The sequence below is a fragment of the Coturnix japonica genome, chromosome 1 (assembly GCF_054131305.1).
Source record: "Coturnix japonica strain WE chromosome 1, WE-NBRP24, whole genome shotgun sequence".
Classification (NCBI taxonomy): domain Eukaryota; kingdom Metazoa; phylum Chordata; class Aves; order Galliformes; family Phasianidae; genus Coturnix; species Coturnix japonica.
This window is the reverse complement of record NC_140663.1, coordinates 27,821,763-27,965,941: the sequence shown is the minus strand read 5'-3', so window position 1 is coordinate 27,965,941 and position 144,179 is coordinate 27,821,763. Positions and strand designations below refer to the sequence as shown.

The following is a 144,179-nucleotide window of genomic DNA, read 5'->3' as shown; positions in this document are numbered from 1 at the left end:
CCTATGCCAAGATAGTTTAGCCAGGCATCACAGGTTCCTCTATGTAGTACGTGCATAACCCCTTCAGCATGGTCACGTATTAATGCCAGTGGTAAAGAAAAAGTGGGAATGGCTTTGCCTGTTTGCATGGAAATACTAGATATGTACAAAATTCCAACAATTTTCAACAATGAAAACCAAAATTTGCCTGGTATATTTGTACCAAAACATATGTCTGATTAAGCACTGAGAAGAAAATCTGTTTTTATATCAAATGCACTTGTGATTTTTTCAGATCCAAAGCTGTCTTTGTGCTAAATGCAGGATGCAAAACAACCAGCTCCCTTTCCATTGTTCTGTGACACTTCAAATGTCATCCTTTAATCTTCAGTACTTTCACATACAGCACCTGCCAACCATTCATGGGAGGTTCTCTTCCACTGAACAGCTTTTTTTCTCTTCTCCAACATTTGGGGAGGCAGACATTGTCAGTAATGAATCTGAGATTTTCCTATTTTGTGAAAAGTTATCCTTGACAAAATTGTATCAGCATTTAACTGGTTCCTAGGTGTAGACCCGTTCTATTTCTTGTTTCCTCTGGCCTGTTAAAACTAACATGTTTTACAACACCATTGGAGCAGGATAACAACATTTTGGAAGGAAAATATATAGTGCTGAATATTATCTGATAGACTGAACTATGAGGTAGTGAAACTTTTGGTATGAAACTACAGTAGGCACACTAGGCACTGAATCTAGATTTCTTAATATGGTTTGCTCAGGATAGTCTAATTAAATCATCTCAGTTCACCACTTGTGTTTTTTACAATTCTTGAATTATAATTCATCCTAAGTAAGAAATCCAGATAAGACTGTGTGGGAAGATGCAGGAGTCTATGCTCAGTTTCATCTCAGAACAAGGAAACCAAACACGTCTAAAATTAATTTTCTGTATGATCTCCAAAGTCTGAAGAGGATTTCTTGGTCCAATGTTTTTTTGTTAAAGCATTTTAAGTTATTCTGTTAAGTGCATATGTAACATAAATCAATATATTTTTTTTTATCTTGGTGACGCAGGACTGCTTGATGAAGGGGCAAAATGAAAATAACTAAGTATGAGAAATATATGATGAGCCAATGCCTCCCTCTACACCTGTGATTTACCAAAACAAATGGTGGCAAAAAAAGACACATAACTGTGAAAATCAACACTTGGTGAGACAGGACGTCTGTGACTCCCAGCAACATTTCTGCATTCTGCATTAAACCAGCATTTGCTAAAATAAAGTAATAAGCAATGGGAAGGAAGACTAAGGTCAAAGGAAGTCCCAGGGCAGGGATGCTCTCCTATGTGCCCTTGCTCTACCCTCTGGATCCATCCCCACTGCTGCTTTGGACCCAGTGATCCCAGATCTACTCCTCCCCTCTGTGCAGATAGGAGCTCCAACGCATCCATGGGAGTGTGAACCGCTATCCCAGGCTGCTTTCTGGGGAACCTATGAGCCTCATCAAGGACATGGCTCCATCCAAGAAGATCAGTGTCAGATCAAGGGAAAGAGTAACAGTCAGTGCTCAGCGCATGATGCGTAGAGATGACAAAAAGCCTCTTCTGTTATTTTTGCATTGTTATTGATAGGTGAGGTTTTCAAAAACTGTTTTCCCTTAAACATTCCTAAGTAGACTTCAAGGTGAAAGGAGACTTTTTTTTTTCAGGATAATCCCAGCTCGAATGTCTCCTCTTAATATCTTTATATAAGGAGAGAGACTACAATATTTTGTCTTTTCTTATATTGCAACACATTGCTGTACCATTTGATCAATTAATTATACTACATAGAGATAGGCTAAAGATGATATCCTCATCAATATTTACAAGGTCTACACCTGCTTCCTCTTAGGAGAGTTGAGCCAAATGAAAGCTGTGTGTATGCATTTAATGCAAACTGCTCAAGCTTGATAGTCATTAACTTGGGCCGTACAGCTCCTGTTTGACTCAGGCCACAAGTAGAGCAAAGGAATTTCTGCCTGCAGAAATCCATCTAAACAGATAATTATTGCATAATTATTGATCTGACTGTGAAGAAGTCATTGGCTTTGTAACTTATATAAATAGAAATTTGAAAAATGTATCTGTTATATAAACAAACGAAGTTCTATGAGCTCATCAGGCCAGAGGGCTAAACATGCTTACTGAATTCTTATCTTCTCTATCAGGTTGTACAGATTTTCTAAAAATAGGTCCATTACAAATTCTAGAACTTTAAGAATTTATTTGAGCCGCAAAATGTAGTGGATTGAAACAGCTAAAGAAATAAGGAGCCTAAATAAAGACAGCTGCACCAAAAAGCAAGCCACTTTTTGAGGAATTTTAATTTGAAAGAGCTGACATAATTTAAAAACAAGTGGGACACGAGGCTGTACAATCATATTTTACTTTTTATTGACTCCAAGGTGCTGCCAAATTGACTGAGTAGATGGCAGCTGATGTAACAATGAACTTTTCACATTCCCTCTCCTTTAACATATACGGGGAGAGAGATGATTCATGAGAAAGGAATGTGAATAAATGGAATCACCTGGAATTTACTTTTCTGTTTTTCTCTTAGGTGCTCAGTTTTTCTAAGAAAAAAAGTAAGCTCTGTTGGATCCTTGGCATGTAAAGAAATTTTCATTAGCATTCAGTTGAATAGAAATTAGCACGAATGACAGGTTTTAACTAACAATCAAAATAATCTTTCAATATTTATTAAATAATAACCTGTTCTGAAGCAGCATCAAGATGAAATGTTAAGTAAAATGCAACAAACGTTCATAACCCTTCAATAGTGATAAATCCTTTCATTTGCTAAGGTTTATCCTTCCTCTTCCTGTGGGCATCACAGTCTCTTTTCTCCTTGTATCAAGGCACAGGAGTCCAAAAGATAAAGGGAATAAAAGTAATGGCTTTTCACATACATGCTAATGAATATGAAAGAGTCTTTCAAAGCACAATACACAAAGTTTACTCAGCAGGAATTGTTTGCGTCTGGTACTTTGAACTTGGAAGTATTAATCAATATGCATATCTATCTATATATATAACAAGGATACAGATAACAGAAAGAATTAAGTTTTTCTTTTGCACAGTTTTGAAATAAGCTGATTAATAGCACACATTAACATTTAGCAGAAGTTAAGTCACAACCATAGTTCCCTGAGGGTCACAATCTTGATGGTCATCATGGCTTCATATTTAGATTCTTCTGGCACTTTCAGTTATTGTCTTGGGTCTTGAAATGCTGTCTATGATGTCTTATATGCTGTGCAGGCAGTGGCTTACATTTCCTTCTTCGGTTTTGTTTTCCTTTGTAACAATACCAGGTAGAGAAAATTTGATTTATAGAAACATCCACATGCATAAAATTTTGGACACATTTTATGGTAAGGAATAAAGAAATAGTTGTGCTTCTATTAAAGCAAAAAGTTGTTTTATGTGGAAACATTTTATGCTTCAACTCTTTAATCAGTATTAGAAATCAGCTTACACCTATGTGAAATCTCTTTGAAGTGATTACAATTGATATTTTTCCCTGCTATTTCAGACATCAATGAAATCTGATTTTTAAACAACCACTGATAAAATAGGATCTTAGAAACAGTGGAGGGGAAACAACTTTTCAGAAACAAAAAAAAAATAGTATGTTATAGAAAACACATGAACTGAAAATAAAATAATTATACCAAATATATTGCAAAAACTTTAGAGTTTTAAATATGTCATTGTTTTTTTTCTTCTTCTTCTTATGCTACAAATAATGCACCACCTTACTTGGAACTTCCTTGAAATGAGTTTAGTTTCTTTGACATCACCTTGCAATTTCTTTTGCATATAGGAGATTGTCTTCATGCTCTTTTAATAAATATTTTTTAAGTTTGCATTATTTGTACTGTACCAAGTCCCTGATTCAAGGAATTAATAATAATCAAGGATGTGTGTATATGTTCTTCCCACTTAAGAGATAATTTTGAGCAGCAGGCTAGAATCTTAACTCCACATATAAACAGAACATTGAAATTTTTTTCAGACTGCATGCCTGAATGGGCTTTTTCTACTTCAAAATCCTCACGGTTCCTTTAGTTGTATTAAATGGGAATGATTATCATTAAGCTATGTTTTGTGTATTTTATTATCTTTCCATTCTTGAATATCATTACTTCAACACAGGCAAGTGAAATAGGTGCCAGGTCATAACGTATTTCACAATAAAATAAAGCCTGAGTAACTACAGTCAAAGTAACTTGCTGATTCATTTAACAGGAATGTCTCTGGATTTTAAAGCCAGTATCAGTCACTACTTGTAATAGGACATTTATGATCCCTTTGGTCAACAACTACAAGTTAATGACAATCACAGTGTTGGGTGGGTATTCAAGTTGATGAGGTCATGGCCTTCTCTTCTGAACCTGTTTGCATTCTGTTCTTAAACAAGCTGAGGCAGATGGATCACAATGAAGTTTTCTATCAGACTCAACTCTATGAAAGCATAACTTGAAACAGGGCTGAATAACACAAAATGTGTCTCTTTTATTTTTCTCCCTGATAGACTGACATATTAGTGCTTTCTGCATAATGGCCAATAGAGCAGCCTGTGGTAGTTCAACCAGGCTAGCTGTTTTAAATGTGCTTGGTCATTTCATTCTGAACTTACTTAACTCTTGCTTGACTTCACTGTATGTCACTTTTGAAACAAAGCAATGGTTTCAAAATAAAAAGTCATATTCTGGTTTCAAAATAAAAAGTTGTATTCTCTCTGTTAAATATTTGCAGAATAAATATTTCCATGTTTTACAATTTGTAAAGGTATTTTTAGGCTCAGATGTTGTGCCAAACTAGACTTTGACTTACAGTTAGTTTCAACTGAACTCATATGGCATTTTCAAGTCATGCCAGATCATATGCTGACTTGTCTGCAAGCTCAGATTACAAACTCCATGAGAGCTGCAGGCTCAGTCCACATAACAGATATTCACAATATTTGTTAGCCAAATATTCCAAATCTGCTTGATAAAGGTTTACTGGGACTTTCCAGGATTTACTTGCCACCTCTATACTGGCGTGCACAGCAACGGTGAACATGAAAACATCAGAGCATTGAACATTAGACACACTTGTGCAGTGGGTATGAACTGAGAGTGTGACCCCGCAGGTGCCTGATCACAAAGCCTTAAACTTCTGTTAAGGAATTATGGAGGCTGGGCAATGGAGTGGAGTTGGGAGTTGTATATGTATTTCAGTATTAATTAGAAAGTCTTCAGGTAAAGTAGGATACATCAAGATCTTGGAAAATGTGACTTATGCTGAGTCTTGCAGTTAATTAGCCCAATTATACATAAAGTATGCCAAATAACTTCAGTTTTAGTCCCAAATTCCTGCTGAGACACCATGTCAATTTGTGAATAAGCACTTCTAAATTAAAGTGTTTAATGCTGCGTTTACCCCAGTTATGTAACTCAAGTTGTTGATATTTTTCATAGAATTGGTAGGATTCTATTGCAATTAAAGATAACTTATTGACAGTTAAAATATAAACTGGAGTGGTATTACTGTAGGCATTCGAAATTTTAGAATAAAATTTGTAGAGAGCGGCTCCAAAAGTAATGCCTCCTATTTTATTATGCTTGCCCATGACATCAGAAACAAATGTTGGTGGTATGGCAGTGAACCCTCAGCAAGTCTGCAGATGACACCAAGCTGTGTGGAGAAGTCAACAGATCTAAGGGACAAGATGCCATCCGGAGAGACCTAGATAGGTTTAATCAGTACCCTTCTGGAAAAAAACTTCAGGGTACAGGTGGATGGAAATTTGGACGTGAACAAGCAGTGTGTCCTCACAGCCCAGAAAGTCAATTGTATCCTGGGCTGCATCAAAAGAAGTGAGGCCAGCAGAGTGAAGGAGGTGATCCTGCCCCTTCACTCTGCTCTGGTGAAATCTTACCTGGAGCACTGTGTCCAGATGTTGAGTTCTCAGTACAGCATAGGTATGTATCTGTTGGAGCACACCCAGAGGTGGGCTACAGAAATGATCCCGAGGATGAAACACCTCACTTGCAAGGACAAGCTGAGTGAGTTGGAGCTGTTAAACCTGGAGAAGAGAAGGCTTCAGGGAGACCTGATAGCAGCCTTTCAGTACATAAAGGGCGGGGCTATAAGGAAAAAGGGGATAGAATCTTTAGTGGGATCTATGGTGACAGGATGAGAGGAGAGGGTTTCAAAGTAAAAGAGGGAATATTTTGATTGGTAATAAAGTAGTAGTTTTTTAATATAAGGGTGGTGAGGCACTGGATTAGGTTGCCTAGATAGGTGGTGGAAGCCCAATCCCTGGAGATATTCAAGATCAGGCCGAATGGGTCTCTGAGCAACCTATTCTACCTGTGGGTGTCCCTGTTCATTGCAGAGAGGTTGGATTAGATAATCTGTAAGAGTCTATTTCATCTCAAAAGATTCTATGGTCCTAGGTTGAAAATTCCCACCAATATTCCATTATATTTTGTTGCCATGCAACAGATGGCAGCAGAGGGGCAGTCAGACAAAATGTATCTGACATGGAAATGCATATGATCAAAGTTTCACTGAATTCCTCCATGCAGGAAAAAAATTGCACCCACTGTCATTCTTCAACACTGAACATTTATGGAGAACAAATGGTGAATATGAGCACAGTTAGGAGGTGGATGAAGTGTGTCAATCAGCTCACCTGCGCAGAACACATGATTATGACCAGGGAACTGTGCATGGAGAAGAATACAGCTTCAGTACAAAGTTTGCATCAGGTGGGTCCCACAAATGCTCACACAGGATCTGAAAGAACACAGTATACAAGTTGTTCACAACCTATTTAACCAGTACGAGACTGAAGGTGACAGTTTCCTGGACCACATCATTCTCGGTGATGAGATGTGGTATCACCATTACAAGCTGGAATCAAATCAGCAGTCCTTGGAGTGTGATATGTGAATTCTTCATAAAACAAAAAGTTCAAGTTGCAGCTCTCAACAAGTAACACAGTATTCACTGTTCATTGGGATAGGAAAGGGGTGATCTTTCTGGATTTCCTGGAACCCAGACAAACCAACAATTCTGACTACTATTTTGCAAAGCTGAAGGCTCAAAATTCCATAGTCTGGTCAGAGAAGAAGACAATGTCCCTCTTGAAATAAGATAACACCAGGATCCATACCATTCTGAAGACCTTGTAGCACATTTCTAGTTTTGGATGGACTGTCTGTCCTACAACACTCATCATATAATCAGGATTTGGTGCCTTTTGACTTCCATCTGTTCAGGCCAATACAGATGGACTACATCAGCAACATTTTCCTAGCAACAACATCACTATAGCTGCTGTGAAACAGTGGGTCACCTCTGCTGATGCAGATTTTTGTAAGCGTGGCGTTCAGGCTCTTGTTTATCACTTGTGAAAATGCACAGCTAATCGTGGTGACTGTGTTGAAAAAATTTTTTTATGTAGCTGATAATTTGTGTTATCAAGTAGTATTATTGTGCTCATTGTTGTAGTTTGCATGGAAATAAATAGGAGGCATTACTTTTATAGTGACTTACGCATATGAAGGACCTTGCTCTGATAATAATAGAAACTCATGGGGTTCATTCTGATTAATTGTCTTCTGCAGTTACTGCAAGTGGCAATATTTTGATGATACAATAAATCTTAAACTGAAACAGAAATGACATGTTTTTTATTTCAGGAATTTCTCCTGAATGTTTGCCTATTTCCCAAGTCTAATCTAAAACAAACAAAAACATATGTAATTAGGCATTTCAGATGGCATGATTAGTAGATGAGGAACTACAATGTCTTCAATACCTACATGTAACCAAAGCATTTGCAATTTATTATCAACATTAATACAATTTTTAGGAGGCTAGGTGCTTGGTGACTGGGGAGATTTTTGCCATTATCAAATATCAGTCACCAGAACCTGAAAGTATTTTTTTTTAGATAATGTTGCTAATATCCTCTGATTTTCTTCCCACATTCATACACAAAGTCAGAATTACCTCATTCTCTTTACACTGTTACTTTCTGGAAGGTCACTGTAATTGTCTTTCCTTGATTTGTAGCATCAATAACTGTCTTTTGTCTTAAGGTTTTCCACTTCCTAGCTCAAGCAATTACTGATAATTCTCGTAGAGACATTAGAAGCTTCACAATAAGCCCTCAAAACACTCATTTTTTTAAACCAGCATGCTGATCAAAACCTGCCCCATTCTCCTAAGGAATGCTTTAACCTGTTCCTATTTTCCAGAGCACTAAGCAGCCTCTGGCAAGGACAGAAGGCTGATGAAGATGCGCACCTTTCTGCTGCCAGTCATCTCTCTGACTGATATCCGGAAAGCTGAGATGCTTGTGACAGCTGCTGGGGCAGTGGCATTACAGCACAACAAATTGAAGTTGTTCTAAGCCCTGCAGCTGGCAGGAAGGCTGTCATGGTATGAAGAGTCAATAACACGACACACCCCACTTCCCTTGGGAGAAAGGGAAGGGGGGAGGTGGAAAGAAGAGGGGAAAAGCCCAATTGAGACAGGAGAAACTAATTTATTAAAAGGAATGTGAGATAATACAGAATAATTCAGACCAATGTATCAAAATGAACCAAAAGTAAAACCAGAGGAGAGAGAGTCAGTCTGAGTCTTTATCGTCAATCCCTTCATGGTTCACCTCCTAGAAAAGACATGAGAACACTTCACCCATCACCCAGAATCAGAAATCATGTGGAGGCTCCTAGGAAATGCAGTACTTCCCACAGTGTCTTCCTCTCAGCATCAGAGCTTGTGTGAGGCTGCTAGAGAAACCAGGAAACACAGCTCTGCAGTGCACTGTGCCTTTGCATCCAAACAGCCTGTCTCATGATTTCATAATATGGAGTACTGATAGTACCAGGACAGAGTGGTCCTGGACAGAGGCTCCTCACTATCATCATCTCAGCTGCCTACATGCTGAGCATGACAGCCAACTGATGCTGGTGGTATCCCCAGCCCAAACCCCTGCAACTCGTCCTCCTCAGTGGGAGGAAGACAGTGTTGTCACCACAGGGGCCTCAGCTGAGGTGCACAAAAGTACTCCTATCTCTTCACCAGAGAAAGCTGTCATGTAGGACCCACCCACATACCTGAGGTGAGATGGCCATCTCCAACATAGTGGATGTCAGTAGCTCCCACCACCACCTCCACACCCCATGTTCTCCCCAGCAGCAGCTCACTCACTACCCAGAACATCTCCCATGAGCATACATGTGCTCTTCCAATTGCACTGCAAAGGTCACAAAATCTGCTTTTAAATGGTTAAAAACAACAACAACAAAAAAGCTTATAAGACCTCCAGGTTATTCTGCTTCAGGTATTTGACAGGTTTCTGGTAATACTTGAAGGGAGTTTGCTCTGGACCTCCAGCAGGGGCTGCCTGAGACATTCGGGAGCCTCAACACTGACGTAGATGGAATTTTGCTGTTCTGTTAGCATGTCTGTACTTTAATAACATTTTGTATTACTTCTCAAGTGAGGCTCAAGTTCAGGACAGGTCACATCTTGTTTAACATACACTGAAACTAGAAAAAATAAATTCTAAAATATAATATTATTTTCCATTCTAAATTAAGATCTTCTGCTTTTAAAATACACTCATCAATCATTTGATATGATATCATTCCAGACCACTTAATCTGTATAATTCCTTTAGAAAACAACATTTCTCAATGCTTAACTAAACATTCTTGGAACAAGAATTCATTCTGTATTTTACCCTTTCAGCCTAAGAAATCAACCACCTTTGTTGCACATGTGTTTTGTTTTATTTGGCTCATTGTTTCCCTTGGTTTAGAGATTAAAAAAAAAAAAAAAAAAAAAAGCAACAAAAAAAAAACCCGGATCCCTACTGTAAAAACAAGCTCTGTGTGGGTCAAAAGAAGATAAAGGGAGGATAGAGGACCATTTCATTGTATATGAGTTGTATCTAATGGCTTTATTAAGTGTGCTTCAGATGCTTTGCATTAAACTTAATTTAAAGAATGCTGAATGAGTGCCAAAATCAACTGTACTGTTGGATGAATGGAATCGCTGCACTAAAGTTCTGATTTATTCTAACATAAAATTGCTTGCCTGCAATTAAAGGTTCATTATTCTACCAAGGACACAAGTAAACACTGATCATAAGGAGTTAAATCACCATAATGGTTTGTATAAATCCTATGATCAATTTTTATTCACCTAGTTTTCTGCTTCTAACAGCCATTACAGATTCATATTAATATTGATAGTTGCTACAGGCACACATCAAATATTTTCTTTTTGCCTCATTCTAATCAGCCTGAACTTAGTTACAGCCTGCTTATCTTCCGCAGTCTGTTACACCATCTTTTTATTGCACGTTTCTACTTATGTATCTACCCACCTCATTTTTCCTTTTTCCACCAAGTGATGTTACCATTTCATTCTTACTAACATATATTCACAGGAAAAAGAAAAACAAAGTAATGAAAGATTCCCAAAGAAAAACACAGGCTGATTTTCCAAGTGTAATAGGTGCTGGAACACATTAGCTCAGAATGCCACAACAATGCCTTATCTGCTTCTGCTGTATTAGCACACAGCAGCAGCCTCAAAAAACTTCCTCTTTCTAAAAATTTCCATTCAGGCTCCTGGAAAGCTTGATCAAAACAAAGTGGTAGCTTTTTGCCTGGACTGAGTGAAGAGAAACCACGCTTTCCCAGGAATAAATTAATGTTAAAGCACCAAAATATGCAAATTTTTCATACTGGCAGATTTTGGTGTGATTTTTGAAGAGGAAAATAAGAAAGGTGACTTGGAAGCAATACTTAATCAAATGAGCAAAGTGTAATAGCTATTTACCCAAGAGGTAGAAAATGCCAAAGGTTGCATGCTTAACCTTAATTCACTGAATCTTTATTCTAACCACAGCTATTGCTTATTTGGTCAAAATAAATGATTTTGTTCCCTACCTCATGTTTACTCAGCAAACTGTGAGTGCTGGAAGACTGTTCAGAGTTGGCCACCTCTAACTGCACTGTCTGGAGCAATTGCTGAGATTTGTCTGTGGGACAGATCATTTAATTTACCAACAACTCAGTTGATTACTGCTGCAACAGAATATAGGAAATTACAGAACAGAAAGTACTAATATATAATAGAGGAGAGGAGAGGAGAGGAGAGGAGAGGAGAGGAGAGGAGAGGAGAGGAGAGGAGAGGAGAGGAGAGGAGAGGAGAGGAGAGGAGAGGAGAGGAGAGGAGAGGAGAGGAGAGGAGAGGAGAGGAGAGGAGAGGAGAGGAGAGGAGAGGAGAGGAGAGGAGAGGAGAGGAGAGGAGAGGAGAGGAGATTTTGTATATTCTTTGTTGACCAATAACCATCATAATATGATTGTTAGTCAGGTTTTTCACAAAGTTTATGCTTGCTAAAAATGTTCTTTGATGTGGAGAAGTTACTCCACAAATCTTAGCACTTTTTAATAAAGCTTACTGTATGCAGTATATATTTATATTTATAAAAAAATTACATCCACTAGACTATCCACCAGTAAAATGATGAGTAGCAATTGAGGAGCGTATTATCTGTCTTCCCAAACTGCATTTCATCCATAAAGAGAAATTACAATAATAAAAATTTTAGTTGCCATATCAATAAATAACAAGTCATGAAATGTTATGATCGATTTTTCTGTTGTCCTTCAATCTGTTCTGAATGGTCTTAGGTATGTAGTAAAAGCATGGTGGAGCTCACTTCATAGATAATTCCAAAGTATGGTATTTCAATCAGACACAGCAAAGATATAATTTGTCAGTTATCATGTGGGGGAGTGACTTAAAAAAATAATAATAATAACAATGAAAGCATATTATTTTGGAAGGTTTTACAGCTAAGTGAGAAGAACTGAGCACAATTTCATCTTTGGTTGGGATCCGAGAAAAATGATTGGGAAGCTGTTTTCCCTAGATTTCACCTGATGTCCCACAAATCCCAAAGCAGGGATAGCCTACAGAACTGGCAATGTGACTGTTGGCAGAGTTGTGTGGGGACTTGACTCCAGAGCGATGAGCCCAAGGACTACCACTGAAATCAATTCCATCAACTGTGTGGAGCAGCCCCAGACACAGCCGTACCAACACAGATATAATCATACCAGCAATTATGAGAGGGGAGAAACACATGAGTCCAGCACTTCCACCATGGAAAATGGCTGTGCAACCACAACCACAAGCTGCTTAGCCTCAGGAATCACTGTGAAATGCATGCTGAGCTGGAATGATCAAAAGGGAGATGAGAGAAGGCTGCAGAGGAACATCAAGAAATTGACCTTTCCACCCAGTTCTGCTATGAGCATTTGTTTCAAACAACAGCTGTTTTCTATAAAGCTGACTTGAAAATTGGTGTCTTCCTACTTCTGAGAGAATTTGTTCACTTCATCTTTTTACTGGCAAAAGAACTGTTATTGCTTTTTGTTCCCACCAGCCCTGCAAGAGCCACCTCAGCACTGAGGAGGTGAACTGGAGTCTATTTTGGCATAAACCAGAAAGAACACAGCTTGATGTCAGGTCTCTGGGTGAATTTTCATTGCTGGCAATCAAGGAAGTCATGGTTTTATTTGTAAATTAAATGAGAGGTCTACAAGAAAGTCATTGGGAAGAAAAAAAGAATAGTAGTAAAGCAAACATGGAACCCTACCATGTCATTTGCAGTCTCTTATGGAAGAAAGCACACTTTATATAATGTAAGTTGAGTTATAAATAATATTATTGTTTGTTTCAGCCAAAGAGCTGTACCTCATTTAATTAAGAGAATGGATGTGCTTGTGTTTTGTTACTCATTACTATATTGTAAAATATATCCATAATGATATTTTTAAAAAAAATTTACTGCACTGGCAGGGAAAACAAGAAGAAAAAGAACTTACCCAAAATATTTCCAGTAAAAAGATAAAAGCAGAGTATTTGATCTCTTTTTTCCTTTAAATCAGATAGCTTAAATTTTAAAGAAAAAGAAGTAGAGGAAGAAATATGAATGATGTGACTTTGGAATGCAATTTTTGAAATGGACCATTTGTATCAATAAGTCTGTTAGACGGGTTTAGCTGTTTCCTATATCAGTTCAGGACTCAGTGTGTTCCATTCCCTTGGCTTGGAATGCTTATACTCTGTAGTAAGCTGTATAATACTATATCCGTTTCTAAGGCTTGCTAATTTCAGAGGCCATTGATAAGGAATTACTACGTGATGTCAAACAGAAATATTTAATACAAAAAGGAAAAATTCATTCCATTTCAAATGCTGTAAATGAAAGCACCACACAAACACAGAACTAGAACAAAATTGTCATCTTATCCATAAATCTAAGAAGGTAATGATTGATTTTTAAGGTATTTCCCACATGAATGCTGACACTTAATTTCTACAAAGATGACACAAACTTTTTTCAGAAAGAAAACTAGAAATGAGAATTTTAAGGAAAATAAAACTCTATGCAGAATAAAACAGTATATTTTAATAACATCTCATAATATTTGGTACAGATTCAGGAGTAAAACAGGTACAGGTAGAAGAAAAGAAGAAATAAATTCTTGTGATGCAAGTTAATAAGGCAAAGGGATGTGATGTGACTTGATTTTTAATGACTGGGTGCACCCAGTGAATGTCTACTGCAAAATGAATAGTGAGATGTGATATTTCCATGGCTCACTGTTGTGGCTGCTATTTCATGCAGGAAAGAGGTTGAGGCAGGGACCTCCCCCTCGGATCAGAGACCAAAGTCCAAGCAACAGTCTGTACTCATGCCAAATACCATTTTTATAAATCCAGTTATAAATAGAAACTTGTCTATTCAGGCCATGGATTCAAAGACAGCCGAGTGTGATGCTGGTCAAGTCCCACCTCTGGCTGTCACTACTTACAGAAAGTGGTACGATTCTATTTGGGTAGCCACATAAAGAAAACTTTGGCTTACCTAGATACAGGTTGCTGAGGGTTTAGTGACATGGATTTACATAGACAAGGACAAGCAACAGCACAGATATACCTCCATGACTGTTAAACACAACGATCTCAAGTCAATACAAGAAAATCAAAGCCAGCTTTGATAATCTACTTACATGTCTACAACTACAGTGAGCATATAAACCAAGATCTTTAATCATAATCTAGATAATAATTATTTTATAATCAGTTCAGGTTATTATTTCAATCATCTGAGAACTGAAACCAACAATTTCTAGTTTTCAGTATCTTGCAAACTTATGGGGGATGTCAACACAAGTGACAGTCAGCAGGCCAATGTGAAGTCCAATAGACACCAAAGAGAAAAGAATGAAACAAATGGTACCCTCTCCACAGAACCAGAATTGCAGAGGTATTACTGCTTGGAAAGGAGGGCTGAAGAAGATGGGAAGCTAAGGTACAGCTCAGGCACTCTGCAATAAATTGTATGACCATGGGAACATGGTTTACTTTATCCCTAGACTGGCCAATGGCACAGTCAAAACTGAGCATCATGAGCATCTCAAAGAAAATTTTAAACCATAATAGAACAGAAAAGTCTGTTTTAAATCCTGGAACAGGCACCCTTCAGTGGTGTTTCTCCAGAACCACTTGAATCATTCCTTCTCATCAGAATAGCAGCAAGAGTTGTACCCACTAATAATAATAATCAGAGGTTAAATGCATCCTAATGCAGTACTTCAGGGAAGAAAGACATCCATCCTCCTGGGGTCTGCAGAGGGCACTGATTTCTGGGGCATATGGAGAGTTGAGCTTCACCCAGAAGCACCCAGGTCCCAAGGCAGGGGAGAGAGAGGCTTACGAGCCATGGCCAAGGCTGCTTGAATCTGGGGCATGGAACCGTTTTGAAGAGAATCATCCCTTCTGTTGCTGTGCGTCATCACTTACTGTGGACCTGAATAATGCTTCATGAGAGGAAAATAAAAAACACAGTAGGGAAACAGTGCTGTAAATGAAATAAATTACATTTGAGATGGATGCACTCCATGAGATTCTTACAGAGTAGAAGTGAATGAGAAGTCATTCTCATGAGAACTCCTTCTCATGACTTCTACATTTAGGAAGATCCTGGTTTCTTTAAAACTTATATTTTGAGAATATTAGCAAAAAAAATAAAATAAAATAAAATAAAATAAAATAAAATAAAATAAAATAAAATAAAATAAAATAAAATAAAATAAAATAAAATAAAATAAAATAAAATAGGTTATACTGGTTAGTAGAACTCATCTAAATAATTATTACAGAACATAGAACTTTTGCATGTTAATATCTGTATTCATTTTTTTGAGATTTATTTAATTATATCAATTATATCAGGGGAAACAGTTGTAAATTTAAAATTGAGCTGCAAAACAGTTCAGCAGAAAAACCTATTTCCAACCTTGTATGAATTCATATAATTCCATTGGATCTCTTATGTTGAACAGCAGTATTTGTGCAGAGACATCAGATGGAGGCCTGAAAAGGTCAAGTGAGACTCCAGGTTAAGAATCCATAAGGAAATTTTGGAGAAACTTGGTAAATCTCTTGCCACTATTTTTCTCGTAGGGATTTGGGAGCTACCTAAATTTACATTTTGAGGTAATAATCATAGGACAACAAAAGGCAAAGTCCAGTATTTACATCACATCAAGCTACACCACCTTTTGTTATACTGTATAGCAAAGTATTTTGAAAAATAATACAAAGTTGATAGATGTTTACCTCATATTCAGATACATTTCTTCAGAAATGTTTACCGTATCTTAGAAGCAGCATATCTGCAGTGTGATGCAGGAGTTGCCATGGTGAGTTCACATCTCTTATTTAATGCTGCACCTGAGTAAACAGACACTGTAACAATCTGGTAGAGGTGCTACTAGTAATGTTATGTCAGCATTTCTATCATAAACACTTATTTTCATGTTGCAACTTCTCCAAAAACAAAGACAATTGTTCCTATGCAAAATCCACAGAGGCCTTCACAGTCATCTATTTTATTTTTTCACAGCTTCAATCAATTCCTGAAATCCTCTGCCGTAAAAATGAAATAAAAAGTAGTGAGTTTGTTTCTATCCTTTTGTTGTTGGTGATTTTCATGGCAGTCATAATGCTCTCAAATTATAAAAATACTTACTAAAATTTGGGAGGTTAATTTTCATTTCACTGTTCCGGTCTGTGCCAGTAGGCATTTAATCAGGCATTCATTGCGTTATTTGTTTTACAGCCCTTCTGTACTGTTAGAGTGGTATAAAGAGACTTTTGTGTAAAGAAGAATCAGGTCTTTAGTTCTTGTATCTAAAGGCTCGATTTAACTAAATGGCATCAGAAATTTAACTTGTAGACTGGTGTATTCTTCCTGAGGAATTATTTTTTTTGAGTTGTTCTCCAGAATAACACAGAAGAAAGAAGTGCAAAGCTGGAAGTAATAAAACATGTTTAACTTTTTGTCCCGTATTTGTTTTTCTAATAGTTTACTTTGAAAAATAGTAAGTAACTTTCTGAGAATATTTTTCTCTATGAGATTCCCCCATGCATGTCAGGATAACTCTTACCTTATGCATTTGTATAAATTTGTATGTTGAAATAATTAAATGTTTTTGTTCTGTGAGTTTAACTAAAATAACTTTTGTAGAAAATATCTATGTTAATCAAAATTGGCTTGTACCTAATTACATTTTTGAAACAAAATTATCTTTGAATCAAAACTATTTTCTGTACACATGCACTTTTGTTTGGAAATGAAGGGATTAATTATTGGCAGAAAAGTCAACAAACACAATTAATTGGGATTGAAGCTAATAAATCAAGGAGTTTCTGAAAACCGAAGATCTTTCTCTGATTCACAAGGGAGCAAATCATAAAATCACAACAGATGTGTTTCAGAAATTGCCTTAACTAAACTTAGAAGGTGGGTGTTACCCACCATAAACAAAGGCCATTCATGTAAAATGGAGTCACTGGAATCCTTGAAGTAATTCTGATGGTGTTTTTGGGTGGTGACCAATTAGACTTATTCATCAGTGTGCAAGAAATCCCTCTAAGATACTGAGTCAGCATATTTGACACTTTCTTTCACCATAGAAAGAAAGACTGGAAGGAGAGGACTGGTGGTCTTCAGTGAAAAGGTTTTCAGTCCCCAAGGATGAAACTCCAGAGTAACGAGCTGCAGCTCCATCAATCTCATTCATGATAAGACATGTATGAGTTTTTCAAATCAGTGGCTGCAAAGGAGTAGCCTTGTGCTGTCTTGAGGAAAGCAACAAATACCAGTGTGATGCATCAGTGTGCTCCAGCCTCCACCATCTGGTAGAGAGGTCAGTGGCTACATGTCAAACCAGTAAAAGCTTCTCTGGTCTCCTCACAGACAGTACCAAGCAAAAACATTCTGTGTATAACCTTGAGATGACAAAGTTGTCTATTATAATGTCTAAAATCTACAAGAGATGAAGTTCAATCCACATCCATGCTTAGGAAGTCATGTGATATTAGTTACTTTATGTACCACTTTTCTGAGGCGCAATGGATCATTATGAAGTTAACCAAACATTTTCATTGCTTTTCTTCTGTAATAAATCAAACACTTCCTAGTGAACCTCAATGGTTTGCAAAGCTTACTGTTGTTACCTTCTCTATTCTCATGAGAGAAAATCAGGTAAATCTGTAAATTCAACCTCATATGTACATATTTACTACAAATCTTATAGGATTGGGTCACAAATTCTAGTTCTTGAAAGTCACACAACAGACACTCTTAGTACATAATTTGACATGACTGTAGCCTGTTGCTTTTAACTACTAGTACCAGAAAGCAAAAATTCAGAACCACAGACTGGCAATATTAACCACATTAAAAAATCAATAGTATTATCCAAGTATGTATAGTTCAGAGAAGGGAAAGATTCGCCATCTTGGCAATACTTTGATTTTCTCTTTCAAATCATGGAATGCACAGACTTATGTCAGATATCAGCTCATAGGTCATATCACAGTTAAAGCATTCAGATTTTGAGGAAAGGAATAAAAAAATTAAGATTTATGCTTTTTGGAAATATATTAAGAAAGTTTAAGAAGATTAAGTTCAGATATGCAATCGAAAGATGAGTACTCATAGACGATTTTAAACAATCAAAACATTCATCAAGCACTAACTAAATTTCACACTGTGAAATAGGGAGGAAAATAATATTGTACTTTTTCTATCACCAGAACTAAAAATTGAGACTTAAAGTATCATGTCATTGCCACTGATGAGTTTTGCAGGCAGTAATAGTCAAGATTACTATCTATGATTCATTCCACGGTTTGGATTTCATAACTACCATGGCCAGTTTCTCTATAAACCATATAAAAACTATAGAAAAAAACTTTAGAAAAAAAAGTTGGGGGAGGGAGAAAGGCATAAGTTAATTAAAAAGAAACAAAACAAAACAAAACAAAACAAAAACAAAAAAACAGAAAATTCTGCTTTGTTCTCAAGCCCCCCACAGAAGTCCTGTCAAGAGGGAATAGTTTTATCCTTCTTTTAAATCAGATTAATATGCAGCGTTCTGATTAGTGGAACAAAAATGCTGGATGCAGCAGAAATATGTTTGTTTTTTAATTGATTTTCTTTTTACTGATTTTTTTTTCCACTTTTGCAGCAAAAACATTAAGGTATGACGGGGTTACTCAGATAGACCTTCCTTTGCCAGTAGTAAGTGTTTAGTTTACAGGAGTATTTCAGGATGCAGTCCATGTTTCTACTTCACAATTGAAGTTCACAATCTCCATTGACAGTGCAGATGAAGACACAAAACAAATATGAAAGGTAAGCAGCTGATGGACACTTCTAGTTTGGTTTGATACAGGTGTCACAAACTCTCACACATCTTAACAGCATGATTCATCTTGTACTCTTTGTTCCCATTTTATTATAAAAACATAATCTCTGTCTTGAGCACTTTTGTTTTGGTGGCACTTAATGTACTATTTTGTTAGCTCTAATCTTCTGTGCAAGAGTGAAGTTGGTCACGTGCGTAAATGCTGCCGACAACAGTAGAAGAGACACTGGATCCAGTTCCTTCTGACAACTTACATCTTTGGCCAGGGATGCAGTAAAGGAAGACTGACACCACCTCAGCCATCATCTATTAATGATCTGCCTTTTTCTCACTCCTTACTCCTTTCTGTGGAATTTCTAGAATTGCTCCAAGAGAAAAGTCCTTTGAGAAACTTCTCGAGCTAATTAAAGTCAGGTGCTGACAGGCTGAAGTAATTCCCTTGCAGACACTGGCCGAAGAAAAGCTAAAACAGAGCCCAGAAAGGAAGTGTAAAGTGTAACTGGCTCAGGCAATGCAAACTTTCCCCTCTAGGTCACAGTGCTGAACTAAGTCCAGAACGGGAGTGACTGAAAATTTTCTGTTGTTCTGAGTTACTGCTAAGGATGCTGTGTGTAGCTAAGTGATAGCTAGTACAGATGTACGCATCATAAAATTCTTAGTATCAGTGTCACTTATTCACAGGTTAAAAATCACAACCGGACCTGAAACAAGTTGTATATCTTGAATTGAAATGATATTCTCAACATGGTAATTCTTGTTTCCTTCTTTCCAAAATGGGGAAGCTGCAGTAGTCAGATCTTTTACATCAAGCCAAATATGGACAAGTAGGAGCTCCATATACAAACACTTCTAGAAGTAGAAGTTTATTCATTTTCAAGTGTAAATGTGACTAAGCAGAAGTACACACAGACATTGCATCTGTGCAGGTATATGGAAACTTTTCACATTCCTATTTCAACAGAATCATAGAAAGCAAATTTCTCACTTACCACGGAGCACTACTTGCAAAAACAAAACAAATTTTTTCTTCTGAGTCTCCTTGTTTTGCTGGAATGGAGGTGGGGAGAAATCCAGTCCAGTTCATCAACATGTTTAAATAGCGCCTTTGAGAAAGGATTCAGAAGCAAATATGTACCGTTGCACTGGGCAGCTGCTCTGGTGGATTTCCAGTTAAACAAACATCTATTGCAAGGTACGTCTCGTAATGAGGTTGTTTTCTCAAAACTTTTTCTAGGGTCATGGTCATCACCTGGGAATTGTGTTTTTCAGATTTACGAAATTACTAATCAATATTTGAACTAAATTACACAATGGTATAGGAAACTATAATGGTGTATGAAAGTGCAGCACATAACAGTAAAAATTAGTTTCCTGAGAGAACTGTTGGTTTCCAGATTTTCATTCAAATTCTGTTTAACAGCAAGAGTTCAAATAGAGTGTATTACAAAACTTCTACTAGATACATATTAACCTAGGAGAAAAAAAAAAACAAAACAGCATGTAAACTACTGGTGACAGTTCACAAAAGCAAAATATAAATACATCTGTGTTCTATCATTACTCACATATCTAATTATAAATTACAATAGGTAGACAAGTGCAAAGTAAAGAAATATAGATATATGCTGAAATGGTGACTGGTCATTGCAGCGTGCTCATAGTCTTCTGGGCCACCTTTGTTCAGTCTACTATGCCAGGAAAAGGCATTTACTAATAAGATTTGGTTAAAATAACTGTTAGTTGCTATTGGAAATCAAAAATCACCTTTTTCCTTTAATAATTTATGTGTGGGGGGGGGGGGGGGGGGAGGGGGGGGGGGGAGGGGGGGGGGGGGAAGAGGAAGGAAAAAAAAATCATTTCTCTCTTTTTCTCATTAGATACCATTTTAACCAGTAAGATAAATACATACATTTTCATCTTCAGTAAAACAGAACTTTCCAAAACAGTTATTTTCTGATTGCTTTTATAACTGCATGGAGTTCTAACAGGTTCTCAACTAGTGACAAGAATCCATACTCTCTTTCTGAGCTCAGTGGTTGAACACTTCTCTCTGATTTTTAGCAGCTGTGTTTGAATTGAAAGCTTGATTGACCATTATCCCACCTTGATACAAGGTTGATTACTTGGGCTATGAAAAGATTCTTCAGGCTATTTTGTAATATTCTGTGATATACAATTATATTTTTGTCCCACTTTTTGACATTAACTCTTACTTGTCCTTGAAGAACCACAATCACAATCCTTAAAATAAAGCCAAAAGCATGAGGTGGTTGTGGTGGAGATGATTCTTCAGTGGTTAGTAGGATTAGTTCTTGGATTTGCCTGTGTTAGTGAAGTTTTACCACTGATAAAAGTAAAAAATAATTTTTCTCAGCATTGCTCTCAGCAAGGATTATGATAACCTGCTACTTAAGAGTTAAGGGCAGGTTAAAAGCCAACAGTAAAGGTCTTTTGATAGCAGTGAGAGGGATGAAGCATGGAAAAGGTTCTTGCTGTGATCTAATCATAGTACAATTGCTAAAAGAATCAAAAGTTCATTAATTGGAAAGGCAGCAAACTACATTAGTCACAGTGCCAAAATACTGTAGTGCAGTCAAAGAATTTTTTTGAACTAATTGTTGTAAGTAACGCTGTTATATGATTCATTGTTAAGAAATATGATTCTCAATACCATTTTCTGAAGCATTAAAACTTTTTGTAAAGCAAGTGGGTGTTGTGGGGTCTTTGTTGTTGTTCTTTTGTTTTGTTTTGTTTTAAGATGAGAATGATTTTGATTTAAAAGAGCAACTTGGCAAGGTTACGATTCATTTGAAATTATCAGTACTTGATTTTTGACATTGTGGATAATGTGGAGCACTTTGTAAGTGAAGGGAATGTCAGCTATGTTTAGACTAGCTTAAGCATTTCTGACAGCACTATTTTGGAAGCTGAAATGTGAGTTCATCCTGTCAGCCTAACATGGGTGTAATGAACCAGGGACATCTGCCTCCTGCTTTCACACAACTACCCTGAGAGAACATAATACAAGAGCTCTAAGTTCCACAATCAGTTTAAGCTGGGACGAGCAGTGCTGGCTTACCTTTTAGTCTTCTACTGTGCCTACTTACTGCCCCTGGCATTTCTCTCTCCCTTTTTCCAGTTGTTTGTGCAGTCACATAATGAGGGAGAACAGGGCTATGTGATGGGCTAAAACTACTCTCTTTTTTTTTTCCTCTCATGTGTATTTATGGCTATTTGCCTTCCCTGGGGAAACAAAGAAAGTGAAAACTGCAATTGGTTCTGTGGGAAGTTGGCACTGCCTGTTTTAGCATCAGCATTTGCATATGTTGACACATGGGAGTTGTGGGACTACAGCATTAGAATGGCCCCTCTGAGGATCATACTCAGCAGGGTCTGTGGAGCTGGAAGCAGGTGATCAGATATGTCTGTCACTAGTTCCCTTCCTTTCCCAACACTGTTTTGAGAGATTGAAAAACCCGACTTGCTGGCACCAGTTATGATGCAATTTCACTTATACTCAAAAGCAAAAGAAGAGTGCTTTATGTAACCCTACATGAACCACAAATGCAACATCCTCACCATGTCTGCGTGACCTTCCTTGGTCTGTGACAGTGGCAATAAATATTGACATCACTACAAAACCAGGCAGACTATCTGAGAGGTTTTCATGCCACAACGAATCTGAAGTGTATTTTTAACTACATACCACTGGTTATTGAGTCATAGACAGTCCTGACAGCACAAGATTGGTAGGAGAAGGCGATTCAATTTGTCAAGAACAAGATGCAGAACTCAGGAGAAAACGTGCATATCTCCAGATGCTGGGCACAAAAGGCAGAGCTTGTTAGGCTTTCAGGTACAGACCAGAGTCACTGTCTGCACTTGAGTTCCCATAAGGAAATTTTCTTTGATTTCTATTTGTATTCAGAAAGACACTTGGCAACATTCTTGCCATCAAACAGTTGAGTCAGTGAGGCTCAGGAATCCAAAAGGCAACGTAAGTGCCTGGAAAGCCTCTCAGCCAAAGTTCTGCACATATTCACTTCAATATGAAAATAGAGTCGTCATTACTGTTACTCTATTGTTGTTATTTTTAGCTATTGCATACGTCTCCTACAACTTCTCCTCTTGATCAAATGCTATTGCACTAACAACTATAAAGACAGGCAATATATGACTGTTTATAGTTCAATTTTTTAGTAAAGAACAGAGTTCAAAACTCAGGAAATCTCATGAATTCAGACTGGAAGTTGGAATGAAGCCTTCCCCATGCAAAGCCTCTCATGATTAGGTGCAGTACTGAAAGGTAGAGGACAATCTGCTGGGTCAGATATTGAGTGCCATCATGTGATACTGCTTTACTCACTGGATCGATGGCATGATCAGAGAGAGCAAAACCTTGCAGAATTTTCACAGTTAGGTCAGAGCAAAAGTATGTTCTTCACAAGGCAGTGGAAGGGATATGAAAACATGACAATGTAATAAACATCTTTCAGCTGGTATAATAAACAGTTTTGAGCCTTCAGAGCTGAGCCAGATTTCTCTTTTTAAAGGAGGAAAAATGCAAAGCCAGGCATTGTCTCATATGACAAATGATAATAATGAGCAGTAACAATAACATGAATCATTGTTGTAAGTCTTTTGGTGATTTTATTTATTGTTTTTTATATAAACTAATAAAGCACTACAAAAAGTTACTACCATGGGGTAAGAAACACTATCAATAGAAGTATGTGGTTCTGACAGAGACAAAGCTTTTCTGGATATAAAGTTTCAAAAGAAAAAAAGAAATAATAACCAAAATGTTTCATACAGAGTATGTTTCTGATCTCTTTAGCCCTTTTTATATTTTGATCTTTTTAATTTGGCTTTAATATATCTCATTTATTACAACAAATTAAAAGGATATATGGATAAGTGGATAAATGACAGCCAGTTTTCCTTGAGGACTTGCATGATACTTTTGCAGCTTATCCTTGGAGATACTTATCTCTACAGAGTTCAAGTGAAACGGATGCACTACAGTACTTGTTTTGCAGGTGGATTAGATCCATGAAGGACATAGAGACACCTTATTCTGAGGTGATGAGAATTTGTCTGTATTTTTTATTTTGGGCAGATACATTCACAGTTGGTAGTTTTCATAGAAATAAATAGCAGGCATTACTTTTGGAGTGACCTATGTAAATATAATCCTTTTTAAGAGAGATACCCCCATCCTATTCTAAAGAGCTGACTGCTTCCAGGGTCTAAATAACATCATTAAGTTATGCAAAGTGTTATACGCTGCTCAGACAGTACAAATAACAATATTGCTCTCCTGCAGAGTCTGGTAATAAAAGAGAATTCTGATTCTTTTCATGAACTGATTTTAATCTCATCTAATTTAATTAATTTGTTGTTATTTTAACAAAAAGGAATCTAGTAGTAAGGCCTAAATATGCCTATTGAAACTAAGCTACTAGTGGCTTTTTTTCATGTGTTTTATAAAGCTTGTTGAATTCTAATATTACAACTACTGAAAAACAAACAGCTAAATCATGGTAAACACAAACACATTCAAAGAAAGATGAGACAAATGCCTGTTAGAAGGGACTTCTATGGACTGTCTATACTTTTTAGAATGAAGAATCCCATCAGGTCATATCTGAGCTGGGCTGCTTATGGTGAGGACTTCAGGATGCAGAGGTCATAGCAGCAGCTGAAAAATTAGGCACCTTAAATGAGCACAAAGATCAAAATATCAAACTAAGTATAATGTGGCAGCCACTATGAAAAAGCACAGACAGTCTGTCAGGTACCTTAAAAGGCAGTTTTCTACACTAAGTAAATGGCGTAGTGCAAAGAGAGAAAGTGCAATACATAGTAGATAGATCAGGATGCTAACACTTGTTAAATATACCAGACCGGCAAGGGGATAGGCCAATTGGATCTCACACTGAAAAATTTTAAAAAACACACAAAATCATGATAGTATCCAGCAGTGGCTATTCACTAAGTGAATTCATCATTCCTCTGCTCCGCAGCTTTGTTTGCTCTCTCTTCATGCAGAGCATGGACAATATGTTCTTTCTTGCACACATGGACACCTTCAGAGCAAACAATAGACACAAGCGTGCAGTGAAAATCTCTAGGTAGTCCTAGAGTCTTCATTCAGATAAGGATCAAAGCCAATAATAACTGTCCAGACAGTGCAAGATGTTCCCAAATATTCTCTGAAAATAATGGAGGGGGGATTGACACCACTGAAGTCATCATTTTTGTGAGGGTGTGGAACAACAAGAACACCAAAACAATTAGAGAGGATGTCTTTGTATATTCCTGGTATCATTCAAATAGAAAGAAGTCAACACATGTTTTGCATGGTCAGACCCTCATTTAAGTAATATATGTAATATCTATACCCTGCCCAAAGCCCAGACAAACATTTAAGCATCTGACTGAAGTGTATCAGTCAGGTATCATATTGGCATGTGACCATAAGCCCCTTCTAGGTGGGCTGAATCATTGTCTGAGAAGTTCCTGTTTCCCTCCATTGCAGCTATATATACTGCAAGGCAAGTTCTGACCTTGGTCAACCATTATGGAGAAATGAAATGCCTTTTGTCAGAGGACAAAAGTGTCTGGAATCTCTCTCTCACCTTCTGCTTAAAAATACTGGATATTAATAAATACTTACATTCTGCATTGGAAGGAATCATTACAACAGGGAGATGTGGCGACATCCCAGAGTAAATATTCTGTGCCATCAATAGTCATTGTTGAATGTGATAAGTAAATTGTCAAGAAGCACAAGAATAAACCAAATAATATATTATACATTATAGCCAACATTCTGAAATTCCATTTATTAAAATGAATCACACAAGTTTCATTAAATGCTTTATTTTAGCTCTTCCTCAGTTTACCACAGGCAATTGCAAATGCAGCTTTCATACTTGTCCTGTGAAGCTCAGTGATACCAGAGAGATTGGGTTAAACTTGGGGATAAGAAGAAATTATGTGTTTGGAAGTGAAAAATAGGATGTTGCAACCTTTTTTCAGAACATACTATTAATTCTGATGCAAAAATTCATGCATTTTCCAACTATCCTGTTTTGTTTTGCAAAATTTGTGAATATTGATGTTTTAAAAGAACACTTTCATCTGTGTATGGGTGGCTGCGGATCTAGTGTGTGCGTGTGAAGATGAAAAGACGTCTTATGACAAAACTTTCAATACTTTCTCCAGAAAATTTCCTCAAGTGATCAATGAACTATTGAGTTCCTCACTAAGTCTTTCCTTTTTTAACCTGCTTGTGATGCATGGTACAGTCTTTGTCTAATTTCTGGCCATACCACACTTTATCACACCACCATCATCAGAAATACTGAAGGCATCTTCAATGTCTTTACATTTTTGCTTGTTTTCTTACACAGCTTCACAGACTTATCACAGTGTCAGCTGGAAGAAACCTTTCTTTGCAAAATCTTGAAAACACCCAGTGACCACAACTTTTCAGCATTCCTGAGCAATTTGCATTACCTGCCTATGAAAAACTTTGTCCCATAGAATCACAGAATAATCAAGGTTGGAAAAAACTTCCAAGATCCAGTCCAATTGTCCATCTTCCACTAGTATTTCCACACTAAACCGCATCCCTCAGTACAACATCTAAGAGTTTCTTGAACATCTCCAGGGACAGTGACATCACCACCTCCCTGGGCAGCCCACTCCAGTGCCTAAACACTCTTTTGGAGAAGAAACTTTTCCAAACATTTAACCCGAATCTCCTCTGGCACAGCTTAAGGCCATTCTCTCTAGTCCTATTGCTAGTTATGTGGAAGCAAAGGCTGACCTCCAGGTCACCACAACCTCTTTTCAGGTAATTGTAGAGAGTAATAAGGTCACCGCTGAGAGCCTACTTATCTAGTCAAGACAATCCCAGTTCCCTCAGCCATTTCTTATAAGACTTGTGCTCCAGACCCCTCACCAGCTTCAGTGCCCTTCTGTGAACATGCTCCAGGGCTCCAGAGAGTTTGTGGATACCCTGTCCCTGGAGGTGTTCATGGCCAGGGTGGACGGGGCCTTGGGCAACCTGCTCTAGTATTAAATGTGGAGATTGATGGCCCTGCTTGAGGCAGAGGGGTTAGAGCTTTGTGATCATTAAGGTCTCTTCCAACTCATGATTTTGTAATTCTATGTAATGCATCCTCATTAGAGGCATGACAGAAAGGACTCTGCAGTCCTATGTGTTGCAGTGTGTCCAATTTCTGGAGGAGGACTGAACATCAACATTTGCTCTGCTGAGAGAAGTCTATCCCAGTAAAAGTTAATCAGTATTTCCAAGATAGGAATAGGCAAAAAGAACTGTCAATGTCAAGAAGTCCCACGTTAACACAGGCGGCTCCTCTTCTGCAGACGAAAATTGCTGACAAGCAGGAGGATGTCTTGTTCCAGTCCTAGCTTCCCAAAAGTGCCTGGCATCTTTGAGACATCAGGTGCTGCAGCAGGGGTACTCCTGTGCACCATCTGTCTTGAAAGTTCCATCCCTCCACATCTTCCCAAGCACCCTGATGTGGATACAGAGGGAACTGCCACACAACTGGGTGTTAGACAGAGGTACTATATGTTGTATTTGAAAAGGAAATGAACTCTAGTCTTGATTATTATTTTTTTAATTAGGTTCAAAAAATGTATCCAAAGTAATTTTCACAGCTGCTGCTGATTTGTTAGTACATCTGTCCTCAAATCTCCCTGCTGTTTGCTTTATAGTTTACAATCTTATTTTCATTTGTTCAAAGAAATGTTTTTCTCTCCCCTGTCATTACATGAGGCACTCACATGAACAACAGCATGTGGAGAAAACTGTCCGTACCCACACCCCAGTCAAGCATGCAAAGCAAATAGTCACAAATGCAGGGCCCCCCAGCCCCTCTCACAGCCCCACTCATTGTGACAAAGGTATAAGCACACTGGTGTCCAACCATGATTTTTCAGGCATCTAAGAACTGCTTTAATTCATTAACACCTATTCTGTGCCATATGCTTCAGAGGAAAAGCCTGTTTTCTTTGTTAGGCCACTTGATGCAATGGAAAATACAGGCAGCTTTGAGACTCAAATTCCACTCAGTAAGTTTAAGTCCAGAATTTGGCCCATTTTTCCAGCTGTGCACACAGGTTTTAGGCAAGATAGGACCTCTGGCTGTAAACCATTCACTTCCTAATATCTGCTTTTGGCATAACAGGCAATCCCATTATCATGGGAATGCAGAACTGGAGGAGACATAGATTATTTTTGTTAAACTATTTATCTGGGGCTTTGTCAGTAGTCAGATTTTATTTTTTTTTTTGGAGGGGAGAACATGAAACAACACACCACAGCCAGCAGTAGCAGCAAGCTAGAAGGAGTCCTGCTCTTCCATGCCTCACAGGGACGGTGATAACCAGGAAAAGACACCGAGAAGGTACCCATTGAGGTACAGGGTGGTTGTGGTTCCAACAAATCGGCACTGGCTCAAGGAGAAACACAGCATGGCAAAGTGCCCAGATGAAAGTGCCAGTCCCTCCAGGCTGTCACCCTGCCAGAGCTAACATGATTTGCTCCACAGAGACTCAATGTCATCCTGGCCTTCCAGCCACCCCAGTGGTGCCAGGCTAAGGGCTTTATCAAAGAGCCTACTTGGCAGGGAGGGAAGGAGGTAAGGAATAGGAGAGGTGTTTGTTTGCTTGTTTGTTTGTTTTTTAATTATGGTCATTATCTAATTGGATAAAATGTAGTAAATTCTGAAGTAGAAAAGACTCATTGCAAACAATGAAATTACTACTCCACAGCTCTATCTTGCAGTTAAATGAATAACACTTGGCATATGCCTAGCAATTGCTATTATGGTAAATATTTCAACTGGGAAACTAAGGCACAGGTCAGGCACCTGTCGGCAGTCGCACACTTCCGACCCAGCCCTGCACTGCACACCTCGTGGCCATCTCAACATGTGTCTGCACCACAGAGATAAGAGCTGTGTGGGAGCCCTGAGCTACTTCTCCCAGATGCCATTTTTAAGGCTTATCACTATAGTGCTACTGCAAGTTGAATGCGCGTGGGTCACTCAAAACTCAAGATTATCAAATGAAAGCACAGTCAAGCCTGGGTGAAGCATTCTGCAGATACACGTTTTGTAACAGCGCTAAGTTCTGTCTGAGAGCAAATAGCTCTGGAAGAGAGATGTTTGCCCTCAGTGTGCTCCAATAAACTGATTCACCTTTTTTTTTAAACCTTTTTTTTTTTTTTTTTTTTAAAGCTGACGCAAGTTTGTCAAAGGGAGTTGTTGGGGTGTAGCTGCTGTTGATTGGTTCAACTGATACACTCCCATTTGTCTTTAAATCACTGTCCAACTGCTGTGGGTTGCACACAAGCAAACTTTTCAACAAAGGTGCAAATTCTAAAAGATAGAACTCACTCGGCAAGCAAGAGAACCAGCTCAGCCCACAGGTAAACCTACCATTTTTCTCTCTAATGTATGATCAATTCATTTTAGACACTGTCCACACCTTCCAAAATTACAAATGAGAAATGCAATCAATTAATCTGTAAATTAAAGTGCAAGATGAAAGATGGGCTCCTTAAGATTTACTGACATGGTGATTTATGTTGGCAAGTATTTGTGGTGTTTCTTCCAAAATGAAATATAGCCCTCTTTCTTTTTTTTTTTTTTTTCCTTTTTTTTTTTTTTTTTTTCCTCAACAGAAGAACAAAATGTAAACAACCACAGAAGTAGCAGGAGGTGTCTAAAATTGACCAGACTATTAAGAAATGCTTGCTTGCCTTTGGAGCCCTTGCCTAACTTCAAGGCTCTTGATTTACTTGGCTAACATTCCAGAAAATAAATGAATTTGTGGAAGCAGACTTTGCATTTTAATTGTTAATTTCACAGTGATAACACATTTCGTTTTGAAATAGCTGTGCAGACAATAATATTGTAAGCTGTCAGGAAGATGAGGAATCTGGCTAAGTCTGCTAACCCAGATACCGCTGTGGAGCTTACAAATCTTGCTACTGTAAAACCTGCAAAAATGTTGTTAGTTGTATCTGTAACCTGACGTTATTTGTGATTGATAGCCATTCTCTAAATGTTCCAACTGCAGATCAAATGGAAATCAGTAATACTGTGATACCAAATGCCAAATAAATTTATTGATTTCTGAGTGATTTCTGAAAACCGTTATTTAATAAGCAACAAATAACGGTACTCAGTATTTGAACAGGAAAATAGTTGTATAGGAATTAATAGCTTTCCTCTAGCAGTGGGCAGATCACTTCTGCAACCAGTATTTCCATTTTAATGCCATACGTCTTTCTGTTCAGCAGAATGACAAAGGAAAGAATAAAGCCAAGTTCAAGGAATGATGTAGTGCTAATGGAGTTTTTTTACAGGAAAGCCTAAGGGAAAATGTATCAATTTTAAGTGGAAGAAAAAGAAGTGGAGAGATTTTCGGTTACTTGCAGACTTACAGAATCCCTCTGTAGGAGGAGGAATCAGGGTTGATTATGATGGGTTTAGGTTCTTCCAATGAGTTTTAGGTGACAAATTCAGATTTATGAAGCAGAAAGCATTAAGTCTCAGAGGAGCTGAAGCAGATGACCTTTGATTTATGTCAAGATCACCTCATGTGATGAGTTCTGTTCTGGCAAGACCCAAGCCTTGCTGGCCTTGGTGGCCATGCTCTGATATGTGGCCCTGCGCCTGGCCCTGGCCATCACCCAGGGGCAGCAATCACCTGACTACCAGTCTACAGAACTTCAGATGCTTCCACCTTTATGCAGCCAACTAGCATGTCTCCCTGTTCCTAAATAACATCTCACAGGTACAGAAGCAACCCACGAGTTGTGCTATCATGCAGAGTGGTGGCGGTGGTCCTCTTTGCTTGCTTGCTCCTTCTTAGGTACAAGAGGAGAATATGCTGCTTGTATAATAGGCCTCAGCATCCTCCCAAACCCTTCAGGTTTGTGATTTTTTTGTAAAACTAATCATATCATAAGACAGTTTTCCACCAACTAATAGGCAGCTCTTCAAAGTTCTGCTGAAGATAAAAGGCACACCTTGTTGCTGTTAATGTTGGAGGTAGCAGCAGGATTAAAATCTAACTAAGTATGGTCTGTGGATCTCATCCTGCCCCCATTTATGTCAACGACTTTCATCTCATGGTCATACAGACCCCTGTATCTCTACCAATTGCTCCCTAATAAGTGACAACTGCAAGTCACTGTGCTCTCGGTAGACCTAACATTGCCATCTGAGGGCTCGTGGCTCTACTGGAAAATTCCTGTTTTATGCAGTAATTCCACAGTCTCTTGTGATGACGCCCATAAGTCAGATTATTCACTTGTGTAAATGTTTGACAGGACAATGTCCAAACGATTCTTGTGCTGTAACATGTATTTCTAGTCAATTTTTTTCCCCCTTCCAAACTGTTTGCTGTGCTGTACAGAATTTCCTCCTCATTCTAACCTCTGTGTAACTCAACTCCTAGCAAATTTTTTTTGATTACTTCTCCCATGTCCAACTCTTTGAAGATGTGTATGCTTTGGACTGCCACATCTGGAAAAGACATTTCTCTGACGAGCAGCAGGCAGTGCACACAGAGGAGATTTGATCAGAATAGGGCTAAGTGCAAGCAGACGTGCCTGTTTGGTTTTTAGGCATTAAACTCAAAATAAGCATCAGGAAGTGGAACAGCTCTCTTCCTTGGACAGGGCAGCGTTTGTATTTGAAGGTTTTGTGAATGAAGCTGCAGTTGGGACGGCTTTGGGTTTTTTAATTTTTTTTATTCTCCCGGCGTTATTCATACCCTGACTGGGCAGAATCCCCAGGTTTCAGGAATGTGAGCCTGCCAGCTGCACTGCCTGCTGTTCTCACCCACACTCGCACTCCCCGAGTGGCAGCAGAAAGGAGTAAACAGAGCTGCGATCTCTGGTAGGAAACCTTGAAATGCACTCTGATATTGCTTTTCCTTTTCAGTTGTCTGATCTGGGTGGATGGTTTTAGTAAGAAGTAAGGAGGATGACTCTATTTTCTGGCCCAGGGTCAGTTTTAGCCTCCAGGACTGGTGTTTAAAGTTTACATTTGCATTTTAAGCCTGTGCACTCTAACATTTTGCCACTATAGATACATTTGCAGATGCTCTTAAGGACAGCATGTGATAGTGAAGGTCTGGTCATCAAGAGAGATTGTATATCCACAAATGCAAAACCAGGAGAAATTGTAGTTTTAGTGCTATGGAGGATCAGACGTGGAAATTATTAGTAGCAGTGTTTTCTGATGTTGTTATACATTGTTGGTCTGTACTTAGTGTTTGGTATTTATGAGAAAGGAAATGGCACCGACCAGTTTGCTCACCTGCGAGGTAGAGGCTGCAGGGCTGGGAGGCTGCAGGGCTGGGAGGCTGCAGGGCTGGCACAGGTAGAACAGGGACTGCAATGCTGCCCAGTCTCTGCTCACTCCCTCCGTGTCCTGCTCTGTTGTCTCCCAGGCTGAGACATAACGTGCCTCAAGGATTATCTTTGGGAAGGGAAAATTGTTGTAAAACTGGAAGGTTTCTTGCAAAGTATTTTCCTCCTGAATGTGGAAATAAGCAGATGAATGTAAATGTGTGTTTGCAGACTGTAACAAGAGGCTGATGAAATCCCGGAGGTGAAGTTCTTTGGTTTGCACAGCTTCCGTTGACCCAGATACAAATTAGCCTATAGAATATATAGACCTCCAGAAAGAGAGCTGAGCATTTATCCATACCATTTTTTAAAAGCTGGATTTTTTCTAATAAGAGTAAAGATCATAAGACTTTTATCTGTGTAATAACCCTGTGTGAGCCAGAGCTCCCAGCTGTGGGGCAAGTGAGGGCTGGACACATAATCACAGAAACTTCTGTATGAGAACTGCACCTCCTAATTATCAAAATAGCGATAATGCAGATATGCCCATATTTACAAATAGAATCCAGGGTAGGGGATGAATCACCATGGCATCTAAACTTGTGACAACATTCATTTCACAACAAATGATTCAAAACACTGAGAATTTCTTTTGAGTGTATACGTTTGGAAGCAGTGTTAGCAAAACACTGATGTACTCTTCACTTCTAACAGTGATTTCTTCTGCACCACCATCCTCTGGCAATGCAAAATCAGCAATTCCAGTAACTACTTTCACCTGGATTTGTAATTTTGCCAGATGTGTCTATTGGCCACTACACTCCCCATTTCAAGGGAGACAGAAGGGCCAAGTGCCAGCATATAAAGGAACATTGTGCTTGCCCAGAATTTTCCCAGTCTGCAACAGTCTCCTTTCCTAATGCTATTTACAAAGAACAAACACAACCCCAACGATTCACAGTCATTTATCTAATTTGAGGAAAACTCTAATGAGTCCTGTTGTGTGTTGTTTGCAGAACAGAGTGTTCTGGCAGCTCCCCATGGTAAGGAGAACCCACAGACGGGCACTGCAGTCCTGTTTACCCTGAAGAAGAGACCGCATGCTGGAAATCGCTGACCACTCCATGGATCGCATGGAGCAGCAAAATGTCAACATTGAACTCGAAGAGCAGAGCAACAGCGGGGAAAGCCTGGAAGACAACTACACAGAGCTGATTGACTCTGAAAAGGCTGCAATTAGGAGGTAAGCATTTAAGTGGGAAGACTCATCTGTTCTGGCGAAAAAGCAGTAATCAATAAACAAGCTTCACTAATGGCATCTGGAACTTAAAACACTTTCTAAGTAATACACTTAAATTAGTGTGATTGCTTAGCTAGTGTCTCCCTGAGTCCCAGCCTCCCTGTTCTGCTCTACAGATACAGTGCCCAGCACAGCAGGGGCAGCCCAGGGTGCTCAGTGCTACCACCACCCTGAGTGACCTTTGCAGACTCCCCATTCCAATCTTGGCACCTCCCACCCACACAAATCAATGTGGAAACTGATACCCACGTATCAGTAGTAGGTTAGTGCAAGCCAAGCACATGCTGCAGCCATCTGGGAGGAGGCAGCTCTGTCCAGGGCAGGGGATAGAGCACAGCAGTTCCCACCAGGAGATGCTCAGGCACATACAGCAGAACCCATCATGCTGCCAGCCTCTGTGCAGCCTCAAGAAGATGTTCAAAACCAGCCATCAGCCTCCAGTTCCTCACTCACTGAACCCATTTCCAGCAAGGCAGCTGCAGGGCACTTTCCTCCCCTAATAACAAAAGGCATATAATGTGTCATAGGCCTTACCTCATGTTTTCTCATTTTTCTTTGTGTTTAGTCCATTTGCTAGTGATGATGCAGAAAGTCAGAAGTTCCTTACAAATGGATATCTGGATAAAAAGAAATTGGAAGACTATGGTGAAGAATATGTAAGTTGTATTAATTTTTAAGTGTAATTACAATTAAATCCTATGAACCTGAATCATTTTCCAAAAGTTTCAGTAAACAAAGTTACTCAGGAGCTTGTTCAGCATAATCTTCACTTTAGAACAGTAAGCAAACATCTTCTAAGTTAGTGCAGCAAATTTCTGTTGTCTTGCAACTAAAACTAGATCTTCCCTTTCCAAACAATAAGAAAAATTTCCTTAGATCACGCTCAGTACAGCACTCATGGAGTCCCACTCAAGATATCCAGCCCAAGGTGGATCTACACGCCTATTCCTGATAGGAGTTCTGGTTCACAGAAACTTTCTTTCTCCCATTTAAGACAGAGGTGGGCCCTGGCGTTTTTAGTGCTTGTTTCCAGCATTCATGTAAACAAATCAAAACCCAGTTGCATTATGTTAAAGAAGGGACTCTCCTGATAAATTCTGTGATGCTGAACGTGACACAAACAGCACTCTTCCAGCTCCTTAGACATCTCTATGTGCAATTGGGATGGGCGTGTGTGTACCTGTGCTCAGCATTTAACTTTATTCAAAGTTATCTTGGATTTGAAGACAAAGCAAAGGGTAATGTTAGTGGTCGTGTTACATGTTTTATTAGGATTGTTCAAATAAATGCACCTGATTAAAGAAAAAAAATAATTATTATTGTGACTGCAAGCTAACGTTGAGAGCCATATCCCCCCATCCCTTCCCACTCAGTGGCAGATGTGACTCCCTCACGGTTTTTATCCTCTCCCACTCTCTTTCTCCAGCCTGATCCACACTGATCTCCTTCCCATTCAACCACTGCTGCCTCTTCTCTCACATTTTTAGCTCCACAGAGAAAGCAGCACATCCTACCTGTTGAAAAGTAATCCATTTGTTAAGCCAATAACTGGGAAAGCTACCTGATAGTAACGTGTGTTTCTGTTGAAGTTGGTCAACACGCAGCCAACTGTGGCTCCTCTACCACAGCAGTCTTTTGATTTCAAAAGGCTCCACCTCTAAAGATTGAGAGCAGTAAAGGAAAACAACAGTAGTGAGAACAGTTAACTTATTGCACCCAGTAAAATGCAAACTAATAGACATCTTTGTTCTTGCTTCCTACAGCACCGGGGCAGAGCTTCCTTTGGCATGTCCTCCTTCAACCTCAGCAATGCCATTATGGGCAGTGGTATTCTAGGGCTGTCCTATGCCATGGCCAACACAGGAATCATCCTTTTTGTGTAAGTACATAGAAAGAAAATGAATAGAACATAAGAATTAATGTAGAGCTAATTTTCTTTTGTGGTTAGAAAGGTAAGTCAAGCTTAAGAATAATATTTTTTAGCTGAAATGTTTTCTAAGAGCTTTTGTAATGAAAATATTTTAGCTGCACCACAAGAAACCATCCACAGCAGACAAACCTTTTTTTTCCCTTGTTTTAGCTCCGTTTTATGTCAGGAACACAACTGACAATGGATGCTGTGTAGTTTTAAAAAAAAAAAAAAAAAAAAAGGGGGAGGAGGGGAAGGGAAGAAGGGAGGAAGAACAGCATACTTGTCCTAAAATAACAACACCAATCTTACTGGTACCTTATGGGAAGTTCACAGCGGCAATAAATCACATATGAGTAAATCACACATGAGTAAATCACACATTTACACCGTCCTAACTATCTAATCACTATTTAGAAATGGGAGAATAGTATTTGACATAGGTCTGAAAAGGCAATAGGCTTTGATCGCAAAGGCCTGCACAGATTTATTCAGATTTGATGTTGCTCCTCCAGTTCCATTCATACTCTGTGCACAGATGACAGCAGAGGAATGTGGCTGAGATATTTTATCTATACAAAATGAGATGTGATAGACAGTAACAGATAGTCATATGAAGTTTTTTAATTTATGGATAATCCTATGAAATGAGAGAGGTTCTACAAAAAGTTAGTGGGGTTTGTAGTGTTTATTAATAAATGTATTTAATCTTAACTGTGGCCTCAATTTTAATCCTCTGTTAGGTTAGAACACAATATGATGGTACCATATGACATAAGGTCATTGTTTTACATTATTGAACTCTAGGAAGCCTTTAAATCAGGCTGCATGGCTATCTCTATATGGCTTTTTTCTTCTGTATGTCTTTTAACTAGAACAGCAACAACATTTGCAGTGCTACACATATCTCCCAGTTGCTAAGAAACATCTCCTTTTTTGCCAGCAGAATCTGTAACTGAACATTAACTGTAGATGCAAATGCTGCCACACTCCTGGAGAAGTGTTTCCCAACACCTGTACTCAAGTGGTTAAATACAGTTTTTTCAGATACAAAAACAAAACTCTGTTCTATAACCGAGTGCAGTAGACTCTGGAAAATGTAGGATTCCTTTTCCCCAGCTTTCTCTGAGCACTTGTGCTAACCAGTATTGTCACAGATTATCGCCAGAGAGAAAATAATAATATACCAAGATTTGAGGGGAAAAAATTACCCTTGCAATATTTTTGTTCTTCAGGATCTGTTCATCCAAAGGAGTGGTTGAAAAAAAAGTCTGAAGTGAGCCTAATGGCATTAGCTCTACTATCAGTGCTAAAGCAGAGTGCAAGCCTGTAGTTATGCTACAGCAATCCTATGGAGTCATATAACAAAAACAAAGGATGTCTCCACCCCACAGTTCATTTTCTTTTCTGTCCTACTTCCATACTTTGTGCATGAGAACATTCTTCCTTCTGGCAGAGGAAAGTGTTTTAAATAAAACTGAAGAGCTGTGTGAGGATATAGTTACCCCTGTGGCATGCATACTCTTGCTGGAAGTTCCTCTGTTTTCACAGATTGTGATGTTAGTAGGACAGAAAAATTCCATCTACTAAATGGAAGCTGCTGTACATTAATTCTAATTTTGACTATACTGGCAGCAATTAATTTACAATTCTCATGCTGCCCAACTGCTCTAGTACTGGAAGATTTTCTACAGGGTGAAGTTGAGAAAAGGGTTTCTAAAACTCAGAATCTCCTAAGGAGCTCCCATTTTACCTTCCTCTCCCACAGAGGAGGTTTGCACAGGCATGGAGCACACACCAGAGTGTCTCTTCTGCTGCCTTGCAGGGTTTAGAAAGTTTGACCAGGATGGCTTTAGTTTACTAAAGTAGCTTCACCCCGTGTGCCAGGACTCAGAAGCCATGTCTTTGTATCAAAGCTGGATGGATGTCATCAAGGAAGATGCCATTTTGGAAAGATAAACTGCAAACTCAGACATGAGCTCCCCTTACTGGACAGCATGAGCCCACAGCATGAGAGTCAAATCTACTCACTCAAAAGTCTGTAGCATTGTCCATCTCTCTTAGAGAAAGCAACTTGGTCTGGTGACCACCACCTGACCACTAAACAAATGTCTCTTCTTCGGCTATAATTCATTTACAAAGAATTGATTTTCGGTGTCTCCCATTTTTGTACGAAGCTTTGTGTTCTGAAGAATGAAAATCTATTCAGCTATAGAATAAGGCATATCAGTAAAGCTGGTATTTCCTAGCTCTGTCATGTTATCATCACATCTCCTTCCAGTGCTTATGCAGGCTGACAGCAAGATAGTTGTGGTAGTAAGATATGTTGACTACAATCTTATGCACTGAAAATGCCATGCAATACATTTTTCACCAGCATTCTGTTAGAGGATGGTATCTGAAATCACAAAGGATGCAAACGTGTGGAAGGAACATGGCAGTTATAAGAATTAATGAAGGCAAGCACCAGTACTTATAAGTAGACTAAGTTAGAAGGGAATGCTGCAAGTGCTGCAAAAGCACATCTTCCACTGTCATACCACACTTTAGCATTAGGTAAGATTCTTTATATACTCGTACTTTGCAAAGCGTGCATCTGAAACTAAGATCTACAGCCTCACAGTACTCAGTAAAATAGAAGTCTAAGCTGAAGTTGGCAGTGAATTTGTCACAGTCACAGTTTAGATTTGTGGATTATTTTTTTACAAATCTGTACAAGGAGAGATAAAATAAGAGGCCACTGAACAGATGACTCCAGAGACCTGAGATCTGCTTATTTTTATCAAGTTTTACTAAAACATAGCACTATGCTTCTGTGGAATAAATTGGCACCTGTCTGGAATTAAGCAAACACTGGGAGGCTTTTGAAGTGTCAAAGGTGCAACTTCAGCCATGAGAAACCTACAGCTAACCTGTACCTATGTAATTTGTACCAGGAGTCCTGATACTAGGCGCACACTTTCTAGAAGTGTTTACACACTGAACTTAGAAACAAGCTAGCATCCATTCAAATTAACAGAGTACCTCTAATGTTGTGCATGAGATTATGATTTTTGTTTTGCCTTACAGAGTTCTGCTGCTCAGCGTTGCACTGCTGTCACTCTACTCAGTCCACCTCTTACTGAAGACATCAAAAGAAGGAGGTATGAAGATCAGGTTATGACTGACAAAAAAATCCCTATTGTGCGCACATTTTTTATCTTGGAATGTAGGCCATGTGGCCCATGGCTCTTATTTATTTTGGTGTTTTGGTTTTGTTTTAGGTTCATTAATATATGAGAAGCTGGGAGAAAAGGCATTTGGATGGCCTGGGAAGTGCAGTGTTTTCATTTCGGTTACAATGCAGAATATTGGAGGTAAGGGTAAAAAGGTTTTAGAAAAAAGTTTTCTAACTTCCTATGTTTTTCTATAAAACAGAAGTACTTCCTTCTCTCTGACTAAATGTCATCAGAGATGACCAGAATACAACACATGTTATTAACAAAGGAAGGCAAAAGGAAATCTTGCTTGGTTTCAGATGACACGGTGATGTCTGCTAAAAGCTTGTTGCCTAAGAAATCTGCACAAGCAATGCAGGTACTTCAGAGATGACTAAAGTGGCTTGGCCAGTTCTCTTCATTGACTGTGGCACAGGCTAGCCATCTGCCTGAGGTTAGAAAAGATGAATCTCACCTAAAAGAAGTGCATAGTTCTGACTTCTACTCTTCTGCCTAGACAGAGCTGGTTCATATCTATCTATTGCAATAGCTTTATTCAATTGTATTCATGAAATATCCTATTCTGTGATATTCCATTCATTCTCCAAACATGTACACTTCCCTGATAGAGAGGAATACCTCTTTCCTGTAGTCCAGTGGTTTTCAACTTGTCCAGGCTGTCTTCCAAAGAACTCTCTGTGGCCAATGTAAGATTAAATGTCTGCTTTCTGCCAATATATTTAAATGAGATGTATGGAAGGCTATCCTTCTGCCAACAATCTTAAAAACCAGCCTTTTAGATATGTGTAGTAGAGTATTTGGAGAAAAAAATTAGAAATTGAAGGGACAAGAAGGACAAAGAGATTTGGAGTAAGTGACAGCCGAATTTTCTACAAAATGTGGGTGGATGGTGTCCATTGGAAAAGCAACATGTAAAGAAGGAAAACAAAAGGAAAAATTACAGATGTAAATTTCATAACAGTGATTTGAATATGTTGTTAAGTTAGTAGTAGCTGTTGTAATCTAAAACTAAATGCTAGATGCCATTCAGGACATGTTTATAAGAGAAAAATTTCTCTTTAGCATTTCTTTATTTGTATTGTGATTTGAATAAAATTCTTTCTGTATTTTAGCAAAATCTGATTTATTGAAACTGTATGCTTTTCATGTAGTATCAATGCTTTTTAAAACAAATTATTTTTGTTGGAGTTGTTCTGTTTTCTCTGAAAGTGTTTGCTTGATTTTCAGCAATGTCAAGCTACCTCTTTATCATTAAATACGAACTTCCTGAAGTGATCAGAGCATTTATGAAGCTTGAGGAGAATTCTGGGTAGGTACCTTTGCCTAACCTGAGCCCAAGACAAAAAAAATTTTACTATGATGTCAATGGTAATGTTTGTTATCTTTTATTTCCCCTCTTTAGTGAATGGTACCTAAATGGGAACTACCTCGTCATACTTGTAACAGTTGTGATTATTCTTCCCCTTTCACTTCTAAAAACATTAGGTAAGGTTAATATCCCACTAAATCTCCTTTCCTATTTCTATTAGGATTGTGAATTTATATGTAGTTGAATTATATTTATATATTTATTTATTTATTTTTTGCTTCATAGGTTATCTTGGTTATACGAGCGGTTTTTCGCTGACGTGTATGGTTTTCTTTGTCAGTGTGGTAGGTGGTTGTTCAGGACTTGCCTCTAAGCAAATATAGAGCCTGTAAACTGCACAGCATTAATAAATCCCTTACCAATTTAATGTGGATGTTAGAATAGTACATGCAAGTGAATCAAATCAACAGAGTGCTGAATAAAACCAGAATTAAAGAGATCAAATTAAAAAGCAGCACCTGAAACTATAAAACATAAAGCAGAGCAACAGCAGAACCAGAATAACAGCAATTATTTGCTGGAGAAGTAGAAGTGATAGTATTTAATTTCATGCTCCCTCTCTTTCGCTTCTCCTTCTTCTGTGCCTGTCTTTGTTCCTGATGGTTTATCATGGCTGTAAATTTAGTCTCACATAGAAGTACTCTACTGATGACGTTGCCTACTCTTTTGCAGGTAATCTTCAAGAAATTTCAAGTACCCTGTCCGCTCCCCATCATGGATCATGGGGCTGGAAATTGGACAGCCACCAACATCACACTGCCAATGCACCTGGTCATGTTACCAAATGAGACTCTCAGTTCTGGGGTGAATTTCATGATGGACAACACAGCTGGGCATGTGCCAGGCCTTGAGGAGCCTAGAGATACTTTCCTCAGAAGTGGTGTAGAATATGAAGCACACAGCGACAGCAGTGACTCGTGTCAGCCCAAATACTTTGTGTTCAACTCACGGGTAAGGGAAATTCTGTCGAATTTGCCTTTTTCTGTTTGTACCACAGCTAAACTGCTGCCTGCCAAAAGTCAGAGACTTATAGCAGTGACCGTTCTTACTAATGGGAGCTTTATTTTACAGACTGCCTATGCAATTCCCATCCTGGCATTTGCATTCGTATGCCACCCTGAGGTGCTACCAATATACAGTGAACTGAAAGAGTAAGGTTCTTAAATTTTGTCCCGTACTTCCAGTTAACCATAGCAGAGATTACTTTCTTCCTGTTTTGCCTTGATTGCTGGTGTATAGGCACCTACCTGATAATGATTTATTTTGCACCATAGTAAACAGATATCAGCTTTGCTTTAGTCAAAGAACTGACAAAGAACTGATGTTCATAGAGCTGCATTAATATTTACTAAGTAAAGGATGAGTCTGGACAGCCCTTTGAATGACATGAAATATGATGGGGAATTTGGCTGCACAACAGGCAGTGCTGAAACAGAGAATTCTGGTCTCTAAAAATATCTTCATGAGTTTCTTCGTCAGAGTCAGCTGTCGCTTACTCTTAAAGTTCCCTGGGATGCCATTGGTTTGAGCGTCTTACACAGACTCTTAACCCACCCCATTTTGATTATCAAGTATCAAAATCAAATACATTTGCTTAAACTAGCACAGAGCTGATAGTTGGGAAAGGCTAAGAAAATGCACTTGTTCAGCAACAAGAATTATATTGCAGAAGTTTGTGTTGCAAAACTCAAGGAGCCATTTAAGCTCCATTACCTCCTATTTTAACATGCTTAACCTCAGAATTAAGAATTATCAGATGATTTGGAATTTGTTTCCAGGTTCTGTAAGCTGAAGATCTCCTTATAAAGAAATATTTAACCGAGGGTTCTCTGAAGAAAGGAGCTGACTTACAGGAGATACTTGAACCTGCAGAACAGCGCTATGTAGATGAAAAGGAATATTCTTGTCTCACTATTGTTACCAGCCATATAGTGTTAGCTAATCCATTTTTTGTTTAAAATGCATTTGAAATTTACAGTATAGAAATAATGATATATTTAAAAAATTAAAAATAAAAAAAATGTTTACATGTTGTCACTCAGTAAGCAGTAGAAATAAAGTTTTTTTGGTGCTTTTCTGTGCATAGCTATTGTTGCAAAGCTCCAGGAGCTTTGTATAGTGCACAGAGCTGCTATAAACTTTCTAGCCAATGAGGGAATATCAGTAGAGGCTCCTCGGAGTACTTCTTGTACAAACAGAGGCTTATAAGAATAGTACTGTTACTCTTTTTCTCTCCTACTCCAGTCGCTCCCGAAAGCGAATGCAGAATGTCTCAAATATCTCCATCACTGGCATGCTCATCATGTATCTTCTGGCTGGTCTCTTTGGATATCTTACCTTCTATGGTAGGTCAAAGGCCTGCTCTCTGCAGAATTTTACCTGTTTCAAAACAGACAAGATGGATCAACCACATGAAGGCAGAAGTGTTGACGTGTTTTCTGTGGGCCTTAATTCAAGCACTAGTATTATTTAAAAGTAATATACTTTATGTAACCTCCTGCATAAACAGTGAGACTTATCCAGCTCTCAGGCCACACAGTCCTCAACCTTCAGGTTCTTAGGTGGTCCAGCTGTGCATCTCATGGCTTTGTCAGCTCAGACAGCAAACTGCTGTAAACTTGGCTCTTGGAAAAAGCCAAGAGTGAAGCGCTAAAAATACTCTGATGCTCAACAGTTTTACATGACATTGTTAGCTGCTATCCACCCTGGCTCTGATGCTGTTAATTCAGCCTCATCTGTACTGAAAAACAGGAGCAAACCGTTCTAGCATAAAGAAAATACAGATGAACTGGACTAATCGGTAGATAAACAGAGTAGCTCCTATATTAGCACACTGGTTTATGTAAACGCCACATCTTTTTACTTCATTAGTTCCTCTGTTACAGCAAAGAAGTAAATGACACAGTACAACTGTGGCAAAAGGGCTGGGAGATTTGGGTGGAGGTTCAGGGATTTTCCCAGTTCTCGTTTTTTGTCTTGTATCAGAGAAATTTTTTGCCTCAGGTTACACATTCACACAATGACTTTGAGAATGTCATTTGAGAAGCTAGAGTACAAAGCGTCACCTCATAGATGTGCTATAATCATCGTCTCTGAATGATGGACTTGTATCAGTCATGCTGGGAAAATTCCTCTTTGGTGCCCAGCTCATAACATGGATCTGATGACAGCAGCTGGGCCAGAGCTAATCTTGTCTGGCTGCACCTTTGCATGTGCAGATACCATTTAAGGGACTTATTCCCTTCTGTTTCCTTTTTGCAGGAGAAGTTGAAGATGAGCTACTTCACACATACACCAGGGTGTACACTTTTGATGCTCTCCTTCTGTCTGTGCGCCTTGCGGTGCTGGTGGCTGTCACCCTGACTGTGCCCCTTGTCCTTTTCCCTGTAAGTAAAAGAACTGCTGGAGATGTAATTGGGGCTGGCCTGTAGACACGAACTTCGTATGCTTAGAAGCATATGAAAATATAAAGAAAAGCAAGCCTGGGTTTTGTTTCAGGGTGGCAAGCTGTCCCATGTGCAGCTTGTCCACAGCAACCACATTAGGCAGCTAGGGTTGCAAACTTTGAAAGACTGAAATAAATCAGTCTTTATAAATAAATCAGAAATAAATCAGGAACAACTGCCCTGGCTCCCTTTGGCACTTTCTGTGCTATATTTAACAGTGCAGGCACTAAAGACTGGGGATATACTGAAACCACCTACAAGATTTCCTAATACGTACCCACTACAGCATCCAAAATCAATGGAATGCATGCAGCTTATACCATGACTATCCCTTGTGCATTCCCAATGAAGCCAGGCAAAAAACGCTGTTGGACAGTGAGTTTGGGGGCTGGTGTGCTCTTCAGTGGAGCAGACCTCAGCCCAGCACCATGTGAAGGTGGGGTCCCATTGGCCCATGTCATGACTGCCGCTGTCTGACAAGAGCAGCAGCCTTAGAGTTTAGCTCTCCTATTGCCCTGGGTGCAAACACCAGCTCTGCACAGGCATTGTTTCCAGGCTCACTGACAAATGCTTCAGAGCAGCAGTCATCATTCAAGGTTGCCTGCCAAAAAATGTGTTCTGAGGTAAAGCCTTCAAAGTAATTCTGCTCAGAATACTCCGATGATCTGTCCTAAAGCTGTGTTTTAACCAATGACTCTTAACCAGCTGAGCTCTCTTCACGGAAAAGCAGAGAGCCCTGCAAATGCTTCTATCTGTCAGAAGCATTATTTTGCATTTTTAGCTTTCTATATAATTACTTCTATGTTTGAATAATATACAAAGGATTAGAAGATATATACTGCAGAGCTAATTGCCCTAAATATATGTACATATGTGTGTATGAAAGAAATATAATTTTCTTTAAAGCCCACATATCAAACAACTCTATGTGGCCCATCAGGCCAGCCTGTTCAGCATCAGTGATAAATCAATTACTCCAGTCAATCAGCATAGTTATACCAGCAGTTTTTCTATGAACTGCTACATTTTCATAAAGTGGTCTGAGTTTATTCTTTAAATAATAATAGTGAAAAGAAAGAAATCAGCACATTGCTATCAAAAAAACTTTGTCAGTTTACCATTATTCACTGTGAATTTTCAGTCTGGTAATGTCAGTTCAGTGGCAGCATGACAGCAGGGATAATGCACAGGATACTGACAAGTGAACAGGAATGCAGGCAGTGTTTCTTCAGTGGCGTAAAGACGTTTTACACCAACTCAGGGACCAGATGAAAGTTTTGCTACCTGTCTTCATAATGTGAGCTCACATCAGCCTGAAAAAATACAGCGTGCATGGATATGCAGATGGATGTTGTGTTTTCATACGACAGGCTTTGAGTCTGACAGAATGCCGTACTGATACTGAACAGCCAAACTCATCCAGAAGTAGAAGCAAGCCTTGAGCTTTTCCCAGTTTCACCTTTTACCTTTCAAATCTTCTAAGCTTATCACAGTTCTTCACAGTAACACTATCTACTGCCAGCAGAGGGATTTGCAGATGACCTTTCTCCTACTTTCCGTTTTCACTGGTGAAAGAGCAAAAAAAAAAAACCAAAACCAAACCAACTCTATTGTGTGAGAAAGTGAAGCAAAGAAAAAGGAGCTTTTGCAACAGCTTTTTTATCTAGAATTTGATTTACTTTTTTCCACGTGGCAAGAGAGTTCATTGTGATGTATATGTGTGTACGTTTAATGAACGTAAAACAAAAATGTTCTTTATTTCACAGAAGTAGATTGCAGATCTCCCATGAGATTTTCAGGGGAATCAGGTTCAGGAATACAGCAACTCAACTCAGATTTCACCTGTGCATGTTTTGCCTGCTGATTAGTATTCACAGTGGGGGGATCTCTGGGCTGGTTTGATTGTGGTTGTTGGTTTTTGTTGTTTTTTTTGTTTTGTTGTTTTTTTTTGCTGATACCACATCTTTCAGTTGAACAGATTTCATCTCCCCGATTTTACACTCTATTTACTCATCTTTCTCCTACACAGCAAATATTTGAGTTTCTGCATGAGACTGTGAACCTAGTTCTCAAAAACCTACACCAGAGTGAGATTACATTTAGGGAGTCAAAGACTAAAACACATTTCTTTGGTCAGAATTTCTCACATCAAAAGTAACCAGTGTAGATCATTTAAAAAGTGAGATGCAAAGATAAAATAATGTTTTAATTTCCTGGATTATTTTTGTCTTCCAGATTCGTTCATCTATCAGTGCATTACTGTTTCCCAAGAGGCCATTCAGCTGGATACGACACCTTCTGATTGCAGCAGTAATTCTTGCTTTTAATAACATGCTTGTGATTTTTGTCCCAACTATTAAAGACATATTTGGATTTATCGGTAGGTTTCATAAATACCTTTTGTTTATTGTGTTGATACCTTTTACAACATGCAACATTTGTGGACTGTATGACAGTCTTCATGTGGATGTTACATCACCATCATGCCCACTAAACCATGTCACTCAGTGCAACATCATCTACCCTTTTCTTCAGTCAGTGGTGATGAACAAGAATTCAACATAAATTCAGTATAAAAACTGATAAGGTATTCACATTTTGATATGATTTTTAAATCACCTGTGATTCTGAAGTATTTATAACCTGGATCAAATGTACTGATCAGGCATGAGTAGCATGGTCTATTGGATGGCAACTCTGTCCATGGAGCTGGATGAACTTTAAATCCTCTCAACCCAAATCATTCTATGATTCAATGCCAGTCTGTCCCCATTTGAACAGCTCACATGCAGATATCTACTTGCAGACAGACAACTATTGCCTCTTCAGCCCTGAGAACCCAAGTACTTGGATATCTCTGCCACACTTGAGGATGGGTCTCAGCAGACAGGAATAATTGTACTCCAAAGGAAGCCACCCAAGTCAGTCCCCATAAAACCCACAGAAATTATTCCTTAAACAGAAACCCAGCTCTTCTGCAGGGGGCTTTCAAGCCCCCTGAAGTTGAAGCCATGCAAATTGAAGGTCATGCATGACCTCAAGAGAGTTCTACACACATATTCCCCATCTCTTTGCACCCGGTGGACGGACCATGTTGGCAGGGTGTCACACAACATAGTACTCAACTTTCTTCTTGCTTCCAGGTGCCTCTTCTGCCACAATGCTGATCTTCATCCTCCCTTCTGCATTCTACTTGCGGCTCGTTAAGAAGGAGCCCATGAGGTCTCCCCAGAAGATCGGGGTAAGAACTCTGGCAGCAATTTTTGAGGAAGAATGATGGGAGGGTGTGTGCTTTCCACTGGCCACAAATGCAAGGTCTTTTACTTGCAGTGTCTAAAAGCTGATCATAAATGGTAGGGTAAAAAAGTAAATGGAAATGGAAGAAGTTCAATTCATACATGACACAAGTATGAAAGAAACTGATTGTTACCGTAAAATGATTTCTGAAGATAACTCAGATAACTCTTGGAACAGTTGTTGTTAGAGAGGTAGACTATGCATATTTGTCCATGTCTCTTTGTTCATTCTTCATGATTCTATGCTAGGCATATCTAGAATTTCACACACTGCACAAAGATCACATACAATAGCTGTATTTGTGTTATGAGGTGGATTATTGTTAGGTGTGGACAGACTCTGAAAGCTAAAGCCCCACTGGAGCAAAGGAAGAATGTAAGCACCTAGATCACTTGACTATATACAGAAATGCTTTCAGAGAAGAAAGATGGGCTTATCTTTTGTCTAATAAAGATGTAAAGGATTAACTCTGAAGCTGTTCATGATGTTGGAAACAGTGCATATGCAATGAAAATTGTCCAGCTTTTAAAGGAAAATAAGCTGTTCTTTGGTTATAATTTGTAATATTATTTATATAAACAAAGTTTGATTTTTTAATTTTATTTTTTTTTTTAGATTTAGTCTTGTAAAACTTGGCTCTTTTGGATTGAAATTCTGCATAAAATTAACTTTGATTCACATAGCCCTGTATAGTTTTACTTCGATTCAGTCACAGAGAATGGCCCAAATTCAGGGCATTGGCATTATAAAAATGTGATTCTCTTGGAAAAGTTTAAACTACAGTCTGCTCGGTCATTTTCTTTATTAATACAATTTTCTTTTCCTATTACAGGCTCTTATTTTTCTTATAGTTGGCATAATCTTCATGATTGTGAGTATGACTCTCATTGTAATGGACTGGATTTACAATACCCCAAGTTCCCGACATCACTAACCTGTGGAAAGAACCAAGTGCTTTTCTTACCATAATGTTTGTATTGTGTGCTCTAAAGGACACCAAAATGGCACAGTTATTCCTAGCTAGTAACTTCTATATTTTGAAGACTGTTTCTGGTAGGACACTAGAACCCAATGGAGTCCATGTCACTAATTATGGTTATTTATGCATTAGGACCCAAGCTTAGCATTTCTAGCCAGGCTGAATAAAATGTGTGATGTGGATGCTTTCTATTTTCAAAACAAATGTAAGAGTAACTGTGTACATAGTCCTTAACAATAGTTTGGTCCCACCCTTTTTGTTCTCTCCCATTATATTCATAACACAGTTCCTAGAGCACTGGAAATGTAATGGCCAGAAAACCAGTTTGTGCCTTGTTTTGCACATGAAGCACATAGGAGCAGCTGCCCAGCTCCTAGAGAAAATACATGATTTCTGTAGGGGATCAAAAAAGTGACTTCTCCCCATGGACTGGTCTATCAGAAAGGCAACAGCTTTGGCAAACCAGTGGACAAAGCCAAGCATCAGATATGTTGCCCATATTTGTCACCCTTGACATGTGATGGCTGTTGTATGGAATAAAGCTCTCTCACACAGGAGCCCCTGTACTGTGAGTGAAGAACATCTGAGCAATCATGTATTGTTGTTAAAGATGTCTCTGCTGGAAACATTAGGCACTTCTGGGGTGGGTTTTTTTGTTTTCTTAGCTTTTTTAATTCTTGTCTGAGCTTGCATCACTGAACAAGTTCCATCCTCTATAGAAGCTTGTCTTCCATTGTCACGGGAATTTAAGGAGACCACAAGGTGTGGCTGAGCACCCTGTCCAGTATTGTTCAGCACTTGTCTGTTTGATAAATGTTCGGTGCAGGAAACTGTAATTTGCTATATGTATTAATATATGTATTTATGTACATAATCCTTTGTTTTCTTCTAGTTATAAAAATGTTACCCTCTGTTACATGATTTCTGATTTTTTTTTTCTTTTAAAATTTATTTTATATGTCACTCTGTTTTCACAGCCACACACTTAATATTGTTTTGAAGAAAATATTTTGGATAACTGGGTTTGTTAAAGGCTTGTTTTATTCAGTAGCATTTGAAATACACTTGCCACAAACGCTGGCCGTTACCTGTGTACAAACAAGTTCAGACATTTAATACTTATGTTACAATAAATGACAAGATGTTTTCCTCTTGAGAATTTCTAATATGTGCATCAAAGTTCTGTATTACCACTATGAACCAAGAATTGGACTAACTTGCTCAGCTCAGTTATGCATATGCCAGCATTCAAAAGCATGCATAATTAAGCTATGTAAAGGAAAAGATATTACTGATAATCTCAAGTGTATTGTGCTACACAGCTGTGCAAGAGAGAAAAAAAATGTGACGTTCTATGTTATAAGGATGCTTAATTAGCATCTAGTAGCCTCCAGACTGTATTTTGTCAGATCTATGGGGAACTCTACAGATGCTCTCTGTACTGTTTTTCTCCAAGAGAGGTGACAGGAGCTCTGTAGAAGAGGGAATTAGTGGGAAGGTGCAACTATTGGGTTTAACATATTTAGGAAAATCCAGTCTCATGTAATTGGTGTTTCTATTTTCCAACTTAGAAATCCATTGCATGCACACATGTGAACTCTGAAATCCAACTAAAGCTGCCTCTGCCCACCCTTCAGCTTCACATAAAATTGACCATGTGTGTCTGTGTCTGTCTGTGTGTGTGCCTGCATGTAAGTGTGGGTAGGCATACCAGTTGACTGGAAAAGTGTGTCAGATATATATTCCATGCCGACTGCCGTCTTTCTGAGCACTGTTTTACACCCACTTGAGTACTGACTGCATCCTTAATACTCTAGAGTATACCTCCTTGTGAACACTGACTGATTTTGCATTTATTTATTTTTTAAGGTTTCCTATATTTTGTTCTATTTGAAGCAAATTAATTCCAATAATGTTCCATTAGTACTGAAGAGCGTTTGATGTGAACAAAAGTTAATAGCAATATGCCCAAACACCTCTCTTCTTGTTAGCATTAGTGAGTTACATGTATGGAAGAACTGAATTATAACTGTGTTTGTTTCAGAGCGCTTACATCTATTGTCTGCAGCTGCATGTGAAAACTTAGAAATTAATGTCTCATGTAAAATGTAGATGACCCCAAGAAAAGTAACTGAAAAACCATGGAACAATAGCTCTAATCACTGTCTTTTGGTGGCACAAATATATTGGTGTCCAGCATAAATGTGGGGAGTCTGTAACATGTCAGATATTCCAGTTAATAAGCATTGCTCACAGCAACATGCAGCTGTTAGCGGACATAAGGCTAGCACTGCACACTAACTTGTTAGCACTGCTGGAAATGGAGGATGCTGCATTTTCTTGTTTGTCCTGTCATGTTGACAATGAGGATTTTTATTACAAAATTATCCGTTGATGTACAATAAATGAATTTTTCAAGGACTGCAGATCTTTTTCTTCTGTTTTAGGCTAGCAAGAGAAGGAATATTTTGAAAATCAAGCAGAGATAAACTAAGTCATCATATAAGCATCACTAAAGCTACACTCCCTTTTAGGAAAGAAAGGTGTGTATGCATGAATTTACAGATGAACAAGAAAGCAAACATGGCAGTCCCTTGACACAATAACCATGATACATACTCTGTTTTGTATTTCTTCATGGAATTTTGCAGACATCATCAGGTAGAGAATGGCTGGTGTTAAAAGTGAGGCTATCTGCATGACACTGAATGCATCGTTCTTTGGAGCATGGGATTAGCCCAGATATGCAGTGCAGCAGCTAAGTATAGCTGCTGTTAGGAGTGTGCACCAGATGGCACCACTCTGTATAAATGCTTCCTATCGTCGCAGCTATAGATTTTCCTACTGTTACATATTTGTCTGATGCATAATCGTAGCCCAAAATACATGGGTCTATGAAGCACTAATGAGCTCATGTGAGAACTACATAACCCATGCCAGCCATCCTGCTCCCATAGCTGACTGCTAGCAGGCCCAGACAATTGCCAGACTCTCAGAACATGAATGGCACCTGCACTGCACCCAAGGGGTGCCCTTATCATCCTCTCACCCCTTCATCCCATCTCATCATTCCAAAGCACACCCTGCAACCTCCGCCTGGGACACGAAGTCCTTGAAATCCTCATGGATCTTTTCCTGGTGGTTACTCCTCCTTAATTCCCTTCATCATCTCCTTTGCTCTTCATATTCCTTGAGCTGTAAATTCCCCGTATCCTGAACTTGTTTCATTAAACTCATATAGTTCATGCAAGTGAATGAGGGTAGCTAGAGAAAAGGAAAAAAACGTGACTTCAAGGCCAAAAAAAGAAAGCAACAAATATGTGTTAGAGATATTGTCAGACAAAAAGCTATATCACTGAATGGACATTACAAAAATAGTAGGATTGATTTGGAAAGAAAAGAAAAAGAAAACACAGAAACAATAAATGCATGTTTCTGTTTTGGATTTGGAAAGAAACAGAACAAGGGACACTCATCAGAGGGCAAAGTCCTCTCTACTCCGTAAATAATCAAAGACAATGTTAAACAACATCTATCTGAAAAAAGGGCAGCAGGGCTAGATAAGCCGCAAAGCAGCTGGCTCTGGTGTTAATTTTCAGTAAACGTTGTCTTGCTTGGCTACTTCTCAATGGCTGACATAATAGTAATTAGAGCTAGTCAGCAAGTACTGACTAAAAGGACTAGCTGATGGTATAGGTTGGAATTTTCCATTCATTTGACTTAGAATTTTGGTGGAATTTTTCCCAAAAATGTGTTATTGCCACAAAATTGTGGCACAGCCCCTGCAGACCCAAGTGGTTTTCCACTACGAGTGGCATCCTCTGGCCCATGCACTTTGGCTGGGGGTCCATAGTGAACCTGCAATGTCAGATTTTTGCCACCCAAGTTGGCCTTGGTGCAGCTGCGTCAATTCCTTCAACACATCTGTGCTCTATGGTGCACTCCGGTTGCATCCTGCAAAAAAAGAACATTTGGAAAGCAGAAGCTGCTTCTTGGCCTTAGCTAATGAAATAGCAACTTATTTAAGATACTTTCAGGTTTGTGCTGAACGTGGATCATAAAGACTTCATAAGAGACATGAAGCTGGAGGGTGTCTCAAGTAATCTCCCATTGCTCACTTGGATCAAGCAGAAGTCCCAGGTTAGTGTTTGCAGATAACAGTGGTTCCAGCTGCTCATTTCAGACCTTAAAAAATTCCAAGGAAATAAAAATAATCACTGCGCTAACTGGTCTCACAAGCACAAAAATCTGCAAAGAGCTGTGACCTACAGTGTCTCGAGGGACACCGCAAACAACACCACAGCCACCTGCACACGCTGCACGGGGCTGTAGGGTGGTCATCCCCACCAGCGTGGTGTGTGAGTTACGTCAGTCAGAGCCCAAATCCCCCTGCCAATGTGGTGAGCTAAGTGCTAAATCTAACACATCATAAAGTGACAAATATCTTTGGAAACCAATATAGAGTCCTAATTTTGCTACAATGAGATGAAGACCTTGTTCTGTTACTAACAATAAACCGGGAGATGTTTGTCTGCCAGCAGAAGCAAAAATAAATATAATGGGACTCCTGCTTGGCCAGAGGTCTCTGGGACACCGAGATGGATGCTTCAAGTTCCACATGCACAAATGGAAAGTGTTCCCAGCATTCATTCATCTTTGTGTACAGCATGTATGTACTGGGAAAGTTACCGTCTTAAATAACAGGCTGTCTGCAAATAAACAGGCTGTCTTTTTATTCACAAAAGTAGAATCCATACCTCCTCTCTGGGGAGGCTGGTGGCAGCCTTCATTCCCTTCCCTGAGGGAAAATCTCTTCCTCCCCCCCTACAGAACACCTGGCTCATCCCACCCTCTCTGCCTGGGGTTGGTGGATTCAGCTTTCATACAAGCAATTGACCCAGTTCCCACATTGCCGTGGTCAATAACCCAATAGCTTCATTTACATAATTCAAGTGCTGACATAGACACCTCTCCTTTGAATCCTCACCTCTAAATTGGTCCATCCCCCAAAAAAATCAGAGGCTTAGCATAAAAACAAGCCACTGTCACCTAATATTTGGGAATTAACTCTGGAAGCAACAGCTGCTCTTTTCAGATCCTCTTTTTGAACATCTCATGTTATTTAGTTTCCTAAAGGGAAGTTGGTGTTCTCCCCTTGGCCTGCAAAAATACCTCCTCACCATTCAGAGGCACTTCAGCCTGATGTATTGCTTGGGGACAAAAATAGGTGCCCTACTTACATCCTCAAAACCCTGTTGAAGAGATTAGGAGCCACGTGTTTCCATCCACCAGCTACATACATCTGGAACCTGCAGTGACCCAATATAAACCTAGTCACGGTGTCTCTGATGTCTTGATGCACTCCTTGTCCTTAATAGTGCTTTGAATTCTAAAAGTCATTTTATAATTTTTCTATAAATCATACAATCCAGATCTGTTTTAATCCACCCTAAAATAAAAATAATAATAATAATAATTAAATTGAATTACCTGTACTTTGAATAATCGCGCTCAATAGAAATAAATATACCACATTATCCTCTCCAGGAAATAACGTCAAACCCTAGACTGCCACAAAGAGTGTGGATTCTTGCATTGCTCATGAGGAATGTTCTGGACACTGAGTACTACTTCTAACTTTACCCACAGTGAGTTGTGCAAACATCCTCAGAACGTGCAGCTAAAGAAACAGTGGGCAATTAGAGCAACCATGTTCTTGAAATCTATTGGGAAATAGAAGACAAAGTGACTAAGAATGCACCCGGAAATTGACTTGAATGCTGAAGACCTTGCAGTACTATGTAAATTCAACAAGCTATATTCAGTCTAATTGCAATTATGGTGGAGTGAGTCAGGCAACCTTTCCAAGGGCAGATCATTTTCTTATATACACTAATACACATTGCCAGAGTTGTGAACAGACATTTTGGTTACATGGGAGAACTGTACCTGGCTTCAGGTACAAAAGCAAGATGAGGACAAGCTCAACATTCCTGCAAAAGAAAATAGTACAACCAGCATCCACTGGATGAGACCAAAATTATTTCTCTGTCATAGACATTTGTGCCACCAGCAGCAAAGGGCTCGCATCCACTGGAGCTGGGAGCATGCAGTTAGTATCAGCTAAATCTGTGCTCTAGCCACTCTGAGGCAAAGCATGAGGGATGGGTCACTTACTCAATACAGGAGTCAAGTGAACACCTAAACCTTTAGCCATCATTTTATAGATTCAAAACCCAGTCAGAAAAAGGCCTCACAGTTACGTGCATGTGTGAAAACCTTTCTTATAATACTTAGTTTATGTTTTGAGGGATTACAACAGTATAATCACTAGGAACCAACCTACCTGAATGAGATTAAGAAAACTAGTCTACTGTCAAATCTGGTTTTTTTCCTTTCACAAATGGCATACTCCTGTTCATGTTTCAGTATTACCATATGCTCCAGAATCAGCAAATAATAAGAACTTAACAGGGTATATGTAATATAACATGTGAATTCTAGGAGAAAAGGGCTCACAGGGCATGCTAAGTATTTTTCTCTAGCACCATGGAGCCAGTCTCCAGTTAATTCACCAGTACCTTCACACTGGTCTATAATCATGTTAAAATTGATGATCAGGGATGAAAAGTCATCAGAATGACAGTTTTCACCACCTGAAGCCCTCACTCTGAAGAGGAGATATGAAACTCCTTTCTTTCAGATGAAGCACAGAAGGCAGAAAACTAGGAAAATAATAACTTTTCTCCAACATCTGTTTAAATATCAACCACGCACTGTCTGCTCTTCTCATTCCTGGATACAAAAATACTTTGTTGATGACAATTCTTGTGCACGGAGATTGCCTGGAGAGTGCTGATGTACAAATGAATTCACCAGAATGATTACTGCTGCTTCAGGCAGACATGCAATCAGTGATGTATAATACACAAACACATTTTGCTATAGCAACACTCACACTGATATATGTTTGTACAGAGGTCCAAGCCCCAGCGGACTTGTTCAAATCTTCATGAGAAGTTTCAGCTCACCAATAAGAGAGCAGGTACAACCCCATGAGAGTGAGATGGCCAAGGCACTGTATATTGCATGAATTACTTGTCACTTGGGAATTAAACAAGGGATGGGAAATAGTTTGAGAGAAATTCTGTGTGTCTAAAACTGTCCAGAACTAAATAAATAACAAATGTATTCATGAAAACCCAAGTTCTCCTGTGTCAATGCATAGGAATCAGTAAATATGGAGTTACTCTTCTCCTTGAATCACTAGATCAACTCTGCCGAGATATGCAGACTTCATGCACCATATATCCAGTACTGGCTGGCACAAGATTACTCCAAAAAAAGCAAGCATACAAATTCACATGCACCCAAAGATAAGTGGCAACCAAATCACAAGAAGAAACACACTAAACATGTTCCTGAAATAATTTCCCTCCTTCTGAAGACTCCATATGTTATCTTTTAATGGAAGAAAATCATACAAACACTAATACAGATTAATGCTAAGCGTGTGCTTTATTTCATAAAGCCTATCATCCCTGTATAAAGAGTTACAGCATGATCCTCTGGGCTTTTTTCTGGGGTGCTGTCTTTCTTTGGAATTCATTGAAATCATAAACCAAAAATATGATGTGCCTAGCACCTGACATATGGAACAAAATGTGCAGTGTTTTTGACTTCTGAGTTTAAATCTTTTTATAGTTACGTTTATGCCAAATAAAGAATTGAAATGAACGTCAAATGGTACATTTGGATTGAGTTTTCAGCAATCTACTGATAATATCAATGTGTCCCTTAAGCATTCAGCTCAGTTATATACAAAGAGATTTTAATATGAGTGAGGTAAAATCCCAGTCAGAAACCAAAAATATTAGACATGGTAACACACAGTGTACATGAGATAAATGACCACTTTTGAATGATCTCCACATTACTGCTTCCTGATTACTCATGCCCATGTAAGGTGCACAACAAGTTCTTGAGTTCCAACAGAGCATGATCTACTAATTCTAAAGTCCACTACAAATAAGCTGAGGAGGAATTTCTGCCATATCCACTCCTATCCCTAACAGCATCAACATTTAATTAAATGTTATGGTGACAGATCACACATAGTCACTGTTGTTCTGTACCAGCTTGAAGAGAGAAGTGGTTCTTTCCGTCCAACCCTTTGACTCATGTTTTGAGGATTCTGCATCATGTGGCAAAGGTCATTCACATCACTCCTGAGGCACCAGGCAGTCAGCACAGGTGAGGTGGTAGAAACAAAGCTGAATTTAAAATGACAAATTTAACACAATCGTTGCTAGAAGGAAAAGGAAGGGGGGAAAAAAATGTTCAGAGAGGCTTGGTTTACTCCAATTATGCACTATTAAATCCTGGCTCATGTACTATTAAACTAGGAGGGAACAGGTGAGTCTATCTTGACTCTCTGAGGAGAAGGCAGTTCCTGTCTGACTGTGTTCAATACTTGCCAAGCTAAAAAATAATAATAAGTGAGAGTGGGATATTTGCTTAAACACTACTGATGGCCTCAATGAGCTGTGCAGTGGAGTGGCTGGGCAGGATAATAAAAGCTACAGCCATACAGAGAGGTCTGCAGAAGAAGGAATCCCCAGGCAGCTTGCCATCCAGAGCATACCCAGGGTGCCAGGTCAAGTTTGCAGCCCATGTTTCAGGGGCTCACATTTTATCAGCACCTGAAAATGTAAGGCCACATAGGGTACAATTGTGCAGGGGCCAGAGAAGCTCTGTTTCCTGGCTTCCCCTCAGCAGAAGCAACAACAATTTGGACAGCTTTCAGTTGCCAGCCTGCATTATCTCCTCTGCAGACAGAACATTCCAGGAAAGAAACACTGAAGCTGGCCCTACTAAGAGTAATGTGTCTGTGGCTACATTAGCACAGAAAATGGCTCTGAGATATACCCAAGAACAAGCAGAACTGTACAGCTCGTGTTCACATGGGCAACTGCTCTAGGCTGCCCTGCTGGGGCAGAGGGGTTGTACCAGATGACCTCCAGAGGTCCCGTCCAGCCTCAGCCATTGTGATGCTGTGACAAATTCACTTCCATATCCAGGCAAGATGATCATGTCTGTACTGCCTCCAGGGATGTTCACCAGCCAACACTCTCCAAGCTGTCCCAGTTCACCTTGCTTGGCAGGACTGATAATTAGCAGAGGAGCAGTTGAATAAATAAGGGCAGCTGTCCAGGCCTATGTTCTTTCCCTAATATTTTCAGTCCCGTTGATGTTCCTAAATCAGCTTTCTGTGGGCTTAGCCAGCTGGTATCAGCACATCCACAGCCCCAGGAGCATATGAACCTGAGATACCTCTGTACTGTTACACCCTGTTCCCTTGTGTTCTGCTGCAGGAGGACATTTAAAAATAAATATGTGCATAAATATAAAATAATTTTCTCTGGAACAATGTCTCTGGTCCCATGTGAGCAAGCCTCCTAGCACCCAAAGGACAGATGGGACATCCTCCCCAAACAAGCACTTCTAGCAGCACAGTGCAGAAATTCAAGCTGGCTTTATGCAGAGCCACCTCAGGAAACTGTAATGCCTGTATTAGGAGGGTCTTCCAGACCCACTTATACTTAAATAGTAAAATTCTTATAGGGTATATCCACAGCAGTAAGGAAACAAGTCGTAGCTTAAGATACTAATTGTCATCCAGGAAATAACTTATTATTATTATTGTAGAAGAAATAAAACTTTAATTTGATTTTTCATCTTCCATTGCAGGAATTTTGTTTGGTATAGTTTCTCCATCCTTCATATGCACATTAAATGATGAGGGGCCCGATCCTAAAGCCTTTATGCCTTCTTTTATGTTGAGTGTCTGCTCCTGCTAGACAACACGGCATACACGCTCCTAAGATCTAAGTAACCATTTTTATCTCTGGTTTTGTATAATATCGATCATCTATTTTGTACTTTTTGCCTTATTACCTTGGCAAAATCTTCCAAAGCAAAAGGAAATGAAACAATACTTCCCTCTACTGGAAGGCCCAGGAATTCTGGAATTTAATCTGAAGTGTTCAGTTTTTCTGAGCTATTTTTGTCTGACTGAGAAGAGAGACCAAAGCAGCATAAGAAGAAGAAGAAAGAGGGGGATTATAATGGTGGATTTTTTTGGTTAACAGCTGTTCCTTAAGGAACTGGAGAACTCCTATACACTTCATTTTATAAGTTATATTCAATGTACCTTATGTACTATTTTCATTATTTACACACCTCTGAAAATGCTTGTGCCACACAGATTATATGCTGAGATATTTTAAATCTCACCGTGCATGTAATGTGCTGAATCTGTTGCATGACTTTGAGGTATATTTACTCAAGCTGCATTTGTGTGGCTTATTTCATGTCTCTAACAAAAGTTTTGCAAAAAATCTAACACTGGCAATGAGCATCTTTGATATTTCCATTGGAGATGCGAATCAATTGTAAGGAAAGCTCCAAAGAACATGGAGAACTTTGCTTGTGGCTTCTGGATCATGCAAGAAGGTTGCTCCATTAGCTGGAAGTGGTGATTCCCACTAGAGTAATGGGAGCCTTGAGATTTGCAGTGTGTTTTTTTTATATAAGTCAGGATCATATAAAGCAAGGTCAAGTATTCCACACCAGCTGTCCCATTCTTGTTTTCCAGGAACCATCTACTGGCAGCTGTCCATAAGCTTTTCTATAGATAGAGAGCTTTCTATTGGCTGTGGGACCAACAAGGAAATTTGATAATAGAGAGAATTCATATTGAGTAATTCCCAGATACCTCTGTTCCCAATTTTGTCCCATAAGGTTGTCTTCTGTCTCTCACGGGGATCTAGATAATAATTATGCAAGGTATGTATACTTTCTGAGTACGCAAAACTTACTTATATCATCAAATTAGGACCAAAAAAAAAAAAGTAATTCTGATGAACAGGCTTAACATCTACAAATATATCTTCACATGAAACCCAAAGCGTCCTGGATTGCTCTTTAACTGACGAAGTATCGTTATCTAACACCTATTTAACTGATGATGTAACAGATGAGGCATTTCAGCCACTAGCAAACGTTGCCATTTCTGGGCTGAAACACAGCACAACGCAACAGCAACACTACAGGCAGGAAAACAGACACAAAATAGATTTGTCAACTGAAACCTAAATGGATTTTAAGTAAGATCTCCACAGTCACATCCTGACACTGTCTTTAGTATACATCTGGCTGTTACTAAAGGAAAGCTTTTACTGATTCAGTAATCCCTGTCAGCTCTAATCCCAAGCTCTTATTTTTCCAGGGCTCTGGAATTAACACCTGCCACTTTGGAAAAAGAGCTGTGGAGTCCCTCAGGGGCTAGAAGAGGTCAAGCTGCCCTCCTCAGCTTTACAAGGTTCACTTGACTCACTGTGTTAGCATGCTTAAAAACAAAATGAAAGGTAGTAACTTGATTCATGGGTTTGACACACTCTACTGCGGATTCTTTCCCCCTTTTTGTATGGTTACTCAGTTCTTCTGTTTTGCAAGGGACGTCAGATGCTGTGTTCCTTTTCCTGCACCCAGGAACATATTTGCCTCAACTCAGAAAAGGAAGGAAAATATACTGTTGCTAAAAATGACCATTCTGCCACTTCAGGCAGGTCATGAGCTCTTTATGCCAGCAGCTGAACAGTCATGCTCAGCAAGCTCCATTCAATGAAATCAGGTTGCATGTATGAGTAACTACTTATTCAGCCTTGTACAGAATTCAAAATCTGCTCATTTAAAGTCAGAATCAGATATGAGAAGACCATAGCGGATCACAAGACCTAAATCACACTGTAGGAAAGGACTTTGTGTTCCCAATTATTCAGAGCAGTGGGACCTCAAGAGTTGGCATCTTGTATTAAGCATAAAAAAGGGCCTTTTTTTGTAAGAAAACAGCACACCAACCTCCCAGAAACAACATAGATGGAAAGAACAGAGCTCAAAAGATTTCCTTTTAGGGCAAAAGTCTCAGCCGTTCACTGATTTATTATTAACATTCTTAATGCAGCTATGCTAAAAGCCTCCAGCTAGCTTGGGCTCCACTACACTGAGTACCAGACCAATGACTTTATCTGCAGCTCAGGGCTCAAGTTCAGCCCATCCCTGTATTGCTGACACTTTGTGCAGCTGAGAGGTAACCCACTGGTGCTTTACACCAGGAGACTGAAGCAGAAAAAGAGAGGTTCCCAGGTGATGGTTGCCCCTACAGGTGATGTGGTTGCTGTAATCTCAACAACATTCATTCTGAAATTGGGACCAAATTTGAGGAAAGTAACCAGAAGTCTCTGTCAGATCTTTATGTCTGATTCTTCAGAGAAGTATGCCTTTCTTCTGAATATGGGAATCCATCATTTTCCATGTGTAAGTGGCATTTTGCTGAACATGGAGAAATATTCAAATCAGCTTTATGAAATACTACTGCAACAACTGCTTCTGAAAATGCCTGACAACAGCCCACTGTAACTGTGGTTTCACATGGGTTTTTCTCACTGCGCGCAATAACGTCGTAAATCAAACCACTGCAACACATGAGGCTTTTTTCTTCAGTGATCCCCAGCTGAACATGTTGAATCATGTTCCTTGGGTCTGACACATCCCCAGTGTGACAGGAAGAAAGTCCTGGGGTAAAGAGTGTTACTGCTGAGCGTCAACTGCTGTCATCCCTGATGCACTTTGAGGCCACATTGCATCTTGGCAGTGGTCAGACTCGCAGAAAACTGCCTGAGCTTGCACTACTCTCCGCTTTGTTTATATTTGGCTGGACAGCTCAAGATTATTCTTTCAGCCTGGAGAGTAGAGGAAGCCATGTTTTACAGCAGCTGAGAATTGCTAACACAATTCTTCTTCTCTGTATGTACTTAAAAGTAAGGATGTAGGGTCCAAGTACTTCAAGGAGAGGCTGTTACACCTCGGTATTAGTTAGTAGTAGTTCAAGTACTGAGCTTCAGCCTTATTGGTGCTGCAGGGTAGAATAAAATTGTCACAGAGAAACTAATCATATGTGGATGAATCCTAGGTGAAATATTTCGTACTTCTGCCTCTGGATAACTCCATCTGATGAGTTTTCAGTCAAGACCAGGATTTTGTGGATATTAACATCCAATAACTGTGTTTAATAAAGAGTCAAAGAGAGCAAAGACCAAGTGAATAGCATGTGACATATCTGTAACATCCATGAAAAGATAAACTGAGTGCTTTAAGACTCATCATCTTTTAATGCTATTTAATTCCTTTGTTTTCCATCTCCCAGGCTATGAAAGGTTGGCCACTCCAGAGCAAGCTGTTGCTGAACAGTCTTCAAACAGCATGTAATTGCCAACACAACCCCTTTAGATTTTACATACCCTTCTCCTGAGTTATTAAACTTCACTACACAGAAGAAACTAAAAAGAGCCTTTGAAGATAATATCCCATGTGTTAGCAGTGGCTGCTGTCTGCCAAGCTTCTAATGACTCTGCCTTGGGAAGAAACCATTGCCAAAGAACTTCCATTTCCTGATGCACCAATATGGCACCAACACTATGAAATAACTTTCTTTTTTCCTTGTCATGGGTACTAGATGCTGCATGCAGCCAGGGACCACAGGATCAGGTATGCGCACCCCCATTCAAGGGCCAAAATTCAGAACCAAATGCTAGAACCTCAAAACTGTTCAGTGCAAGGAAACACAGAGGTCATGTCATTAACACCAGCAATGCAGTCTTCCTTCTAAGGTTTTATTTTAAGATGGTATGGCCCTCTGAAACACATGCCCTAACCAATTGCAGGACATCAACCATAATGGACTTATTTCCATAAGAAATTCTGAAGACTGTGCTATCCTAACTAAATATTCAGAGTAGCTTATTAATATGGCCACTTTCTACTCATTTTTTTTCTCTCTCAGTCATATTAAACAGAAGATCCAATCCAAAGAATTATGTATTCTCAATTTTTTTTCACAGGAGTTGTTATCTAGATCTTTAAGAGTTTATCTTACTCACTTTTTGTCTTCATCTAAGAGTTTATCTTACTTTTTGTTTCCATCTCATTTGCCTGTATTTTCTATTGCAGGTCCCACAGCATTCTTGCTTCATTTATAGAGGGCAGAGAAAGGGCAATACCTCTCCATGCCTCTTATTCTAACTCTACAAGTGACTGACTGCTGTTTGGCTTGTGATCTAGTGTAGCACCCAGATGCTTTTTCAGCTTTGCTACTGCACAAACACTTGAAACTTACTGGTAATGACAGACATTTGATGCTGCCTCTCTAGACACAGCATTTATTGCTCATAATGACATTAGTCAGATGAACTTTCATACTGACATATTTTCCCAGTTGATTTAATTTAGAATTCTCCTGCTTGCCATGGTAATCCTCATCCCTTGTAGACTGCTTAGGATTTGCACTAACACTTATTATCTTCATTAATTATCTTATATTAACTTATTTATCTTCACTAACGCATGCCAAAGTTCAACGGCCATGGCTAAGTATTGATCAAAAAATTTGCTCTTCTGGTCCATTTGCTCTGAGTCCCTCTGTGGTAAAATTGTGTCAAAACCAGAAAATTGCAAAAAAATAACACATGAAATGTTTCAGTCTTCAGTTATCCTTTATAGACTGGACAAATGAAAACAATTCAGGTGTTTCTTTTGCATATAAGAAGCATTTCATTTTGGGACAAGGAAAAGTTTTCTAATTTGGTCAAAAGATTTTGGGTTTGGAGATTTAAAGCCTGGGTAATCCATCCAGATAAATGTGGATAAACTAGCAACCCAAGTGTCCTCCTGTATCTATAATTCAATAGTCTTATTCATTAAAAAGAAAAAAGAAAAAAGAAAAAGAAAAAGAAAAATTATCTATATTTCTTTCTCTACTTCAAATATGTATCTTCAGTCTCTTATGTCATCCTCCTAATCTCTTATGTAAACCTCCTAAGTTTTATTTCCCTTGTCATTCCATCCCAACAGATATATGTAAAGGCTAGGGACTGCTGCTCGCCTTTATGAAAACTCAGAGCAGAAGAATCCCTAAAATCCTGTGAGAGAAAGAAATCAAGACCTGGAAAGATTCCTAGTGCTGGAGTATCTGCCATATTCATAAGCAACCAATTCCAAGGATATTTGCATTATTGCAGATAAATAAATGGTGCCTTGATGTAAGAGTCCTACAGTCCAGTAGCAGTATCAGGAAGAGAATTCAGACAGCTCATGATCCTAGCACTGACCACTTTGTTCAGCACCACCAACTTTGACAATAGCTCTTTCCACTGTGCCACTTTGGCTGTACATCTACACTTGAAACTGAACACAACCTACCAAACAATATCGACTGAAACTTTATGTTGTCATATTACTTTCAACTGTACTCCAACCTAGAATAGCATTTGCCTTTTATCCTATGTACCAGCCCTTTTCGCTGAGCTATCCACAGTGATATCTGATTTCCTGAGTAACTACCAATCATCCAATACAAATCACGCTTCCCAGGTGTATATACAGCATTTAATATGATAATGTATCATTGAGTTTATTGGCTTAGTTGGAGTCCTCTTACTACTGAATTACAGTGCTCATATTAACCTAGATAAAACGTTATTGGCAAGATTTTTATCTGATGATTATTACTGCACCTTCTTCCAGCTTAAGAGGAAATAGTTTTTAAAACACCAGTCAAGACACATCCCTGAGTTATCAAATCAATTTCTCCCATTTTTTAACCAGTTAGCTTTATCCACTTGTTCACTGCATAGCTACCTGTGAGGACTTTTATCCAAAACCTGTTCAAAGAAAAGCATTTGCATTATCAGTGCATCACCTTGACATTGCTCTAGAAGAACAGTGTAGAAACTTCCCATTTCTTCCTGGATATCAAATTGCTTTTCATCTCCTCCAGAGTACAGAAAAATGAAGTGGTTGGAAGAATACCAAATACCTCCCTGGAGGTATTTAAGAGACATGTAGATGTGGCACTAAGGAGAGTGGTTAGGTGATGGGAATAGATATGTCAGGTTGACAGAAGGACTAGATGACTTTGTAGGTCTCTTCCAACCTAGATGATTCTATGATTCTAAGTTATCTTATGCAACCATTTAGAGTGAATAAACACCTAAGCATTTTACATAGACTAAACCAAAATATAGTATAAAATGAGAACTGTGGTACATAGGTACTATTAACAACAAAAAGGACTTGGGCATGGAAAACCAAGATCTAAGCACTCCAGTCAAAAAGCACATTTCTTCAAACCCCTGTTGAGCTTTCATCTATTCTGCACTCCACAAACTGTTTGGGAATGAGAGCTGGCCAGGGAACCTCCAATGTACAGGCTGCTCCACTGCAAGGCCTTGGGGACAGCCATGCTGGCATGGAGGAGGGGCCATGTGGGGTGGTAATGAGAAACAGATGGTGAAGGAGCATGGGGGCATGAAGCCCTGCTGGAAGCCACAGCCTTCAGTTGCACAAACCATGTAATCTTTTATCCAGTCTCACCATTTTGAGTGGATAGAATAAAACATATCATGTTAGAACAGGTTTCCATGGAAACAAAGATTATGCAATTTCTCTTTCTCTCTCTGTCTTTCAGATCTTCCTGCTGTTTTCCATAGCAATTTTTGGCCCATTTCAACACAATGTGACAGAACATAGCAGCATTCACTGACTTAATATTTCTAAGAGTTGCATGGAAGTGGACATCTAGAGAGAGAAGAGAGATTCAAATAAGGGCCTTCACTGTGGTAAGGGTTGTAAATTGATTCAGCTTCCTCAGGCCTGTTTGGCCACTTGCCCATATATCCGGCCAAGTACAAAATGCCCAACATACAGCTAGGGGAAAGGGCAGGGTGCTATAGATAGGTTTAAGGAACATGGTGGGAAAATGGAAATGTTGCCAAGAGCTCATGGAACATTATTTCTACAGACATCACGGAGTTCCCTGGTGCAGTTAGCACAGAGGCAGCTGCTCCCAGCTCCCCTGGAGTTCCCCATCCAGCAGGAATTAAAAGCAAAATACTTCTGACCAGACAAAAATGCCAGCTGAGCCCTAAACCTTATTGCTTTTTCCCAATGTAGATCCTGCCTTTTCCACCCATTCCTCAGGCATGACTAGCATGGTGGACTCCATCTGAGCCTGCTCCAGTCTTCTTATCCACAATCTACACCATTTTGGAGGAGTTGGGAGAAGGCTGTTCCTGCCTGGGAGGGAAGAGGAAGGGGTGGTTTGGGGCAGAAGCAAAACTCAGCATCTACCCCAACACATCTTAAAATTAAAGAAAGCAACAGACTTGTCTGTCCAGGATGCTGGCCTGGTGGTAAGGCCAGGGCTGTTTTACTCTCCTGTGGATCTACTGTCCTCAGCCAGGAGCAGAACCAGGCCTGTGTTTCCCCAAGAAGCAGCAGCTGCAACTTCCCTTTTAGTTGAATCCCAAGATCAGCTATCAGGTTGGAAACCCTTAATTCTGAAGTGTCTCAACATTGCAAGGAAGCATCAGTGAGGCCAGAAATGTTCTCAGTGAGCTCTGCAGCTCCTCATCTCAGCTTAGCAAGGTGGGGAAAGGCCTGGCTCCCATAACACCTCCAAGAACAAACCACGTTTTATCCAAGCAATGTGGATTGCTGAAGAAATAAATCTACTGGAGAAGTTTTAAACTAGTCTGTTTGGTGAAAATTATTGTACAAATAAAAGTAGAAATAAGTTAATGTTGTCATCTCCATTTCTCCCAGTCCAGTGAGCAAAGTCAGCCAATCAGCATCATCTGAACAGCCTCAGACATTTTGAAGAGTTTTCCTTGCCCCTTTCAAGGACAGCAGAAGTAGAATAAATTACATGGAAAAAAAAAAAATAATAATAAAAAGAAAAAATAAATAAATACAGGGGAAAAAATATTTTCCACATTTGTTTAAGGAAAACACTGGATAGTGTTAAACTTCATATTTGTGAAGGCCGAGGGTTTGATACATATTTTTGCAACACAGAAAGATATACAGGGGGGGAGAGGTGGAGTCTTTCAGCCATCAAAACTGTGTTTCTGGTGTGGAGGAACACTCCATTATCTGAGAAATTGAACCATTATGCCTCAGTGGTAATGCTATGACATTTTTTAATTGGGAGCTTGTGTTGATAACAACTAAAAGTACATCATCTTTTCCAGGAAGCCAGCCTAATGCAGAGATCCATTTGATCTTTTGATTTCTTTATCGACTTTGTGCTGCATGCCAAAATAACAAGTCAGGCCTTTGTGTCACCGCTAGAAGTGAGCTTAGCCAGAGTTCATCTCCAGACAGAAAACATACCCAGAGTCTAAGGGGATTTGAAATCACTAAATCATAAGTAGGGAAATGGCATTCAACAGTGGAGTTTGGAAGAATTTGGGAGGATGGGAATAAAAGCAGTGGAGGAGAGGACAAGAAATTTCAGTATGACTTAGAAAGAGAGACCAAAAAAAGCACTTTAAATGCAGTCTGGTAATGATATATTTTTAAATAATCAAACACTACTGAATGTGCTGAGAAGAATTTGTGCCAATATTCAGAGGACGTAAATAATGAGTGTGTTATTCCCAGTGCTTGTGGAGGAGGGATTTGAGGGCTGGCTCTCCTGAGTAATGCTGCTGCTGAGCAATGCCCCCGGCTCCCTGCCAGCTGCAGGAAGGCAGGGAGCTCAGTCTCGCTATTTCAGCCTCAACTTTTATCTTTAACCCAGAAGAAGCAGTAAATTTTTCACCCTGAGAAAGTATCTCGGTCAGTCGTACACAACCCTGCACATTTTTTGACAACTTGCTCAGCTTTAGAAGTATCATGAAGAGTTGCAGTAACAGCACCCACCAGAAGCCTCCTTGGCACATCTGATCTCAAGGCCAAAGCAGATTGAAGTGACTTTGTGACGAGGATAATCCACAGAGGTGTTATCCAAAATGCACATGTCTTGGATGAGACGTACAACAACCCTCCTTCCCCTAAGCTATTTAATCCAAGGCTGAATTCTACTGATTGCCATGAAGCCAGTCAATAAGGGGTCCCCATTTCATACAGGGCCAGGCCTGTGGCACAGATTTGCCACTAGAGGACACTGAGTCAACGTGAGACCTTGCCGCAGGGCTGGAGAAGGGGTGCTGCTGGGGGGATCCATCAGCCCACACCATTGTCTTCTTGCATTTATGAAATCCTGGAAAGTCTGAAAACTGATCTGTAGAGTACCCAGCTACACCGGTGGTGGCTGCCACTTGAGGCTATGACTTTCTTGGATGTTTTCCAGCCCCCTGGGATTCTTTCATCTTATATTTGGGGTGCATTTCTTATATTGTGGGGGATGCTAACTGGGAAATCAGTGTTATTTTGTACTGTGCAAAGCTCAGTGTGTTTGTTTATGATAGGTTCCTTACTAGGGAGTTCATTCAAAAGTAATTGTGAAAGAAACCAAACAGGAAAGGGTGGAACAATGATCTTGATAAGAAGAATCAGAGGCAATGCTCAAACACAGTAGTTAGATTTACAGTGTGGAAGATGTGATGGCTCTGCCCCAACCACAGTGAAACTCTTGTTTTTTTTAAGGCTGTGGAACTGGAGATCAAAGGGTCAAGATCAAGCCTGCAGAAAGAGTAGAGGAGGCAGAGCTGCAAAAGCTCATTTAGGCTCATCCAGACTGACAGAGTCATGAAATCTGCCCTAGGTAGTTTGCAACTTGGTGTCCCAGAGAACAAAGTTTCAACTACATATGGGCATGAGGGGAATGCTGAGTACAGGATGGCAGCATGTAAGTATATCTCTGCTGTTTTAAATCAGTGGCTTAGAAATCCAAATGCTTTGTACACAAGAGTCATTCTTTGTCATGAAGAAGTGGTCCAGTAGGTCCATGGGAAGCCTGAGGTAGTGGGTGACAACATAGCAGGGGATTGGAATGAGATGATCTTTCAGGTTCCTTCCAACCCAAGCCATTCTACGATTCAATGACTCTAAGCCAGCTGTAGTCTGAAGGGCAGGTACCCTCCAGGGTGGCCTGAAACCACCTCCAAGTACAGCCCTTGCAAGACACTTGAGGAGGATCCTGCTGAGATCCAGCACCAAAATTAAACAGTGAGAATGACTTCAAGGCACTACATTAACCTCCATTCAGTTACTGTGATTGCTATGTTATCAGACAGCCCATTGTAATTGCAGAATCTGAAGGAGGTTTCCCTCCAAATTTCCTACTTCCCAGCATGTTGAACAAGTTCACAAAGGAGGAGTAAGACCACCTCAGCAGAGGGATGCAAATCCCTTTCTCAGAAAATATATTAGCCAGGAGACTATAGGAGACTTGATGTGAGAGGGGAAAAAAATAATTTGGCTCTGACACTTACCCCCTAAGACCTGCCTTCTTTTTTGAATCTATGTAGTAAATTTGTTTTATTTCTGAAATATCATACTAAAGATTTCAGATAATTCTGCATAGTTCTTCCATGTTCTGGTCACCAAAGCCGAGCTTGTCCCCAACCTATAGGCACCCGATGCTAACCCGAAACTGCATTTGCAGATTTGATGAGATAAAAAGAAGCCCATCCTATTTAAAAATCCAGTTGGATTTCAAGACAGGGACTTTTCCAAATACAGACGAGGACAGAAAATGTAATGAAAAAGATTCTGGAAAATTTGTCCGTTTTAAAATCTCCACAGCCACCAAGAGGTAAAGACTACAGCTCTAAATCACAGCATGAGAAAGGAGGAGCTGCACATCCTTGTCAAGTGCAGCCAAAATCAAAAGCCTGCAGGGAACCTAGATAAATCCCATATTGATGTAACTCATACTTTCTTTCACCTCTCCAGCCCCATCCCTCAGGACTGTATGAAGACAGACAGTCCAAATTCTGAGTTATCACTGGATGTGGGTGCACCCTCACCTCACCCATTCCTCACCTCTGCTCTCTGGCACCAAGCTGAAGGGAGCTTGAGGTGGAGCCTCCCACATACCTCAGAGCCTCACTCCAGCAACTCTAAAGACAACATTTAATGCTTGTTTAACTTCTGGGATTGCTCGAAAGGGCTATATTTAGGAGAAAAATCTAAAAAGTTGCCCCTTTGACTTGTGCTCTCAGGAAGTTCCTGGCTCCTTCACGTCTCCCTATATCCAAACTAACTTGGGCTCTTGTTATTGCAGCCCATTTTGGCAACACAAGTTGCCCAGTAATCATTACACTTGCACTGCACAAACCTGGGATTCATATTAACATATTAAGGACATTTTGCCCTATCAAAACACTTTTGCTTCTTAATTTTCTTCTCTTATTCACAGAATAAAAACAGAGATAACTGACAGCCAAAAATAAGTTTCGCAGCTTCCAAAAGGTGACAATTCCCTCAAATATATCAGATATCTTCCTAGAATCAAATGTGTACACATTTTTTAGTAGTCATTTCTGGCCCAGTCTTAAAGCAAATTGAAATTAGGACACCTGCTGGTATTCACCCTCCACCTAATTTCACTTATTGCAAGCACACAACAGAAAAGCAAATACAGGCAATTTTGAATAGCACTAACATTAGCTATCATATCTGAACCCTCATTTTCAAGTATACTAGCTGGAATAGGTTATTTTTGTGGAAAAATCCTTGATGTCACGTTCTGATTTCATTCTTGTTTCTGAACATGGAGATGAACAAGACTTCAAAGAGTCCCAAATTGAACAGTTTTAAGAAGACGCAGTGCAGTTATTATCTCCATTCCACACATATTCAGATGCTCTGAGCAGCAACAAATACTCAGAAGTATACACTCTAATTATGGGATGAGCTTTTGTGATCAAAAATGCCAGCTTGAAATGAGGGACATCATTCATTCTCTGCTCCTCTCAGAATTGATGTTAAAGGAAAGAAGTGGGTTTAGGTCAAGCTTTCCAACAGAAATACTAGAAATATTATTCCTGAGAATATGTTAAAAGCAATATAAAAGTCTTGAGCAATTATTATTTTTTTAATTCATTTCAGATTAAATATATTGTAGAGAAATGACTTGAATGGCGGTTCTCATTACAAACAAGTAACTCAATCTCTCACAGCTGAACTCCATGTTGTTGCTCTGATGGGACCGTGCTATCTGAAAACATCAGTGAGCTGGAGTGCAGGAGGCTTCAGATGGTGTCAGTTGTCATAGTTCCAAAGGCAAAGAAATAGAGAGGAATCTGAAAAACTTTAGGTGTTTAATACCTTCTTAAACATATCAAAAGATTTAAATACACAAAACTAACATCCATATTTTTTCTTCATTCCAAAGGGAATTGATGTAAAAGTAAAAGCCTTCTATGACTTCACAGTTGTACTGTTGATTTCAACATAAATTTATCCACCAGATATGTTTCTCTAATCCCTTCTCAAATCATTTCAGAAACTGTTTTTACAGAGATCAATAACTTCAAGTTTACATCCCTTCTGATGCCCCAGAGTTCCTCCTGCATCTCAGGAGACTCAGCCCCGACAGTATTTATTAAAGGCATCCACAGAAGTATATCATCTTGCAGCTGAGCTCAGTGTAATTTTGAGCAGAAAGCTCAGGCCCAACCTCAAAAATGTTTAGCCTGATACATATAAACATTTATGAGCATATTATATGCCTCCTAACCTTGCGTTAACCAGACTGCAGTAGAAGAATGGCACAGGACATATATGTCTGCCTTGCCTTTGTGGCCTTTGCCACAGGTCTCCTAATACTGATCTTCTGCAAGACCTTAATGAGACTCAAGCTCCCCCTGTGGTACTAAATGAGGAGCCCAGCAGTAGCTCCCTGGAGTGCCCTGGACAGGAGAGAGGTGGGGATGGCTGCAGATGTAGCTGTTTTTTTCCCTGTCCATGGCATGGATGTGCAAGATAACAAATTAAATAAGCACATGTTAAATAATCAGGCTTTAAAACTATTTATTAAAATAGTGTAAGCCTCCAGGATATGACTAGCATCAAGAGGCAGAGGACTATATGCAACTTGAAAAATAAAGAGAGAAAATTACTGTGGAGTATTTAACAGGAAGTGTAGAAGGAAAAGAAATCCTATGTAGTGTAAAAACAGAAGGTAAAGGAAGACATAACAACCATACACTGTGCTAATAAATCTCTTGCTGAGGAAGCAAAGAGACAGCCTGAGGTGAAGTGGCTGGAGTGACCCAGTAAACTCAGCTGCTGGAGGAAGCCTTTCAACACCATCATGCTTAGCTTGTACACCACAGAAAAAGAAAGGAACAATAAGGATTATTGTACCCAATAATGTTGCTCCAAGGGATTCCCACAGGATGAACAGCCCAGTTTATTTATTTTTTAATTCTGGACTGTCTGAACTTCTGGCTCACAGGGTTTCTGCTGCCTGAAGGAAACTTTGCCTTCTAGGTCCCAGCAGCCAGAGCGTCACTTGACTTCACAACTGCCCTCTGCATCCCATCTCTGCAGCACTTTACTCCTGCTCTGTGCTGGAGGCTGCCACCTCACAGCTCACAGGTTGGTCACAGCATGCTGCATGACTATCCAGGAAGAAGGCCTGCAGGAGAGAGGATGAATGACTGAGAGCACCAATTTCTTCAAAAGTACAGCTGTGTTTGGAAAAGAACATTTGTGAACAGCCAGCTCCACGCACAAATACCTGTCTAGAAAGATAAGCTGGAGTAAACTTGTGTTGGGAACATGGTAGTCATCAAAGTAAAATATCCAAAATAGAATAAAATGTACTCAGTGTCTTCAGAAGCAAAGCATCTAATGAAGCTTTTAACTTTAAGCACTAATTTCCTGCCTCTGAACAGCTGGCAATTAGGTTTTTGCCTTTACAAAGAGCCTTTACAAGCAATCCTTGGAGCCTGCCATAATTTCAGTGGATCCTGATGAGGAATTCAAGAACCATCAGGTGACCAATTAGGTCCAGGAGCATAAGAGTAGCAGCCTGTTTTCTGAGGGCTTTACAAGTCACCATTAATAGTACATGGGGAAATCTTGCTGCATTCAGGAGAGGAGTCAGAGATGAGATATTCTGTTTCACTATGTACAAAACATAACACCCCCTAGATCATGTCTCATCAGTGACTCTTCTTCTGTGACTCCTAAACCCGTGAGAATAACTGAAACTGGATAGCCTCTGCAAAGGTCATCAGGTTAAGGGAAAAAAATATCAGTAGGACAACACTATAAAGACTTCTGCCAGTGTCAGTGAATGTAGTCACAACCTATGCTTGTCACAAGCTAATTCCTGAGGACACCGTCCAAAGATGACCTTTGTTTCTCACCATATTAAAAGCATCATTCCATTTTCCTTCAGCTCCCATGCCAGCCAGTTGCACCCTTCAGTTTTGGTTCCTCCAGCTTTGGAAAGATCTCTGTTTTCTCACAGATCTCTCAGATGTCTCATCCCTCTGCCTTGGTTAACAACCAAGAACGTGATGTATTTGTCCTTCCCATTTGAAATCACCACAACAGAAATGCTAATACTACTCACTTGTGTAGAACGGGTAATTTAAGGCAGGCAGCTTGTCTGGCCCTCTGAGAAAAATGCCACACAAATGCCACAGTTCTGGCAGATGCAAAACCCTTCTTCAAAGGCATGTAGAAATTTTCCAAGGACCAAGTGCCAGCACTGCACTGCTTGTTACCATGCACAACAGCACTGAGGAGCTGGCAGACATCCTTCTCTGAAAGAGGCTCTCCTCTTCAGCAAGTTTAAAATCCCACAGCACTTTAAGAAACACCAAGATGTATCTGGAGAACCCAGGAACATTTTTGATGGTGTTGCTTGCATGTGTTTTTGGGTTGGAGATACAATTTGTTCCTCTGCATTCAGCTGCTAAGTGTTGGAGAGTCATGTCAGAGTCTTTAATACTCTTGCTGAGTCAGCTCAGTCTCGGTGAAAGCATATGGACCTTCACCTGTTTTGACATATTTCTGATGCAACATAGGCTTCATATAGACCTCCCTTTGCTGATTTAAACTCATAAAGGCAATATGACCAGATATTTTTCCATGGAGCTGTGCACCCTTTTACCAAATCAAGTTCATGGGAATGGCATCCTTCCCATCTAAATTCCTTAGGTTTGTATCATCAGCTACACAATCACTTAAAAAACAGCATGGCTCTCAGAACTCCTGCCTCTGAGCCTGTTGAGCATTGCAGGCCTGCTCTAGCTGCATCCCTCCAAAGTCAGCACTGCCCCTTCAGAACTAAAAAACAAAACCTCGTAGAGAGGAAGATGACTGAGGTGACAAGTTTTGCTTAAGCTTTTTTGTTTTGAAATTTGCCACCTTACCTGTGAATTCAGCATCTCTTTCTTACCTTCCAGCATCCACTGATGAATAACATTTATATCTCTGCCATGTGTGCTATAAACAGTGCCACATGGGTCTCATAGTCTAAAGCATTTTTTTTCAGTCTTAAATTGTCAACTAGACATGCCACATTTCTTCAAGTATTCAGAAGCCATCCATCACCAAGTCTTTCTCACAAAGAGAATCAGCACCCATGGTATAACAGGCCAGACAACTATTTCTATCCTGGTTTACCAGTGATGCTACCAGAAAACAGCACGTGCTACAATAACAACACCACACAGGCACAGCTGTGACTCAGATGGTATCTTCCTCAATACGCTCGTGGTCATATGCAGCAGAATAAAATTCTCAACACTGCAAATATTCCCAGTCAATCAAATGAGCTGTTCCTCGGTACCCACCCAAAACATTCAAGTTGCTAAAGCTGCACATTTTTTCTCAGTGCATACTGTCCCAATGCAGCTTCCAAGCTCATTTTGCTATGGCCATGGTAATGTAGCTGACCTTTCCCCAGTCAAGAAACACCAGAATTTCTTCAAGACATTCCAGCTAGGAAGTCTGCAGTCACTTTTTATTGGATTCCCACAAAAGCCAAATGGTTGATTAGGTCTCACCCAGGCCATTAGATTACAACATATTGCCTGTTTCACATGGATGTGCATAAATAAATCGTTCTCCCTGCACAGTTTTAATGACTATCAGAGATTACAGAGATTATTGTTCTAAAAAAGCATTTATTTTACTGAAAACAACTTCAGCCTCCCATTTGTAACACTACCCAAATCACTAATTTCTTTACCATTGTACCCTTACAGAATATTTTTTAAAGATCAGGTCTTGCTGCGGGGTGTTCTCCTGATTTGTTCCTCTTGGCACAGAGAAAGACATCCATTTCCCTGCATGTTATTTTCTCTGTCTGGTTTTGACGCCCCTGTGTAAGCAACAGGAGCATTTTTCCCAAGAAATGCTCATGCAACGTGGACGTGATGCAAGTTCTCCTGGAAGTCTGACCTTTCCTGACAGCAGTACTATTGAAATGCCTCACTGCAAGGCATACCACCCATCTCCTTATTACCACAAGATAGAACTCTCCTCCAAAGGCAGACTCTATCTCCCATATTTTTCCTAAACCTAATGCTTCAGGAATGCCAATCACTTTCTTTCACCTCCATCTTCCAAAGCTATTGCAGTGTGCTGGCCTGCAAAAAACAGAGCCAAATGGTCTTTTAGGAAAGGCAGCATGTGGTATGCCGGCACAGTGGGCATGAGGAAAAGCCACGTTCCCAGTAGCACTGCCTGTGGGCTCAGCGGAAGGAGTCTGGGTTTGGCAGCCCTGATGCCAGTCCCATGCAGCCTGCAGAAGCCTCCAGGACTCCTCTGCCTTCATTAAGGAAACAGAGCTGTTCTGGCTTGATATCAAACAGCAGATTTCATAAAGAGCTACACTCACACCAAAATTTGATGAGATTTGCCAGAAAGAATCTGTGAGCAATGAAGCCTGGCATGCCACTGATGAACAGTCAGAATATATGCTAGTTATTACCTACTATAATTGCAGTAATCATTAATTACCTGCTATTCTGCCATGCCAGAGAATTTCCTCTTTCTGACAGTCTCTTCCCCTTTGAGCTTATTAATGACTCCTGCCAACAAATCTCTCTTGTTTTGTCCTTACCATAGATGAGTTCCCCTTCATATCCTACAGCCCTGTCTTTTTTTCTTTTTTTCTTTTCTTTTATTAAATAAATGCTATTATTACTTTGGAGAAGGGCTTTAGACCATATAAAAGCTTTCCAAAACTTAAAACATTCACAGCAACAGTTCACAAAATGCATAATTTCAGAATCCCACTGATCTCGCTCCAGCATCTCCTTCCTAGTCATGTTCACAGCCCAGCATAACCTTTGGCCTGTTTTACATATAAGCATCTCTGCATGACATAGGCACCAGATCCTATGGGAAAATGGCACGCAGAGCCAGCTGAGAAGGGCCCTTGGTCCCAGCATCATAGCAGCTCTGCAGCAGGCTGCTCTGCCATGTTTCCCTGGCCCTCTGTGCTCAGGTATGTAGATTTCAGTGGTTGGCAAGACCAATGTCTGCATAGGCTTGCAGAAATGCCTGCAGCCCAGCTGGCTGTATCTAGGAAACGTATTTTGCCCACACTCATGGCAGTCTCTTCTGAGATAAGGCCGATAAGGATGACAATAAATCCAGCTTTTAATACTTGCGTGTATAGTACATACAAGCACACACACATTTTCAAAGCACAATTTTACATCAGAAGAAATCCCTGTCATTAGATGAGGACATGCTATTATATGATTTTTTCCTATTTTCACCCACTCATACTCCAAAGCTTTGGTTTAACTATCATCATCATAATAGTAGTAATGAAAATTACTTCCTAACCACTGAGTTTGCTATGCTTACCTAAACAAAAGCAGACACGTTTTAAAATAAGGCTCTACAACTGTATCAAACAAAAACACGCTCAAAGCAAAATTTTACATTAATTTGATAAATGCCAGTGGGAAATTGTTTCATCTTCACCCTACAGTGAAAACAGGAGTTATTGCTTGGAAACATCCTACAGAAAAAAAGAAAAAATAAGATTATATCCATAGAAGTGGGGTCATGAAAGGAACAATTATGAATTTTGCAGCCCATCAGCAGTACTTCAGGATCCTGTCTGATGTAAAAGACAAACCTAGCACCAGTGGCTCTCTTAGAGGAGCCATTCTCCATCCATCCACTGCTTCATTTGATCCCCAACATCTACAATGTACATCTTCTCAACATCTCAACTTTCATCAGAACACAATGGATAGGAAGAAATGATGCACTGACCCCTTCCTGCACCTAATTCTTCTCATCTGCAAACCAAAAATCCTGTTTTAAGGGAGTAGTTTTTTCTTTCCTAGTATTTTTCAAGGAAAAGAGAGCATTAGAAGACTTTCTCACAGAGCTCCTTGGTGGTTCCCCAAACTCCAGGCTGGATGTGCCTAAAGGGAATCAGGCTCTGGGCACACAGACATACATCATCTAAATTCCAGATCTGAAAATATGTCTTCTATTGTTAAAATGTGTTAAAGTGAAGAAATACAGCCCATATAAACATTTCTCATAGCACTGGTATGGTAAGAACCACTTTAAAAACACCTGGAGCTGTTCACTTTACAGACCAGGTTTTTATATATGTCAAAATTGTATTGATTTTCAGGCTTTGACTGGCATTGATGCCCTCCTAAACAAGCCACTCTTTTCTACTCCAGCTCAAGCAAGAGATGCATTTTTTGGAGTGTATGTCTTTACAGCCTCCCTGCAGTCAGAAAGGACTGCTCAGCCCAGCCTGGCTGAGGCAGATACGTCAGTGCATCCTAGGTCAGGCTTAGTGAGTCCAGAAGCAGCACCATTATTCTCAGCCACGTGGCTGGGAGAGACTTTAATTTATTTTTTTGTTTAAAGAACAAGAGCCTATTTGGCTTGAGTCAGCCTACTTCATTCAGCTGCATAGTTCCTTTATTTAAAGCCTAAAGACTTTGTGTCATGGTAGATGCTTTGGCAGACACTTCATTTCCTCTGCCCTGTAGCAGCTCTTTTTTTGAGAACACAATAGTAGAGCTCCCTCAAACTCAATTTATACAGCAGATACATCCGCCCTTCAAAGGCTCCAAAGGCTCTTTCCTCTCAACCCTCTCATTTTATTAAGGCTCATGAAACAAGAGGTCACTGCCAGCAGCTGTTCCTGCCTGAGGTTTTGTTTGCCACCACCACATGCCCCGGCAACCCTGAACAGTGTGAAGGGCATGAGGCTTGGAGCATCAGAAGGCAGCAGCCGCACAACATCATATCACTAATGGCACTGGCCAAGCAGAGTGGCCAGTCCTCTGCCCACCGGAGCCCACAGTCACTGATGCCACTGGCTGAGGGCAGCAGAGACTGTAATCAGAAATCACCTCAATGGCGCCTTGTGCCAACATCATGTTCACAGAAAAAGTCCAGGGAAATAAACAGCAAACTCGCTTGATAAATATGTTTCTCATGTTACTGACTCCATTTATAATTGCTTTAATGAAGCAGCATCTGCTATGAAATCTGAGGACATGGGCTCCTCTCTCCCTGCTGCACAGCAAAGTACTGTGTGCTACAAGAAATAGTCAGGCCCCATGGGGATAGATGTATATTTTAACTAATTCCCTCTCTGATGGGAATGTCATAATTCATGGGGAATACTAATTTTAGTTGGTCCCTGAACAGTTGGTTTCAGTTCTGTTTTCCCTTAACGTTAATGGGGAGAAAAATAAAATTAAAAAAGCTGGAGTCTGCTCTCAGTTTCCATGTGAGGAAAGTAAGTAAAGCCAGAAAATAGTAGGAGGGCCCAGGGGAGATGTACAGGGCCAGGTGACTTGCTGGGCAGTGTTCTGCTGCTGGGGCATCTGCATCCCCAAGCAACCCCTGTGCTGGTCACACTAGGAGAACTCTCACTGGAACACGTGTGTTTTCAGTCAGACTATGGCAGAAACTGCAACACTGCAACACTACACCTCTCTGCAGGCTCTGAGAGTACCTTGGGGTTGCTGGAGATGGAGTTGCTATCAGAGTGCTCAGAGTGCTAATGTGGGTGTGAGGCTGCCCAGGGCACCTGCTGGTGTTTCACGTGGAGACAAAAAACTGGGGAAGTCCAGCTGCTGCCAAGCACATTTTGACTCCAAACTGAGTGTGCCAATAACTGCAAAAGCTATGTCTTTGGGAAACTGATGAGGCCAGGCCCCAGACTGCTCAGGGCAGAGGTTCAGGGAGCACCTACATGGCCCCTCTGCCCCATCCTATGGGAAAAGTGCCTCATGGGTGCAGAGCAAGCATTTTGGGTACAGGAGTCAAAGAAGCACATGCCTAGGGAAATGCCTTTTAAAAAACCTAGATATGTCACAAAGCAAGGACACATTGCTGTGAAACCTCTCCTGTAGGATGAGTTAGAGCCCTGTAATCCAGGGGCACAGGCAGAGAGTGGACCTCAGTCCCTACCTCATGCACCTGATTCCCTCTGATTCCCTCCCTGGCCTAGGAAGAAAACCTGAGAAAGTGAGCTGAGATGTGGGACATACAGCTGGGGAGATAAATCCAAGCATGCAACACTGAACAATGCACAGTCTCAGTGATGAAGAACCTGGAATCAAAGCACTCAGCCAGCATGACCTCACCAAACTTAAAGAAACTTCAGGATGTTGCTGTGAAAACAAGACAACCCACCAGTATAGTGGGTATCCTCCAGGCAGCATTTGGTTTCCAATGAACCCCACTGCTCAGGTAGGACTAAGCAGCTTTGAGACCCCCAGGTCTCATTAACTGCTGTTAGGCTATGAGAGCAAGAATCACAGAATCACAGTGCAGGAATGGAGATACCCTTGTTCCACGCCACCCTTCCCTTCTCAAATGCATTTCTACACGGCCTTATACACAGAAGAAATCCAACCACAACAGAGGTTCTACAGCAGTGAAAACATCAAGGAACAGATTAATGGCTACTGCCTATCATTGCTCAGGTTCCCATTTTCATTGCCTTGGCATTCTCCTTAATGTCATATAAAGCCAAGTTAACTGAGACATGAGGTTGCTGATATTATTTTGGCTGCTGCTGCAAGGATGCTAGCCAAGAGAGCAACCTTCCCAGAGAAAAGTTGTCATGCTAGGAAACAAGCTGGTGCTTTTTAACCACAAAACCACTTGATTCCTATTTTGTTTCTCCATAAGGTCAATGAGCTGAAATAGTTGGCGGTACAATCAACTGGTTGTCTGCCAAAACTATGTGACCCAGCCACCAAGCACAGTACTTAATCTTACCATATTGGATGCTTTAGAAATCTGTGGCTTGTAAGATTGGAGAGTTTTTGCTTTAGTCTTGTGTATTTGCTGGATTGGCACCCCTGGTCCACCACTCCAGCTGCAGGTCCAAATGGGCCCCAGCCTCAGCCCCTTCACACTGTTCGCCCACACCATCCACAGGCTGGCACAGCCAGGCTAGGAGCTGCAGCAGTGATGGAGCCACACTGATGTCAGCAAGCCAGGGCAGCTACTGTAGGAGCCAGCAGTGCTGGGAGAGCCAACTGCTTGGTTATGCTGGATGTTGATGACGAACTCCGCACACCAAGGGCTTGTAGAGAAAAGGTACTTATAGGAATTAGGAGCTTATCCCTGCTATTAACATCAGAAGAGCTCTGCCCTTGACAGGAGGGACTCAGGAGGTCACACCAGGTCAAGGATGCACTGGGGTGATTTGAGCTGTGATCCTCGACACAACTGATAGCATTCACATGGCCAGTGGCACTGCAAGCTGGTAGCTTGGGAAACCAGTAGCATGGTCATGATCCTGCCAAAACTAAAACCTGTCATAACAGGAGAGATACAGATCCTGCCTGCCAGTGTCTTAAATAACTCTGAGAAGCTAATGTGTTTTAAGAGGTGCATGGAATTTGTAAGTTTGCAAGTATCCCTTAGAAGAGCACCAAGAATCCTATTACATACACTGACAGAAATGTGATCACATCAAGCATAGTAAGGGGATGCAAAGATTTTCACCCCTGCTGCGGTCACATTTGTAGCTGGGAGTTCTTCGGTTTTTAATAGCTGATAACCTTCTAAAGGAGCTGATCCAGGACTATACACCATACAATATAGTACACACCACTCTCTGCAATACACATCTTTTGAAGAGAACTTGTGCTAGGAGCTTAATAAAAGGCCAACTAGAAAATACATTCAGTGACAGTGACATATAAACCTCCTGGCAGACTTTTTTACCCTGACGGGTGGAAATCAGATCTGCCAGCAGCAATTTTTAACAAGTACGGGGCAATGAAGGACCTGCTATGAAGTTTTTATGCTCTTTCACTTACCACTGTTTAATACTCTCTATATCAAATTCCATGATGAGGTAAACTTCTGCAATTTGTGTTGTACGTGGACAACCTCTGCTTGCAGGAGCTGGCCATCCTACCAAAGCCAGCAGCCCCAATTAACATGTTTTGTGATCAACCAGGAAGCAGCTGGTCTGGGGTTCATGAAAGCTCCCACAACAAAGCTGCAGTGGAAGGGCAAGCAGAGACACACACATAAGTTGAACACCCTTTATCCAGATCACAGCACATGCAGTTCCCAGAACAGGCCTGTCCAGAAACCAGTCTTGGCAGCTACTGTGTCAAGTGTCAGGAAAGGAATAGTGCACACGATGTAACCTAAGCAGAGGCTGAAATAAACTGCATAATGTAGAAGAACGCACATGTGTTGCTGTTAATCTACCTTAAGTACAGAAGTCGACCTGCAAATCACCAAACAGATCAGCCTGCTCCTTCTCTTTAGTAGGAGTCCTGCATGCCACAGGAGTCATTCAGTGTGACTGCAGCAAGAGAGGCAGATGGCCCAGCAGCCTTTAGGCCACTGTGAATTCTCCCTTTCTCCTCTCCTGCTGGTTGGCAGTGCAAGGAATTCCTTTTCTGCACCATATGAGAATCTCATTGCCACAGAGCAAGTGGCCAGGCTACAGAAAGGTGGCATAGGTCCTCTTGCACCAGCTCCCTTCCAGTTTTGGGTGCAGAACCCAAAGGAATGGAAGGAGTTGTGATTGCACCACAGAAGATTTTAACCACTTGACCCAATAAGCACATAAAAATGTGCATAAACTTGCATAAGACGTGATTAGATTAGAGCTAATGTAAATGTTAACCAAGGGGTCTTTATGAGATTAAAAAGCCCATGAAGTTGCTACATCTAATTGTGGACATTGTTAGAAGAGGACACATCCAATACTGATGTCAGTACAATTAAAGGGCCAGTAGTGCAAACACCACTTCTTGTTGATATCTGAAAAGTGAGAAGCCTGTTTTCTTGCTGTGTGACTGTAAAGAGTCTCTCTCTCACTCTCATTGCCCAGAATTTCAGGTCATGTCTTGAATTACAGATGAAGAAATTGTACTCACGGTATTAGCTTGTAGGCAGTCTTTTGTATAGAGTGCTTGCCACACTGATCTCACAATGGAAACTCTGGATTGTCCTATGTAGAGCAGACAATAACATGAGTACCTATACTTGCTGGAGTGGAGAATTCAGCTGAGGCTCAGTTTCACAAAAACAAACATCCAAATGTTCTAAGCACTGGACCTGATCCAAATCAGCCTCCCAGAAGACACAATTAGAGAAATGAGCAGAAGGGGCAGTGTAGAAGGTGCTGCTGAGGTGGGCATCTCTGGGGAGACAGTCAGGCAGTGGGGAATGGTGTCCTGCAGCTGATGGTGGTAAGGCCCAGGTTCTGGGGAGTCATGGAGAGCTGTTGCCGGGGCTGTCAACATCCTCAGAACAAAACCACTAAGGATGAAGAAAGTCCATACTAAAACGTCAGTGTGATGCTATAGAAAACAGTGATTAGACAAAAAGACACTTTCCCTCTTTGATAGAAAACTAGGATACTGGCCTATAGCTTTCATAGCTGATCTGCTTTCACAAAGCAGAATTTCATCCTTAGAAAAATCCAGAAAATAAACATTAAAGGGAAGAAAATCTAAGTTCTACTATTATACAGCCTTTCTTCCTCTTTCAACCACCTCCCCCAGCAACAATGGCAATTACTGGCTCCAGTTTGAACAGCTGATGAAAATCATACAAGTTGTGGCAACAAACACATCCTGAGGTTTGTGATGCTGCCTGCATGACGCTCATGACTGATTCAGCTTTCCAAGCTGCTGGTCAGCACCTGGGCCCTGTGCGCAATCCTGGATGGAGCACAGAAGCAGCCTGGCTCACCCGGGCACTTCTCTGGGGTAGCTTGATAGAGCAGTATGCATTATTTGTTCTCAAAGATCCCTGCCAAGCACAGGACTTAGAGCAAGTTTTAATTCAGTTATGCTTTTGGAGAGCAGCTTCTGAGCTGACTGCTGTGCTACTGGGATATTACAGGTGCTTTCTTCTGATTAAGGAGCCTCTCCCCTCCCCTCCACTCCTCTCCCTTTCCCTGAAGACTAAGAGAAAAAGAGGTGTTCTTCAGAAGTGATCAACAGGCCCATTTAAAGAAATGAAGGAAATACAGGCCTACCAACTTCCAGAGTGAAATAATATTACTGACTTGCTTAACTGTTCTTCATTACGTAGCCTATTTTGATCCCCTAACTTAGAGCTCTCTAAGTGAGACAACTAATGACTAATACGGCCTTGTCTTGCAAATCCATCACTTCCCCATGTGATGGCTCTCTCCCAGTCTGTACAATACAGTTTCAGCCCTTACAGATACTTCGGTATTGTGCAGCAATGACACAGAGTAATTACAGTGTCTTCCTCTCACTCAGTACCACTCATTCAGAGAAATACCTGGAGAGATCTGACCCACATGAGCCATATAATCACATGCCCTGTTTCACACCCACATGGGAGCACACCACAACCAGCAGCTCTTCTTTGGGGCTAGTGGCAGGACTGGGCCAGTGACACTCAGCTTTATCCAAGGGGGAAAAAGTGGAGGGGTGCCACAGGCCTCAGCCATAGAGCCCAGCACATCAGAAGACATCACACCAGCAGGCTGAGCAAATTGCCTCCCCACAAAACCCACACCTGCTCACAGCTTCCTCCCCTGGGAGTCACAGCAGCCCTCCAACTGGGGCACAAACAACTTGAGGGGCAAGAGGAGGCACATTCAGATATATATGCCCCATCAAGCACTTTCTGGGGCCTGCTGTTGCGAAATGTGTGGGCAGTAAACAGGCCAACTTCCCTGCAGCCGAGGGGCCAGCTGTCCCATCTTCCTTGCACAAGATGCAGGGTGCCAAGGCCATGCAGACGGGCCAGAAGCAAGAGCTGCTCTTGTAGGGCAATGGCAAAAAGGGAGTTGTGGGAAAAGTGAGTTGGTGCAAGTATAAACACAGCCGGGGAGAAACAGCTTCCCCAGGGTCACAGATACACATTGCAATGTTTTGGGACATGTAATTCCCTTGCAGTATAATATTTGATAGTATCATATTAACATTCCTGTTCTGTAGTAAAATGTGCTATTGTAGCATGTTTTGACATGAGCTCAGGATTCTGGCCAGGGCACATTTTCACTGTTAGTGCCATGGTGTGGCTGCTTACAGCAACTACATTGCATTCACTCCTTGCCTCAGAAAGAGGAATTCAAAACCCCTTGTTTCGAAACAAAAAGATTCCGAAATGCACATTTCAGCCCGTAACCCAGGAAATGTATGTTCACATCAATGCAAAGGAGCTGAACAATTCCCCTCTGCTGCATCTGAGGTTGAAGTGCTAAAATTCAGTGGTGGCTGAGGAGGAAGGAAGGAGCTGGCTAGTGAGGGGCTTGGGCACTCTGTGACAAAATGCAAGGCTGTGGTGCCTGCCAACTGGTTTTCTGGCAGTCATGCTTCAAGTTAAAATGCTTCTTCCAAAAGCCATTTACATAAGGGCAAAACAAATGAGAGTGTTCTAAGGCAAGCTCCAAGGCAGTGTTCTGGATGACTGTGTTTGTGAAAGCACTCATCTACACAAGGCAGACCTGTGGGTACTGTGGCATTTAGAATGCTTCTGCAGTAGCTCTTGGCTGCAGAGATACAATGCAGAGTACTACCAGTCCCAGCTTGGCCAATCTCTCCAGCAAAGGCCACAGCAGTAAGAGTTTTCCTTCAGATTTGCACAGCTTCCTACTCCTTCAGGTATTCCTCAGAGAGTAGCACTCCAAATTCCCAAAACAGTGGAAGCTCCATTGGGTTTTGCTCCACCAGCATGTTTGTGCCATGCTACCCCTTGTTCCCTCCCCCAAAGTCTGTCTGACTGACAAGCCCTGGAGAACTCAGCCTTCAGCATGAGCTGAAGGAAAGAAGCCCTAGTTCATCATGGGAACTAGTGGCCAAGAATCTCAGAATCATACAACGTTTGAGATTAGAAAAAACCTCTAGATCCATTTGATGCAACATCTGCCCAAGCAAGGGCACTCAGAGCAAGGTGGCCAAGACCATGTCCAGAGGTTGATGAAGATCTCCAAGGAGGAGGATCCATAACCTCTCTGGGCAGACTGTTTTCCATCACTCACACACCACAGAAGTGCTTCCTGACAGATAGTGGGAACCTTCTATGTTTCAATTAAAGCCTGTTGCCTCTTACCTTAAGACCAACCACCTCTTACAAGAGCCCAGCTTCATCTTTGCACCCTACCTTCAAGTATTTATGGGCAACGGTATAATTCCCCTCTAAGACTCCTCCAGGCTCTCTCAGTCTCTCCCCTCTGGAGAGGTGCTTCAGGTCCTTCATCAGCTTCAAGGCCCTTCACTACATTCTCTCCAGTATGCCCATGCCTCTTTTTGCTCTGGGCTCCTGACACAAAGTCAAAACATGAGCACTTATCAGAAATTGGCAACTCTCACTCCTGATTCACTGCATTAAAGTAACCACCAGCTTCCATCCTCACCACAGACCATTCCCCAAACAACCGGTGATCAGCCAGTAGCTCCCTGTTTGCTCATAGGATGGGAGGCAGCAGCCCCTCAGAGGCCCTTTGTGCAGCACACCTGCCCCCAGAAAGTGCCACACACATAGGGCGGAAGTAGTAGCTCGATTCCACAATCTGGGCAGCCTCCAAGTTGAGACAAGGACAAATGTCAGCAACCTTTATAGCATTCCGAGAACTGAAATCCCTCTGGCCACTTCTGCTCACTGGAGAAATGGTACAGAACCTGTTCTCTTCCCAATCTACACCCAGGGGAGAAAAAAAAAAACATTATTCTCTGTGCAAGTGCATTTGTTTGCTGTGTTCCTTATTTTATATCTTACAAACCTATGCCAAGTCACTGAATCCAGACACTCACAGCAACAATAGATGATTACATTTTCCATCCAAAAGTTTCCCCACAAGTGCAAGCATGTTTTTTGCAGGAGATACTGATGTGAAGCATCATGGGCCCAGACATTCAGCTGGTGGGGATGGAGCTTCTTCACTGCTGCTGGTGGAGCTGCCCCCGTTTGCATCAGTTTACATCACTGGAGGCCTTCACCTACGGCTGTACTAGCACTGCTGGATAACTAGGATGCTGCATTAGGCCAACGGGATTTATGGCCATTTTAAATGGAATCGACATTATCACGCACATCAGTAAGCTTCTGTGTTATTGGACTGCAGGCAGCTGAGTACTTTTCCACTCTTTTTCGCTCTTGCTATCAGAAATCATGGGTTAGTCGATAACCACATTCCTCTGAGATGAGTTTGCCAGCGCACTGAAGGAGATCTGCTCACACTGGGAGGCATTGTTTCCCAGGCTATTCCAAACAATACAGAAAACACTGTGTTCTCATTTGAGTACTATGAAGAAAGAGCTCAGTCAATGGGCTTTTAAAGAACTAGCATGTGCAATTCTATAAACCATACCCTTTAAAAATAATACCTCTCTCACGGAGAACTAAATCATTACCTACCTATGGACTGCATCCAGCATCAGAAATATGGACAAGTTTGGGATGGACTTTCTGCACAACAGAAGTAAATGCTTCGTTCCCTGCAGAAAATGCATAAATAAATAAATTAAAGCAGACATGACACAAACAATTGAGGCCTCTTCACCCTGATTAGAAAAGCGTGATGTTGAATTCATTGAAATAAAGCAGAATCAAGATGTCTGGGACAAGACCTTGCCCTGAGTTAACTTTTGCCTCAGAAACCTTGCCTGTAAGTCAGTCAGGAGCACAGTGTCAATCCATATGTAGGACCATGTGTCAGCCCTGCCAACCAGGTCAAAGGCAGTGTTTCAGACAGTGACTTGGCAGCGACACTGTAAATAGCAACACTGCATATATGCCCCTACATAGCATTCTCCATGAGGAGCAGCACAAACATGCCCTGGTTCTGGGGTGACCCTGCAAACCAGCCATGTCTCAGTGCAAAACAAAGGGGGCAGGCTCACCTGTTTGCCATTCTGAGCCAGACAGTAAGAAGTGGGCAGACTCCTTGTTGCCCAAATTAGACATGAATAGCTCCGTTTATGTGCTTTTCGCCTTTAGTTATAGCTCACACAAGGGATCTCAGTCTCAGGACTAGCTCACTCAAGGCACACATTTGGTTTTGCATCAGTTCTTCTTACCTTGCCATTTACCCTCTGAGCACAACAGATTTCTTTTAGCTCTAGGGGAAGCTGGATCAGGACAGAAAACAAGAGTAGCAATTTTCCCAGTAAGAGTCCTGCACTGTCCAACAATGAAACGCTTTTAATGACGCACCGCGGAATGAACATGTGAAACAAAGACATCCATTTTCCATAATGAGAGCTTGAACAATTTCACCTACATGGTTTAAATCCTTCAAGGAGCAGGAGGATTTAGAACTACAGCTATATTTCTGTCCACTTCCCTCACTCCCCTTCATACATGAGAACCCCAGAGAAGCCCAAAGGAGGGCAGATGTCTTTGCTGGACTGCAGCTGCCTGGCAAAGCCCAGCTGATCAGGTTCCTGCTATTATTGCTGCAGGAATTTGTGCCCTAAAGAGCAATTCCAAGGAAAGCATACAGGCTGGATCATGGCCAGACTTCATGTTGCAGTGTTAAAGGGGCAAGTTCAGTTCAGGGTGGGGACCTTTTTGCTTTGCTTTGTGTTTAAATCTGGAGTATTTTGCCCTGCACAGCTGTTTGAACCCACAGTCATGCTGCAGTTAGAAGAGGATGAAATAGAGGAAGGTAGCAGAGAAGTAACAGAAATCCAGCAGTAAAGTGGCAAATGGGTTCCAGCAGAGGTAAGTCACTTGAAAAACACTTCTGCATGTTTGCTGCAACAGTACCAGGTCTGAGAATATTAACGTTGACACCATGCAGCACAGGAGCTGCTGGGGTGCAGGGGGACACAGGTAGGAACAGAAGCTGACCGTCAGCTGCAGCTCCTTCTCTTTACAGACTAACAGCTGCTGCACAACTCAAGTGCAGCATTGCACTTGCATCCCCACTCTGTGTCACTCACAAGTGACAATGGGTGCAAGGAGGGACAGCATGTGTCTGAAGGAGGGAGATGCTGAGAGACAGCGTCATCCAGAGCATGGCGTATAGTCAGTTGCAAATAGACCTTAATGCTCTCAGCCCACCAAAGACTTCAGCGGGACTTTAGTTGGGCCCAAAGCCAGGAATAAGTAGAAATACTCAATAAATTCCTACAGCACGTCAGCCTGGGTTTTATGTAAAGTGTTGTGAGTATTCATTAAAAAATAAAAAATCACCAGAAGAGTAGAAGAACAAGAAATATTCTGCCCAAAAAAAGGGTTTACATTTTTTCATGAGGCTCATTCAAGGTGGAAAGCCTAGAAAAACTTTGGAAAAAGTTCAGAGAAATACTAGATTGATAAAAAGGTTTGGCAAGGATGAGAAACAAAGGAACTGAATTGCTGGAGGAGAAATGGCTGCTGGGGCAAAGATAGAAGAAGCAACATACACACATACATGAAGGAAAAAAAAAAAGACCATTCTTGCACAGTGAGCATGGAAGAGAACCACAGGCATCACTTACAATCCATTCACATTACACTGCAGAGCAAAAATATTCCTCCCAGTGAAATGCAGCAGCTAGCTGCCTTCCCTCAGAGGCCATGCAGGATCCTTCCTTTTTATTGCCAGGCAGAAACTTGAGCCCTAATATCTGGGAGACAAGCACTTGCAAACACAGCCATGGTGTCTTGGGGGGTATCTTCAGCCTCCACACTGCCAGACACCATCACCCACAGGCAGATGCATGCCCCAAACTTGGCACCCTGATCCCTTCTGCAAAGAACTCAGATGCATGCCTGAGGGAGGAGCATGTTTTAACCCATTCTAGCTGCCTGTCAAACAAATATAAGCCATATCCCTTACACACCACATGATATTAAATGACAGCCAGAGCCTGCTAGAGGCTGGGAATTCTGCTTCTCACCAGCTCTGAGCCAAGTATGCTTGAGCTGATGCCAGAAGTGAAAGTCCCTGTCGCACCTCTTCCACTCGCTTTGTTACTCATCTAGCCTGCAAACATGCAAGTGTTAACCCAAAGTAAATTAAATTCACTTGGGTTTTATTATGGTGTTTCTTTTAGTTTGCTGACAATTCATCTCCGTGAGGATGTCCAAATAAGCAAGGGAAGAAAAGAGGACACACAACCAAGAGAAAAGGCACTCTTTGTCTGCAGCTTCATGATCAGTTTTCTGAAAGAGCAGAAAGGAAGGTAAAAAACTGAGCTGGCCATATAGGCATTAATGGCAGAACAAGGCAAGCAGGGCAAGTTGGAGATGGAAGTGGGGAACACAACTGCAGCTTTTGGGGAAAACTAAGTCACCAGGCCACGAGGCTGTGGCTACACAACCATCCCTATGGTGACCTCAGCCAACAGCCTGGAAGGTGAGAAAGAAATCTAGGCACCTCCAGAAAGGGAGAGAACCAAACCAAACATGTTTACTCTTACACTGGGAAATCATTCCCTACAGTACTAGTGAGGCAAAGGAGCAGGTTACCCTAAGAGGCAGGGGATGACCTGTCCCTGAGACATTCACTGTCAGGCTGGATCAGGCTCTGAGCAACCTGAGCTAGCTGTTGGTGTCCCTGTTCACTGAAGGAGAGCTTGATTAGACTGTCGTTAAAGAGTCCCTTCCAACTCAAACAATTACATTGTTCTGTGCTTCTGTGATCTCAGGAGACTCAGAACACCCACCAGTGCCAGCAGAGCCGAGAGACCAGCAGGTGCTGACATGGTAGCATGGCACCCTCAGCATGTGGCACAGCAGCTTTGCACACCAAAGGCAGGACAAAAACACTGCAGATCATTTCTGTGCCATCTCAGGATTGCCTTGGTAGAGTAATACTGCAGTGGATAAAAAGCTTGGACATTTTTTGCAGCAAAGGTCGTAGCAAAACCTAATCCAAACCACCATCATCAGGAGATAAGCGCTCTGTTCAGAGGACCAATATCTCTTCATTTCCTCTGTGCACCATGGATAGAGTCAGCTGGTACTTTGTGATAGTACAGGTGGCTTGACGACAATGAAGCGTTCATCTCAAGCTGACCTACAGCTGGAAGAAGAAAAATATACTGGCAATCACTGCACAATCTAGACATATGTTTAGCCCAAACAAAGATCCTGTTTTCCTCCTTAATCTATACTAACACTGTATCTGAGACTAAGGAAGTCTAGTAGCTAACGAAACCTAACCACAGGGGAGGGAAAAAGACTTGAAACAGAATTTATATTTTGACGTCTGAATGATATGATATCTCTAAAACACAAACAATTTTTTTTAATTTTTTTTTTTTTAAAATTCTGCTTTGATTTATGTCCAGCCAAGCACATTAGGCCTTTGTTTGGGGCCTGGAGGAGTCCAAACCAGAAGCTGGCTGAGGAGCTCCTCACCAAGAGAGGAGCAGCTGAATCACCAGGCAAGTTTTGGCAGCACTGGACAAAGGGAGGGAGTGGTCAGGACATCCTTTAGTAGCAGCCTTAGGGATGATAACCTCACTCACCATCGGCATTGCACCAACAGAACCACAAGTGAGCACTCCCTGCACACCCACGCCGCTGAGGGAAAGAAACCTTTCACCCAAGTACCGCCGCTGTTCAACAGATGTGGTTCCCTCTCCAAAATAAAAAAAAATGCCCTTCAGTCCTAATAATTTGACAGGAAAAAGACCCCTCACAGGCAAGATGAATGTTTGTTTTAGCTAGAGTGCTTCCCCTCAGTCTTGGCTGATACAGACAGAGCCACAGTGGTGACTGGAACCTGCATGGAACTTCTACCCTAGAAGAAGGGAAAAGGTTGTCTTCATGGAATGAATCCCACATCCCAGACTGATCTTGTCAGTAACACGCTGAATGGCTCAAGGGAATCAGATAGATCTTAGAACATATTTTATTTTAAGTGCAAATGTTTGCCTATTATTAAAAAAGCGGAGTTAAATATTTTCAACCACCTGTAATGGTTTGGTAGCCATCCATGAACTTCCCCCTCATTCCTAGATTAAAAACTAAAACAGACCCAAAAGATAGCTTTCACTGCAGTAGGATACTCTGAGTACTTACTTTCCTGGCCCACTGTAACCTCAGTCTGGGAAGGGGCTGCTGATATCCTTTGTATAAGGAGTCAAGTCTCAGGCAGAAAGAAAAACAACAGTGGCTTGGGCCTTCAAAATTACTGTTCTATTTCCTGTTTCAGTGGTAGAAAGCACCTCTAGAGAGGTGAGAAGCAGAAAATATGTTTCTTACAGAGTAGAGTGCAGTCTTTATGCATGAAAATAGAGTCCTATCACTCATCATCTTTCAATCCAAGCAAATCAAAGCACACTTGGATTTTCAGTTTCTTCCTGTGTCTTGCATCGCCATGTCTCTGGTTGCTCATTCTGAATTAGGTCTTGAATACTAATGTACTCAGGGTGACATTTTAATGACAATGTGATACCCTGCAATGTATGGGGTTGTAAGTACCCCACCAGCCCTGGTGCATCCAGATGAAGCAGAGCTGGAAGGACTTTTCCAAGCCTCATCTTGAGTCCTCTACACTTTGCATCTAAAGGCAGCTCATGAATGAAGACTGGGCCTTGGCAACTCTCCATTCATTAGTAACAAATTAACAGCTTCATAATTCCACCTTTTCTTTTGTTCTTTGTGCACAGACACACACATACACACTCGGTGACTTGGCTTTTTTTCATCTTGACAAATCCTTCCTCCGGCTTCCCTCAGTTTTCAACAGCACAATGGGGAGTCAATCAGGAAAGCTTTACAAAGCCGATAAAACGGATTTGTTTAACTGGTTTCCAGTTCAGTCCAGAGTATTGTGAGGAAATACACAAAGGCAGTGGGAAATAATTATCTTTCTTCTGCAAGACCTCTTGGCCACTATTATCAAGTACAAATGTGCATAAAATGTGGACATTTTCAAACATGTGTACACCAACCTGCATGTTTCAGATATCACAGCTGCTCCCTGAAGGTCACAAGGTAAGGATGGACTCATTCAGATGAAACTGAAGTTTCGTCATGCTTTCATACCTGTAATTAATTCACCAGAAAGCAGTAAGCATTGTCTTTACAAATGGATTTTTGAAGACCTGTATCAGCTGTGGTTTGCAGCAACATTTTGGGTCTCAAGGCCACCACCTGTGACCAGTCTGCAGTTGAAACCATCCCGATTACACAAACTGGACCAGTGGGGTAGGAGATAAGCACCAGCAAAGCAGAACATCAAGAAGAACTTCTAACCCAGTGCCCCACTGCTCAGGAAGGCTCTCCCAGGCTGACAGGGCTCAGCTGTCTCCCTTTTCAAAGCAAGCTGGGCTGGCACTACTTCAGAGGTCTCCTTCTGCCATTGTGCAGCACAGACAGGACTGTCCTGCATGGCCATCTGAGGGAAGGGGTTGTTTTATTTATAAGCTGGGAGGAAAAAATAAAGTTACTGAATTGTTTTTAATTTGGGGTGAAGAGGAAGAAAAGAGCTCTCTTATTTTTAATATCCAAAGTGCACTCAGAGTGATTTGCTTTCAAAGGGAAAAAAGGAAGTGTGGAAGCTGAGCTTCTGCCATGACCAAGAGTTTCTCACACGTGCATGGGGTTTTTTGGTCAAAAATCAAGTTCCTTGTGAATCAAAACTAGAATTCAACTGTGTACACAAAACAGCCCCAGGAGATCAGGGCTGAGCCAGGTTCTCAGAGCTGGAGATCTCTGCACTCAGATCTCTGTATACAGGAGCACGAGGGTGGAGGCAGGAGGGTCCTTGGGCCACATTCCCTGTGGGACAAGCTACAGGGCCTTCTATCCACAGAAAAGGGGACCAAGAATGACAGCTTGAGCAGCTGTCCCCTGGAGGATGAAGAAAGCCATGGTGAGGGCATGATCCTGTGAGATAGGAGATGCTATCTCTAAGCAGTCTGGATAAATGAGGAGAGTAATGCAGAGGGGTCGTCCACATCCCACAGAGTGCTATCACCAGGCAGCTGCATCATGGAAGCAGCACAGGGCAAGGGAAGGATCACCTCCTCTATTTTTTCAATCCAGCCCTTCATTGCTATGGCTTCTTTCACCACTCAATGAGGCACTGTGTTTCAGGAAGAAAACAAAATGTTTGTTTGACCCAAAATGAACTTCGGGACTTTAAATTCACCAATAAAGCACAAAAAAAAAAAAAAAAAAAAAAAAAAAAGTGTTTTTTCAGTAAGTTGTCCCTCCAATTTATTTTCACATTTATGTGTTGACAGCCAAACAAAAAAAATAAGTATTCGCATAATGACATGCTGTCTTCCACTTGTTTTTCACATGAATGGGGTTACGTATTTCAATCCACAGTCCTAAAAACTTTTCCGGATTTTATTTTAAAATTAAATAGAAGTGCTTGAGAGAAGAGAAGAGTTAAGATTAGAGTAAACATGGATGAGTTTTACTTAGCAACTCTGTGCCTCGGAGAGGACTTAGTGCTATTTATTTTATTTATCTGCTACATTTAGCTGGATGGATTCCACATTCCATTACAGTTTAGAAGTGATGTATTTCATCCTGTAACAACAATTCCAAGTCAACTGTTACGATCAAATATTTTTGTTTAAAGTCAAGCATATACCAAAAATCATAATGCAAAGCTCATTTCCTTAAGAATCAATGTCGTTTTATTCTGAATTTCCATAAAAAGAAAATATTATTTTAAAATACAAACTTTTAGATACAATGGAATATGAATTCCATTCAGATGATGTAATTAACCCCCAGTATAAATAACGTGTGGTGTATATTGTAATATGATAATGTGAAAGTCCAAAAGGACTCATTCCCAGACCACATCAGAAAATCTACTGAGTCAACAACTGTAGCAGACAATAACAGCACGAGTTAAAGAGCAGAGCTTTAAAGCAGGTTAGTCCAAACTGTGCAGCATCGAAAGCGCCACTGACAAGATTAAATATGACCACTCACACTCTGGAGTTATGTGAATTCACTCAGAAAAGACTTGATACGTAAGACCTGTCTGTGAAGCAGCAACTCATTCCACTTGCCTTGCTGGACTGCTGCACATGGAAGTACATTCCTGTCCCTGTTTTGCATTATTGCCACCAGTTTTAAATTAATTTAAAAGGAAAATGACTTTTTTAACCCATTTTCTTAAAATTTGCTTAAATTACATTAAGAAAACATATCTGAATCTCACTTTCTTGCATAGAAAATCTCTGATCACATACATAGGATGTGGCTACAGAGCAGAGGTAAGGAGCTGAAATGAAAAAGTATTATTATAGCAATAAACATGTTGTTTCAACTGTCCTCTCAGATCAAAAGAAAAACAGCATTTCAGTGGGATATAAGTGACTCAATGTTATATGTAGAAACAGCACAAAAGCCACATGGTAACGATTACTAAAAATGCATATTTGTTCACTTTTTCTTGACAAGAGCCACATGGCTTTTCTTAATCTATTGTATCATATATATGATGTAACAGTATACCAATGCAAATCAAACAAAAGCTGAGCAACCTTCCAGCTGAGAGTCCAGACACAGAAGTCAGGCAGGAACTTCTGGTTCCCATTCCCAGCTCAGCCCTCCATGCATACATTTTCTGCTGATATCTTCCATGTCAAAAATGCATGGTTTAAATCATGAGAGAAAGGAGAGAAACAACCACATTTCTTATGAATTCCAACACCATAGTAAAATCAAACATAGGAAAATAGGTTTTCTCCTCGAAGCCACCCAGAGAGATGACTGCAAGCAAGGGTGACTTATCACTCTGTGCTGAACACAGTGCTGCCCATATGCCACCACCACATCTTTGTCATACAGCTTGATTTAATGTAAGCCTGCAACTTTGCCCAGAGCTTGGGACTGCAGCTGTAAAACATCATGAAATTCAGCAGAAGCCCCAGCTGGTATGTGGCACTGCATGGGAAAATCTGCCAAATTAAATGGCTCTAGTTCAGTCCTTCCAAGTAATTTTCTATGCACCATGCCCTTAAAAAGCAGTACAGTAATGCTTTAAAAGCATATATGTTACTTCAGTTTCTTGATTTCTGTGGGAGAGATACAGTATCTAGAGGCCATAAGAAAAATGCCATGGCCCCCTGACACAACACATGGCATGAGGTCATGGTTCTGGATCAAAATCTCTCCAGGGTGGATCCTAGTGGGTTAGCTATGTTTCTGCTGTAGACCAGGCCAGACCACTGAAATAGGTGCTTAGGGCATGATCCAGTCTTCATCTCACAGCTTCCTAAATGTGTTGTCCATAACTCCCCTTTCTCCCAAGGCCAGCAGCAAGTGCAAGGTTCTGCTCCATCCCAACCTCTGTGCATCCGCCAATACAGGTGTGACTATGTGTGCATTCAGGCTGATGTAGCATTGCTCAGGATGGCAGTGGAAAGGAACTGAGTGAGACGCCTGTTCTGAAGCAGCCTCTGCTGGGTGTACCTTCAAGATGCTGTGCTCTGGATAGCAGCTGGCTCTTACAGGAGAGGAGTTACCAAAACACACCTCTACCACACACTACTGCTCATACCTCACAAAGTACTGAACACAGAGCCGACCCTTTGATGCCAAGCAATCTGGGACACTGTGGCTTGCACCAGCCAGTAGTGGTTGTCACATTAGCTTGCTGTTTTGGCAGAGGTCCTTCAAAACACACTTGCATATTACATCTGCCTGACTCAAGCCTGTACCTCCAGTTCTATTGCATTGCACAGAACCAATTTTAATAATCCCAATTAATCCTAATTAATAGGGGAAGCTGTGGCAGCACTGTAAAAATTACAAGACCTTCTTTACATTTGAGGTTTGGATTTCACAGAATTCATAGGTCTTCATTTCATCACTATACCTTAAGATCAAACCGGCAAATTGATTATGTTAATCTAGCCTCTGCTTCTGCAAACAGAAAGAAGGTTCCATTGAATCTGATGATTTTATACATCATATGTAAGTTCAACATTTATAATCCAGAAAAATTAATCAGATCTCTCTCATTCCGTTATGTCCACAAAGTTCAGATGTGGCAGGAAAGTGAGCTAATGTAAAATTATCGTCTGGGTCAGAATATCTATTTACAGTGTTCAATTACATGATCGTATCATTTTGCACAGCCTTCTTTATATTGGCAAGCTATAAAAGAGCTTCTTCAAATGGAGCCATTGTTCTGCTGCATGCACTAAGAATAGCAAAGACTATATATAAGGCCTCAGCCCCAGAGCTATGCAGACAAACTGCCTTGATAAATTCAGAAGTTTCCTATTGCATCAAAGTTCCTTCCTCCTTTCTCTTCCCAGTCTCCCTTCCCAAATATACCAGACTGTATTTGGGCACCCCACATAGATTTAGGCACTGATCTTCTGCAGACAACTGCATTTTACTATATCCAGATTTGAAAGGCTGCTCTTTTTTTAACACATTTGGCCTAGCCTGCCAGGCGACAACAGAACCGGGTGTTATTTACAGGTCAGTCTGTAACTTGTTTACTAGGAGATGCTGATTGAAAGGCCCTTACCTGTCTCTGGACTTCCCTTCTTGTTGCCATAGTTTATGGTCATGGTTTACCCAGAGGAGAATAAAAAGTTGAACCTAAGATTTTATTAATTTTCAACATCCACAAAATAGAGTCCTCCACTAATACTTATGATCAAACAAACAGGTTTGCCACAAAGATGAACGTCTCAGAAAAATGAAATAAATGCAGTACGATGACAGTTTAGTATCTCATGCCCCATTTTATTATCTCCTCTCTGATTTCAAGGAGCTGCACACTTCAATTTGAACATATACACTTGTGCCTTCTCTCATTTCCACCTCTCTGTTGGGCTGAAAGCTCAGGGACCAGTACTGTAAAGGCAATAGGATCGATTCCCCCTAGTTCAGTGTAGTTCTACTCAAGTGGAGTAATCCTAAATGCAAGGATGATTCCCACAGATATAGAATATTGTCTGTCAGGGCCATGGCACCCCTGGACCCAGTCACCTGGCAGTATCCCTCACAGGAGGGGGCCAGAAGGATGTATTGAGATAACAGAGGAAGCAAAAAGTTCTGAAAGGAGCTCCTTTATACTCCTGCCAGGGATTCTCAATAGTCTCCCAGCTCAGGGGCTCACTGAAGGAAAAGGGAATATCTTGGTTTATCCAGCTCAGGCAGACTCTCAGGAGGTCCCAAGGGCACACTGAACTCCAAAGACTGGAGATACTTTGCTTTGCTTTCTACCTGCAAAGCCATGTGCTTAAATCCTGACCAAAACAACCGTGGGTTAAAAACACTTATGCAAGCTTTTGGTACTGTGCAAAGCTTTTCTGTTTACTAGTGCTTCTCACACAGCTCCTGAAGAAATGAAGTGTAAGAGAGTGGGCAGTGCAGATTCCCAAGTAACTCCAGAGGCATCACCCATTGCCCCAAGGTTCAGAAATGCCTGGCAGACACCCTGAAAAGCAACCCAGGGAGTCTCCAGCAGGCCAGATTTCATCACAGTGAGTAACCAAAAGTTTTGTGAGAGTATAATTTTTTAGATTTGTGTAATTTTTCAAAGCTATGCAGACAGCTTCCATGCAATTTCTTCTAACCTAACTCACTCACTCTGCATCTCAAACACGCGCACCAGGAATGCAGCAGTCTGGCACGAGTTGCTCATGAGAGGGAAGAGGAGCCAGCTGCTATTTATACATGACATACACTATGCCCACACTCTTAGCAAGTGACTTCAGACTGTGGCATGGAAAAATACTTGAGGAACAGACCCTCATTTTATTTCAGTTTTAGGAATCCCATCAGCACACTCACTGAAGAAACAGCTCCTAGAAAAGCTGCATGCAAACACACAGAGCTAGATTTTAAAACAGTGTTAGTTTTGGCCTGCCTCTGCTCTCTCTGGAGTTACTTTGGCCAGCAGTCTCCATTTCTGAGAATCTCACAGATAGAATTACAAGAGAGAGACCTCTTTGCATACATACTTTGATGCACTGAAGGAAAGTTTCTGGCATCTTTAAAGAACCTGACTTCTCTGGAACTGGGGATACCATGGAAGGTATAAAAAAATTACAGGCAGTGTATTCATATTTCAGTGGCACCCATTTAAAATTCCACTGAATTATGTGAAAAACATTGGATCAAATAAGAAAGATCTTCTGAATAAATAAACATAAAGAGAGAGAGAGAGAGAGAGAGATGAATAGATAAATAATAAAGCTTGGCTGATGGAGCAAAGACTATTTAAAAATACAAAGTAGCACAAACTGCTTGTGGTAATACTTACTGTGCTTTATCAGGGCATTCCCTTTTTATATACTTGAAAATTCTACACTGATGAGTAACATCAGAGAGGGAAGGGAAGGGAAAGGAAGGGAAGGGAAGGGAAGGGAAGGGAAGGGAAGGGAAGGGAAGGGAAGGGAAGGGAAGGGAAGGGAAGGGAAGGGAAGGGAAGGGAAGGGAAGGGAAGGGAAGGGAAGGGAAGGGAAGGGAAGGGAAGGGAAGGGAAGGGAAGGGAAGGGAAGGGAAGGGAAGGGAAGGGAAGGGAAGGGAAGGGAAGGGAAGGGAAGGGAAGGGCATCAAAGATAGCACTTTAGTCAAGGCCTCTGAAGGAAGTGATGAGATGCCAAGAAAATGTGAAGATGTAAACCCTGACCTTCACAAAACCTCATTTTAGAATGCACTGAAGGACTCAGGTTACTTCTCTGGACACTGAATTTTGGCTTTACTAACAGCACCTGTGGAACATTTTGCCTTTTCACTGACTTCTGCCAGCATTTAATTACAGCTGTTGTACTATGCTGTATGCAAAATATAATGCACAAACATACTACCTGGCATAGCTGAGGTGAAGGTATGCAGCATCTGCTTCACTTGGGTGAGTCACAGCAGAAGGAAGAAATAATTTGCTGAGAGATGCAAGTCAAATTGATGGCAGAGCCAAGCTTGGAAATCAGATATTCATCATTTTAAGGAGAAAATATTTGGGATGATGGCTACTTGCTGAGTTTGGGCAGAAAGGACAGGGAAAAGAGATTCTCTTTTATTAAAACTAAGTGCAATCTGTTGTTTAATTATCTTACTACAAAAGTATCACCAGTGCAAAAGTCATACTGCAAAGCAGTGAGCAAGAAACACTGATTCAGATAAGTCATTTGGATAATGCAATAGATCATGTAAATCACCATCATCCCAGAAACAAACTGCAAAGCTGACTTCATTACTGACACTGGAAACACCACCACTCTGTAGGTGCTCCCTGCAGGGAGAAGGAGAACAAAATACAGGAAAAGACAAAGAAAGGAGGTTGTTCTCTGTATTTTAAGCATGTCTCCAATCATCCTTGTGCCACAAGGAAACAGAAATCCTCAGTTGATCCAATCTTCCTTTACTTCAAACGTTTAACATTGAACATACTGCAGCTAAGGACTCAGTGGCAGGATCATCTCCCAGCATACATACACCTTGTGCTGCTGGTCCCCCAGCATCTGAGGGGAGCAACTCTGTTTTTTTTATCCTTTAGCTCATCAAACAAGAGCCTTCCTATTACTTTCCCCCACTGCTGATCACAGCTTCCAAGAAGGGATCCATAGGTTGTGGCCAGTCAGCATTGTATCAGCCTCAAAGATGGTTGAAGTCTTTACCCATTCCACAGCTCATTCACTAAACCACTAGCTCTTCACAAACTATTAGTATGGGGACAGGGAATTTTCATATGCCAGGATTAGAATGGTTACAAACACAATTACAGATGGCTGATAGTCTTCTGTTTTAACACACGAAAGGAGCAGCCTTCAGCCTGCAGCACAGTGCAGTGCAGCTAAGCAGTCCCAGGCAGGACCATTGGCTGCAGCATGCATGAGCCCCACTCTCTGCTGCTAGTCATGCTGCAGATCAGCTTGCTCAGTCCTTGCTCAGCAGTAAAGCACATGCACAGCTTGTCTCTCACTGGGCTTTGTCCATGCAGTTCTCCTTTTTCTGCACAACTCGTACTACCCAATTATCCAGAGAGAGGCATTGGTAAAAATGCATGAGCAGAGAAAGAAATATTTATAACGATGAAGTGTTACCACTCATGCAAAAATATGTATGTATGAAAATGAATGAATAAGTAAATAAATAAATATTGTATATTTCGTATACAAGGCCAATTGAGAAACCCTCTGTGAAGTTGTGTTTGGTGCAACACCTGTGTGCTGATTCTTTTACGCACATTAAAAGTTTCAGATAAAAGGACCCCTGGTTACTGACTCATCGCTCCATCTCTCTACACATAGTTGAACTGTGTCTGAGTATTTATTACAAGCAAAGGGATCTGTTCACTAGTCCCTTCCATATCAGACCACTAATGAAACCAAAAGAGACAAACACGACTGCTGCTGTGCAAATCAGTAACCCCAGACAGGCTCCAGACATGCAAAGTCTTGGGGAAGCCATCTCCTGCAAGTGATAAGGCTGCACCCATCGTCTCAGTCACTACAAAAATGCAACCTCGCCATGTAACATCAGAGGACCAAAAGCAAAGAATAGCTGTCATCGGCAGAATTCCCCCATACTTTTGTCAAATACTCATTGCTGTTAAAATACTTTGCCACTGTACTGGTGTTTTTATTTCCAGAGCTCTTCACAGATATTCACAAAGGTGATGGAGCCTGCTGTGAGAACAAAACATAAAGAAGATCTTCCAATGCGCAGAGCTCCATTTCAGAAGCCTTTCATCTATCATATGATACTTTCTGGTTAAGTGATCACCTCTGATTTGTTGAATCAAAGTCTTAATCATGTCTTTGGCATCAAGCAAAAGAACTGCTAGCAATATTAACAGAGTTATTCAGGATTGAGGGTGGAAGTCCCCGCTGTTTAAAGCAAGAGTTAGACAGTATTACCAAACGATCCCCTAACTCAGACTCTTTGAAGTGTTATGAAAACATTTTTAAAGCAATATTTGCCACAGGGTAGTCACTCGCATTATATCAGTCTTACCCCTCCTCTTTTCATCTGTGAGCACCTCATTACCAGTGGATAATACTGATGCTGAAATATCACTTTCCCTTGGGAACAAAATAATAATTGTGTGTGTCACTCGAGAAGGATCTGCTTGGGCTGTGCAGCAATGCACAGTTATAAAGCACTTTTGACAAAAAATGTTTGATTTTGTCATGTTTTCAGGTCAAGAAATACCGGTACAATGTGTGATCATTTGTTTCCAGTCAGGGCTCTTGAACACACGTTTGTTTGCACAAAAAGCAAACATATCTGCTCATTAAAGCAGAAAATAAAATAAAGATGCCAGTAACTGCAACAACAGTACTGCTACTACTACTACATTTCCATTTGTCCAGAGACAACATTGAGTATTTATTCCACAAAATTCATGACTTGGCTCTGTATATTCCTTTCCCTAGAATAAGAGTTAACAGGGCGCACATTGTAATGTGCTTTATCAGAACATGACCTCTTCAAATTGGCTCAGGAAGTCAAAGTTCGGGTGGAAAAGAATACAAAAGGAAAGACTGCAAATGTCAGCAGATGTGCTGAAATTACTGTATGTAACGAAGCTGTCATTATTTTTGAAGAAATTCTCAAATAGATATTTCAGATTTGGGCTTGGCAAATTATATCATTAGTGGATTGGAGGAGAAAAAAAAACAAAAAAACAAAAAAAAACAAAAAAAAAAACATGACTAAGATCTACAGAGGTAAGTAATAATCCCTAATCATATTCCGGGTAGGGAATTTCAATCCTGTTTTCCCCATCTAAATAATAGCTGACTCTAAAAACCCCTGAAACAGGCCCTTGTGCTTTACATTTTTCACTGTGGAACACTTACGTTAAATTCTTTCCCTTTCCTGAGTAATTACCACAATCTCATTTGAGAGTATTTAGATCAGAGCATAATCCCTTCCCTAAAGCCCAGCCCCAGTGCTTTCCACCTTGCAGGGTGTGCAGCCAAGCTCTGGCATTCTCCAAGGGCCACCTGCACATTCACCTCCAACTACAACAGAGTACCCCTCACTACTCTAAATATTCATTTTTTGTAAAGTAATTTCTCCAAATCTTACAACTGCTCAGTTTTTGCTTTGATTTTGAGATCAGTGAGTTTCAGTAAAATATGAAGGGAACCTCCAGATACAAATGTAGTCCAAGCCTATTTTCAAAACAGAGATACTGTTCCACAAGAAAATGGGACTTTTCATGCTGTCCCCTGTCCTGACTCCACCTCCCAGAACACACGCAAAACAGCCTCCAAAGGACACTGTCCAACACATCCAAGCCAAAAGGGTGAAGGTCACCCACTGAGGCAACCAAAGGAGGATAATGGCAGAGTGGAACAATCTGAACCCAAGGTATTTTTAAACTTTATCATCAGGGGAGCTAAAACACTGTGCATAATGCTAGTTGTTGTCAAGATTAACTGCAGTATCGTGGGAAGAAATGGGCTAAAGTCACATAATAATTACATTCACTTTGATGTTTATTAAGAACAGCTACTCTTGTAAAATTATAATGTTGCATTCACAGATTAGAGACTAAATTCCGTCAGCACTTTTATTGTAACGTTTAGTAAGATTAGTCATTTTGTTAATGAAATATACAACTGGATTATACTTTTTAAAAAAGGCTTTCTATACAGACCTTTTAACCTACAAATACAGAACTGATAGGATTTTATACAATAAGTGTTACATGCATATGCAGCAGTAATCCTCATTCTTGCATGGAGGGGTACGTCTCCATGCAGGCATTTTACCTTTTGACAAAGAAATTAAGTTCTACCTTCTACTTTTATGCAAGGCTCCTTGTTAACAGAATTTGAAAATCCAACTTCACTTAGAAATGACAGTGAGTATAAAAAAAGAAGAATTTTCTCTACTTTTGCTGCACTGGGTAAAATTTGCAGAGAGGCTCAAATTACTTTTGTGGGAGAGAGAAAACAAAGGGGGAGAAGTGTGGAGAAAAAGTGCCCTTCTGTAAATTCCCATCAACACAAAGATTCATTTAGAGAAGATGATAAAAATAACAATCCCTTCAGTCTGTTTCTACTGGATAAGAAGCTACAGTGACCAGGTAGCTTAATGGTGCTTTATACATACTAACACCCACTTCCATCACAGATGGGTGTTTTCCAAGACTTTGAAAATTCGTTACACTTTCTAGAGAGGCAGCAATTGTTATTATTATTGTTTTCTGGGTGGAGATTGAGGCAAAGAAAAAGAAAGCACCTAATCTGAATGAATACATAAATCGGTAGTTAGAGCAATTTAGGAGAAATTTGGGGATGCAAGTTCAAGCAAGTGAGACATCAACTCTCCACCCAGCTGCCTGGGCTGTGGGGTGTCCAAGTTCTCACCAGAAAGCTGTTGTGTATTTTGTGAGCACCTCCAAACTCTGCTGTAGGTTGTGTTGAGCCAGGGGGCTTGTCTTAAGCCTAAAAAACAGCCACCTTTCCCAACTCTTGTCAGGTACAGATCCAGCACTCTCACCCGTCACCTCCTGCCCTGAAAACTTGGCTGTGGGACAAAACAAACTGGAGATAATTCTCACTTTGGAGATGATAAATTGGTGTACACAAAAGAGAAATGTAATATTCAGAGCAAGAGTAATGCCAAAGAGGACAGCACTCCAGCACTCCAAGTCCCAAGTACACATTCCTGTACCTTATCCTGGTTAGCACAATAAATGTCAGAAGCTAAAGCAATGATGAACAGCAGACTCCACTGCTCTAGACTGTTTTCCAGAGCTAGATTTTAAAGCTGAGTTCGGGTACCTACACAAACTTTGGCCTTCAGCACAGTCATAACATTCAGAAAATAAATCAGTGGGAAAGAATGGCTGAGGGCAGCTTTGGTGAAGAAGCAGAAAACAGAGAGAAGGATGGTTAACAACTACGTAGTTCCCAGTATGAAGTTTACAGCTGTTAAGACACCCAGTGACGCAGGGTAGAGCAGAATTGTAATTAATTTTACTGTTGTAGACAGTACCAACAAGGGAAAGCGAATACTTTCTAACCATTACAGGGCAAGCTTTTCCACCTTTATAAACTGGCAAAGGGGGGGGTTAGTTTTGGCTTTCACAGTGAGGGTGAGCACTGGAACAGGCTGCTGGAAAAGGGAGGTTGTGGAGTCTGGAGATATTCAAGACTGCCCACCTATGCAACCTGCTATAGAGAGCCTGCTTTGCTGAGGGGTTGGACACATTGATCTCTAGAGGTCCCTTCTAACCCATACAATTCTGTGATTCAGTGTGATTTTGTGATATTTGCTCAGTATTAATTAGTAGTATCTTCATCAGTCATTTTAGTGGAGCTGGAAGTCAGGCTCAAGTCTGATTACCCAGCCAGCCTGGAATTCATTCCCCTGCAAATCACAGCAGACAGACCAACGGGGCAGCACAAAGCAAAAGTCTGTCATTCCTCACTCATTTATGCAGAAATTTTATTGTTTAGAACTGCCAGTTTGCAAGCAGCAACTTCAGGATACATCTTCAGTTACCAAAAAAAATCTCAGTCCTATAGGCCATCCAGCTGCAGCAACTATGCTGTTAGATGAGCACTGTTTACATTCCTCCAGCAGAATGAGATAATACAGGAATGTCAAAAATTCAGCCAAATCTGCTGAAAAAAATTCTCTCCTTTGCAAAAGATCTGTATTTTGAGCAGTGGGATTTTCCACAGCTTTAAAATGTTGTTTTCCAATTAATGTGCTTTCAGGTGATCTACTGGCTGGTCTCACACAACTGTAAACACAGCAGTACATTTTTAAATGGCATCCTTTTGGCCAGACAGTTTGTCAATCTTCTATTCAGTTTCCTAGGCAGCAACACTAAGGAATAAGAACAGCTGAGTTGGAAAAGCGCTTCATTTTGACATAACAGACCTATGATTCTTTTCCAGCTGAATGAAGAGAGAAAATACAGTAGTTTTCTCATGATACGGTGCCCTTCTTTAAAAGAATACACACACATAACATTTCCCCCCTTGCCCTTGTGTCTTAGGCTTATAGTTCTAAAGAGAGTATATATTATTGCAACATGTTGATATTCTCTGTTTTAAAACATTTAAGTGTTTGGGAACAAAGAGTGCCAGCAAGTATGATGCTTTAAAAAGCAGCATTGCATTTCAATTTGTGATACAGCTTTGATACAAGCATTACAAGCTTTTCTAAACAAGACATTTGTGGGTTTTTTTGTTTTTTGTTGGGTTGTTTTTTTTTTTTGCAAATAAGTTATTAAAAATACTTGGCAAAATGGAGCACACAATAACAATTACTTCTTTGGAATAATAAAATGTTACATTAGAGGCAAGCCCTGCCTCGCTGCTATTGACTTCAGTGGAAGTCAGATCTACTAGCATTTGATGTGCATCCTATGCTCTGGGCAGAAGAGTGCATAAAATGAAATACATGATCCAAAACAATATTAATGACTGCCTATCCCACATCATAGATAAATATCTACCAGCCTACACAAGAACAATTAAATCTAAATTCCTAAATGGAGATCAGATGGCACAGGAGATTACAACATAATCTGGGCCATTTCATCTCTAGTTTACTGATTTATGCACAGTCCTACTGAGAACAGAACAAAAAAGTCATCAGCAGCAAACATTCACTGGTAGTCAAATTGGCTGATCACAGTCCAGTTTTCTATGGAGACTCAGATAAATTGGGGTGGAGGTGAGGAAGAGAACTGGCAGAGGAAACATCAGTAAAATGGACAAAGCTAGAGGCCTTAAAGCCCTTTGGAGAGAAGACCTATCAATTGATCCTTAGAGGCCCCACCAGAAGCTGATGGACAATATAACCCAGACAAAATAGCAGTGCTTTACTGGGAATTTCAGTCTCCAGTGCTGCAAGTCTATCTTTAGAAAAGGATTTGAGAGTTACATAATAAATAGCTTTCCTATATTAGAAGGAAACTAGAAATTATTCTGTTTAAGTGTGCATGTTGTTTCACAAGAAGACGGGCTTTCAGACACTTCATCAGGACTGTCATCACATATCCCAGCACTGATTTACATTTAAAGGAGAGAAAGGAGGGGTTTCACTCTCTAAATCTGGGTTCTACCATAAACAGACGTGACTCGGGTCAGAGCTGGATTTCAACTTTCATTCCTAGGCCAGTGAGCTACAGGCAAGAAGAAAACACACATGATATACGGGAAGACAGATACTCTTCCAGCAATGCAGAATTACTAAGTGCTTCTCAAGAAAGCCTCTTTACTGGAAATGTGGATGAAGAATTTTAAGCTTCACTGAAAATGAAGTAATGCATACACATATGTGAGGATACAGCAATACACACAGTACACAAGTAGAACAAACAGTTCTTGCTGACTGCTAATACCATGAAACTACAAAATGAAAAAGTCTATTGAGGAATGAGGTGTTCCAGATTATAAACATCCTTTCCTCCGCTTGCATTTTTTCAAACATTCATGAAAAGGTGACAAGTTTATTCACTTGTTTTTAAATCTCAGTAATTAGAAGAACACTATCTCAGTCTACAGTTAATTTGCAAAGGATTAATTTTGACTACTTTGAGATAAAAGAATTCATATAATCAAAGCCAGAGTGATGGCTGTAAAGTTCAGGCAGAACCAAACTTAGGAACAGAAAGAATAGCAAAGAGTTAATGTCAGACAGCAGCAAGACATTATTTTGAGAATAATTATCTGAACTAAAATTCAGGTGATTTTTGAAATGTGTAAACATCTGTTTAAGGACACCAGCATAAGTTAAGTCATTTTAATATATACAAAGAGTGGATATGATGACTCTACAAATAAATCAAATACTCTTCATTTGTTACAAATACTCAGCTAGTTCCATTACCATTTTTAAACAAGGAAAATGGATCCAGAACTTGGAGGTGGAGTTACGAGTATTTTTCAGATTCCTCAAAATATTGCTGTCATAGAAGGTTTGCAAGAATACTACAACTGAGATGTTAGAGCTTATTGCTAAGTTTCAGTCAGAATGTAGGTTCACAAAATGCATGCAGGTAAGTAACTTAAACTAGTCAAAAGTCATGCATGATAGATTATTACTGCCATATTCCTCACCCCCTCAGTTTAACACGCGGTTGGCCATGAAGTCTGAAAGTTCTTCAGGGACACAGCAAAAGGTAACAATGCATCTTATGAAATAACACCATCAACTTCTGGTGACATTTTTTGAATAATAAAAGGCAGCACAAGTTTTTGTACTTGGAACAAGTTAGAAGAACAAACTATTCCTTCATTTCAGCCTAAGGGAAAGCACTAGACATAAGTTGTGGTGGGCGCTATTACATTTTGTTACAAGCTAAATCAAGTTTAAAACCACTGTTTAGACAATAGCTTAGTTGTCTTCATATTAATCAGGCTTTTTCCTTTTAAAACAGATCTTACTCCATTTTCTTTGTTTGTTCCTTTGCTATGATAGTAAACATTCAAGTCTCTGTTCAGAGCATTTCTCTTAGTGATGTTACAAAGTGTAAACAAAGATGATGTTGCACAGAATTTCACAGATGGGAAGACTAGGTGGTTCAAGCAGGTTTTGCCTACCATGTGCTTTTCTCATTTGTTCACCAGTTTGTTTTGTATCGAAAGGAGTTAGTTGGTTCTTTTCTCAAACACGACATTCCTTGACAGTTGGCATTGTAAGATTCCTGAGGGTGAAATAACACATGGGAATCGATGGAAAAACTGGCTCACAAATTTGAGCTTAACTTTCATTTCTGTTTCTCACTATCCACGGATGAAATACAGCAGTTCCTATTTTTAGCTGGTCTGAGCTGTTCTGCTAGCATCTAGTCTCGTAGAGAAACACAACTGAAGAAGGTGAGGAGCCTAAACCCACAGCTTGCTCAACAGGAAGGTGCAAGTAAAGCCCTTTGGGGAGTGTAGCCTTTTTTCTGCCCTCTGATCAGCAGATTTTTCAGCACAGACTGTTGCTATATACAGAATATTCCTATTGCCTTTCATGAAGATGTCCATAGAGCCTGGCCACAAGGCTGGTTAGACTTGGCAATGAATGCTCAGCCATGCCCTGGCCATCTCTCCTGGAGCAGCATGAGCAGGTTTGAGACCATGCTTCCCTCTCCTGTAAGTTCCCCATAGATCAGCACTGATACTTGTGCACTGTCAGGTCTCAGCTTGCAGAAGAAATTCACAAGAAGCCAATAGATAAGTATGCTCAGCATAGAAAGGCCAGAAACAAGAGCCAAAGCAAAATGCAGGGGGAAAGGAAACCAGGCCCACAACTCTCAGTGAGAGCAGTTGTGATCCTATCCTAAACCTCATCTTGGAGTGGAACAGGCCACGAAAGCATCTAAAATGTGACCACAAGTAGGAAGGAGCACAGCACTGGCTGAGGCTCATCTACCATTTCACCACATGCCTCCATAAGCAGATCACAGAAGCTGCTCTGGACCTGGGATGGGGACGCTCATGTTGCCTGTTTATTGCAGGCAGAGATCATTTGATTTGACTAGAGTTTAAGTTATTTATTCCAACAAGTAATTCACCCCTTCAACACTATATTTTATAACCAGCTACTCTGCTTCTGCAAGCCAATGCTGTCTCATGCAGAGCTGGACGGGTGATACTCTCCAATAGCTGGACTCCAGCTTCACATTCCTCACCTCCACGGCCGCGCTGCCCAGAGGTTTACTTTACAGATTCCCTGGCTTCAAGAGGCAGCTATCATATTCCCCCGCCTCCCTACCCAGCTTAATAGGGCCTTTGTCAGTGGTGGTGCTCAGCCCCGGCCTGCCGGCCACCCGCCAGCCTACCTGGCCCTCCCAGGAGAGGCACCAGTTCTGATCCACCCTGCCTGCAGCCCTGCGTGCTTAAGGAAAATAAAAAGGAGGACATAGCACAAAGCCTGACCCCGTTTTTAATCTGTGATGTGTTTGTGCTGAGGACTTGCCAGCCACCATAAGGAAATCAGTCTTCCAGAAGGACGTGTCTGGTTCCTTCAGAGAGGTCTGGACTGGAGAACAGTTCCTGCTTTGCACTTTTATCCCAGACCATGAGTCCAGATCTGATATAAAGCACACCACTTCAGTTAATCTTATGAAAGTGCAAGCCCAAGATTAAAGTCGATTAATCCCATAAAAACGGATTACCACAATCAAAGTACCTGAAAGGAACAATGTGGAAATGGCAGTTATTTCTTAATACCTTTCATTTTTGTATCTTAATTACAGTACAGAGAGGCAGCTCTGTGGTTAGACATTTACACAAGATGACACTTTCTATTCAGCAATTGCTGTAATGAGGCCCAAATCCCCCATGAGCATCACCACAGGCTCCCACATCACATCTCACTCCTAGGAGATTCTTATTGATGAAGAGTGCAGTCCAGAGCTGCCCTGGGACAGAGGACCATGTACAGAGGTTTGCAGATTTGCATGGTCAATAGGGACTTTGTGAGGGTGGTGACAACAAGCTGCCTAAATAAGCTGTGGATACCCCATCCCTGGAGGTGATCAAGGTCAGGTTGTATGGGACCCTGGACAACCTGATCTAGTTCCTGATTTAGTGGTGGGAAACCCTGTCCAAGGCATGGCAGGCAAAAGTAAATGACCTTTGAGGTCCTTCCTAACATACTCCATTCTATGTTATGACTCTATGGGTGCCTGGCCACCCGAGTCACTGCTACTTGCAAAGGTAGTTCACACATCCAAATGCAAATATCTGGAGAAGCAAAGAAACACTATATACAATAGGGCTAAGCTGATGGTGAATAGAGTCCTAATAGGTAAATATTTGTGTACCTGTACCTCTCTGAAAGGCTGAACTCAGCTCACTCTTCAAAGCATGGGTTGAAAGAGCACTGCCTACCCTCTATTTATTCCCATTAGAGAACACTATTACCCCTCTGGGCCAGAGTCTTTAGCTAATGCTTAGATTGTTTTTGTTGAGGAAACTGGAGATTGAATTGTGTATAAACAGGGTAGCAAACCTGTTTATTTACTGAAAATGGGCATTAAATTGTATTTCTGTTAACACAATCATCAAACAGAAAGAAGGAATTTCTTTGCTCTTTATTCCAGGCCTTTTATTCACCAGCCAGCACTTCACCAAAAAGCATGAACTATTTTCTTTTTGTTTTTCTTTTTTTTTTCCCCTCCTCTCAGGGCCTCACTAAGACTCATTTGACCACTCTTGGCTTTCTGCAGTGATCTCTTCTTGCTCTTGTGGTATCCCAGCTGCACCGCCTACGCACTGTTTTACCCAGCCCACACCCAGACATACCCTATCCCTTGATTTCAGCCCCTTCCAAAGCCCTCGCAGTGATACAGATCATTCCAGATCTTCAGCGCATTCTGTGTCACACAGTCAACTGTCATTGCCACTTTAGGTTTTTTCGTGCTTTTTGTAAGTAAGAGATGACTTCTATATCAACTTGAAGGATACTGCAGATAACTTCCACGCCAGTGACACACTCACTCCTTCAAGAACTCTGGGCAACTCTATGTTACTACCAGACTCAGACCGAGTCAGCGGCCCCACACCAGCACAGGTGGCATGCAGTCCCACATGGAAAACATTTGTTTCTAGCATTTTTATTTGGAATCCCAATTCCCAGAAGTGTAACTAAGGCACAGAAGGAGCGGAGGAGAAAACTGTGTGGTTGCCCATTCCCTTCTGCCTGATGTCACACCATGTAGAGAAAACTCCTACCTGTGCCCACACATGCTGTCTGACAGTCACACAATGAAAGTGGTGGCTTTGGCCACCCAAGGATAGACAATGTGACTCCTAGTTTCTGTGAACTCTTTCATCTTCCCTCCTGCTACAGAGGAGAAAGAGAAGCCACAGCAGATGAAAAACATGCTCCTGATGCCACAGCACCATGGAAAAAGAGGACACTGGGATACTTTGGTCCACTGACTTCCCAAGCACTTCATAAGTGGAATGGCTTCACCATCAGTCAGTTACTGACATTAGGCAGTATAGATATCTTACTTTAAAACTGTTCCAATACTGTAAATATTATATTATGGAAATAAGGGATAAGAAACCAAATTCCTTTTAGAACAGATAGTATGTATTTCAAGAGGCTTTAATCAAAGCCATATTGCATGTGGTTTAGTTGTAGATTTGTGCAGACAGTAAGAAAGCCTGAGAGATGAAAGTCAGTTCTGAATTTTTTGCCTCCTGAAGAGATGAGATCTTCATATAGCTAACAGCCCTCAGAAACTACACTGCTAAATTATGGAGCAGTCACAGAACCTTCCTCTCAGCAGAAACGAAATGACACAGTTTCATAGACAGGCGGGAAAGGAAGATGAAAGGAAAGTTGTGGGTTTGTCAATATACAACCGGATCTCTAGTCTAGGTAGTTCATTACTCCCAAATAGTACCACTACCACGTTAAGGAAAAAAGATACATAAGCCTCCCTGTGGTGGTTTGATTTAGTCTCTGCTTACCATTGAAGTTATCCTAGCCATTAAGAACTACAGATTAGCTCAGATCCTGTGTTTTTTTCAACACTGATTTCTACAGTCTCTCAGGATACTGCTATATGGCAGCTGCCTACCTGAACTTTCCCGAGTTGCTCCATCTTTACATCTATTATTTTCTGACATGTACAGTTGAGATCCACTGTCTAATCACGTTACAAGAAAAAGTTGTTTGATTATCCACCACAAATGCAGCTACCTGGAAATGATACAATTTATGCTTAACGGATGTACAAGTCAGTATTCCTGCTCACCTTTGCTCTATATATTGTTTTATTTAGGGTAACATCCAGGCAGAACTATATGCAGTTATGCTATTCATTACAAATTACTTCGCTGCTAGATCTTGTTTTTTGCTTTCTCAGGCTGCCACACATCTGTTCAGACACCAGTGCTGGAAGCATACCTAAGGATGGCAGAATTTTTGGCATGTTCCCAATAAACCATAAAACAAAGAACAGTAGCTTGATATATTCTCTTATTGTTTGGACTTGATTTGAAAATGAAGTTGGTAATCTTTTGATCAGTTGCAATGTAAAACCTTATTGTACAGACATAACTGTTTTCCACCCTGAGAAAAATCATGGGCTATTTTCCAGATGCATTGTAGCACAATGGGCATAGCATCAAAAGGCAGGATCAGTGAGCAGAGGAAAAACAGATATTTCTTTTTGTTTGATAAGTTCATTCACTGAACAAGTCTGAATCAGAAAATCTAATGCGCTTCAGATTTTAATTCACGAGTAGTGGCCAACAAACTGTAGAAGAATTTGTCCTTAAACAAATGCACTTTCAAAGGATGTGAAATATCTTAATTTTGCCAAAAGAGAATGGGCTAAACCCTCATCTCAGTTACTGACTGGCTTCAGTTCCCATGGGATGGGATTTGGGATGGTGTATTTAACAGGAAACAATAGATCAAACAATCTCATTGCCTGTAAAAATTAAACACTCTATTTTCATAACTTGGGAGTTATGTAAGGAATATTTCAGAGGCATGCAGCTATAAGAACGCTGTACCCAGCTAGCATACTTTGAAGGATAAGGCCAAATGATAATTGCCTCCAGAGCTCGGGAAGTATAGAAATCTCACATAGTCACAATCCCTAGAGCATGTTAGTCAGTTTGGTAATCATTTAATGCACTTTTGGAGAGAAGATTTAGGGAAGGAGGAGAAGGACTAGAAGAGGTCTTCATGCAGCCAAGTTTTATCATTCTTCTTTGTGCATATCGTGCATATCCTCCCTCAACTAGCCAAGCACCTTGCTCCCTGAACGTCACAAAACATGTGTGTAGGCAATGTTATATGCCTCTACCACTCCCAGGCACAAGGAGAAATAAGTTTCAGCATTTTCAGGAGCAGAAATAAAGTCATAAGCATCTCCAAGATGACTGGATTATCTGCTTTTCCCTCAGAATATGTGCACTTTGGTGATGTGGGACAGTGAAAATCACATACACACATACACACCCTTCTGTGTGTATATTGGCTAATAGAGATCTCAGCCTGGAGTGCTGTATCCCTTCTTTAAAATAGCTCTTTTAAATTTAATGAAATACACATATGTGGGGGGGATGGAAGGGGGGGATTGTAAAAAACATCCACCCAGCTGAGACAGTGAATCTCATGGCTGGTGAGTAATGAGAACAGAAGACAGAAAAACTCTGAAGAACCCAGCCCTCACCTTTGTCCAGCTCATTAATTCCTCCCAGATAATGCAGACACCTGCCCTGTAGCTTCTTGGCCACTCTGTGATCTGCTTGATGTTTTCCTTATGCTCAGAAACAGCCTGTTTGAGAAAGGAAATCAACAGTGAATGTGAAATGTGAAGAAGTTCCGTTTTGAAGAAAGGTTTGGAGAAAGGGAGGAGTAGTCTGGAATGATCAGAAAAGAGCTGCTGAAAGTAGGAAGGAACACAACAAGGGGAAGAGATTTCCTCTTGTAATCTCTGTACCCCAGCAGAGGCAGATTTGTAGCAAGGGAGCTGTTGCTTAAGGACCCAGAAACCACCACACCATGTGCATTTCAAGGTTTATTTTGGATAAGCTCTAATCTGACCCTGTAGCACATTAGGTGTGCTCCTGAGGAACATCGACAGGATCAATGGCTTCATGCAAAAGGAATTCAGTGAAGTTGCGTGCTCCAAAACTTGCAGCTTGACCCAAAGCGTGGAAAATCATGGAATCATAGCATCATAGAATTACTTGGGTTGGAAAAGACCTCAAAGATCATCAACTCCAACCGCAGCCTAACCATAGTACCCTAACTCTAACAACCCTCTGCTAAATCATATCTCTGAGCACCACATCCAAACGGCTCTTAAACACATCCAGGGACGGTGACTCAACCACCTCCCTGGGGAGCCTATTCCAGCGTTTAACTACCCTTTCTGTAAAGAAGTATTTGTTAATGTCCAACCTAAACTTACCTAGGCACAACTTGAGGCTGTTTCCCCTCGTCCTGTCACCAGTGAGAAGAGACTTGCTCTGCTCTCGCTGTAAGCACCTTTCAGATACTGGAAGAGAGCAATAAGGTCTCCCCTCAGCCTCCTAAACAGCCCCAGCTCCTTCAGCTTCTCCTCATAGGGCTGATTTTTCAAGCCCTTCACAAGCCTCGTTGCCTTTCTCTGGACCTGCTCCAGTACCTCCATGTCCTTTTTGTACTGAGTTACAAAACTGAACACAGTACTTGAGATGAGGTCTCACCAATGCTGAGTACAGGGGCAGGGTGACTTCCCTAGTCCTGCTCATCACACCATTCCTGACACAAGCCAGGATGCCGTTGGCCTTCTTGGCCACCTGGGCACACTGCTGGCTCATATTCAGCCTACAAAATATGGTAATGATTGGAATGTTTGCTGCAAGAAGTACTCCTGATCCAAACTAAAATGCTAAGTGGAAATACCCTGGGAGATGTGACATTGGGTAAAACTTGATCTGGTGAAATTCTGAAGCATATAGAGGGATTTAGACTAAATATGAGCATAAAAGAAGAATTTGTGAAGGCTATATGATCAATTCAGAAGCAACAGAGGCACATTCAAATCAATAGTGTTCTCTGTATCGTCCAAATGAGACTAGGGGAAAGACAGCTTTCAGGGATCACTTCTCAACCAGGACTGACACAGTCCATGTTTATGGAGAACAAACAGTGGATGTAAGCAAAGTGGAGCAGTGGGTGGTGTGTTTCAGCAGTGGTGACAGCAACAGTGGGTCTCCTCTGCTCAGATTTTTACAAGCACAGCATGTAGACTCTTGTTCATCACTGGTGAATATACACAGCTAACCATGGTAACAGCATTGAAAAATAGCATTCTGTCGCTGAGAATTTGCTCTATCAAATAGTGTTCTCTGTATCTGTTGTAGTTTCCATGGAAAAAGATAGGAAACATTACTTTCAGAGTGACCTACATACTACAGTAGGCATGTAGGACTGAGTCAGCATTGAACAGCTCTGTTTGTGAAGTGCTCTGGATACAGGCTCTGATCCAAGTTGGAAGATATATAGTTGTTGCATTTCTCACAAAATACCCACTCAGGCAGGAGAAAATCACTGAGCTGTTTCTGTGTCTTGTCAGTTAAATTAATGTGATAAGGCACTTGAAATATTATCCAGAGAAGCAGTCTATCTTCTTAGGCTACTTTCTGCAGGGTTGTCACCACAACCTAATCAAGTTTTGTTGGAATGCATTACCCATCTTTTTATACTCAGATTTTCTGGCCCTCGATCTCCAGGGCAGAGACTTACAAATACCAGGTGTTACTCTACTGTGGCCCTTAGCTGAAGGCTGGGGAGATGGATTCAGGACAAGAGCAAGTGGTAAAGCAGGAGCAGCAAAAGAGTAGATAAGCTTTCTGCTCCTCCATACCTTCATCTTACATCAGTGTGGGAAGTACAGCAGGTGAATGACTACAGGCTGTCTTTGGAAGCAACAGCAGTGCCCAGGTAAAGAGCAAAACACCAGCTCAGAAGCAACCAGAAGGTTCCTGATGGGACGTGCAGAACCCAGTGTGTCTGCTATGCTCAAATAATCAAGTACAGGAAAATGTTTGAGATAACAAAATGGCAGCAGCTCTTGTAAAGCCTCTTTTCAAATACAATGTAGATATCTATGTAATATCTAACTAATTAAAATAATTGAGTTTTATGAGTCAATTATTATATATTAATTCATTTCCTGAAAATGTAGCCCTTTTCCCACCTTATTCATTTGTCTATCTGCTTTTTCCTCCATGATTAGAGACAATGGGCTAATCACATTACTTTCCTTTATATCAGTGGGTATTTTCCATTAGTTTTTAGGAAGCTTGTGACCACCTTCTCTTCGTCAGTGGAAAGAAAACATACTGATTTAACTAAAGGTATGGTGTAGATATAAAGATAGGCTATCTATTGATGTACATAGGTTACTCCAAAAGTAATGCCTGCTATTCATTTCCATGGTAACTACAACAGATAGAAAGAGCACAATAACACTGACAGAGAAAATTCTCAGCTATCAAACAGTATTTTCAACATAGTCATCACCACCAGCCAATCTGCATGGATGAGGTGATGGAGACATTCTTCATTTTGTTGTGTGACAGCTATGCATGACCATCTGGGACATGTCTTATCTTTCATGTCACTGTCACCACTGCTGAAATGCACCACACTGCCTCACTGTGCTCACATCCACCACATGTTTGGTTTCCATAAACTTTCAGCAGGGATTGATGAATGGCAATGGGTGTAATTTTTTTGCACAGAAAAATTCAGTTCCACACCTTTGATTCATATGCACTTCCATGTCAGACATCGTTGTGTCAGAGTGCCTTTCTGCTGCCAGCAGTTGCAAGGCAACAACATGGAATGAAATACTGGTGGGATGGTTCAGCCTCTACTGCCATACTACCATCTACCCCTGAAATTATAGGCCAATGTTATAAAACAGGAGGCATTACTTTCAAAGTAGTTCCTGTAAGTGTGTAGTTATGCTGCAGAAATGAATCTTTCCAGAATTATCTAGAGATGGTTTCTGAGAAACCCCACTCTGTCCATAACAGTGGACAGAGGTACAGAAATTCAGTTCATATTTGTGATCACAAGAATGAGACAACGATAGCACAAGCTGCAACAGGCAAATGGGCATGTCCAAATTGCTGTATTGCATTACAGCTCTCTTCCCACATGTACAGTGAAGTGACAGTCAGTTATCACCCTGCGGTGTCAACCATGAAGCGTCCAAGGTGTGGCTCTTCCTGAATGAACATGAACAAAGGAGTAACCGTATATAGTGGCAGCATCCTCTCTACCAAACATCTTTCTGTTCCAAAGCACATGATTTCCCCCTCACATCCCAAATCTGCAGGCTCATTCATCACCGTATTATTCGAGTTTCATGCTGTTATAACTCTGTTAACACCAGGCCCATAGAAACTCTGATTGCCTGCTGATACTGAAAGAAAGCACACGTCTTTCCAGTAACATAAAACCAAGTTTTGTTCTGTAGCTTCTTTCAAAACAAGCTGTTCCTCTGTATTCAAGTTCATGACAGCTCTGTAAATCACGGGCCACTTGGCAGTGCAGCTCTAGAAAAACTAAATACAGAACATTATTAAAAGTCAAGACTTGCAGCTATTTTAATGCCTTCCTTTTACACTCCTGCAGCTGTGACAGAGCTGTGTTTGTTGCACACATATTTTGTGATTGCCTTAAGAGAATTGGTCAATTCCTTTATTAGAATATTAGTTTAACGTTTTAATCCAAGATATTCTCCTACCACACACAAGAATACACAGTAATACCTATTAATTTCTCCTATGTGTTTTCATTTTAGCTGAAAGCAATAAGCAAATAGCCAAAAACAGCTGAATCTAGGAGAATGTAAATAAGAGATCCTTGCCAAATCTTTCCTGGTTACCAAACGTTCTACCAAGTTTAAAGATCCCATTGTGATAACTTTGTACTTTATTTATAAGGCTTTGAGTAAGCCACTCCCTTTCCATATTTGTTTGAGTTCATGCTTGTATTCCCATGATTATTGCAAAGCGAATCCAGGTGAAAGGCTGCTCTTGCTTCACACCAACATTCATCTGAGTTGTTCCCCTTTCCTGATGACATGTTTTTAAAACATCAACCAAAGACTTAGAATAAACTAGAAGAATTCAACCAAAATATTTGAAGTCCTGCTGAAGCTCTGTTTTCTTGAGAAACAAGGCACCTTTCACAAAGCGATTTAACTGCACACTGAGTTTCCAAGATCTCATTCTAAGGAGCTTTTGTGAAGTTTCCAAATGAAGAAAAGCTTTTTCTGCTCTTCTCATTTCTCCAGTGGTCTGAGAATACTTTGAATCATATCCAACAATGTGGATATCTTCTAGCATCATCAGTGATATCTCTGCAGCGCTGGATGCACTCCCAAAGTCCTGCCTGAACATATTCTAGGTTGAATTGTGCAGGACTTAGGAGGGGTTCTCTAAACGCTGTCTCTCCTCTGCGCTTTCACTGGGAATGCAGACAAGCATTCCCAGGGTGTTACACAACTTTGCCGCAGGTAAAGCATGAGGTACCAAGTGAGAATGCTAATTAGAAAAAATTCAAAACCGAGTGACCTTCCCTCAGCCCTAACATGCCGCACAGTGCTAGCTTTGCCCTGACATGCGAGGCACTTCTCTTCTGTATCTAGTCCAGGAATCGCTTTAGATTTCATGAATCTACACGCAACATGAGTCAGATGTAAACAGAGTTGCCCAACCCTTTAAAAAATTCCATTACACTTACTCTTCCTGCCAGTTGAAGTGAAAGTTCTAGGCAGAGCAGGTGGCCCACAGTTCACCACCTATTTTCTCTGGGCCAAGAAGCTGCGATGAGACAGTGGGTGACAGCACAGGCTGCTATCTGTGCACACAGACATCACCATTTTCAGACAACCCTACTTTAAACTATCAACATGCTGAGAGCTCTTATTGGGCCCCTGACACACTCCAGCCCATCCAGCTATCTAACTGAACTGTCCAAGGATGCCTCCCAGGTGTCACCTTGGCACCTGTGGCTTAAAAGAACGTATAAAATAAATTACCTACAGTCATCAATTCTGCTGTTTTTTGTTTGTTTGTTTGCTTGTTTCCTTCTTTCTTCAAATCTCATGATATTTCACGCTCAGTCCAGAGTTCCACTGAAACTGAATGAAATTAATTGAGATGCACTGGAGTTATGGAGTTGTACTGATACTATGCAAGTACTTCCTAGGCCCACAGCCAAAAGCTGGGAGAAAACAAGGATATTTGGTACTCAGCGGTAAAAAGCACTTATATTCATTTACCCATTACTACATGAGGAGATGGCACAAAGAATAAGTGTAAGTTTCTCCCCAGAACTTGCAAGAAGGTTGGCTGATATGTACCAGGGGGTTGAACTTAAAGGTGAGTCAAGAAAAATGAAGTTTAAATTAAAAGTTAAGTGAGTTTAGAACAATAGGCTCATGAGTTTGGAAAAATTCATCTTTGCTTTCCACCTTGTTCCTTCCTAAGATGCTAGTTGGTTATTGCTCCTTCATAATATAAAACAAAATAAGAAATCTTTATCTCCAACCTCACTTCAGTGACTCACACTAAAAACATACCCTTTTACTTCCCTGAACTTCTGAGGAATTCAGAAGTGCAATCCTCAAAGCCCTGAGGGAGGTTTGGCATTTCATAATAGCCCAGGAGCCCCACCTGATGTGTAAAGAATGCTTTGAAACATGCCTATGATTAATTAATTAACATATTGGCATCTTGCTAGCTTTTTAACACTCCCCCTAATGTTTTGGTTTAGAGCTGCCCATGCCTGTCAAGGAGACTGAAGTGGATTTATGTCATTACCTTGTAAAGAATAACGTATTTTACATCTAAGTAAACACAACAATGTAACACAGATACAGTAACTTGTATTAAGGATTAATTACAACTATTTGCAGCACTTAGAGTAGCCAGTTTACCAAGGGAGGAAGCAATTATTTTTAAAGACTGTTCTTTTGCTTCAACATTTCTGAGCAGTTGCATCATCCTTATTCCATACAACAAAGTCAGAATCCAGAATGTAGGAAAACAGTTCTTCAGATATGAGTGGCTGTTCTGTCCTTAAGTCTGAGCATCCAAGCAAAATGTAGGCTTGCTCTCCCCACTCCCAAGAAGGGGAATGCCTGGGAGACAACGCAAGGCTGGATCCACTGTGCTGTTAGTGCTGTGGGGAGGATCCTGGTGGTCACAGAGCAAGGAGCATGGAGGTGGGGGGCAATGAGCCCTACAGCCAAATGCTCTGTGCTTCCTTGTGGGTTTTGTGATTTGAGCTATCCCAAAATATCAACCAAGAAACTGAATTGGGTCATTTAATTTGTAGAAAAAACTTTGCTCAGAGAGGGGGAGTTAAATTAAATCTTCACTGAAGAGCTAACTAAACTACTTGGTTAACCAGGTTATTTTGGAATATTTCTGCTTATTTAGGTAGCATAAACCCACTCAACCGTAATAACAAAGTACTACCAAAACACCTAGGAAAACACAAAACCTCTTTCTTCCCTTCCAGCTACTAGAGTAAATAACTTGTTTGTTGCATACGAGAGAATCTGAGGCAAGCACTAAATCAAAGGAAGGAGGTTTGCATTTGGAGGTTGGTGGCCATGCTTGCATCGTGTGGGGGTGTATTTCACCGTACAGCTGTGACTCCAAGGAAAGCCATCTCCTGTGCCTGTGGCTTTCCCCTTGACAGTAAACACCTGCACTATTGTGGGGGGATTGGTGGTTCTTCGGCAAGGGTGGTGCTGGCCCAATTGCCAGCATGTGGTCCAGGTGGTTTTTTGGGGCTGTTTTCTATCATCTTGGAAGGACAGGATCAGTTTGCAAGCAAGGGCTCTGACTGACACCTGGATGTGTCACCTCTCGCTGCTGCATCAGAAGCCCATGCAGATCTGGGAGCAGTTGTTCTTTTTCCATATTCTCTTCTAAGTTGCATAGTGGCCTTTGCCTTGGTTTGACTACAGAAAGTAGTACAAAGTTAGATGCCGAATTTGGAGGTGGTTTGTGACTGTCCCACCAGTCAGTGTGAAGCTCTGCTGAACCTCATTTTCTAATTTAAAACATGGAAGTAAGGAGTAGCAGAAGTGAATTTCTCTTTGGAAATGGTTTTAAGTCTAGAGCTAGTAACTGATTCCATCAAAGGAGGCTGCTTTTCCAGTGATGAGATGCCAGATAAAGATCAAAACTAAACCAGTGTTCACAAATAAAGCCATAAGATTAAAAAAAAAAAAAAAAAGCAGTTGAAAAAGACTGAGTGGGATTCAGTTTAGAAAAAAATACATATATGGGAAATAATAACACTAAACCTTTGAGAAAGAGCAGCCTTAGTAGAAAAGACTGAGTTGATACTGAATGTCAAGATGTTTATTAGCTTAAAAATTTATAATTCAGTAGTGCTGGTACAGAAGTAGGATACACTGATCTGTTTTGTATGACTCTGTATACAGATATGGATACCTCAATACTGGAATGACATTTGCAGATTGGAAGGAACTCAGCAAAGGGAACAATGCAGATAAAGGAATTGGAGACAAATGTAGGTTGAGAGAGAAAATAGGTTAACACATAGCCTGAGGGCAAAAGAAAAATATGGAAACTCTTACAAAAGTGTGAACAGAAAGGAATTAAACTGTTTAGATTGCTACAGGAACATGGAAGTAAGCATAGTAACTTATCCTACTCCTTGTACTACTGAAGAAATATAAACACCATGTACTGTGTAGTCTCATTTGAAGGTGGAAATCAGGAACTGAATCTATTTCAAACCCGCTGTTCCTATGTTTAAGTTTTTCACTTTTTTACTGACTAGCACAATTATTTTTCTGCAGACACATCACTACAGTATATTGAGTTGCCGCCCCAAAAGACTTCTGCACTCTTTCTCCATGTATACATTTGTGGTAGCCAAGAAACAAGAACAGAATTTTGTTATTGTTGATTGAGCATCTGTCATTTCCACTTTTCTCACATTTCCAATCTGTGTATTTTAGGAGTTACTATGTTGTCTTTGAGCAACAAAAACATTACAAGCATAGTGTTGACCCAGCTTTTCGTCAAGAACCATGCCAGCAAGTGCCACTGGTGGCACCATATTCAACTCAAGAGACCAAGTCATGCTCACGATTACGTCTGTTGCGACGCATAAAGGAACATTTGTAACCAGAGCCCATTGCTTTGACAGGATCATAACTCACAGGATAATCAAAAATAGTTGATGATAACATGTGTTGTTCAAAGGAAGGAAATAGCCTTTGAAGGGCATTTCCACACATCAGATTTCATTATGTAACACCAAAATATGTCTTTCTGAGCATCTAGAGATTTCACATCCTGCACCTTTAGAACAAATTTCACCCAAACGGGTGGCGAGTGAGTGAGAAAAAGGTAAAAAGTCCAGAACCTGCTTTTCTCTTCCTCTCCTAAAATTTACACAATCTATGGTATGGTCTGAGTCAACAGGTCTCAGCAGACTCAAATGCTCTAGTGCAAACACAATTTTATTAGACGTTCTTCACAACTTTTATTCTCACTTAATCATAACAAATACTGTGCTTTCAAGAATGGCCTGAGCAGAAAAATATTATACTCATCACCATTTAGGATTCTCAAGAAGTTCTGGAGAGTTTAGGGGGGAAATATGAAGGAAAATAATCATCACAATTTTGAGAAGTCTGTAATGCTTAAACTATGCTAACAACAAGCTGTACGCACTAATTACATATTTGTAAAGAAATCTGATCATCAAATATCATCAAAATACAAATTCACACAGTACATGGCATTTTTTCTTGGGGGGGTGGGGGAAGAAAGAAAAAAAGAATGAATTACTAAAGCAGAAATCATTTTGATTTTATTTGCATTTTTGGATACCAAAGGCATTGAGAAATTCCAGGCTCTACTGTCCTTCTTCAGTGTTGCTTCCCTTGACAAAAGTTAATCTAATAATATTGCACTACCTGTTAAAGTTCATACCCGGTGTAAATTTAGCTTCATGAGCAAATTTTGTAGTTCTTAGTTGATAAAAATGACTTTAGAAACCAAGAGGAATGTTGACCAACCTAACTAGAGTCCTGCAATCATAAGCTACACAGTTGATTGTTTGTATCCAAAAACAGCCATACAAATTTGTCTAAAATCTAAATTAATCTAAATTAAGACAGAAAATTTGTCCCAAAAGACTCGGCTCCATTCTGCACTGTTGCCTGGGCACTGCCAGCCTGGACCCACCGCTGGCTGCAGCAAGCTCATATCATGTCCTGCTGTCTGACACCAGACTTTTCAATTTGTTTCCCATCCCATCATCAGCAATTAAGAAGGGGAGCAGGAGTCTGAAGGAGTGCTACATTGAACAAAATACCAGTTTTCAACATCCATTCCCTACATGTCCTCCTCAGCATCTCATCCTTCTGTTGTTCTCAGGCACACAGCACTTTACACAGAGAATTGTTTGTCAAAAAAAAGAAAAGAGGCAGATTTCCATGTAGAGAGCTCTGATAGGTCTGACCTACTGAATTGTCCCGTGTTACAAGTGGAAGGACATTTGCTTCTATGATTCTACAAGAGTAGTCATAGTACTGAGGGACATGGTTAAGTGGGCCATATTGGCAGTAACTGGAAAGTTGGGCTAGATGATCTTTTCCAACCTCAATCATTCTATGATCCTGAGATTCTATTAATTGTAACAAGGAAACACATCCATGCTGTTACTCTTCACATATTAAGGAAGGTAATGCACATTGTATGAGACTGGATTCTGTTCCATCCAATAACTTGACCTCTGTTAAACAGAAGAAGCCTATTAGGAATTAATGCACTGCATGTAGAGATGTCTGGTTGCATTCCTCTTTCACAGACATGTGTTTGGCGCCTGTGGTATTAACTTTCAGACTTTGTTTCTTTTTACTGCACATTCATCGGCAGTATTGCTGCCTACAAATGGGGTGCAGTAGAAAAACAAACTGTGTTGCCTTTGCCTTTTCCCAGTTCTCTCAGATGAAAGGTAGGTCATTCATAGGATCATTAAATGGTCTTAATGATTCCTTACATCAGACGTTAGAACCTAACGAGAGTTTATTTTCAGCTTCAGTAGGAACTATAACACTTAATAAGTTTCTATTTATGAGCAGCAGTGGGTTTTTTTGAAACTCCAGTAGCATCAGAATCAACAGCACTGTAAAGAAGCATCTCTGGAAAATGAGAAAATGATACTTAGACACAAAACTACAGGAAAATCATTATTGTTTAACAAACAGATAATTGTTTAAAAAAAATAAAATAAAAAAAAAGTATTATATCCTTACCTGCTTCAGAGCTACATTATATGCTATTTTGATTAAGGATTTGGGTTTTTTTGTTGTTGATGTTGTTGTTGTTGTTGTTTTGTACAAACAAAAACAATTCTTGTTTTGCAGGCAGCAGAATGAAAAATACACCATGCAGAATGTAATTCACAAATCATTAAGTGGTGGCTCTAAACAGAAAACAAAAAAAATCTGACCCACAAATGGTACAATTTATGTTTCAAGATTTTTCTCTACTATAAAATAGCTCTGGCTGAATTTCTTCAAAACTAATGCATTTCTTACTTCAGATATGAACATACCACTAAGTTAAATCAACTACAATTTTCTTTAATATAGCTGACAATAACTTTTCATTATATACTTTTCTTCATATTTCAATGCGTTTGGAGTATTTCTACTCCTGTGAACTTACTATGCAGTAATAACCATGCAGGTTTTATGTTTTGACATTAACAGGTTACAGTGCTCAAGGCAGACATCAATAATTATATAACTTGATACGTCCTCATTCATTCTTCACTATTCATAAAACAGTAGCTAAAAAAAACCATGAGTACCTACATACATTATATTAATTCATACGATGCATGACATCAGTTCAACTATAAGCAAAAATAATTTCAATAGCAGGATGTAAGTGCTTATACATTACTAAACAAAGGAAGTTAGAAGGAACATTTATGTGAATACACTCCAGAAAAGAGGAATCAGCAAGAGAATACTTGGGCAGGTCATCTCACATGCTTTTAACATGATAGCCACAGTGTTCGTGTAGGCACAGCTACTCAGTGATGTAAAGCAAAGTAAAATCTTCCGTGCATGAATATAGTTGGACAGTGATGTCAACACCAGTCACTTAAATGGGGATAAAGAGACAATGGGTCAATATATATATATTTATATATATATTTATATATATATATATTATATATATATATATATATATATATATATATTATTATTATTATTATTATTATTATTATTATTATTATTATTATTATTATTATTATTATTATTATTGTCAGCAGCATTTTCCTGATGAGTTGTCTAGAAACAGAGCTTTCAGGGCTTTGAGAGTAGAATTCTTTATTCTGTATTCATACATACAAAGAGGTTCATACAGACCATAATAAATGAAGTGGGTGAAATTGATGTTACTGGGAATTATTTGTATTTAGAAAAACACTTGTATTCCTTTACATGAAATACTAAAGTTATTCCCAGATATATCTGTATTTCTAGTTTATGATCCCCTGTGGGAAATCCAGTCTAGTTGGAATTTCATGATGAAATATCAAATAAGAAAATCTAACCTTGGCATTTTCATAGCTTGGTCTGGAGAACTAAGATATCTGTTGACATTGATCAACCAGTAGCTATGACTCAAAGAAGAGTAGCACCCACTATTTTGCTCATAGAATGGTACACTGATCTGGACATTATGCAGCTAATTTGGTGATGCTTTTATATTCACTTTCAACATCAGCTCTACTTGTTTCAAGCAGCTGAACAGAACAGTGTGTTGTAGCACATGGTTGCAGAACTTTCTGCATTTGTAGAGAAAATATCACCCAAAAATTTTATTTACAAATCATCATGTTTGCAGACTGAGCAGGCAAATTCAGAGACAAACTTCTATGCTCTTTCTTTCTTCCTTTACTGAGGTAAGAAATAAGCTCCTTCTCTATCTTGCTATCAGTTTTAGCAAAACTGATTTACTTACTCTGTAAAGTGAGAGTAAGGGGTCACAGCTCACAGAATAATTAGTATGTCTTACCCATTATTTTATAAACCTACTCCATGGAGAACAATAACATTTGAAGGTGCTTATAGGAATAGACAAGTCACCGAAAGATTATCTTCACCAGCTCCACAAACCATCATTACCCACCTCTTTCTTTCCCTAGGAAGAATTTGTTTCATTCTCAGGAGAAGAGTAGAAAGTATAAGAACAGTGATAATAATTTTTCCAAAAGATTTGAGTATTGAACCAAAAAAGATTTGATGGCCAATTACTATACTAGGATGCAGGAAAACAGGTGTCACCTCTTGGCTCTTTGAAAGACTTTGAGTGCTCATGGCTTAAGTGAAAATCACTGTGTATCCCAAGCCGATGTGTTAAGCAAGGATATTAGTTTTTTTGTGAAACTGTAGAGACAGATCCTTACTGTAGCCTCTGCCTCCTATGTCTGGCATTGAGGACATTATTGACCTCACATCCAGGTTGAAAGCGCTGTATGTGGTAGGCTCCTGTGATGATGGAATACCTTATCAGCAACTTTCTGTGCAATTCAGTGACATCTACTACAGATTCAGTTAAACCGTGAACTTGCTTAGTCCCAAATAAGATAGTAACAGTGCATATTGAGTCTACTGTGTCCATGCACCCACCTCGCATGGGCAACTACTTCTGTAAGATAGAAATACTAATGTGTAAGGAGGCTAAGAAATAGCTTCTCATGAGATCATGGGCATCTAAGTTGGATGTAAGCAGACATAAAACACTTAAACACAAACTGTGGATCTTGAAATATCCTCTCCCCTACATTTTTGTCAGCAATGTTGTTGGAACACAATTTGGTACCTGTCTGTAGGGGGCTCAAGGTCACTGTCCGCATGCAACAGCAATTGCTCTGCAGTCCATGTCCTCTAAAACCTGCAGTGCCACTCTGCATGCTTACTAACACTGTGGTATATGGACACATTCAATACATAGATGGGAACAAGCACTTGAGGAAGTATCACAGCTGCTATTTCACTTGGAGGAGGAAGAGAAAAAGTGTTACAACAGCTAAGAAATTAAAGATGATAAGGACAACCAGCGCTCAAATCCAAATAGACCATGAGCTCTGTTGTCTCAGAGATGGCCTAAAGCAGTAGAGCTGGAGACACATTGCAGTAAGAGTGCCTTGGAGCAGCTGCACTGTACATGGTAAAACTGCTGATGTCATTATTTAATGAGAAAGAGACTGTGTGACTCTGGTCAAGGGGTCACATACTGGCCTGGAAGGAAGGATGTGATCTCCAGAGGTCCCTTCCAACCCCTACAGTTCTGTGACTCTGTGACACCCAAATTCCCTAACCTGGTCCAAGTACAATCATAAATAAACAGATCTGTGGAAGAAGACATCCATGGTAGAAGTGCAGGTGAAAAACATCGCAAGTATTTACATAGCCTCACACATATATGTACATACATATATAAATGTATCCTAAGAAAAATGAACTACACATTATTCTATAGAGCAACAGTGAAGGCACGTGACACAGAAAAACTAGGAAAGAGTAAGACATATGGTCAGAGGTCTGCAACAGCTTCCATACAAGGAAATGATCAAACAGATCAGTACTCTGCAGTCTGGGAAACAGATGACTGAGGAGGGATGTGGCATAAGTGTGTAAAGTCGTGTCATGGAGAAGGCAGTCTGGCACCAATGTTTTACTGAATTTTCCAGTTCAAGAGCAGGGGATATCAAATGAAGTTCCAAATGAGAATTCAAACAGAACTGAAAGATAAAGTTTTCATGAAATGGGTGCAATTCCTTACAAGGAACATCAAAGATATTCCAAGTTGATACAGATTTAAGCTGCAATCTGACCACCTTTTACTGTGTTCTTCTCTAGACACTGGGAGTTTGGAAGTGAGATTGTAGTTTTATTCAACAGACTATACATATACAGTACCTCACGTCACAAATTTTAAGCTAAGTTCCCTAAATCACAGGATTTGCAGTGGTTAGGTCATCAGAAATGCAAGGAATGAGGCTCAACCTTGGAAATCACCTTCAGGACCATGATGCCTCCCTGCCACTTAAGTAGCAGTGCTGGGTCAGTTCTTGTCATGATCCTGGACAGCCATTCTTACCTTCACTCAATTGCATGATATCTCTAATGACTATCAGAGGCTTCACTCACCTTGTTTCAGTACCTAACTCCATGTACATCATTAGCTTTGTCATGCACTCAACAGGTATCACTTTTGTAGAAGACAAGTTGCCATTGCAGATTTGAGTGTCATAAGCTTAGGTAGGCAGCGTGGCATCTGAAAACAGACCCTCGTTGGTCTGCCAAGATGCTAAGCTAGAGGTCTATACTTCATATAGGGAGCAGAAAGGCATTCCTGAGAGATACCAAACTGCCTACAGTCTTGTAGCTTTTAAAGTTACACAGGTTTTATAACCAGTCTCCTTACTTAACGTCTATCGAGATTGCACAGGAAGTATCCATATGGTATTGCGGATCTTGCCCTTGATACAAACATGCCTTGAGAGAAGAAACAGTTAACTAAGTAGAAAGAGTATGATGAAAACTTAATTAAAGTAAATGGAATTAAGTCAATTGTGCCTCCTACAATATTTGAATATTTCAGCTCTAAGGAGTTTGATTTTTTGTGAGCCTAAGGGATTTTTAAACTCTCTAAAGGCTTGCAAAATGAATTTGGTTTCTTTTTACTCTGCCATAAAAACTCATAGTTTGTTTTATTTCATATAAGGGTAATTTGATTTTTTAAAACCCACAAAAAATGTTTTTCTAGCTACAGACAATCATGTGCAATGTATTAAGGACAGAGCAGCCTCCAAGACCAGGGTTTGGCACAGACTCAGTTCTAAGGAGTCATATTTTAAAAAATTAGGATTTCTTTTCTTTCCCTTTTCTCTGCTGCTTTCCCAGGGTGTCTCTTTCTTTCTTCACACAGTCAGCTCTCTGCTTCTTTTCTCACCCTATTTTTCACCAAATGTATTTCTGTCCTCTCCCTTTTTCATAGTCACCCTTAGACAGATAAGTAAGATGTACACCCAATAATGCTGGTGTAAAAGTAAAAATAACAATAATAATAATATTTCAGCAGGTTTGAAATCTGTCAGAACGCTTTAGCCCACTTCTAATAAGAACAGGATGTCCATGGATTACTTCCAGCGCTCTCTCTTGTGACTTTATTGCTCCTGATTCAGAAGCACCGCATTTTGAATAGCACCAGATCAAACCTTCACAAAGTATTCACTCAAATGAATATTTGAATGTGTTTCTTGTCTTCATGTTCCTTTCTGCATCCACTCATCATGCATATGTTAATACACGAAGTGATGATCAGAGTAAGAAGTGAAGTTTAACAAAACACATAAACAGTTCAGCAGTTGGGAAGCACCCAGAGATCAAAAAGAATTCCTATAAATTGTATCACAAACACTTTTTGAATAAATTTGAGTTAGCTGTAAACAATTAATGGGAATTTCTTTAAGGAAAAAAAAAAAGAAAGAAATATTTTACATAGATAGGTATCAATACAATACTCAGTACAAATACTAAGCACTCTTTTTCAGAAGCAGACACAAGCACTGTTGCCCACTTGACACTGCTTTGAAAATGCAGGCAAGAGAAAAGGGGAGATGTGCATTAATTCTGGGCACATTCTATTTTTGCGTATGTATACATTTAGAAATGATACTGCAGCAGAGTCACTGCCAGATGCCAAGTGGATTTTGGAATTTACCTTTTGGTAGCATCATCCAACAACACATCACTCTATTCTCCACTTACATTCTCTTAAAGAACAGTTATAAACTCCCTATTACTGACAGCAGTGTTAAAACAGGAACTGTCTATTATTTAGTTGCCTGGAAGTCCGTGGCACAAAGCAGATCTCAGCTGTCTGGATGCTGCAAACAAGCCATGGTGAAGAAGGTCAGAATGAACTGCAATTTTTAGAGTTATCTGCAACCAGAACTACTGCTCAAAGGAAGGTTGGGGAAAATCTTGGACCCACACGCAGACTCATTGCTTTGGTCACTTCTGTGATAAAATGTCGGCATTCTTAAAACCCTCAATTGCCAACTCCAACTGGCTTTAAACTGGAGCCCCTTTCCTGTCAAAATCCCAAGACACAGAATCAACAGAAACAATGGAGAAGAGGATGTTATTCTACTTCACTAAGCATTGTCCAAACACAGAATAAAGACAGAGGCTACACTAATATTTAAGGGAACTGATACTTTACATAATTCAGGCTGTAACCTGCATACATGTGAAAAGTTGTTCCTTCGTCACCAGAAGCAAAGAGGAGGCTGTAAGTGCAAACTAATTGTAAATCTATTACAAATGAAGCAGAAAGAACTTAAACAAAAACAACACGCAGTAGTTGCACTGTCACTTAAACAGTTAATAACCATCTTGCATTGGTGAACTTGCATAATCTCAAAATGCTTTATTATTGAGAAATAAAAGCAGATTGTTCTCTTCACAAAGATGACAGCCAGAATATTTCTCTATGAACTTCATAGGAGGTTCCTTTCGTGTACCAAATGCCAGGACTCCAGTCAGTACACAATACAGTTCTGTTAATTAGTTACCCAACCTCACAAGTGAGGTAATAATTCTTGTGATACGTGGCTCTGGCTCCTTGAACTTTCTCACAAAAGAAAAAAAAAAAAAAAAAAAAAAAAAAAGAAAAAAAAAAAAAGTCTTTTGATGATTAAAAAAGCCCTTTCTCTCACTCCCCTTAACTGAATTGTGTTTGTTTCTCAGCATTTCTGTGCTACAAATAAATCTATGGAGAAGACTTGAGGTAGTGGCACAGATTTTACAACACACTACAGAACGCTGACATTGTAAATTCCTCTGTACCCACAGTTAAAAGGGACATGTAGCAGCTTGCTGCTGCTTTGTTGTAGGGAGAACCTGCCAAACATATGCAAAATAATGAAAGAAAATAAACATTTTAAGAACCGATCTTGCAAGCAATAGAGTCACCACCCAATCACTGCCATGGGAATGTTTGCACTTAAAGTTAAGAATGTGCTTAAGAGCTTTAATGATCCAAAGCCAGAGAAAGTAACTCCTTGCAGCATTTGTATTTCTACTCGCTTGAAACTATACACTCTTGACACCTCCCTCAGCTGTTTTAACCAGTTGATGTATTCTAGATTAAAGCAAGTTAGAACTTGCTTTCCTTTTCCCTCAAAACTACGCAGTTCTTACTGTTATTACATACCTTCATTAAAGTAAAGCCCTCCTCTACCTACCCTGAAGAGAACTCATTGACACATTACTATGTTTCATAACTACATTGAGTATTCTAAGCATGTGATTTATCATATGCTTTATCTGAATGCCTGATCACTTAATCAGAAGGAGAAAATGATATATTTATGGTGAAAATATGGCACAATTACCAAATCTGCCTTACTTTCTAGAATTCATTAGAACTTTTTGTACCCAGGTTTTACAACTGTACTGTGAGTCATCTTCCTAGTGTAAATACAGATGTCATCATTTTTATGACACCATGTTTTCTTTTTCTTGCCCCAGTTTCCGTTCTGGCTTTAACTGAACAGCTTAACCTTAGACTTTCACCATTGCTTCCTGTGTTAAATTAGAGTGGCTGAGAACTCTTGTTGATCTCTTCACCTCTTGCATTCATGCTTATTGTGTACAGTCATGCACAGTCATTATTACAATCAGTAACATTTTCTTAGAAATATTTTTAGGGTCATTGAAGTCTTCTGAATTGTTAACTGCAAGCAACCTGCCTACAAGGAATTCTGTAAATCAGTGCTTATCCAGAAGAACTGTTTGTTGCTCATATTGTCCCTGTTCTCAAATGCCTGGGATTCTGTTCACAAACACAGGAGGATACAGTACAAAAGGGTGCTCAAACAATACAGGTTTTAAAACTCAAACCAAAATGACACATGACTTTCACTAAAGAATGATGTTGTAATGTTGCTGGCACTTCTGGACAATGACAAAATAACAGCTGGTTTTTAAAAGGAGCAGTTTATCTACAGGATCTAAAATGATAAGTAAACACTTTATTTCTTACACATATAAATAGAAATTTTCAAATGTAAATGGCTACAGTAATTAGATTAAATATATCACACTGCAGTGTACTATGGATCTTAAAGCCAAAGGCAAAATTTGGTTGCTCTTGTTTTCTCATGGTGAAAAGCACAAATGTGTGAATATTCTCACACTATGCACCCTAAAAAAAAAAACACTGAACTTGTCATACTTGCACTCAATCACCTGTACATTCTTCCAAACTATTTCTAGAATGTTTCAGTGTATTTCTACCTGAATAATATGAGAAATGATCGTTGCTTCACTTCCCATTGGCTTCAGGAGCAAAACCAGTTTCAGAAGCCTGGACTTCTCCTCTTTCACCACACCGGTTTGTTTCCTCCCCAGCAATAGCCATGGGTCTGTCTGTGTGCTCCACAAGAAAGTGGACTGTGGAAAGTCTCAGGTGACCCAGTGAGCCTGAAGTACAGTGATGTAGGGGTGGCAATGGGAGACAAACAGAAGAACATGGGAGGAGGGAGGACTCCCTCAGTTGACATTATCTTTGTAACACAGACTGATATCCTGAAATGTATCCTCCTGTGGCTCAGAAACAGCAATGGAGAGGTGTGAAGACTTCCTGATGCCTTCAGTGGAGGTGAGAAGAAAAGGAATTTAACAGCAACTGTAACTTCCAAAGTCAAATTAACCACAGCATTAAAGAGGTTACAAAGCTGCTCCTCCTCACCCCCAAAGTCTGCAAAGTACAGCTAGTAATTCCTGTGTTTTTTTGTGATTGCTTATTTCTTCAGACGTTGTAATGTTGTTTCACTGATGCTGTGATCACCTTACACATATTTGTTAACTCAGAAATGTACTGAAGGCGAGGGCAGGATTAAAGAGAGGCCCAGTCAGGCAGATTCCTCTGGCTATGGTAGATCCAGTGTCAGTAGGTACCCACACAGACATACCCAGGCTGCTCCTTCAGACCTCACAACCCATCCCGAGGGAGATGGCTGCACCTTCCCATCTGCTGGCATCATTGCAGATATTGTCTCCTCTAACCCAGTTCTGTCAAGATTGATCCAGACACTTTTTTTTTTTTTTAATCCCTCACTATGAAGTATTTAAACTCACTCAAATCATTTTGACAAGATATTGTTAATGAGTAACTAGACATTCAATTCTGATGGAGTCTGGGGTAGGGAAAGGGGCAAAAATTTCTGGTTAGAAGAAAGCAGGCAAGTGACAGAAGCCAAGAACGTCCTTCCCCTCAGTGTAATGGCAGCTGCCACATGTAGGCTTGTTTCATGTTGGCTGTCACACTCAGACCTAAACCATTGGTCAATCCTGACTGATTATTTTCAGTCAGTGAACAGCATGTGTTACTCAAGAGCAAGCCAGATGAAACAATTTAAGAGTGTCCTACCCCTTTGGCTTTTTACCTCCTTTTGGGACTAAAAGAACAGAGAGAAATTTTTTTATTTTTTTTTTTAAGTAAATTTTGAGCTTTTGTTTCTGCATTGTAAAGCACTACAATTAAAATTATCTATTCATGTTTTAACTTTTCATTTCAAATGACAATACTCCTTGAAATTAAATATAACAACTTTGAATGAAAGTTGCACAATTACGTGGCAAGTTAGTCTCTTAGGATGCACATTTCCAAACTTTAATAAACCATGGAGAGACCGCTGCCTTATCTTCTCATCTTGTATTTCTCCAGCTCTTTCCTCCATAAGTATGTTTCAGTTCCGGGCATGTGTTACCGATTAGGTAACTTTATGCTCTCTTTTGAGCTGCTCTTGTATTGACTAAATCCTGACCCATTTCCTCAAAATTTGGCTGCACTGGAGCTGGACCTCTTCAGTGGCAAAAATAACCTATCAATTACTCTAATGTATGAGCTACTATGGAAGTGTTTCTGTTTATATTTTGCTGATATAATGCAGAGTCATTCAGTCAACAACTACGTAAAGCAATAGAAAACAAAACATTACTTTATACCAGGCTGCTCTGCTGATGACTTAGTAACACAGTATCAAGAATCAGCCTCTCTGAATCATTTATATCTTAAGGGAAAATTACCTGGCTGGCACATCATTCTTTAATGTTATTTTTCCTTGCCTTATTTCTTTCACATGAAATGCAGGGCTGTAATTTAGAACCCATGTAATACACATTGGGTGTAGCATTTGGTAACTTTCCTTGCATTAAATAAGCAAATACTTCTACAAGTCCTTACAGTAGAGAAAGTTTGGCCTCAGAAATTGTGCTTTACCATACTTAATACATAGTAAGTCTGAGTTATTTTTGCAGCTATTTTCAAGAATGCACAGGCACAAAGTTCTACAATGTTTGTTGGTGGATGTCTACTTTTTCACTTGAAGAGCTAAATAACAGAAAGTATAATGTCAACTCAGCTCAGACTGTGTTTTTTGTATCTATCCTTGGAGAAAAGCACAAACGTTATCAAGAATAGCAAATTCATCATCATTACATGCTAATCCCTGGTTCTGTGAACAGCACAGATATTTCAGGTTATTGCTTTTCTGCTTTAGCCTTCAACAGGACTTCCCTCAGCAGCGCTGTGGAAGATACTCAGTGCTCCCAGGCCTGGGATTTGACATAGGTCCATCCTACTTCTACCAAATCTTGGCATCTCAATGAAATAGTCCTGTCCCCACCAAGGCTGTCCTATAGCCACAGTAATGAGAAATCACTGATTGCAACATTCCATGCTCCCTGTGTTCTACAATACTTACCAGATTTAGCATTTGTCAATATTTTTGTTAATGATTTGCATAACAGAATCAATAGAGCTCCTATTAGCTTTGCAAAGGATGTAGTGCTCGGAAGAGCTGCAAGACCTACACACTACAAAGACAGCAGGGTTTGAATTCAGAAGGATGAGCTGAAGAAACAGAGGACACTTTACAGAAACGCACATGGGTGTGCACATGGGCATTAAAAAAACAGAACACATTTCACTAAGGAGAAACATAAAGTACAGCACCTGAGAGCAACTGGTTGAGCAAAAGACAAGACGGGAAAGGACTGACTGGGCAGCAGTTCCACACAAGGGATCAGAGGTCAGACCCTGCACATACGTCAGCAATGGCACCAGGTTGCAAGAAAAGCAAATACCATCCTGGAAAAGTGTCAATAGAAAGGCTTTGTTCATGGAGTACCGTGCCCAGTCTAAAGTATCAGTTCCAGGAACACCAGGAACCAAGTGGACAGAGCACAGAGGAAAGCAGGCAGAGCTCTCTGAGCTTGGGAAGCATTGGAACAACCCAGCCCTTCATCTTCAAGTGAAACCGCTGTGGGGAAATATGGTAATGATCTTCAGATTGTGTGAAGGCTACTGCAGAGAGAACATACTGAAGTGGACTAAAATTGCTACAAGAGAGAATTAGGTTAGACAGTAGAAAGAGCTTGCTATCAGGAGGGAAGTTAATGGAACTGATTCCTTGGAGAGGCTGGAAAGAGAAACCTCTTTCTGAGAACACAGCAGGTACACCTCTGCCAAGAAGAGATCAGGCCTCCCTGGATACACCTTGAGAGCAGAAGACCGACAAGCCAACTTTTCAACGGCTGTTTTCCCTGTCTGTTCACCACGACTTCTTTAATGCAGCTCTACATCAACTGAGAGATAAATTCTAACCATGGCTTGAGGTCACTGAACCTATTTTTTCTGGCATTGTCTAAGTTGGCAGGAGAAAAGAAAGTCATGTTTTGCGTCAAATATTTAAGGCATATTTTGTTTTTTAAACTTAGGGGAAGGATTCTACAGATAGTTTGGATGAAATTCTTTGATAACATGCAGGCAGTAATATTATAGTAACAGGGAATCTGCCTCAGTGTCTTAATCTGCCTTGCACAGCTTGTATCATATGGTAGTCACCGATGTTAGTCAACATCTGCATCTAATTAATATGATTGTTATCTTACACCTACAGAGTACCATACAATCAGAGTATTTTCATTTGTTAGAACTGTAAGAAAATATAATAAGCACAATTATTTCACTAAACAACAAAAAATGTAGCTTTCTTTGCACAAAGCAAGAGAGCTGGGCATTAAAACAAAAGCATGCAAAATGTCAAATAACAGAGAATATTAAATGTAAAGGAAGGGGAGAAAGAAAGAGCAACCAAACCAGAGTTACCCAAGATAGAATTTCTGATTTTGTCTGTAGTAACCAAAAGTGAAAATGCAAGTAACTGGTTGAACAAGTCTCTGTACAACGATACACATATAAATGAACTTAAAATCTCACAGCCAGTATTTACACCATCTGAAATGTGAAATATCCTCCTCAATAATATATCAGAATGGGTCAGAAGAAGAAATAATCACTTCTAGAGCACAGCAACATCAAAGTTTTGTCACTTTGTGTTTCAGTTCCACTGGAAATTGGATATTTATTAAAACAGAAAGCCCAGAATATCACTTACAACTCTCACAGTTTCTTTTATTTAAAGACCTGGAAAAATACTATATTTACATGTATCATTAGGAAACCCTATGTCAGCTTGTTAGGACACTTCTGAAACTATTTTGCCTGTATGCTCAGCATTAAAGATATTTGGTTGAAGCAACAAATGAAAGTAAGAAGTAGAAACAACAATTTTTGATGGTCTTTTCCTACATCTCTGTAATTTCTCTAGCATAAGCAGCACTTGTTCAAATACCAGAAGAAAAACAGGAATTATACTTCCCTTCACTCTATTGCAGCTTCAATAGTTTTAAAGAGGTCAACCATTTTTATTGTAATATTTCAACAGAAAGAAAAGTTTTTAATGTTCTGCATAAAGACTATGATCTAGGGTTCCAGACCTCAGGTCCACATGTCTGCGAAGGAACTGCTGCCCTTTCTGATATCTAGGGCTACATGTGACCCACTGAATGAAGCTAAAAAAAGTGGTGGAGATCACATCATCCTGTGTTCCTTCTCTTCTTCCTCTCCTTTGCACTGCAGAGCACACTATGTACCTGCACTCAGTCCAGCTGCATGAATAGTTATCAGCCACCAGATGTTTGTGATCACAAATTTAGCAAAATGTACTGTGTCCAGAGCTGAGCTGATGAAAGACATGTGAGCATGCTTTATGCATTTCATGTAAAATAGCCTGGGTTGTTTAAAAATAACGTAGAAAGATAGTGACTGTGTGCTGAAACCAATAAGGAAACTTCATATGATCAGTTCTGCCAGTTTGGCTGAGGGAGCAGGAACACCTCAAGGTAGCACAACCTTTCTGCAACGAGTTTCTTATCATGGCATTAATGTGTGTTTGGAACCCGAGACCATTCTCAGCTCAAATGGATTACAGCATCAAAGACGGTGGCTAAGAAGAACTGACTGAAGAAAATCCAGCTGCCTACCCACTCAGATTTACACAACCAATTATATTACCAGTTCAGCATTCCTCCGTTCCTGGCTTTTGCATGATTAACCAAGGATAGATAAAAGGCTGAATTAGTCGTATAAGTTCTGATAAAGAGTCACAGATTGGTTACATCAACTTTATACATTGTCTGGGCACATAACAACAAGAAAATTTGTAATTTCTACAGATGGAATATATATATTTTTAATAATCATGTGCTCTTGTATGGGGATTATCATCTGCATATGGCAGCGTGTATGACTGTATTTGTGTGTACAGCGGCATGAAACCAGATAAAGCAGTATCCTAAAGCACTACAGTCCTACACGCTTTGCCAAATGCTTACATTTGTACAGTCCTCCTTGTAATTTATAGAGGTAGCATGCTGCTTTTTACATCATTTGATAACAAGGAATATAAAACCTTGAGAGAAGATGTTTTAATAAATACACTGGCATGTTCTATACTTTGAAAATAATGTAAAACCTTACCATTGTTCCTGTTGTTCCACACATTTAGATTTTGGATTTATACTGGTTAGGAAAGTTCAGATATACTTTACAATGAAAAGGATGTTCCCCGAATACGGGGTTTAGATGATCACCTAGAGATTAACCAAGCTACATGTTCAAGTACAGATCATCACAGTCTAATACTGTCTTCCTCATGATTTATAAGCAACTCGAACTTCAGACTAAAGCTAAAATTTAACCAAAAAAGTATAGTACTCAGTAATAAACTATTTTGTTTACCCATGGAAGCTTGTAGTGACTCTACACAGAGAGACTCCCACACCTTCCTTTTATTAACTAGAGAACTGGGGCCAAATTCTTACTGAATGTCTTGAACTACAACCAACATAATATTACGTAAATGCAAAATTCCTCACGGTATTAAAAGGAGTCCTTAAATGGTGTAACTTTGGGAAAGAAAATATTTACATCTGATGCAGGTACTGAAAGTTGTCAAAAGAGATCCAGCTGGCTACCATGAAGCTGGACCTCCTTCCAAGGAGTCATGTAGGTCAGGAGCTTCAGAAGGTGTGTATAGGGATTGGGGTCCATCTGAGCGGATGTTCTTTACAAGCTTTCAGAATAGCTGGGGAGTATTAAGAATAGAGGAGTATTTTTAAATACTTTACAGTAGCTTGTAAACATAAAATTAGCAAAACGGCTCTGCATGCACCTGAGAGAAGGGTGAAACTGGATGCCATGAGCCACAAAGGAAAGTTCTCAGTGCTGCCAGACTAGTTACACCACTCTGCTACCTAGAAGCACAATTGTTTCACTGAGTCCCATGTGTGCCACAGGGGAGGACGTGCCAGGAGTTTGAGAAAACCCCAGCAATAGGGCAGTCCCATGGCACGCAGGCAGGGTCTGGGTGGTGACGGGGACATGGACCTTTCACAGTCCCAGGCACAGTATTACCCCAGGTCAGCAGTGCATCCAGGCAGTGCAGTCAGCTGCTCCTGAGGAGGGAGCTGAGGACAAGGCTACCTGTAACACAGGTCCAAGGTCTGGCCAGGAAGGGGCTGGAGACATAGCTGACGACAGTGCAGGTTCAATGTCCAGCCAAAAAAGGCAGCCAGCAAACCCCCCCCCCCCTGCAAAAGCTTGACACAGATAACACAGTGCAAGCAAGAATGGGATCTGTGCTTAACCAAAGCACAGTATTTGTTCCCAGTGAGGCCGGCCAGGGTAGCTAAGACCTGCTACTGCACTCAGGGGCCTGCAAGCCTTGAGCAAAGCCTAGGCAGATAGTGTTAGACATAGCAGGTCTCAGTATTTTGCAAGATACTAATAGCTCAGCTTTTGAAAGGTACTAATCTGACCTCAGGTGTCTGGCTTATGGACATTAGAGTGAGAAGCAAAGCATGCAAAGAATAATGGAACAAAAAATGTCTTGCCTGCACTTAGGGAAACTACAGGACTAGGTGTAGAGAGGCAATATTGTTTGTCTTGATTCACTTTCACTTCATGCGATTTTGTCCAGATCATTTATCCTCTATACTCTAATACTGCCTTACATGTCTTCTCTAAAAGAAAGGAAAGCCATATTATTTCTTTTTCATCTAATTTTTTATGTTTTCTAAGTTCTTTTTGGAAATGAAGTCTCAGAGTTTCTTTCCAACAACTAGTGGCATTTGTTACATACAATCAAATATTATAGAATACTTCTGAACTGATGAAAAAATAAATACACTATATCTATTCAGCACCCAGGAAAGGGGAATTAGGTGATGGTTAAAGTCCCTTCCAGCCCAAGTCATTCTCTGGTTCCGTGTCTAGTACACCAATGTAGTAACTGTCATTTAAATTCTGCCTCACATAGCCAAATTCTCATTGGCATTATCATAGCATTTCCCTGTGAGACTTTTCCATTTGGGGCTGTTTGTTAGAAAATTAAACCGACCTAGATCATGACCTTGAGGAGTTCTGTAAACTAACATGTTAAAAATAACTTAGCAACCAGAACAGAGAGGAACAAAATGTGCTTAATAATAGCATCCACTAGCCATAATTAACTCTAAAAATCTATAATAAAGCATGTTTCTCATTTTAAAAATATTATCTATTTCCACACTAATTACTGGATCTACTTAATGATATTTTCCAATATCATAAATGATCTCTAATTCCCGGTGAAGAGATTCCGTGCTACATTACTTCCTGTAGCCTCATTGCTCATAAGCAGCAGTCAAGATCACCTGCTTGTTATGTTTGTTTGCATGCGCTTATCTACGCATGCAAGAATACTTTATGTGGAATAAAAAGAAGAGTTTGCAATTAGACGTTTTTCATTTCCTAGTCTGTTGTAAGCTATGTAGGTTGTTTCATAAGTGTGCTGATCAAACCACAAGTGAACTATGCATTTTATACATCTTATTTATAGAATTGTCCAATAGTTTTAAATACTCCAGATTACTTGTACAACTTACAGCTACTTTTTCATGTCATACAACAACAACAACAACAACAACAAAAAGGTGAAGATTTCTTAGTATAGCAACAACAACAACAAAATCATATCATATTCCAGTACTAAATTATATTCTATCAGAAATACTGCAACATAAAATCCATCAAGTCTAGTCCTGCAAAAGCTTTAGTACATGCACAAGATCATACATGTGGGGACTAAATGACACTGCTCAGGTACTAACTTCCCCACACAGCGACATCTCAGCACTACAGCAACTGAGGTGGGTCTCAAAAAAAACCAAACTACTTTAAGTTCATGCCATGCTCTTGTTTTAATCTGAACAAGGCTATCAAAAGAACAGCATAATAAGCACTTCCACAGCAACAACCACTATTCCCCTGCTGAACACAGTAAGAAAACTTTTTATCCATAAAAAGGTTTATTGCATACCATGGGAGTACAATAAATCTCAAAAAGAGGAAGGCTTATATGACAAATTACAGTAAAATCTTTAATGGTCAAAGGTAAGTTTCAGTCTCGGTTAAAATATTATGCCTATTCATTCTACAAAGAAAGTAAATGGCTAAACAAAATGTGAAGTACGAAGCTGTTTATGGGCTAATTATGCTTCTAGCAGCTATACAAACTAGCCATTTAAAGGATTTTAAGGTAAGTAATAGCTGTAGATATTTCCATAAATTGACTCCGGATTCTGCTTTCCACAATCCATACGTGCTTACACATTTGAATTTAAAACATCACATAGGAAGGGCAAACAAATGGAATGGATGTATTTTATGGCTCCACAGTAAAACCTTCCTACATTTATGAAAAGGCAGTCAATGCTTACAGTTTCTGGTAGCTTATTTTGGCCTCACAAACTATTAAATATAGATTACATATTGCTATCATAAACTGAAGATTATCTAGATTTAGACTTAACCACCGTAGTTATGTACATATTTTCTCTGTTCAGAAAACATAGCCAGCAGAGGAACATCCATCCCTTAGGTTTAGCATTATTTAAATATTCAGGCAAAATCCACCCTGAATTACTGCACTGCAAAACTGCTTAGCACACTGGAATGAACACTATTATTCTCTTTAAATAACAATGAGTCATTACTACCAGTAAATGATTTAAAGGATAGATTTGGATTTACTTTTCATAGCTGCATAAGTGCATTTCCACTCTCCTGCTTATAGCATTTCCAATGAACTCAGCTCTAATGCTGTGTCATGCTTTCGTTTCCCAAATAAGGGGCGTTGACACTCCTCGCCTGATACACAGCAGAGGTCTCCCAGCTCCAAGCAGAAGCTGAGGTCAGTCAGTCATTCAGCAAATCGTGACTCAGCAGCGGTAAAAGCACTCTGCACATAGGTGATAAACAGAAGGCGCAACGTCCTTACAGGAAACAAAATTCTTGGGTATGTATACAAACAAAAATGTCCTTTGCACAGTGCTGAATGTAACAATTTCCCACTCATTTACTTTTTTCTTGTATATAATGGAGACTGCATAAACTGATTTACCTAACCATTGCCCATTTCTGCCAGAAACGGACCCATTTCTACACAACCAAAAATGTGCATTTGGCTCTTATAAAAGCCATCCGCACTCAGTAGAATTATTTTCCTGACCACACACAAAATGTTTACATATGTTGCTCACACATATTACTAAAAAAAATGTTTTTTTTTCCAAAATATAATAATGAACAGCTACAAGTCGTCTTCATGTGGACACCAGCCAACTTAGGATATTCAGATCGACAACAAAAATATTGCATCAGACTGAACGCAGCAGAGAAAAAAAGTGCAAAGATAAAACCCGCTTGCTGCCCTTTTCTAAGAGTCTAGGCTTAAATATCAGTCTTTAACAAATGAGAACACATCTGTAACTCCTGTAACAGCGTTCATTTATCCAGTAAAGGAACCCAGAGGAGCTGAAGATACAAAGGTTTCAATTAGATTGAAGGACTGACTCTTTGACAGCTATTCAAGCAAGGTAACTATGTGAAGTGTAATAAAGATACGTAAAAAACAGCTCTTAAGGTGCCAAACATGAGGATTTCAAATCAACAAATGGAAGTTTTTGTAAATGCTAAGTAAGCTTTGCCACTGCTTATGCCAAATATCAGACTATACATGGGTTCAACATTCATCTGCATGAGTTCATGCAAACGCATATCAAAAACATTAAATATTGCTAAAAAATAAACTGCATGGCTTTCCTTTTACACTTATTCCTTTGTTCTGTCACAGGGAATCTTCTGTTGGCCACTGCCAAGGATAAAGTATCAGATTGGACAGACCTTATGTGCTACTGTTACAAGCCATTCTTTGAGTAGATGTAGGCGAAAAGCGGTATTGTAAATTCAGTAGGTAATAACTGTTGCCCACAAAGTAGGATCCGATCCTCAAAACATCTAGGAATGCCAGCAATTTTCCTTATTATGTATATAAAAAGTATCTTTATATAAAGATTAAATTCATGTCCACACACATTTATAGAATGGAGATACTATTGAAATATGGTTTTAAATTCTCTGCAGGAAATACTAAGTGGGGGGCTGATCTTGCTGGTTCTCTGGGGGCTGGGTCTTCCATTAGAGTACACCACTCACTGATCTGCCTTAGCTTGCCTTTTTGTGACCCATCAGTGCATCCACACTTACATTAATGAGTGAAGCACAGAAACAGCTTAACGGCACAGCTAATGTGGTTTTGCTCCCTGCTGAACATAGCTTTAGCACAAGGCCTTGCCTGGAGAACCCTGTCAAATTTCTTCAACTTACACTATTTTTAAGGGATCCGCAAAAATGCAAGTGACTTTTCCAAGATCTGAAGCATGATTTAGTTGATAACATGCTCAAAGATCTGCTGACACAGTGAGGGAGACTGATGTACAGACTGCTGTAATTATGGTGAGAACATCCCTGAGAATCTAAATGTATGTCTTTAAGTCATACTCTCTGCCACCAGCAAATAGGAGAAGAACAAAAACAGTAGCTTTTATTCCCATAAGCATCTAAACAAAAAATATGTGGGATGGCTTATAGAAAATGGTACTTTCAGTTAATTAGCAAATACCATTCCCAAAATATTTCAAGATTCATATGGAAAAGAGAGAGAGAGAAGGAGAGAGAGGAAAAGATGCAATGTAAAATTCATGTTAACTTTACACAGGAAAAAAAATAATCAGTGTTTGCTGAGTGGAAAAGATGAGTCAGGATTGATGAAGAAAGGCTATTTTTAACCCCCCTAAAAATGTTAGAGAGCTAAAAACATAAAGTAGAGATTATTTTTACAGCAGTTGGCAATGTCCATTTAAGGCTGACAATTTCTTGTGGATGAGTAGCAGTACACATCATATACAGCACCCACTGTTCTGTATTTACTGCAGGGTAGCGACATAGTCAGATGGCTTTAACTCAGATTCAGAATCTCTCCCCATTTTTTTGTTTAAATCCAAGTTATAATTATAGTAAATGTACTATTAAAAAAAAATGCTGTTTATGTTCTTAACGTAGTGCTTTTGTTGTTTTCATATTGCAAAACTGAAACTAGGCTAGGATAAATACCGAGGGGAAAAAAAATTAGGGCTTAAACCAAGTTTAATATGTAGCTCCAACTAACCATCACAAAGCCCAAGAGGCAGGATATGCAATACTGCATTCCTTACACACTAGTAATTCCTGTTGGCTTCAGTGGAAGTTTTGTTTGAGAAAGCATATAATCAGAACCTATAATTTCATTAATTGCATGCCACAGGCAGTCAGTGTGAGGTAAGAATGAACCAAACTGGTTAGAAGGAAAGTGGAATCTTCAGCCCCACCTGCGTCTTTGTGGACCACTGAGTCTAAACAGCAAAACTGTGAATCCTGTGTTCTCCCCTCTCACCCACACCTCCAGCTTCCTTGTGATAGACCGTGCCTGCCATGCGGGGAGGCCACAAAGCAATGTCATACTCAGGGTACAACAGAGCATTCAGGCCTCCACCACTATCCACACTATGACCCTTCCACAGCCTCCAGGATTTCACCAGGTGCAGAACATGGTGTAAGAAATGTGCTACTCACAGGAGACGCAGGCAAAATGAACGTTACGTATCTGCTAGTGCAAATTGCTTTGACATATTACATATTTCATTTGATATCCTTTGGGCAGTGTAGGAAGTATCATCTAAAAACCATGTGGATGGGCTTGACTTTTACATTACTGTACACACAACATTTTGATGCATACTGTAAACATAAATTACTCCACTGGCATGTGCTACAGGTAGTTTGAAGTACTCTGCAAGGTTTGTTTATATATGTAGGAAGAAACAGTACAAAACAAGAGCCTCCCATGCTATAAAGGCCAGAACATGACCAAAGAAAAATCACGTTTGCCAGCTACTTTTTTTTCTAAACATAAAAACAAACAACCCAGTTTAGAAAAAATAATAATAAATGTTCACAGGCTAAGAAATAAGGCTGCATTAGAGCACAAGGTGAACTTACAGGGGAGACACAGCTGCAAACTGAAACATGGAAGCATACGGTATGCACTTGTCCAGCTACAAAACCCATGGCATCCCTGTGTAACATACTGCAAACTCCAGTTCATTTCTACCCATATAACTGAAGCTAACTCAGCTTCTTCAGCACCTAACAATCAAATCACAGCTTCTCTTGCAACACTCTTACAATTCTGTATCTTGTTTTGTTCATCTGGTTTTGCTTTGTTTTGAAAGTGTAAAGACTCACCCCAAAATGATTACAAGAGCGAGGGGAATCCAACCACCCATAAGCTGTACCCAAGTAAATGCAGAAATGCGTTGTGCAGAGTTCCTTCTTAGCTATCGTAAGGGCTCAGAGTTTGTAAGGAAGTCTGTAGTGAGTTGATACAGACAAAAGAACAACAAAAGGCAGGAAAAAAAAGGAAGGTACAGAGATGATGGAATATGGAAAGATGAAGGGCAAAGGGGCTTAAAGGGAAGAAGAACATTAGAACGCTGGGAAAAGGGGAGAAAGAAAAGCAATGTCCCGATGAAAACAAATGAATTGCTTAAACTATGGTGGGAGGAACTGATGAATATTAACTTTTATTATTCTGATTGCAAAACGTGTTTCAAAATTGGATGAAACACATTGTATGTGCTTTTTGCCAAGTACATTCTTGGTAATTACAGTCAGGAAAATTACAATTCAATCAGCGAGGCATTACTTAAAACCGCTTGGAAAAGTGGATCATTTCAGCTACATAACAGCCCCAAACGGGTAAAGACGTTACAGACTCAATATCACAGAGCAGTGCGGAGAGCACTCCAT

The 144,179-nt window shown here is 40.2% G+C and overlaps 2 protein-coding genes and 4 long non-coding RNA genes across 27 annotated transcripts; 3 read left to right on the top strand and 3 right to left on the bottom strand.

Annotated features, from left to right (window-relative positions):
- Positions 1-2,364: 2,364 nt before the first annotated feature.
- LOC107309927 (uncharacterized) lies at positions 2,365-22,249 on the bottom strand. Of its 16 annotated transcripts, XM_085514219.1 has the most exons (9): positions 21,923-22,247; positions 19,833-20,314; positions 15,781-15,859; positions 15,423-15,499; positions 10,996-11,087; positions 9,151-9,290; positions 6,714-6,817; positions 5,955-6,162; positions 2,365-3,322 (listed from the first exon to the last, which is right to left on the bottom strand). In XM_085514219.1, the coding sequence occupies exons 3-6, from the start codon at positions 15,825-15,827 to the stop codon at positions 9,237-9,239; spliced, it is 270 nt and encodes an 89-aa protein (XP_085370345.1). In that variant the 5' UTR covers positions 15,828-15,859; positions 19,833-20,314; positions 21,923-22,247; the 3' UTR covers positions 2,365-3,322; positions 5,955-6,162; positions 6,714-6,817; positions 9,151-9,236. The 16 variants fall into 16 exon arrangements, 5 of the variants coding, with proteins under 5 accessions (XP_085370345.1, XP_085370317.1, XP_085370321.1 ...); XR_014933902.1 differs by having other exon boundaries at positions 9,151-11,087; positions 15,746-15,859; positions 21,923-22,246; XM_085514191.1 differs by lacking the exon at positions 15,781-15,859 and having other exon boundaries at positions 21,923-22,249.
- A 6,980-nt stretch (positions 22,250-29,229) lies between these two features.
- LOC146762339 (uncharacterized) lies at positions 29,230-34,178 on the bottom strand. The gene is made up of 2 exons (XR_014933924.1): positions 34,086-34,178; positions 29,230-32,438 (listed from the first exon to the last, which is right to left on the bottom strand). It is a non-coding gene; the product is annotated as an uncharacterized LOC146762339 (long non-coding RNA).
- Positions 29,230-50,190, top strand: SLC38A4 (solute carrier family 38 member 4). 4 transcript variants are annotated; one of them, XM_085514177.1, is made up of 16 exons: positions 29,230-29,314; positions 33,273-33,494; positions 34,117-34,207; positions 35,315-35,430; positions 38,530-38,603; positions 38,724-38,816; positions 39,906-39,987; positions 40,081-40,163; positions 40,273-40,331; positions 40,720-40,998; positions 41,119-41,198; positions 42,292-42,392; positions 43,309-43,433; positions 45,729-45,873; positions 46,637-46,734; positions 47,623-50,190. In XM_085514177.1, exons 2-16 carry the CDS (start codon positions 33,352-33,354, stop codon positions 47,722-47,724), a joined length of 1,671 nt encoding a protein of 556 aa, XP_085370303.1. In that variant the 5' UTR covers positions 29,230-29,314; positions 33,273-33,351; the 3' UTR covers positions 47,725-50,190. The 4 variants fall into 4 exon arrangements, with proteins under 4 accessions (XP_085370303.1, XP_015710607.2, XP_085370310.1 ...); XM_015855121.3 differs by having other exon boundaries at positions 33,268-33,494; XM_085514184.1 differs by lacking the exon at positions 29,230-29,314 and adding an exon at positions 30,771-30,825.
- Positions 42,302-86,485, bottom strand: LOC107309946 (uncharacterized). 3 transcript variants are annotated; one of them, XR_001553405.3, is made up of 3 exons: positions 86,133-86,482; positions 85,471-85,550; positions 42,302-42,426 (listed from the first exon to the last, which is right to left on the bottom strand). It is a non-coding gene; the product is annotated as an uncharacterized LOC107309946 (long non-coding RNA). The 3 variants fall into 3 exon arrangements; XR_014933919.1 differs by lacking the exon at positions 42,302-42,426 and adding an exon at positions 48,344-51,723 and having other exon boundaries at positions 86,133-86,485; XR_001553404.3 differs by lacking the exon at positions 42,302-42,426 and adding an exon at positions 84,588-84,750 and having other exon boundaries at positions 86,133-86,480.
- A 13-nt stretch (positions 86,486-86,498) lies between these two features.
- On the top strand, positions 86,499-91,457 carry LOC146762338 (uncharacterized). The gene is made up of 3 exons (XR_014933930.1): positions 86,499-86,778; positions 88,098-88,226; positions 89,337-91,457. It is a non-coding gene; the product is annotated as an uncharacterized LOC146762338 (long non-coding RNA).
- Positions 91,458-101,231: 9,774 nt separating this feature from the next.
- LOC146762337 (uncharacterized) lies at positions 101,232-141,364 on the top strand. Of its 2 annotated transcripts, XR_014933870.1 has the most exons (4): positions 101,232-101,316; positions 140,123-140,289; positions 140,584-140,869; positions 141,127-141,364. It is a non-coding gene; the product is annotated as an uncharacterized LOC146762337 (long non-coding RNA). The 2 variants fall into 2 exon arrangements; XR_014933873.1 differs by lacking the exons at positions 140,123-140,289; positions 140,584-140,869; positions 141,127-141,364 and adding exons at positions 109,762-109,892; positions 110,792-110,884.
- Positions 141,365-144,179: the final 2,815 nt, after the last annotated feature.

What these genes read in the sequence shown, in the direction of transcription:
- LOC107309927 (XM_085514191.1), bottom strand. Translation starts at nt 19,933, where the DNA reads ATGTTGATGAACTGGACTGGATTTCTCCCCACCTCCATTCCAGCAAAA. An exon ending in TTTGCAAGTAGTGCTCCGTG is followed by an intron (nt 15,500 to 19,832) that starts GTAAGTGAGAAA and finishes TGACCTTTTCAG; the next exon opens with GCCTCCATCTGATGTCTCTG. An exon ending in GTTTGCTGAGTAAACATGAG is followed by an intron (nt 9,291 to 10,995) that starts GTAGGGAACAAA and finishes TGACCTTTGCAG; the next exon opens with TGCAATTGGAAGAGCACATG.
- SLC38A4 (XM_085514177.1), top strand. Translation starts at nt 33,352, where the DNA reads ATGCTGGAAATCGCTGACCACTCCATGGATCGCATGGAGCAGCAAAAT. An exon ending in ATATACAGTGAACTGAAAGA is followed by an intron (nt 41,199 to 42,291) that starts GTAAGGTTCTTA and finishes CTCCTACTCCAG; the next exon opens with TCGCTCCCGAAAGCGAATGC. An exon ending in TGCCCCTTGTCCTTTTCCCT is followed by an intron (nt 43,434 to 45,728) that starts GTAAGTAAAAGA and finishes TTTGTCTTCCAG; the next exon opens with ATTCGTTCATCTATCAGTGC.